This window comes from Balaenoptera musculus, chromosome 6 (genome assembly GCF_009873245.2).
Source record: "Balaenoptera musculus isolate JJ_BM4_2016_0621 chromosome 6, mBalMus1.pri.v3, whole genome shotgun sequence".
In the NCBI taxonomy this organism is placed as follows: domain Eukaryota; kingdom Metazoa; phylum Chordata; class Mammalia; order Artiodactyla; family Balaenopteridae; genus Balaenoptera; species Balaenoptera musculus.
In genome coordinates, this window is record NC_045790.1 from 7,403,014 (window position 1) to 7,524,909 (window position 121,896).

General features: G+C 48.9%; 3 protein-coding genes across 9 annotated transcripts; 1 reads left to right on the forward strand and 2 right to left on the reverse strand.

The window, feature by feature from the left end:
• Positions 1 to 38,192: 38,192 nt before the first annotated feature.
• On the forward strand, positions 38,193 to 57,733 carry CTSB (cathepsin B). 3 transcript variants are annotated; one of them, XR_005020360.1, is made up of 10 exons: positions 38,193 to 38,342; positions 49,295 to 49,445; positions 50,431 to 50,516; positions 51,440 to 51,554; positions 53,163 to 53,281; positions 54,026 to 54,111; positions 54,420 to 54,563; positions 54,940 to 55,056; positions 55,407 to 55,900; positions 56,207 to 56,337. XR_005020360.1 is itself a non-coding variant. In XM_036856094.1 (10 exons), exons 2-10 carry the CDS (start codon positions 49,320 to 49,322, stop codon positions 56,735 to 56,737), a joined length of 1,008 nt encoding a protein of 335 aa, XP_036711989.1. In that variant the 5' UTR covers positions 38,193 to 38,342; positions 49,295 to 49,319; the 3' UTR covers positions 56,738 to 57,733. The 3 variants fall into 3 exon arrangements, 2 of the variants coding, with proteins under 2 accessions (XP_036711989.1, XP_036711990.1); XM_036856094.1 differs by lacking the exon at positions 55,407 to 55,900 and adding an exon at positions 56,652 to 57,733 and having other exon boundaries at positions 56,207 to 56,335; XM_036856095.1 differs by lacking the exons at positions 38,193 to 38,342; positions 49,295 to 49,445; positions 50,431 to 50,516; positions 53,163 to 53,281; positions 55,407 to 55,900 and adding an exon at positions 56,652 to 57,733 and having other exon boundaries at positions 51,481 to 51,554; positions 56,207 to 56,335.
• A 3,256-nt stretch (positions 57,734 to 60,989) lies between these two features.
• On the reverse strand, positions 60,990 to 97,028 carry FDFT1 (farnesyl-diphosphate farnesyltransferase 1). 5 transcript variants are annotated; one of them, XM_036856089.1, is made up of 8 exons: positions 96,724 to 97,028; positions 86,009 to 86,106; positions 85,021 to 85,204; positions 79,234 to 79,362; positions 74,951 to 75,142; positions 69,820 to 69,996; positions 68,554 to 68,706; positions 60,990 to 61,882 (listed from the first exon to the last, which is right to left on the reverse strand). In XM_036856089.1, the coding sequence occupies exons 1-8, from the start codon at positions 96,820 to 96,822 to the stop codon at positions 61,661 to 61,663; spliced, it is 1,254 nt and encodes a 417-aa protein (XP_036711984.1). In that variant the 5' UTR covers positions 96,823 to 97,028; the 3' UTR covers positions 60,990 to 61,660. The 5 variants fall into 5 exon arrangements, with proteins under 5 accessions (XP_036711984.1, XP_036711983.1, XP_036711987.1 ...); XM_036856088.1 differs by lacking the exon at positions 96,724 to 97,028 and having other exon boundaries at positions 86,009 to 86,522; XM_036856092.1 differs by lacking the exons at positions 85,021 to 85,204; positions 86,009 to 86,106 and having other exon boundaries at positions 96,724 to 96,906.
• Positions 97,029 to 102,865: 5,837 nt separating this feature from the next.
• On the reverse strand, positions 102,866 to 117,141 carry NEIL2 (nei like DNA glycosylase 2). Its single transcript, XM_036856652.1, has 5 exons — positions 117,005 to 117,141; positions 114,971 to 115,110; positions 109,308 to 109,642; positions 104,734 to 104,933; positions 102,866 to 103,262 (listed from the first exon to the last, which is right to left on the reverse strand). The coding sequence occupies exons 2-5, from the start codon at positions 115,106 to 115,108 to the stop codon at positions 102,949 to 102,951; spliced, it is 987 nt and encodes a 328-aa protein (XP_036712547.1). The 5' UTR covers positions 115,109 to 115,110; positions 117,005 to 117,141; the 3' UTR covers positions 102,866 to 102,948.
• Between the last annotated feature and the right edge of the window lie 4,755 nt (positions 117,142 to 121,896).

The following is a 121,896-nucleotide window of genomic DNA, read 5'->3' on the forward strand; positions in this document are numbered from 1 at the left end:
GCAGTTCCCTTTCTTGCTTTGAAGAAGTGGTTTTCAACCTTGGCTTATATGAGAAACAACTGGGGACATTTTAAAACTCCCAGGACACAACCAGACCCATCACATTCAAATCTCTGGTAGTGAAAAGTGAGTTTATTTCAATAGAAATATACTGTGTAAATAAACTACAAGAGGTACCCAAACATGTAAAAAATTATGAAGGTGAACCCGAATTGTCAAAATATGGTGATCCCTGCTGTAGCCCTGCTGACTTTGTTAGGCGACTTCTGGGTTATCGTCGCAACTGTGGGAAGCTGGGGTCTGTGATCCTCCCTAGGCTGCAATGTTAATCTGGAGATAGTACTGACTGTCAATTGTAACTACCTCCTTCAGCCTCCTACATGAGACCTTACGTGCAAATCCCAGATTCGGTGCCAGTAACATTCTGACGTTTCACACCACATCTCCTTATGGAGACTGGACCATTCTTCAGCAACAACAAAGAAATGAGTCTGTTCAGTATCAAACCAGCAAATGCATGTATCATCTTCATCTCGTCACCTCTACTGAAGAGCGCCATTCATCTTTAGCCCATACATGAGTCTTTGGTTGCTATTCAATTATTTGCATCAACTGCGGTAAACCTGTTAACTATAATAATAGCAGCCAGCAAGTATTAACAACTTTTGCTATTTAAGCTGCTCTGCTGCCATCAGGGCCAAAAACCTGGACCCCAAATTTTACATTCTTATTTTTTATTGTCCTTACATACATGTAATTATACAATACACAGTGAATATATAACTTTACTATATAATATAGTACAATAAACATATACTATATAATAATCATTACTATTATTACAACCTATCTTAAACGAAGAGATAAGTGCAGAAACACACTCCATTATTACCTCATCCAGGATTTAATAGATGTTGGCACTTTGTCATATCAGCTTCAGATTTCTTTAAAGGAAAAAAATAATTATTACATATAGAGCTAAAACCCTTACCACACTCTCCATCTCTACCCTCCCCAGAGGTAACTTCTATCTTGAAGTTATGCTTGTCATTTGAAGGCATATTTTATACTTTTTCTGCATGTGCTTATATTCATGAATAACGTATGAATTGCATGCTTTTAAACTTCTTTACACACTAAATTGTGTTGGAATCAAGGGATGACTCGTTGCCCGGCGCACATGCAGTGCCTACACGTTCCGGTAGATGTCGCTAGCGCTCCAGTCATGGGGATCCGGTTTCTCCGCTCTCAGCGCCGGGCTTGGGATTTCCTTCTGCGCAAGTTTTAACTCTCGTTTGCAGTTGGAAGCTGTCTACAGGCAAGATACCGAAGCAGCAGCACCGTAAGCAGTGAGACCTCCGATGATTTCTTTCAGTTGTTTCCCTAGAGGGAAGGCCTGTGAGCTCTGGGGTGCGCAGAATGCTTTCAGCAGCGCCAACCTGGGCAGGCACGTCTGGTCCCTGGGCCTCGGTGCCAAACCCCTCTCACCACCCCCCCACCCCACCCCGAGAATCAGGGGTAGCAAATCGCCGCATCTCCCTGAGGCACTCCGGTCCTTTGATAGAGGCTCCCTGGGGGCTGCTCTGGGCAGAGGAAGGAAAGATTCCCTAACGCACGAGGACAGAGGGGAACTGGCCGCCTGCAGCCCGGTGTTCGCCATCCCAGAGGTGATGAGCTCTGGGGGGTCCTCCGGGCTCTAATCCACCTCCCACCCTCCCCAGGTGCTGTGTAGCAGCCCCCGGTGACTCGCAGGCCTGGGCCGTGACCATCTCCCATCGTGGTTACACGGGTTTCTATTTATCATTTTCTTTTTGAAGTGGCTGGGGCTTGAGTCCCAGGAAGGCTTAGCTGAGATGAAACCTCCTCGGTGGCGGATTCAGGGTCAGAGCACAGAGGTTGAGAAAATGTTTGGAGCATGATCAGGTCTTGGCTTTTCCTGAAACCACCGCCCAGATTAACCCCGGGTACCCTCCCACCCCATCCACAGCAGGGCCCTGAACACGGAAGAGCCAAATCGGCCTACATGCTGGATCTGGTTCTTTTACTTTAACCTTTGCTTTCCGCTGCTTTTGTTCACTGAAAAGATACTGTGTATACATAATGGCCTGCCTCGGGGAACCCTGCCCCTCTCCCTGAATGTAGAACCAAAGTGCCTTTGTTCAGGGAAGCATCCGGACCCTGTTCCACCTGTGGCAGGCTGCAAGAAAGAAGAAATTAACACATCCCCTCCCCGAGGCTGGCGATTCCAGGGGATATTTGCAAAACTTATGGCCTTTTTACTTTAATTTCCTCATCTCCTCCCCCTCTCTGTGCTATAAAAGAAACTGACATCCAAACCCCGGTAAGATGGTTATTTGGAGACTTTAGTCTGGTATCTTCTCGGTCCGCCGGCTTTCCCAATAAAGTCGTCTTCCTTGCCTCGACACCTCGTCTCCGATTTATTGGCCTGTCTAGCGGCAAGCAGAGCGAGCTTGGACTCGGTAACAAATGCCCGAGTCTACTTCCCCACATACTAAAATCTGCCAACAGATACAGCAAATCGCGATGAAAAAGGAAAAAGTCCAGGGAAGGAAGTGCTGCCAGTTTGACATCTTCCCAGGAGTTACTGTGGCCAGTGGTCTTCCCAGCACACATCCGTGCGTCCTAACAACGGTTTGGCCTAGAGGCAGGGGCTCGGACCAACAGTAAGGCCCTGAGCCCAGGAGGCCCGGGCCCCTGTGGGATCTCCTGAGGGCCCCCTCCCGCTGGCCCCTCCCTGACCTGCCCCCTCTCTGGCCTCAGGGCCCTGGGGGAAGCCTGCCCAGGCCGTGGGAGTTTGGCTACCATTATCCGGCCCTTATCTGGGCCCACTTAGTTCAATGACCAGGAGCCGACCTGAGGGTCACGCCTGTCTCCAGGGAGCCAGTGCTATCTCGGTGACCTGCAGAAACCCTGGCGTGAGCTCATGTTTTCTGACGACAGAGAGGACCCCGCCGTATCGCTGCCCTGCATCCCCACCCCCAGCGTCTGGCGGGAGCCCGGCGGAGGCTCCACGGCTCCTCACTGAAATAGCAACGTTGATAACTGCGGCAGACAGAAACACATTGATGAATTTCCATTCAGAAAAGTGCCCCCTCCCTGCTGTGTTCACGAGGTCCCACTCCGGGGGACATTCGGGGCTCACAGGCGGGACCTTTTTCACAAGTGTCCTCAAAATTGTCCCCACCCCTGCCACCACCACCACCATGAAGTTATGCTGCGACCCCAAACCCCTAGAAAAAGGGTGTATCCAAGAATTCGAGCTGAAACGTACTTGTTCCTCGTTTAGGATAAGTAAGGATAGAAACTTTGTTTTCGCCCATCTGTCTGTTCCAAACTCTGACACCAGCCAGCACACAGTGGGCTGTTCAGTACTGAGAGACTGGGTTTGATTGGACTGGGTAGGGCTGGAAGAACACAGGACTAGGAAGCAGGGTGCTGCCTCCTTCCCCACCCCGGACTCCCTGGGGACTCGGGTAAGTTCGTTTCCTCTCTCTGGTCCACACAGAGTTACTTTACACCGTCTTAAAACCTTTGTTAACAGGAGCATTTAGTGCATTTACATCTAAAGGGATTACTAACATATTTGAGTTTACATCTACCACTTCTTTTGTGATTTTCTTTTGTCTTGGCTGCTCTAAGTTTGTTTTTCTTTCTCTTCTGGGCATCACTTGACTCGATTAATTTTATCATTCCTTTTTTTTTTTTTTTTTTCCCACTCTACCACCTTGGAAGTTATAAGCCCTAATTTTATCATGATTACCCTGGAAATCACAGCATGCAGAGTTAACTACTTATCAAAGTGTAAAGTTGAACAATATGTTTATATCACTCCCAGACAGTATAACATCCTATAACACTTTAATTCCACTTACCCCTCCAGCTGGCTTGCTATTGCTATATATGTCCGTTTTCCCAGTTCTTCTTTCAAATTAGTATTGTTGTTTGATACAGTGTATGTTCATTTACATTTACCCATATTTTCACTCACTTGCTTGGATCTCTGTTATTGCAGCTCAGTCCTTCCATCTGGGATTGTTTTACTGTCAGCCTGTAGAATTCCCTTACATGGGTCTAATATTGAAAAATTCCTCTGGTCTTATTTATCTAAAAATGTCTTAATTTTGCTCTTATTCCTAAACAAAGTTGTACTGTATAGAATTCTAGATTGGCAGTTATTTTCTTTCAGCACATTGAAAATATTGGATTACCTCCTAGATTCCATTATTACTGGTGTAATCATCTCTGTTTTTACTCCCTCTGGTGACTTTTAAGATTTCTTTTTCTTTGTCTCTGGTTTTCTGCAGTTTTAGTAAGATGTGTCTAGTGTGGATATATGTTTTCTTTATCCACCTAGGGATTTATTCTATTACACTTGAACCTGTGGATTGGGATCTCTTACCAATTCTGGGAATTCCTTAACTATTATTCCTTCAAAGATTGTCTCTCTTCTATTCTCTCTTGTCTCCTTCTGAGACTCCAACTATACATATGTTAGACCCTCTTATTCTATCTTCTATATCGCTCACCCTTTCTTCTCCATTTTCCATTGTTTTGTCTCCCTGTGTTGCATTCCAGATGATTCCTTCTGGCTAATTTCCTATTCTTCTATTTAGTTGTGTCTAATGGACTGTTATTTCCAGCCACTGAACTTTTAATTTTTGGTTATTGTACGTTTCATTCATAAACGTTCTGTTTGGTTCCTTTTAAGATCTGTTATGTCACTTTGGAAAATTTCCTGCAGATATTTTCAAGCTTCTCTTTTATTTTTTAAAGCATATTTAGTATACTTTTTGTGGGGATATACTTGGAATATTCAGACAGAGAGGAGAGCGACGTATTTGTGTGTCTGTTTCTATTATCTGTTCTTTATGCTGGTTCTCCTCATGGTACCTTGTTTTCTTTTGGTGCCAGTTTATCTTCTATTGTGAGCTGCTCATTATACTTGAAAAAATATTTATAGCAGTAATTTAAGATCTGGGATCAAACTACCATTCTCCAAAGAGGATTTTGCTTGCTTCTGCCAGGTATGTAGGGGCTATGCACCTCCAAAGCTGCCTTAAACTAAGTTCAAAGCTTAAGGTTCCTTGGACCTCCCAGACAATGGGAATGCAATTTCTAACCCCCAGTAGGAAGGCTGTACATCAAGTTCACCCTTACTCTAGGGATGTAGCCCTTTGTGATGCCAGCATATTGTGGGAGAAATTTTCTATTAGACTTTCCAATTTACATGGGCTTGGACTTTTATTTCTGTCCTCTATTATCCAACCCATGAGGCTGTCAGAGGAAAGTCCAGATTTGCCAGGATCAGCAAATGCCCTCAAGGCAAAAGTGGTTTCCAGATTCTGCTTACATCTCTAGGTACTTGTTTATACTTCAGTTTTGACCTGATAATTTGTTGCTGTTATATCCATACTCAAATGCTTTTAAGACTTTTTTTTTTTTCATTCCAGAATTTGTTGTTTTCGGGGGGGGGGGTTGGTATTTGGCCCAAATAACTTATCAATAACTTGCCATGGCCTGATGTCTTGAACTTATTTAACATTCATTTAATGAACGGTGGTTTCCGTCAACCAAAGAACATTCTGTCTGTCTCAGAGGACTATTTAAAGACAGTTAACTACCTACATCTTTGAAAGGACAGTTTTTGTGACTTCGTTCAAGATGTTTAAAACTAAAAGTAGTGTATCTTAATCTTTAACTTAACTGGATAATATGATTCCCAAAGTTTTTCATGTTATTTGATGTACATCAGTGTTTGCTACCTATTGCCACATAACAAATGATCACAATCTTAGCGACTTAAAAAAAACCATGTATTTATTATCTCACAGTGTCTGTACATTGAAGTCCAGGAACAGCTGACCTGAGTCCTCTGCTTCAGCTTCTCTCAGAAGGCTGCAATCAAGAGGTGAGTCAGGGTGTGAGGGCTGATGCTGCCTTTAGATACAAGGGTACCTGGAGCAAGTCAGGTCACCTGTCTGAGCCTCTGTTTCTCCATCTGTGCTGAGATCCTTGTCCCACCCACCTCCCAGGGGAGGACCTCCTGCTAGATGGTAAATTTGAGCTCCTTGTAGCTAAAGCATTTTATAACGTGGGTTATGTTCCCCTCCTGTTCCCCAGCTCCTCCCTGCCAACCCAGGCAGCTGGCACGACCCTCCGGGGACCTCCAGAGACTGCATGGAGGATGCTGGCCAAATCCGAGTCCCATCCCCATTTTCAATGCGATAAGTGTCCCCTCTCGTAGCACCCGCTCCACCCTTAGACTTACTGAACTGCCCTGGGAGCCTGTTTCAGGGTTCACGTCCTACCCGTTCATTCACTGAACTGACACTCTGGATGTCCACTGGGTGTCTGGCCCCGTGTTAGGCCTCTGCCACCAAGGGAAGACACAGCTCACAGGGCCACAGTGGTCAGGGCAACCAAGCGAAGAAGTGCAGGGTCTTTAGAGCACAGGGGAGGGTGTCCCACCACCTCGCCAGCCAGAAGAGGAGGACAGGCGGTGCTGCCCGGGCCCAGGAGGGTGGCAAGGGCCCGTGAGGGGACTGGTCTGGGCCGTAGGAGACGGGGGAGGGCCCGGGGGTGGAGCTGGCCCACTCTCTGAAAGGGGGCCACCCCCCGCCCCCTCCCAGGGACCACGGCCCTCTCCAGGGACAAGGATGTAGGATGCTCAGAGCAGTGACAGCAGCGCTGAGACGCCACCAGCTGAAAATCTGAGACCCGGGGCTCCCTGCCAGGTGAAACGCTCAGATTTGTCCCCCCAGATAGGCTTTTTTTTTTCCTTTTCCTCTTATCTGTGTCAGTACCCACACACGTTCCCCCGTCCCCCTTGGCTGAGACCAGGTCCAGCGACCTCTGAGTCTTTCCTTCCTCGGCACGGCCTCCCCCCTGCACCCCCCACCTCAGCCCTGTGTCTGCAGCCACATCCGACACCCGGGTGTCCCTGAGGACAGTCAGACGTGTGGGGAGACCTTGGGGAGATCAAGGGTGCGGGTGGGAGAGGAAAACAGGAAGGTGGAGGTGATAAGGAGAGAGTCTCGAGGGAACTGGAAAAACAAACTTGAAAACAGCAGGTTTGGGGAAATCCTGGCCTGAAGAGCAGCAGTCCCTGGTCATCAGAATGACAGCAGAGCTGGCCCAGGAGCACTCTTTGGCGCAGGACAGGGAAGGAAGAGCCTGACCCCTTCATTTACTCGATATAACATTTATGGGGACTTCCCTGGTGGTCCAGTGGTTAAGGCACCACATTTCCACTACAGGGTTCGATCCCTGGTTGGGGAGCTAAGATCCCACATGCTGCACAGCACAGCCAAAATATATATATATATATATATATATATATATATGTGACATTTATGGACAGCCTGTTATGTTTTGCACAAACACAAATGTGGCAGGTCCCTGTGGGCTGAGGTGTCTTTTCCTGAACATGCCAGGTACACTCCCACCACAGGGCCTTTGCATGTGCCTTTTCCTCTGCCTGGAACGCTCTTCCACAGATATTCACATCACTCCTTCCCTCATCTTCCTCAGGTCTTCAGGAAAATATCACCTTCTCTGTGATGCCTTCCTGACATCTGATCTAAAATTGCAGCGATGCTCCCCCCGCCAAAAAACGTCCCTCTCCTTATCTTCCTGGGCCTGCCCCTAACATCTGTGGAGCCTGCAGCAAGAGTAAAATGGTGGTCCCCAAAATGCAGCCCCTCCTTCCTCCTCCCACCCACATTTCCACCTGGCCCCTCAAGGTCCTCACCCACACATGTGAGCATCCCAGCTGTGTCCCCAGCAAGCAGCCACTTCCTGATCACAGCGCAGGCTTAGGGGTACACACACCTGTGTTCCGTTCTAGCCGCTAAGATCAGACCTCAGGGAGATCCGTACAAGCCCTCGACATGGACTCTGCGCCATTTGGGCAGGAACTTCTGAGACTCTGGGTAACCAGGGTGTGGCCTAAAAAGGGGGTTCAGGCTCCCAGGGGTGCACCTCTTTGGCTTGGCAAGCTCCTCCCCCTGGAGGAGGCCGGGCAGGCCTCTAAAGTGTGGGGCTTAGGGCAGGGGTCCTTCTAGCCCAGTCTAGGGATGGGACTGTCCCTTCCCTGCTTTGTTTTTCTCCATTTGATACAGTATATATTTTACTTGTTTATTTGGCTTATTGTCTGGTTCCCTCCAGTAAAATGTAAGCCCCAAAGAAGGCAAGGATCTGTTTTGTTTGTTTGTTAATTTTTTTATTTTTATTTTTTGGCTGCATTGGGTCTTTGTTGCTGCGTGCAGTCTTTCTCTAGCTGTGGTGAGCGGGGGCTACTCTTCCTTGCAGTGCACGGGCTTCTCATTGCAGTGACTTCTCTTGTTGCTGAGCACGGGCTCCAGGCCCACGGGCTTCAGTAGTCGTGGCACGTGGGCTCAGTAGTTGTGGCTCGTGGGCTTAGTTGCTCCACAGCATGTGGGACCTTCCCGGACCAGGGATCGAACCCATGTGCCCTGCATTGGCAGGCAGATTTTTAACCACTGCGCCACCACGGAAGTCTGGCAGAGATCTGTTTTGATCACTGTTATATTCTCTGTACTTACAATAGTATCTGTCACGTAATGAGCGTTCAATAAATGTTTCTTGAATAAATAATGGATTTGGGGGGTATGAGATACCAGGATAGAAGCTAGGCTGGGGTTCCCCTGTCTTCATAAAGCTCCTGTGTCCTACAGAGGGCTTCTGGCATCAAGGGTGATGTGATGCATGTTGCCAAACTCCTTCTTTTCAAGTCTACAAACTCTGGAGAGGAAATTATGAGTTTTGCTCTTAGAGGGTAGTTTAAAAATTCAGTGGCTTATTTTTAATTATGTGCATGATATTTACTTCAGTACATACATACTCAGTGGATATGTTTTGTGACAAAGACTCTCTCCTTGACCAAATATTACAGTCAGGCTCCTCTGAGCCCTCCTCTCAACTGGGTCTCGACCTTGGCCCCCATCCTGTCCCCAGGCCACTTGACTCAGTTTAGCAAGAATGCCCCCACCCTTGATAACAGACCACCCTGATATCTGATCACCCTGGGTATCTGATCAAGTTCCTCATGCCCCACCCTTGCTATCTAAGTCCTTGTCCTGTCTTTAGCAAGAATCCTGTTAGATCAGTTTAGCAAGACTCTCCCCTACCCTTGACATTTTCTCTTAGTAATTTTCCATCCATTACCCCCACTCTGCTCCTTGACTAGAAATCCCCACTTGTCATTTTCTAGTGTTTTTTTTTGGCCAGGCTGCATGGCTTGCAGGATCTTAGTTCCCGACCAGGGATAGAACCCGTGCCCCCTGCAGTGGAAGTGTGGATTCTCCCCAACTTGTCCTTGTTGTAGTAGGAGTTGAACCCCATCTCTCGCTCCTACTGCCAGAGTCATAACCCCCTTTGCAATAGTCTTGAATAAAGTCTTTTTTACCATTTTTTTCATTTTCATTTTTTTAAATTGCAGTATAGTTGATTTACAATGTTGTGTTAGTATTTTTTAACATTTTCACAAGTATCAGAATCATCTCTCTTTATAGGTAGGAATACAAAAATCTATCAGACAGGGTCCCAGCCTCAAAGAGTTCCAGCCAAGTGGGGAAATCAGTTGCCTAAACCAATAGCCAAATGCAAGATAATAAGTATGGAAGTAAAAGTATGGTCAAGCTGTCGTCAACACCCAGATGAGAAAGCAGTTAACACTGCCTGTGTGAATCAGAGAGTCCTTCAGACAGGAGTGACATGGGCTGGGCTTTGAAGGGTGAGTAGGAGTTCATGCTTTCTGGAAGCTCAGTAACTAGCTTCAGAAGCATAATTATTTTTTTTCAGAAGCATAACTTTTGCACATTAAAAGATGGTTAAGGGACTTCCCTGGTGGCTCAGTGGATAAGAGTCCATGCTCCCAATGCAGGGGGCCCAGGTTTGATCCCTGGTCAGGGAACTAGATCCCACATGCATGCCACAACTAAGAGTTCGCACGCCGCAACGAAGGAGCTGGCAAGCCACAATTAAGGAGCCCGCCTGCCGCAACTAAGACCTGATGCAACCAAGTAAATTTTTTAAAAAAAGATGGTTCATAGATATGATCTTATGTTTGTAAAATACATGTACTTTCACAGAAAAAATTATAAGTCTAGAGGAATGTACTAATTAAAAATTAATAGTAGTTATATCAGTGTAGTAGTTTAATGGGTGATTCTTACTTTTTCTTTAAATGTTTTGTACAGAACAGCACACATATCACCCTTCTAATTAGAAAAACATTAAGATAATTAACAAACCGTGTCCACACGTCCAATATGAGCTTTTGGTCCTGGAGCTCGGGTGGCAGAGACTCTTGTCAGATGTCTGTGAAGGCTCAGGGAGCAAGCAGAGCCTGTGTGGATGTGCAGATTTCAGGCCAAGGGAGCTGAGCTGCCTTCCAGGGGGAGACACTAGTGGGAAATTATGGGAATGTTCTGGGGGAACAGCGAGGCCACCTGCCTGGGAGGTGAGGCTGGAGGAGTAGGCTGAGCCAGAAGATGGGGTCTGGGATTCCGGGGGCCGGGGGCGGGGCTTTTGTCCCCCGACCTACAGGCCCAGGGGGCTCCACAGCAGAGCTTGGAGGGTGCGAGCCAATCAAGGAAGCTCTGTTTTCGACCGTGAGCCTCTCCTGCCTCACGTGCCCTAGGACAAGATGCTCACACGGGGCACAGCTGTCTCTGGATCCCAAGTCCCTTGACTGCACGCCTTGGGTCATTCAGCGGCAGACACCTGCGTGTCCAGAAAACGGAGGCGTTTAATGAAAAAGAGGAAGGAAGGGGAGGAACAGGAGGGGACAGGAATTCCCAGGAGGCCTGCGGGGAAGGCGAAGACAGAAACCCGCGCGCCGCGTGCATCTGTGAAAATGCTGCAGGTGCGGACGGGAGCGCCCCCCGACAGACTCAGCACAGGGCTCCCCCAGGTCACAGCCCTGGGCACACACAGAGCCCACTCCGGGGACGGCAAAAGGGGAAAACCTTAAGTCACGACAGCAGAAGCAACGGAGGTGGCTCTAGCTGGCTTGTGTGTCGCCGTCCGTCCTCCACGGGGAGAAGGCCACCCCCCGGCCTGGGGTGGTTTCCATCCGACCCAGCGGATCGGGACCAAAGCGGGGCTCCCTCACCGCTCCGCGCCCGGAACCCCCCTCCCTTTCTCCGGGCGGTGGCGACTGTTCCCAGGTGAGCCGCTGGGTGGCGCTGTCGGCAGTAACGGAGGATATGCCGCGGCCTCGCAGCGGCTGGAAAGGCGGCCTGCGGCTGACGTGGATCCTGGAGCCTCGCCGGGAAGACCGAGGCTCGTGGGGTTCCAGGGACCCACCCGCAGGCTGAATTCGAAACGAATACAAACCCAGGGCGCCAGCTCTTGGCTGGCTTCAGCGTGAGGCTCCAGAAGGGGGTCTCTCCGATCTACGTACGACGAGAGGGCGCGACCGGCGGCGACCCGTCTGCGAGCCTCGGGGAAACTGGTCCCTTGAGATTATAGGATTTACTCGGGTTTCTCTGGCTCCGGAGTCCAGTAAGTACACTTGTTTCTCATTTCGTTATTGGTTCGGTGAACAGTGTATGTTTGTTCAGTAAATAAAAATGGGAAGGCGGGATCCACAGGGAAAAGAGGGAAGATAAGGTACCCCTGAAGCAGGTAAGCTCTGTGGGAGGCCACAGCCATGCGATGCTGAGGCTGCCCCGGGAAGGACTCCACAGGCCTCTCTGGGCTGGAGAAGGGGTCCTGCCTCCGTCACTGCCAGCCTGTCAGACCCTCAGTCAGTTTCCCTGTAAAATGGGCACACTGACCAATGCCCTGCCCGTCTCAAAGGGAAAAAGGACACTAGGCAAGGACAGACTTTTTATTTTATTTTACTTTATTTTTTTAAAATTTTTTTATTTTTGGCTGTGTTGGGTCTTCGTTTCTGTGCGGGGCCTTTCTCTAGTTGCGGCGAGCGGGGGCCACTCTTCATCGCGGTGCGCGGGCCTCTCACCATCGTGACCTCTCGTTGCGGAGCACAGGCTCCAGACGCACAGGCTCAGTAATTGCGGCTCACGGGCCCAGTTGCTCCGCGGCATGTGGGATCTTCCCAGACCAGGGCTCGAACCCGTGAAGGACAGACTTTTTAAATTGTTGTGTGCTCGGTAAGTGTAAAGAATTATTGATATCCTCACCCCAGTCATCATTACTGGCAAATCATTGCCCTGTGATCCACAAAACCTCCCTGAGGCAGCAGAGCAAAGACCACCAAACCCACATCCTGGCTGCTTCGACTTTACGCAGACATCAGTTTGGAGATAAGATTAAGCTCTGGTGTTTGCACTTTGCAGCCACATTTCCTGGTAATTTGTATGTCCGTAGTTTGAGGGGATTTCAACCTGGAGCCATATAGGGGCTGAGATCAAAAAAGTGGGAAGGGGTGCCCAGACGCAGTGACCTTTCCAGATACATGGACCCTCTTTCAGAGGTTATGATGCCATAAGATGCCCGCCAACCTCACCCCACCCCCGTCCTCTGCATGTGACCCTGTCGGCTGCATTTGCCCAGGTCCTTATAGTTCCCCTCTACCACCACCACCACTAGATGTAGGCAGCAAGCTATAAAAGTCAGAAGGAAAACTAGGCAGGGCGCACTGTCCCTGTGTAAATAATTTACCTGTTCGTAGCACTCTCTATACTTTGCATTTCACTCACTCAGAAGAAGACAAATGGCCCAATTTCAAAAATGGGCAAAAGGCTTGGATAAACATTTCACAAAAGAAGGTATATGAATGGCCAATAAGAACATGAAAAAGTGTTTAACATCACTAGTCATCAGCAAATTAAAACCATGACAAGATACAACTGCCTGCCCACTGGACTGTTACGCTAAAGGATGACCACACCAGGCGCTTGTGAGGATGTGGAGGAGCTGGAACTCACCCACTGCTGGTGGGAGTGTAAAAAGGTATAACCACTTAGAAAAACAGTTTGACAGTTGCTTGAAAAATTCAGCATACACCTACAGGTGATCTAGCCATTCCGCTTTTAGGTATTTGCTCAGCAGGAATTAAAATACTGATTCACACAAAGACTTGCGCTCAAGTGTTCATTGCAGCTTTCTTTATAATAGCCAAGAAATGGAAACAACCCAAACTTCCATCCATGGTGAGTGAATAAAACAAACTGTGGTCTATTCAATGGAATACTACTCAGTAATAAAAAAAAAAAAGTGAGCATGTACCTACAGAGACGAATCTACATATAAGAAGCCAGACAAGGGACTTCCCTGGTGGTGCAGTGGTTAAGAATCTGCCTGCCAGTGCAGGGGACACGGGTTCGAGCCCTGGTCCAGGAAGATCCCACATGCCCCAGAGCAACTAAGCCTGCAAGCCACAACTACTGAGCCTGTGCTCTGGAGCCCGTGCTTCGCAACAAGAGAAGCCACCACAACGAGAAGCCTGCACACCGCAACTAGAGAAAGCCCGCGCGCAGCAATGAAGACCCAGTGCAGCCAAAAATAAATAAATAAATAAATAAATATATTTTTTAAAAAAAGAAGCCAGACGAAAAGGAGCCCATATGATATGATTCCACGTATATAAAATTCTAGAAAATGTAGTTGAATCCATAGTTAGAGCCAAATCAGTGGTTGCCTGGGGCCGGGGGGCGGGGGACAGAGAAAAGCAGCAGTGCCCCCAGGGGCACAAGAAAACTTTGGGGAGTGATAGATGTTTTCATTATTTTCATTAATGTGATGGTTTCATTGTGCATATTCATGGGTCAAAATTTATCAAAGTGTATACGTTAAATACATGCAGTTTATTGTATGCCAGTTGTACCTCAATAAAGCTGTTAATATTGTTTAATTTTTAAAAAGGAACAAACTCACAGGGAACTCCACTGTACTGTAGAAACTAACACAACATTGTAAAACAACTATACCTCAATAAAAAAAATATATTTTTTAAAAAGGAACAAACTATTGATACACATAATAACATGGATGATTTTCAAAATCATTATGTTGAATGCAAGGAGCCAGACATAAAAGAGAATGCCCTGTGTGGTTCCAGTAATATAAAATTCTCGAAAATGAAAATACTCAGTAACAAACAGCTTATCAGTGGTTGCCTGGGGACAAGGGTGAAAGCAGGGATGAATTACAAAGGGGCACAAGGAAACTTTGGGGGGATGGAAGTCTGTTCCCCGACCAGGGATGGAACCTGTGCCCCCTGCATTGGAAGTGTGGAGTCTTAAGCACTGGACCGCCAGGGAAGTCCCAATGTAGGCATGTGTTGAAACTCATCAGCCTTATTGGTGATCTGGAAAGCGTTTAGTGGTCTGGATAGAAGATCAAACCAGCCACAACGTTCCCTTAACCCAAAGCCTAATCCAGAGCGAGGCCCTAACTCTCTTCATTTCTTTGAAGGCTGAGAGATGAGGAAGCTGCCGAAGAAAAGTGAAGCTAGCAGAGACGGGTTCACGAGGTTGAAGGAAAGAAGCCGTCTCCACCACGTAAAAGCGCAGAGTGAAGCAGCAAGTGCTGATGTAGAAGCTGCAGCAAGCTACCCAGGAGATCTAGCTCAGATCATTCACGAAGGTGGCTATGTAATAAGGAAGACCCTTTGTGTTCTATTACAAGTTAATCACTGGAAGGATGTTTCCCAGAAGCTTAAATGATACATAATGGCCCATCCCTGGGAACCCTGCCCCCCAGGTAGTGAGCATTAAGCTAAAATACCTGTGTTTAGCTCCCAGGAAACATCCTGACCAGGCCCACCACCTGTGAATGGCTTCAGGCAGGAAGAAATGAACCTATCCCCTCTGGAGGCTGACTGAACCAGGACTTCACTCCCACCCCCTTCAGTATAAAAGAAGTCTGAATTCTAACTAGGGGAAGGTGGCTCCTTGGGACACGAGTGTACCATCTTCTGAAGCCAGCCAGGAGCCTTGCTGCTTGTGGCCTGCAGGTCCCAGATCGGGGAATTTTCTGGTAAGGCCCGGACAGCTGCTGGGAACACTTGTCCTGAGACTCTTTGCTTCAAAATTCCCTGAAGCAGCGCTGGCTGCCACTTGGCAAGTGGAGCAGGGAATTGACATCTGGGAGCTGAGAGGCTCAATACCGTAGGGTAAGTCACTCTGGTGTACGGCCAGAAATTTTATTTCCTCTGTTTTGGGCTTTTTTTTCTCCAGAATAAGCCAATTTGCTTTGTATTTGAGTGGGGTACCCTGTTGGAGAGAGGAATGAGTTGCTAGGCTTGTACCTGATCTGTGAACCAGTTCGTTTGTTTCTTTGGATGCTAGCATTTGTGTGTGCCATTTGTGTTTTGCTTGTCTGGTATTTCTGTCTTTAAAAATTGGGGAACTGGGCTTCCCTGGTGGCGCAGTGGTTGAGAATCCGCCTGCCAATGCAGGGGACACGGGTTCGAGCCCTGGTCCGGGAGGATCCCACATGCCGCGGGGCAACTGGGCCCGTGAGCCACAACTACTGAGCCTGCGCGTCTGGAGCCTGTGCTCCGCAACAGGAGAGGCCGCGATAGTGAGAGGCCCGCGCACCGCGATGAAGAGGGGCCCCCGCTTGCCGCAACTAGAGAAAGCCCTCGCACAGAAACGAAGACCCAACACAGCCATAAATAAATAAATAAATAAATAAAATTAAAAAAAAAAAAATTGGGGAACGTTTCAACTATCCCTAAAGAAGGTCCTCTGGGGTGCATTTTGGACAAGTGGTCTGATTACAGCTATGAACCCATGACTGACAGGAAGATGACATTTTATTGTAACAATGTGTGACTACAGTGCCTGTTAGGATCTCCAGGAGTGGCTTAGGCAGGGTTATCTTGGGACCCTGTGCATCATGTACTGTCACCCTTGCTCTGTTAATTACATTGTTTGTGGTCTCCTGTATCCTTGGCCTGGCCAAGGAGTCATATTGCATGGGGGTTGGGTTGACGGTTCTTGTGATAATGTAAAACCCCGAGACAAAACTTGAGGGTTTATTTAGGGTTTTCTGTTTGTTCTTTGAGTTTCTTATTTCATTTTGTTTTGGTACCATTTCTCCATTTACAGACTGATGTCAAATTGAGGAAAAGAACCAAAATACCTGTCTGCTCTTTTCCAAAAGTGGGACATTCCCAGGGAAAAGAGAAAGTTTCCACTTGGTTCCTAAAATCACCAAAAGCCGCATCCCAGAATTCAGCCCAGTTGGTTGATGCCAAGGCAAAAAGGCGTCCTTTTAATGGTTAGAGATGATCAGTTGCTATTTATGGTTTCACGGTGGCCTTGAGTGGCTCTATAGCTATTCTGTGAAGACGTGAGGAAGAATGACGAAATCCTCTATGTGAAAGCATTTGTGCTCTTATATCGGGGTGGGAAAAAGTCAGACAACTGTCACCTTATGGTAAAAGAAACCCAAGGGAAAATCTGTCATACAGGAAGAAGAGAAAGGGAACAAGGTTTAGGATATAGTGCTCCAACCTCTGGCCAAGCTGGCTGTCCCAGCTGCTCCAGCTGTTATGCCAATATACCCACCCCTCCCACTGCCTCTCATTCCCATCCAGCCCCAGTTCCCGACACTGGGGCTCAGGAAGCTGTGATACTGGCTCCCCCTCATTGTAAAATCCTGTGTTAGTTCCTGGGACACAGGGACCTGGTCTGGTATCGCCATCTAAGACCCAACAGGGCACCCAATTTGGGCCAGGAGCCACTCCCAGGGCAGGGCAGTTTCCCTTCCATCATTGTCCTATAGGGGCCTAAATGCAGTGCGAGCTTGGAATCCATAACAGCTACACTAAAGAACAGATTTTCAGTGTAGATGAAATGCCTTATATTGGAAGAAGATGCCACCTAGGACTTTCATAGCTAGAGAGGAGAAGTCAATGCCTGGCTTCAGAGATTCTAAGGACAGACAGACTCTCTCATTAGGCTAATGCAGCTGGTGACTTTAAGTTGAAACCAGTGCTCACTTACCATTCCCAAACTCCTAGGACCCTTAAGAATTATGCTAAATCTACTCTGCCTGTGCTCTGTAAATGGAACGACAAGGCCTGGATGATATGACATCTGTTTACAACGTGGTTTACTGACTATTTTACACTCATGTTGAGACCTACTGTTCAGAATAAAAGATTCCTTTCAAAACATTACTGCTCATTGACAATGCACCTGGTCACCCATCATCTGATGGAGACGTACAGTGACATTAATGTTGTCTTTATGCCTGTTAACACAATGCCTGCAGACTATGGATCAAGGAGTCCTTTCGACTTTCAAGTCTTACTACTTAAGAAATACATTTCATAAGGCTATAGCTGCCATAGATAGAGATTCCTCTGATGGAACTGGGCAAAGTCCATTGAAAACCTTCCGGAAAGAATTCACCATTCTAGATGCCATTAAGAACATCCGTGATTCATGGGAAGAGGTCCAAATATCAACATGAACAGGAGTGTGGAAGAAGCTGAGTCCAGCCTTCATGGATGACTTGGAGGAGTTCAAGACTTCAGTGGAGGAAGTCACTGCAGATGTGGTGGAAACAGTAGGAGAACTAGAATTAGAAGTGCAGCCTAAGGATGTGACTAAATTGCTACAATCTCATGATAAACCTTGAATGGGTGAGGATTTGCTTTTTTTTTTTCTAATTTATTTATTTTATTTATTTATTTTTGGCTGAGTTGGGTCTTTGTTGCTGTGCGCATGGGCTTTCTCCAGTTGCAGCGAGCAGGGGCTACTGTTCGTTGTGGTGCGCGGGCTTCTCATTGCGGTGGCTTCTCTTGTTGCGGAGCACAGGCTCTAGGTGCACGGGCTTCAGTAGTTGCGGCACGTGGGCTCCGTAGTTGTGGCACACGGGCTTAGTTGCTCCGCGGCATGTGGGATCTTTCTGGACCAGGGATCAAACCCGTGTCCCCTGCATTGGCAGGCGGATTCTCAACCACTGCGCCACCAGGGAAGCCCCGATGATTTGCTTCTTATGGATGAGCAAAGAAAGTGGTTTCTTGAGGTGGAATCTGTGAAGACTGTTGGAACAACAACAAAGGATTTAGGATATGACAACAACAAAGGATTTAGGATATGACATCAACTTAGTTGATAAAGCAGTGGCAGGGTTTGAGAGGATTGACTCCAATTTTGAACAAAGTCCTACTTTGGGTAAAATGCTATCAAACAGCATTGCCTGCTACAGAGAAATCATTCATGAAAGGAAGAGGCAACGGATGAGGCACACTTCACTGTGGTCTTACTTTAAGCAATTGTCACGGCCACCCAGCCTCCAGCACCCACCTCCCTGGTCAGCCAGCAGCATCAGCATCGAGGCGAGACCCTCCACCAGCAAAAAGAGTGTGATTTGCTGAAGGCTCAGATGAGGGTTAGCATTTGTTAGCAAGAAAGTATTTTTTAGTTAGGGTATGTACATTGTTTTATTTTATTATTATTATTTTCTCTTCTGGCTGAGCCACACGGCTTGTGCGATCTTGGTTCCCCAACCAGGGATTGAACCCAGGGCCCCGGCAGTGAGAGCACAGAGTCCTAACCACTGGACCACCAGGGAACTCCCTGTACATTGTTTTAGACTTAATGCTGTTGCACACATAACAGACTGCAGTATAGCATAAACATAACTTTTATATGCACCGTGAAACAAATTCATGTGACTCGCTTTATTGCAGTATTCGCTCTATTGTGGCGGCCTGGAACCAAACCCACAGTACCCTGAAGCAGGCCTGTACTAAGTTTTGGTGTAATCGGTTGCTCATAATGTAGTCAGCAATGGGCAAAAGCACTCAACCTGAGACCCAGGGCTGAGTTTCAGTTCCTGCTCTTCCCCTGGTTTCTGTGTCGCTCTGCACTGTGAGCCTGGTCATCGTCCTAGACAATTCAGAATCAATAACAAGGATCCCATAGACTGGGTAGCTAACCCAACATTTACTTCTGGAGGCTGGAAACCCAAGACCAAGGCGCCAGCAGATCCAGTGTCTGGGTGAGAGGTGCCTTGGCACTGTGTCCTCATGTGCTGGAGAGAGAGCTCTGATCTTTCTCCTATGAGGACACTCATCCCATCATGGGGGCCCCAATCTCCAAATTTTATATAAACTTAATTATCTCCCAAAGGCCCCGCCACCTAATACCATCCACTGGGGGTAAGGACTTCAACATGTGAATTTAGGGGGTGGAGGGAGGAACATAACAGTTGTCTTTTTTAAAAAATAGCATGAAAATACTACTTGCCTCACAAGTTTGTTTAAAGGGTCAAGCGTGTACAGAGCACCCAGTGCCGGGCAAGGCCCAGAGAAGAGTCTTAATAAATAAATGCCAGCGTCTTCTCTGACCACACTTTTCCCACCCCATTGTCCCACTTGGCAATGGACCATCCCCTCCGTCAAATGGACTTGGAGTGCCTGCCTGCCCGCAGGGTTGCTGCAGGTATCATATGGGAGTGTGTCTGGGGAGGCTTTGTAAACAAAAGCAGCCCGTGAGGGCTGTCATTAGCGGGTCAGGGCCTGTCTCAGGACAGTGTGCGCTGTGGGTTCCTCTAGGGAGGCTCAAATCGGGGCGCCCCAGGAGTCACTGTGCTCACATGGACGGATAGAGAGTGACGGAGAGACTTGTCCACACTGCTGACATCAGGCCCACACGTTACCTATTGCCAAAGAGCTGGGGCTTTATAAAGCTCAGACTCCATGGTAGAGAAAGGCATGTGACTCCACAGTCAGGAGACGCTGAGGTCACTTCATGGGCCAAAGCTGCAGAGAGGAAGCAAAAATGCCAAAAATAAAAGACCCTTCCTAACCACTTCCGAAGAAAGCAGCGGAGTTTCACTGCGCCATGAGGTCTGCACCCTGCCCTGAGCTGTCCAGGGGCTCTGCCCTTGGGTCTTCCTGAAATGGGAGCCGGGCTGGGCAGGCTCAGGTCCGGTAAGCACGCAACCCTCTGAAATCATGTCCTGGCAGCAGGCGAGGAAATACGCAAACCGGGAGGGAAAGAGGAAAGAAAACAACCATGACTTGGTCAAATCATGCCACAGGTCCCTGTGTGCAGAGTTTGGCTCTCTGAAAATTTTGTCTCAAAATCTGATTTTCCTTTTTCCCCACCTGTATTCCTTTATTCCCAAATACCTGGACAAAGCCATAAACGAATACATTTGAAAAGCAGGCTATACAGCAACGAAACTGAGTGAAGAACAGCTATATAAATCAATATGGATCAATGTTAGGCGTATAACATTGAACCAAAAAAGCATGTCACAAAACTAGGATGTACACCATTCTAATAAACCTCAAAATAAATAGGACTGAACAATTACCATTTACAGATTCATAATTCACAGCAATACTATTTTTAAAAAGGTAAAATAGTGATAGAAGTTCAACTTTGAATATGTATTACCTCTGGGAGGGAGGGGGTAGATAGGGAAAAAGTATACAGGTGATGTACTTTCATGGCTAACACTGTTACTCCAGAGGTGGGTAGTGGGGTCACAGACTCATGTCATTATTATGTTCCATCACCTACATGTTTCACATACTCTTAAAATCTGGATTCCTTTTATGCAATTTTCCTATAATATTTTCCACAGAAGTGAATATAAACATATTAAAGAATTTTGAAAAATTGAAAGGGAGAAAATCTTCCACAGTCCTACTATTTCAGCTTTCCCTCTGCAATGGGTCTCCTTTTTACCCAGTCATAATCACACTGTACATAATTCTGCTTTCTGTCCTTAATTTGGAAAACTGTTTATAATAGTACCTAAAAATCTTCAAAATCATTCTTCTTCATGGCTACATATTGGAATATCTATACTTCATGAAAATTCCAAGAATATCAATGACTTCTGTATAGTATACATAAATTTAAAAGAAAATAAATATGCTGTTGTGTGAGTCTCCTAGGGCTGCCGTATCAAATTACCACAAACTGGACTGAAAACAGTAGAAATTTATTCATTCACAGTTCTGGAGATCAGAAGTCCAAAAATCAAGGTGTCAGCGGGACCATGCTCCCGTCAAAGGGTCTAGGAAAGAATCCTTCCTTGTTTCTCTCGTAGCTTCTGCTGACTCCTGGCAGTCTTTGGATTCCTTAGCTTGTAGCTGATCACTCTCATCTCTGCCTCTGTCTTCGTATCCCCTTCTTCTCGGTGTGTCTCTGTGTGTCCTCCTCTTCTTTTTTTTTTTTTTCCCTGGCTGTGTGGTGTGGCTTGTGGGATCTTAGTTCCCCGACCAGGGATCGAACCCAGGCCCTCAGCAGTGAAAGCACCAAGTCTTAACCAGTGGACCACCAGGGAATTCCCTTCCTCTTCTTATAAAGACACCAGTCATTGGATTTGGGGGGGTCAACCCTAATCCAGTAGGATCTCAACCTAATTACATCTGCAAAGACCCTCCTTCCAAATAAGGTCACACTCTCAGGTTCTGGAAGGACATGAATTTTGGGAGATACTGTTTGACCCACTCCGGCTGCCTTCTGCAAAACTCTGAAATGCCCAACACTGGCTTTTAAGCAAGGCGTCATTGGGCTGCCACAAGCCAACCAACCCAAGTGTGCTGGCTGTCGTCTCTTAATCATATCGTAGAAAGTTGGCACCAGAAGAGACCTTGGAAATCTGTCCAAACGGCTCATTTCATCAGTGAGGAATTTGAGAGTCAGTGGAGAGGTGATTCATCCCAGGAGACTCCAGTTTGCAGGTACAGTGGAGGAGTGTACCTCAGGCCAGTGTTAACTGGGCCCAGAATAAACTCCAGCCTCCATCTCAAAGAGCTATTTCAGGATTGTGTTATTTACCTACTGCCAAGTAACATTAGCGCACCATTCCTTAAAACACATCTACTGTCACACAGCTGCTGTGCGTCGGGAACCTGGACACAGCTTTGCTGTCCTCTGCTCAGGCTCTCTCACAAGGCTGTAGTTGGCCAAGGCTGAGGTCTCGTCTGAAGGCTCAGCTCAGGGAGGAACCACTTCCAAACTCACTTCTGTGGTTGTCAGCAGGATTCAGTTCCTTTGGGGCTGTTGGACTGATGAGGGCCTTAGTTCCTAGCTGGCTTTTGGCTGGAAGCCACCCTCAGTTTCTTGACTTAAGCAATAGAAATTAATTTTTTCACAGTTCTGGAGCCTGGAACTCTGAGATCAAGGTGTCAGAAATGTTGGTTTCTTCTGAGGCCTCTCTCCTTGGCTTACGGATGGTCACTAAATTAGGTTCCTGAACCCAATTCTAATTGGGGGGGGGGGCGGTGGTATCCCATACCAACAAACAATCCTCAGACACCACCAGGGTATCCTACAATTCAACTCAATTCTAACATGTCTACCCAGAGATAGCATCAGATCCCACAGGTTAAGGATTCAGTCCTACAAGACTGCCCCTCTCCCCCACTTCAGACACAGTTAATTTGCTAGAGCAGCTCACAGAACTCAGAAAAACATTTTACTTACTAGATGACTGGCTTATTACAAAAGAATGTAGCTCAAGAACAGCCAGGTGGAAGAGATGCACAGGGCAAGGTATATGGGAAGGGATGGGGCCCTTCCATGCCCTCTCCAGGCACACGGCTCTCCCTGAATTTCCTCGTGTTCACCAACCCAGAAGCTTTCCAAACTCCATCCCTTTGGGTTTTTTGGATACTTCATTACATAGGCATGGTTGATTAAATCATTGGTGATGGCAACTGATCCAACCTCCAGCCCCACCCACCTCCCCAGGGGTTGCAGGTAAGACTGAAAGTTCCAACCCTCTAGTCACTTGGTTGGTCTCCCTGGCAAACGGCCCCCATCCTTAGGTGGGATCCAAAAGTCACCTCATTAACATCTATCACTCTCAACCTTAGGAAGTTCCAAGGCTTTGGGGAGCTGTGAGTCAGGAACCGTGGACAGAGACCAAATATATATGAGGAATATATTTTGGTCATCTGGGTGACCAAATATATATTTTTTATATATCACAGTATCACAGTCTCCTTCTCACCATGTGCTCATGGGGTCTTTTCCCCTCTGTGTCCTCTGCCTGGTCTCTACATTTTTTTCTTCTTATAAGGACAGCAGTGAGATTGGATGAGGGCCCACCCTAAAGGCCTCATTCTAACTCAGTCACCCCTTTGAAGACCTTATCTCCAGATACGGTCACACTCTGAGATACTGGGGCTTCAACAGATGAATTTGGGAAGGGGCACAATTCAGCCCATAGCGGGGACCTGGCCTCATTTCGCAGCCCTTACCACCCCTGGCTCTCACCAGAGCCCCGGCCCCAGCGTCTGCCTGACAGGATGGCTGGACCAGCAGCCCCGGAGCTCAGGGGAGACCCTTCCCCTGGGGGAGAGTCCAGCGTACTCTGGAGATCAGCCCCAGCATCCGGGGCCCGCAGGGGACACCTCTGGACAGCTGTTTATCCTCCTCCACAAATTCCCACTCACTCCTCAGGGCCGCTCCCCTCACGCCCCGGCCCTCCCTGAACTGCTCCTGAACGCTGCCCCCAGCTCCACGCCACTCACTGGCCCACCAGGGACCCTCACCCGGCAGGTCTGTGCAGCGAGCGACTGTAGAGCTGCTTGGAATGCATTCTTCATGGGATTCCCCGAGGACACACCCTCCTGGTCCTTCTCCTCTTTACCACCAAGAACTAGCTCACTGCTTGAGGGCTAGTAAGGGCACCACTGCATCCAGGCTGACTCATCCCTTTTTTTTTTTTCATTCTTTTTTTTTGACTGCACTGCATGGCATGTGGGATCTTAGCTCCCCAACCAGGGATCGAACCCACGCCCCCTGCATTGGAAGCGCAGAGTCTTAACCACTGGACCACCAGCGAAGTCCCCAGATGGACTCATCCCTGAGATCAAATGTCCCAGCCTTGCTGTGAGGACAAAAATGTGTTCATCAAGAAATTATGATATATATATGTGTAACTGAATCACTTTGCTGTACACCTGAAACTACGACGTTGCAAGTTAAGTACACGTCAACTTTAAAAAATGGTTAAAATTTTTTAAAAATTAAAAAATAAAAAAAAGAAATTATGAACGACAAGGTCCTACTGTAGAGCACAGGGAACTATATTCAATAACCTGTGATAAACCATAATGGAAAGGAATCTGAAAAATAATGTATATACATGTATAACTGAATCACTTTGCTGTACAGCAGAAATTAACACAACATTGTAAATCAACTATACTTTAATAAAATAAATTTAAGGGAAAAAAAAAGGAAGTTATGGAACCAAAGCAGGGAGGATGGTGCCATCATAAGAGGAAAATCCTGCAGGTCCCATAGGTGCTGCCTGGCCAGACAGCCTTCAGAACTGCAGTCTGTTGCCCGAAAGAATGTCTCCATCACTCTGATGACAGTTTTCTTTCTCTGTGTGGGCGATGAGAACTACTCACTTCTATGGCCAGAATCTTCCAGAACTGAGTAGAAGTTATCCCTTTCTTTAAGGCTTACATGCTGTATTTCTCCCAACTCCTCACCACCCTCTTAGTTTCTCCCCAACACTGAGGCCAAGTGTTAGTTACCACTTCGTCGTAATCCCTGAATTGTTTTTTCTTCTAATAGAGAAATAGTTCTCTGAGCCAGACTCTTCTCAAAAACGGGAAAAGGACCTCAGAGCCGCCAACTCAGGGAAGCCTCTGATGGACTCTGACGTGACAAAGACAGGGCATGCGATGCAGAAGGGGGCCCACGAGGTGGTTGTGTACCTTTGTGCATTCACCCCCTCACGTCTGTGAATGGCTCCCCCCAGGGTTGTGCAGTGAACAATCTGCACAGCTGTTCAGTGTATCCTGGAGAAAGATAAGATACAGCAAGAAGGATACAGATGTGGCCAGCGGACGATGGCCCCCAGATGGGGCTGGGAAAGTGCACTAAGGCTGACAAAGGAGCCCTTTCAGCTTTACTAGGATAGAGAAGAGGAATGAGGAGGGCTTGGGATGGCAAAGCGCGGAAGGAAATGAAGGCCTTTCACGCCTTTCTCCTTTCATCTTCACCAAAGCGCGCGAAGCTCAGCGGGGAGGGGCAGCGCAAGCACCAGGAGGCCTCTGGTGTGCCAGGTCAGCGATGGGCGCCCCGCCTGCCCTTGTCCGCGCAGGGGCTGGGGCCGCGGAGGACTCCGGGCTCGGGAGTGAGCCCGGCACAACCGGCCTCCCTGGGTGAGGCCTCACCTCCACACTTTCTGTCACAGTGAGAAGCAAGTTTCTGGACAGTAAGAGACAGAGACCAAATGGCTTTGTGTTCCCTTTATTTCCTGACCTCCGGACTCTCCCTGGGCCACAGGGTGAACCTTGATGGGTGCCCAGGACCTGCAGCCAAACTCTGGGGCAGCACACCAGAGACTGGCTTGGAGCCCCTCTGTCCTTCCCCTGGGGCAGGCAGGGGGCCCACAGAGATGCGCTGTCGTAATTCCGCTGCATCTGTAATAATGAAGGGCAAGTGTCCTGGGTTTGAGCTGTCCAACAGAAACATTAAAATGCCAGCGAGCTTTGTAGACCCAGAGGGGCTCCTGCAAGAGATCCTGCCGGCAGGAGGCAAGGCGTCCTCCTTCGCTGCCTGGCACGTTTGCTGGGAAAGGGGAACACAAACCATGTGAGGGTCCAGACTAGACAGGGGTCCAGCTTAGCTCCGTCTGCCCCCGGAGGAGAGAAGCTTATTGCACAGTGAGTGCCGCGGCCTGGGGCCGGGGGGGTGAGCGGCCAGGGGGCTCCTGGGGCAAGTCCGCGGACTTATTCAGAGGAGGGGCTGGGATAAGCACCACGTGCAGGGACAGAAACGGGGTCCTGGAAAGGGAAGAGGTGAGCAGGGCACCGTCCCTGCCTCCCAGGGCTCCCAGTGTACTTACCGCGAATGACCACAAGGCATCAGCTCCAGTAGCTCGGGAGGGTGAGGTCCTTCCCGCCACGGGATCAATAAACGCTTCAGGGAAGAAGTGCGTTTATTCTTAGCCTGGAACTCAGGTGGAAATAAAGAGGGGGAGAGCACTGGAAGCAGAGGGCACTGCGAAGACAAATTCCGAGTTCCAAAGGCACGACAGGGAAAGAGCGTATGTAGAAATTCTTCGAAACAGAAGCCGTGCTGGGTCTACCGTCACCCCAGTCTTCCCCTGCTTAGCCCCCTCCCCCAGGCCCCAGGCCACACCCAGCCCTCCTCAGGATGTGCCTGCCTTGTCCCTCGGCCCAGAGCTTTGTTCCTGCTGTTCCCTGCCTGGAGGGGTCTGCGGCCTCTGCTGCCCAAGTCCCTTCCTCCTTTTCAGACTCTACTGCCGTTCAAAATCTAACTCAGAGGTCACTTTGGTAAAGCTGTCCCAGATTCTCTCAGTCAGAACCCCAGTCCTGCTCTCTTTCTCCCCCTCCTTTGCCGGACACGGACGTGTGTGTGTGTGTGTGTGTGTGTGTGTGTGTGTGTGTGTGTGTAGTGTACGTGTGGTCTGTGTGTGGTGTGTGACGTGTGTGCTTGCGGTGTGTGTGTACACGTGTGTATTTGTGTGTGTTGAAGTACAGTTCATCTGGCTCCCCAGTAAAATGCCACCAGCCGGTTGGGCTGCGCTCTGGGGCCCCCCTGCTTTCTGCCCGACACCTTCCCCCGGCACCTGGCTCTAGGAGGGCCCTTGGTGGCGTTGGTTACTGGTCTCGGCTTTAGTGCTGACTGGCTCTGGGTCCTTGGACAGGTTACCTCACTGTTCTGCCTCAGTTTCCTAATCTGTTAAAAGATCTTACAGGGTCGATGTAAAGACTGAATGACATTGTGCACTGAAAGTGCATGTAGACTATTATTATCTTTTTTTTGGCCATGCCTCGCTGCTTGCAGGATCTTAGTTCTCTGATCAGGGATTGAACCCAGGCCCTTGGCAGTGAAAGTGCGGAGTCCAAACCACTGGATTGCCAGGGAATTCCCTACTATTATCATTTATATTTACTTGTTATGTATGTATAACATATATTTTAAAATCTGTCTTTGCGAATTCCAAAGTCCTTTTCCTCTGGAACCCAGAGATAAGAATTTGCTTCAATGACTGCTGTTGAGCAAAAGAGGCTGGCCTGTCCTTGGGCTCACAGCGACCTGGGACTGTTCTGGAAAGACAAAGGCATACCTGTCATCCTCTTTGCAGCTCAAACCACAGGTCAGGCTCTTAGAAATCCATAAAATATTTAAGGCAAGGCCTTTGTTACACCATAGCTGGTCAACATTACTATAAACAAATGAACATTATCATTCATAACAATAAAGGGGATGAGAGACAGGTGACTTGATTATGTAGCCCTAACCCAACCCTAACCCTAACCCTAACGCAGAGAAGGGAGAAGTCAAGTGATTTAATGAAGAGTCTGAACATTAGGAATTTGAGAAAAAAGACTCTTGCCTTTAGAGAAACCATCCATGACTGCACTGCTTGTGGAGAAAATGGCCCTTGGGTCTTGGTGGGGAGGGCTGTCCCCCATCCCACCCCAGGCACTGCACTGCTCTGGGTTGGGTCCATTCTGGAGGCCATGCTTTCAGGGAGATAGTGGTCAATGGTAAGAAACCCGAACAGGATGAGGTCAGGTCTGGGAACCGAATCCCAAGGGCATGAGCTGATGGAATCGAGGCCATTTGGCCCAAATCAAAGGATGTGGCAGCCTCACCTGGGCAGAAAGTGATACTTGAACCTGGGGGGGGTGGGCAAGTAGGACAGAGATCTAACTCCGTATTCAGACGTCAGGGAGGCCTGGTGAGGTAGCAAGCATCCTGGCACCCTCACTGTTCAGGCACAAGGCCGGTGACCACCAGCCAGGGTTCAAGTTACCTATAGAAAGTACTACTGCCTTGTAACCTTTGGCAGTGGATGTATGGGCTATTGTAAACAGTTGACCTCCGCGAGAGCAGAGAGCCTGTCAAGACCCTCTCTGTATTCCCAACATCCAGGACAGTACCTGGCACGTACAAGGCCCTCAATCACGTTGAGGTGCCTTTCAATTTTAAGATTACTTAGACTTTTTCAAGGACAATAAAAATAAATAATAATGCTACTGGACTTCCCTGGTGGTCCAATGGTTAGGACTGCACGCTTCCACTGCAGGGGGCATGGGTTCGATCCCTGGTTGGGGATCCCGCATGCCATGCAATGTGGCAAAAAAAAAAAAAAAAAAATGCTACTAAGAGAGACCTCACCAAAAAGGCTCCACTAATGTGGATGTAGAAATATCCTCTAAACACCCTTTCTTCATTTATGCAGCAAACAGCCCATCACAAAAGGCACAAGAGGTGGGTTGTAACCACAGCATGTTTTTGACCTGGGAGTAACACATTTTCCACATATTCAGAACCAGCAGACAATTTCTCTACTAGTAAGACTAGCCCAAGGGAAGTCCCTGAGGGTAGACCGTAAAGCAATGCTGAGCAGGCTTTTCACATTTCCTCTCTTCTTGCTATTAATTAGTTTTTACTATTAAGCTCTGTGAAAAATACTACTGTCACCCCCTGCATAATTATCAAAAGCACAAAAACATTCCAGATTTAGGAGCAGGGAGAAAGAGGCTGGGGAAAGAAATGGCAGGGTCTCATAATAATGAGGACCTGTGGAGGCCACTACTTGGCTAGAAGCTTTCCCTGGTGTTACGGGCTGAATCGTGTGTTTCCCCCGCCGCCCAATATTCATATGTTGAAGCCCTAATCCCCAGTACTTCTGAATGTGACTGTGTTTGGAGATAGAGCCCTTAAAGATGTGATTAAGTTAAAATGAAGCCAGGCCTTGAGGGTGGGCCCTAATCCAGCCTGACCTGTGTACTTATGAGAAAGTGAAATTGGAACACAGAGAGACACCAGTGGTGCTCAAGCACAGAGGAGGGACCACCACAGGGCTGAGAGAGATGGCGGCCATGTGCAAGTCCAGGATAGAGGCCTCAGAAGAAACCAACCCTGCTGACGCCTTGATCTCAGACCTCCAGCCTCCAGAACTGTGAGAACGCAAATTTCTGTTGTTGAAGCCCCCGAGTCTGCGGTTCTCTGTTGCAGTAGGCTGAGCAGACGAATGTACCTGGGATACTCCCTTTCACCCTTATAACCACGCTGATTATTTTGCAGAAGAAATCGAGGCTCACAGACATCAGTTAACCTGTCCCAGTTCGCACAGTGAGTGAGTGGCAGAGCCTGGATCTGGCATCAGGTTTGTGGGTTGCAAAACTCACATTCTGGGCTTCCCTGGTGGTGCAGTGGTTAAGAATCCGCCTGCCAATGCAGGGGACACGGGTTCGAGCCCTGGTCCGGGAAGATCCCACGTGCCGCAGAGCAACTAAGCCCGTGCGCCACAACTACTGAGCCTGCGCTCTGGAGCCCGCGAGCCACAGCTACTGAGCCCACGTGCCACAACTACTGAAGCCCGTGCGCCTAGAGCCCGTGCTCTGCAACAAGAGAAGCCACCACAGTAAGAAGCCCGTGCACCGCAATGAAGAGTAGCCCCCGCTCGCCACAACTAGAGAAAGCCCGCACGCAGCAATGAAGACCCAATGCAGCCACAGAAAAAAAAAAAAAAAGAAAAGTGAACCCTAATGTAAACTGTGGACTCTGGGCGATAATGATGTTCAAATGTAGGTTCACCACTTGTAGCAAATGTACCATCTGGTGGGGGATGGCGGTACCGGGGGAAGCTGTATGCTTGCCGGGGGCAGGGAATATACGGGAAATCTCTGTACCTTCCCATCAATTTTGCTGTGAACCTCAACAGGCTCTAAAAAATTGTCTATTAAAAAACAACTGAGGAGTTCCCTGGCGGTCCAGTGGTTAGGACTTGGCGCTCTCGCTGCCGTGGCCCCGGGTTCAATCCCTGGTCAGGGAACTAAGATCCCGCAAGCCCTGTGGCACAGCCAAAAATAAAAAATAAAAAATAAATTTACAAAAACTGAAGAAATCTTCAGGGCAACCTTGGTAGGTGTGTCTGGAACATGTTCCCTTGCCTGGGAGGGCTTCTGCAGCATGAGTGCCTCACTCGTGCCAACTACGAAGGAGCTGCACCTCCACCCGCCTCCCGCCGCTGGGCTCCCCTGGGGCACCTGGAACCCGGGAGGCCAGGACAACGTAGAGTCTCCACGCGCGCTCAACCCCACAGCAGTCCTGCCCTGACCCGCTTCGTGCAGCTGAGCAAGGTTGGGATTTCCAAAAGGAACTTTCCTGGAGAAACGAAATTAAAAAGAGAGAGCACAGCTGAACCCAGAACTCCAACCGATACAGGGAGGATCTTGAGCTAGGCCAGGTTGGGACAGATGAGACCCTGTGGGGTGGATGAATGTCCGCAAGGACCCCGACCTCAGAGAAGGGGGCAGGCAGCTGTACGTGAGGCAGGGAAGGAGAGAGGAGAGGTCGGGGCGACATGAAATCCAGCACGGCGGGGTCTGCAAAGAACATCTTCTGGAAGGAGATGCCTCGTGTTCTGGATGCCTTTCTGCAAGGTACAGCCCTCCTCCACCTCATGGCCTCCAGCTGCCCATCCTCACGGTCTATTCCTAAATCTCCAGGAGGGTTTACTAAACTCACCAGGTTCAGTGTGAGCTTCAGAAATGGAACAAGGGTGGTGGATCTTCTCCGGCGGTCCAGTGGTTAAGACCTCGTGCTTCCACTGCATGGGGTGAGGGTTTGATCCCTGGTCAGGGCACTAAGATCCCCCATGCCTCACAGTGTGGCCAAAATAAATACAGAAATACATAAATAAAGTAATAAAGAAGTTGAACAAGGGTGGAGTTTTACATCTTCAGAAAGCAAGCACGCCCTCCTCCCCCAGTATCCTCCTTCACCTGGAGATTTGCAACATCTAGGGACACCTTTAACATCCAAAGACAGTCAAAATGGAAGTTTTCCATCCATTTTACCTGAATCTAAAGGGAAGGGAGGTCCCAGGTGAAAACCTAAAGTGCAAGAAAATAGCAAAGCGTAAAAGGGAGCAAGGATATTTTTGCTAACAGAGCACAGATATTTTTGCCTTGATTAACTCAGACTTGTCTCAGACACACAGACCCTGGTTCCCCTCCTGCCCCTGGGCTTGAGCTGATGTGCTGGTTCACGGCAACGGCTGGCTGCAGGCTTGAGCTCAGCCTGTCCTCCTGCCCTCGGCTTCCTGATGGACCTCTGGCCCAGCGCTACCAGCAGATTGCTGACAGCTAGAAGCCGGCCTCCTACAGGTCACATTCCCTCTGCTGGCAGGAGGCACCATTCTTTTTTTTTTTTTTTTTAACTTTATTTTTGGCTGCGTTGGGTCTTTGTTGCTGAGCGCGGGCTTTTCTCTAGTGTGGTGAGCGGGGGCTACTCTTCGTTACGGTGCGCGGGCTTCTTTTTGCAGTGTCTTCTCTTGTTGCAGAGCACAGGCTCTAGGCATGTGGCCTCAGTAGTTGTGGCTCGCGGGCTTAGTTGCTCCGCGGCATGTGGGATCTTTCCGGACCAGGGCTCGAACCCGTGTCCGCTGCATTGGCAGGTGGATTCTTAACCACTGTGCCACCAGGGAAGCCCAGGAGGCATCATTCTTTTATGGGTTCACGAGCCTGTTACCCCAGCCATGAGCATGTGTGAAGCTCCGGCTCCAGGACTGAAGGCCACTTCTGGCTGAACTGAAGGCAGAAAACTGAGCTGGGATTCAGGCTGTACCCTGCCCCCAACGAATGCTCAAGCCCTTCTCAGCTCTTGTTGCAAATTCACCAACTTCCCCCACCTACTCCCTGATGACTAATCCACTACTTCCCTTCACACACGCAAATTAGATGATTAACAATCAGAAGATACTTTATTCATCCAGTCACAGATCAATGCCAATTAGAGGAGGTTTTCTCACCTCCACAGAACCCAAGACAAACAGACGAGGATGGGGAGCTCACACAGGTAGACATCTGGAGGAAACAAAGGATTTCATATCTCACCATGGATTTCTTTTCTTTTCTTTCTTTTCTTTTTTTTTTGAATTTTTTTGGCTGTGCTGTGCAGCATGTGGGATCTTAGCTCCCTGACCAGGGATCGAACCCGTGCCCCCTGCAGTGGGAGCATGGAGTCTTAACCACTGGACCTCCAGGGAAGTCCCCTCACCATGGATTTCTAAAATCTAAAGACATCCTCAAGCAAAAGAAGAATTCATGAGAAATAAAAGCTTTCTCTGAAGATTAGTTGATTTTTGAAAAGTACTTATTGGCCATCTACAGCAAACAAGCCTTCTGAAATCGATAGAGAAATTAGACCATCCGTCCTTGGTGACCTCACTGGGTCTCTAAAATGAGCCAGAGCAATGACTATGCATTTAAATGGGAACAGTTTACTCTTTACCTTCCCTTAGCAAAAAGAATCTCATACTCAGAAACGATTTCTGCTGGTGTACAGTAATAAGACTTTTCTCCCATTTGAGCCCCAAATGATGGAGAACCCTGAACTGGGGTACTTCCCTATTGTCACTCTTCCTGATGACTTTGCTGATTGTATGTTCTGTATTCACTGCTGACGGCATGGAGCTGCTTTTTCACAGAGAGCTAAGTCAACAGATCTGTCTCTAGGGGAAACTTAGTACCTAGGACAGAAACAGTCTGACAACATTCCAGGAGACCCCCAAGTATGGGACACAAAGCAGACTTGTCAATTCTCTGTAACTCAGACCCCTTTGCGAGCTCCTAGGCAGCCTTGGAGTGGGCCCAAGGGGATACATTTTGCTAAAGGTGGTGCCGGTGACCTGAGAAGAAGAGACAGGAAACACATGGGCTGAGTCAGGAGACTTAGCTGCTTAAGTGCGCGTGACTTTGGCAAATGGCCCAGCCTCTCCTGGGTTTTCTCATCTGGAAGAAGCCTCCCTCACAGAGTGGCTAAGAGGCTCCAAGTGGGAAAGATTATGAGGGTGAGACTGCTTTGCAAAGTGTAAGGAGCTATATGAGTACAAACATACTCACGTGTGTTGTCAGCACTCTTGATCTGGAGCGTGTTTCCTGTGCTGGGCGCTCGGTGCCTTACACGTATTAACTCCCTGCCGCGGACTGAATCGTGTCCCCCCAGATGTCACATGTTGAAGCCCTAACCCCCAGTGAGATGGTATTTGGAGATGGGGTCTTTGGGAGTTAGCTAGGATGAGGTCCTGAGTGTGCCCTTATCAGAAGAGACGCCAGAGAGCTTGCTTCCTCTCTCGCTCCACTTTTAATTAAAAAAAGAAAAGAACCCCCATTGCTTCACATCCTTGCCAACATTTGGTATTGTCCATGTTTTAAGACCAGGACTTTCTATATATCTTGCTCTGGCCATTAGAAAGTGGGAGGAGCTTTGTAAACTTGAAGAGTGTATTTGTGGGTGTTACCAAACCAAACTTGTTTCTGCTCACCCAGATGTGCAGCAAAGCCAATATATTGACACCGGGTTGTGGTGAAGGAAAGTACAGCATTTATTGCAGGGCCAAGCAAGGGGAACGGACAGCTCACGCTCAAAAGACCTGGACTCCCCAGTGGCTTTTAGGGAAGGGTTTTTAAAGACAAAGTGAGAGGGAGGGTCTGTGGTGCGTGATCAACTCATGGACATCCTTCTAATTAGTTGGTGAGGCGGTAACAAGGTGATCTCAATTATCAATTTTCTGGCTCCAGACGGTCTGGGGTCTAAGTGCTGCTGGTGGTCCGCATGTAGTTAACTTCTTCCACCTGATGGGGCGTTTTTGTCTCTGCAAAACAACTCAAGGATATGGTTCAGGATATTATCTATAGTCCTTGAGGAGGAACTAACGGTCCTTGACTTTGTCTTATTGCTAAACTATTATTATTTTGTCTTGTTTCACTGTTTCACTGTTTTCCTTTGTTTCTGCATTTTTAAATTTCTCTGATTAAATCTGCTCTTTGGAAAGTCCTCACCATGGATTTCTAAAATCTAGGGAAGATCTAGGAAGTTAAAGGTTTTTTTACAAACAAGAGGTGGGGAACATGGGAGCAGTTTGTCCCCAGGAAGGCCCCATAGTGTCCTGCTCGGTTTCATGGGCACTGTGGTTGGTGCACTACACAGAATCTAACTTAAATTATCCCCTCATAACAACATGTTTAGAGGCTGGGAAAAGTGAAGAAACTATGGAACTAGAAATCAAACCCAGGTTATTCTGGCTCTGTTTTTTTTTTTTTTTTTTTCCACCCTGGCTAGGACCAGTGGGAAAAAAGAGTTTTGAGAAGGGAGATTGTAAGCAGATAGGGTAGGGGGTCCTGGAGAAAGGGAACCAGGAATGGCTTTCTTGATACAAAAGAACCCATTTTGGCCTTTTGGGATCTAAGCCTGGCCACAATGCTTGCCCTTGAGTAGTCTCAGTAATTAATGATTTTAAGGGAACAGAGGAACGCAGGAACAGAGAAAAGGCAGTCAAACAATAGTGCAGTGATAAAGCAGAGTCCTAGTTTCTCCTCAAGGGATATACATAATAATATATCCTTTTTTAAAATTTATTTCTTTTGGCTGAATGGCATGTGGGATCTTAGTTCCCCGACCAGGGAAGTCCCCCCAATATATCTTTGAGTTCTGTGGGAACAAGGTCCCCATCCAGGTGGAGGACAGAATGATGACATTGACCTTCTCGACTTCAGTCAGCTAAGACTTGGACTCTGTCGACCTTAGCCCCAATTCTGTGCTAATAGTCTTCTGCTCAAGCCCCTTCATTAATATGTATGTACTCTTAGCTTAAACCTTCCCCAGTTTTGCTGTTTGGGGAGACACTGCTTTGGGAAAGATCCCCAGTGTTCTCCTTCCTTGCTGCAAGTAATAATACATCCTTCTCCTGATCTTTGACTTGGTTGTGTCTATTGGCTCAACATCCACCAAGAGGTGAACCCAGCTTTCAGGGAACAAGATCTCTGTGCAGGAGACTATTATCAACTCTTCTCATTGGTCAGAGCCCTCCAGGAAGCTCAGAAGATTCTGGTTCATGGTAGAATCCAGTGCTTCTGGCCCTGTAGGCTTGAGTGAACTGGGGGCAGGGCATAATGGGGGAAAGAAATCCTCCTTCTAATACTTCCTTCCTTCCACCTGCTAGAGGTCTCAGGAGATCACGCTCTCAGGCTCATAAAAGGCCTAAAGTAAGAATTAGGGGCCCAAGGAGACCTTCAAAAGGTCTTATCTGTGGGACTTCTCTGGTTGTCCAGTGGCTAAGACTCTGCGCTCCCAATGCAGGGGGCCTGGGTTCTATCCCTGGTCAGGGAACTAGATCCCACATGCATGCTGCAACTAAGGAGCTGGCGAGCCACAACTAAGGAGCCCGCCTGCCGCAACTAAGATCCCACACAACCAAATAAATAAATAAATATTAAAAAAAAAAAAGAAGGTAGAGAGAGGATTCGCTCTTATCAGGTGTCACTCTGTTGGGTCAACACCTGGGAGGAAGAACTAGCCGATGCCCAAACCATCAGACTCCACAGTCAGCTACTAAAGAGCCCAGTACATATCGACAGACCATCCATTAAAAATCTCTCCACCACCAGCCTAACTCCCCTGGATTTAGAAGCTGGCAGAAAGAGGTCAGAGGAAAATGAATTTACAAGTGTTTACAAAAGAGGGAAAAACAGATCAGATATTTCTTCAGAAAAGGGACTTTTTAAAGGACAGCCAGAAAAAGGGGGGGAGGATTGTTTCTACTTTAGCCTTTTCCAGTACTTCCTTAATCAACCCTGTTTTTAAATTTTTTTTGTAATAGTTTTATTGAGATATAACTGACATACCAAACTATTTACTCATTTAAAAGTGTACAATTCAATGTTTTTTTTTTTTTACTATGCTCATAGGGTACATATATATCCATCACCACAATCAATTTTAGAGCACTTTTATTACTCAAGAAATCCCATACCTTTTAGCTATCACCTCCCAAATCTCCCATCTCCCTGTCTGCCCCCTCAGCCTGAGACAATCACTAATCTACTTTCTATCTCTATAGATTTGCCTCTTCTGGACATTTCATATAAATGGGATCATATAATACGTAGTCTTTGTGACTGGCTTCTTTCACTTAGCATAAATGTTTTCAAGGCTTATCCATGCCGTAGTATGTACAGGTATTTCATTCCTTTTATAAATGAGTACCATTCCATTGTATGGGCATATGGCGTATTGTGTATCAATTCATCAGTGGATGGGCACTGGGTCGTTCTACCCTTTTTTATTGTGAATAATGCTGCAATGAACATCTGAATCGAAGTTTTTGTGAGGATATGTTTTTATCTCTTTTGGTTGTATACCTAGGCCTCTTTTCCAGAAGCTCAACAGGCAAACATCTTCTGCACATACAGGCCAAGGCACTTCTGTACATTCTGAGAGCTATTCCCTGGTCCCAAACCTGGCAAGTTAAGCCAAAATTCTACTAAACCTTCAAAGTCCATTTCACTCATTTATGAATTCACTCAATGAACAAGTGTTCGTTCTCTACTAGGTGCCAAGCATGCTACTATGTGCTGGGGATGCAGAGGGAACAACACAGGCAAAATCCTGGTCCTCCTGGAGCTTAAGAACCAGTGAGAGCATAGAGGGAAGTAACATAGATACTGTGGCATGTTGCTTCCTCCATGAAGCACTCCTGGATCTCCCAGGTATGGTTCAATTCTACTCTAGTAGTACCTGTTTTTCTTTTGCTCTATTTCAAAAGGGATTTCTATCTCTATAATGGCACCCATCCAAAATTCCGTAAAATTGAGAGAATGCATGGAAAGCACTTGGCACTCCCCTTGTCATGCTGTAAAGAAGAGAGAGGGAGAGAGAGAAATTTATCATGATCATGGGTGTGTCCTCCTACTTGTGCCTCTTATGAGCACTATTATGGAATTCAAGAATGACTGATGTCATATGAAGGTGACTTGGCAAAACACTGATTTGCAGTCTGGAGTCCAAGGCTGGAGTCTCTTGATCCCCAATGCTGTTGTAAGTTCCTTGGATATTCCACGCACTTGAGGATGCAGCAACCATGTGTGGACTGAGTCTTTTTTCCTTCCACTCTTACCCCTAATTGGGACCAAACAGGTGCGAGCACATGTGTCCGGAGAGCTCTCTGAAGGGCCCTGGCATGCACAGGGACTGTGTCACAGCTCATGGCCAGGCATCTGCAGGACACAGCAGACAGCCAGGGCCTCCTGGAGTTGGCCAGACCTACAGCTTTCTTACTACAGGAGCACCAGGATAAAATACCAGACTTTTCTGAGCCCGTTGAATAAAACTGGGATCATACCAACCTCGCAAGATTGTCATGCGTATTAGAAACATCCAGGGGACTTCCCTGGTGGCGCAGTGGTTAAGAATCCGCCTGCCAATGTAGCGGACACAGGTTCTAGCCCTGGTCCGGGAAGATCCCACATGCCACGGAGCAACTAAGCCCGTGCGCCACAACTACTGAGCCTGTGCTCTAGAGCCCGCGAGCCACAACTACTGAGCCCGCGCGCCTACAGCCCGTGCTCCGCAACATGAGAAGCCACCACAATGAGAAGCCCGCGCACTGCAATGAAGAGCAGCCCCCGCTCGCAGCAACCAGAGAAAGCCCGCGCGCAGCAACGAAGACCCAACGCAGCCAAAAATAAATAAATAAATAAATTTATTAAAAAAAAAAAAAACATCCGGGGAATCATGGAACCAAGTGGGACTTGAGCCCCTCCATCAGCCTCCATAGGGACCCCCACCCACAAGTAAACTTCAAGTACAACAGTGTGCTTGCTGTGTACGTCCTCTTCAGGACCGGCCTCCTGGCACCCTTCTTCCAAACAGATTTCTGCCTCTCAGGTCATTCTCTATAGAAATCCTGATGCAGCTCCTGAAATTAGTACTCAGTGGTAATTAACTACTACCTTTTTTTTTTTCTTACATAGCTGGACTATCTGATAGGTACCCTTTCTCAGAACGGTAAAGCCAACAGGCTTTTAAGGCTCTTCTGGGAAGCCCGCTGTCTCGATATCCCCATCTCTGGCAGTTGTTTCTGGATCAACGAAATAAGGAACAGCTATCCCCTCCCCCAAGTAGGGATCCGGGCTTTGGCTTTGATGCGCTGCGTCTCGGCCGGGTGGGCCCCGGGGAATCTCTCCAGGCGGGGTGAGGCCCCAAGGGCCGCCTCCAGCCCCCTTCCGCTCCGCACGGGTCCCAGCACGCAGGGTGGAAGGCGGCAGAGCTCAGAGCCCCTCTTCCCAGGCGGCCGGGAGCCGGGCGGGCGCGGGGGCGGGGCGAGGCGGGGCGCCGGCGGTCACGTGGGGAGTCAGCCGGGCGCGGGGCGGGGCGCCGGCGGTCACGTGAGGAGTCCGTCGGGCGCGGGGCGGGGCCGGGCGCGGTACTTAACGCGGGGGCGACCCCGGGGAGCTACAGCGGCTGCTCAGGCACCGGCAGCAGCACCAGACCCGGCCAGGGCAGTCTCAGGCTGCAGGCCCAGGCCCTCTGCGGCGGCGGCGGCGGAGCGCGGTGAGTGAGTGCGTGCGGGCGGGTCGGGGGAATGGGGAGACCGGCGTCCCGGGCCGGCGGAAGGGGGGACCCTCGGGCAGTCGCAGCCGGGCGAGCCGGGGCGGCACGGCGCCCTCCCGGACGTCGTTGTGGTGAGAAAAGCAGAAATCAACCCCCGCGCGGGTAGCCCGGGCTCCTCCCACATTCCCACTCCGGCTGGGGGGCTCGTGTTCCTTCCCCCGCCCCGTCCCCGGGCCGTGTTCTGACCCCAGGCCTGGTCATCCAGACCCCACGGTCCGCCGTCTTCAGGGCCGGGGAGGGGCGGGCGGTGGGATCCGAGGGAGGAGCCTGCGAGGAAGAGCTTGGCCCGGGCCCTGCCGACTTTTCGGCGGCAGCCCGGCTCCCCAGCCCCTTTTGAGCTTCTGGGCCTCAGTTTCCTCGGCAAATTGCTGAGATGATAGTATTTACCTGCATCAGTTTTAGGTGTATTCTTTTTCTAAAAGGTTTGCCTGGGCAGTTTCTTGCACACAATCACACCCAAGTTCGGAGACCCCCAGAAGACAGAAATTGGAAAATAGGAACCTGGAACTGGGGGGAGGGGGGTGGGACCCACAGGAAGAGTTAAATCCACAGATGGGAGGAGAAACTAAGCAGAGCGGGGGACAGGAGACTGTAGGACCCGGGGTGTCAGCCCCCCCCCCCGGGAGTGTGGGGAGAGAGATGCCGAGCCCACCCCTGGATTGCTAAGGAAGGGAGCCGGCCTGGGCCCAGGGTGCTGCGGGAGAGGCGAAGGCAGGGCAGAGCCCCGGGGGCCTCGCCCATCGCTCAGCTGATGACCCTGGAGGCCTCGGAGAGGGAGCGTTGTGGGGTGACCGAGTTTGGGGGTCCGCCGGCTGTCCAGGTAGATGTGAATTGGATTTGTCTTCTTCGTGGGCCTCGGTCAACCCCTTCCCCAGGCACTGAGGAAGCCAGTAGGCTGGCGCGGGGAGAAGGACAGTAGCCCAGGCTCCACATTCCCTCCCCCTGACCCAGGAGAGACTGTACCCAGTGCGGGGAGGAGGGGTTCAAAGGGAGGCCTAGAACCTTTGGTTATCTCTGGAAAAACTGACCCTCAGGGGCCTCACTAGAGGCGAATGCAGCTGAGGTGCGTTCATCTAGTTGAATCTATAGATGCAGGATGATAGGAGGAAGAGCCTTAGCAGGGGGTCTGGTTTGGTAAAGGCTACTTTCCTTTTCTTTCATAACATCCTTAATTTCCTGGAGGATTGTTTCCTGTTGGCACTGGTGATGGTGACCTAGCGCCCTTGAGCTTCGTAGAGAAAGAAAGGGGCTGGGCCGCCCCCAACCTGTGTGGCTTTCCCAAAGAGTTGAAGGCACCCTGGAGAATGGATTCGCTCAAACCTTTGGGGGCATTTTTGTCCCAGAGCTGGGGTGCAGCCAAGTGGAAGGGTGCAGATCCCTTATCTGGGGGCTTCCCAGGCCCAGGGGAAGGCGACTTGGGCCAGACACAGCCCAGGCTCCCCTTGAGCTCCCCTGCTGCTGGGTCAGGACAGCCTGTTTCTGAACTGGCCAGGCAGAGAGTGTGGACGCCCTTTAGCTCCAGGAAGCACCTGCCTGTGTGCTGCCGATTCAGCAGCTCGAGCTGCGGCCCTCCTTGTAGATGGGCTCTTTCTTTCCCCAGCTGCCGGCCCTGGGAGTTGGAGTAGAAAGTGGCATACATTTTAGGGCTAAGATACCTTGTGTTACCATTGGCAGCTGGATAGGGAAGTGAAGGAAGAGTGCTTTCAGCTGAGCCTTGGCATGTCTGTTGGGTGGTTTTCTTAAATGTGGTGATGAGTTGGGGTTGTGTTGAATATCCCCATCCTCGGGAGAGAAGAACTGAAACGTTTCAGGGTGAGGACCCACAGTGTCTGCCGCCTGTTTTGGGCAGTTTAGCATAAGGAAAGCGTTGGAAATACGTGAGGCTGAACTATATGAAATGGTAATTTTTGTAGGTCAAGGAGGATTGCAGTCAGGCACTTGGATGTGGTTCAGCCTCACGTGTAGAGGTGGTCAGGATTGACAGTAAGTGGGACGAATCTAGTTGAAGCACACGCAGGTGTGTGTTGGACTCACGGGGTTTTGGGAGGCCGTCGGCATTCCACCCCTCGTCCCATGTCTTCATCTTTCTTGGTTCACGCTCAGCGCACGCTCCAGAGCTGCCTAAGCAAGGGTGCCTGGGAGATGACTCCGAAGTCTCTCCATGCCTGGTATGTTCACATCCCACCCTAGTTTGGGTAGGAGGGGGATCTAGGGATCAAACACCATTAAATATTTAGACTTCAGTCCCGTTTTAAAGCGCAGGCCTCATCCCCACCTGCTTTCTGCAGCACCCACAGCTTCTTATCTCGGGTGTGTGTGTGTGTGTGTGTGTGTGTGTGTGTGTGTGTGTGTGTGTGTGTGTGGTCACGGCGGTGGTGGGTGGGGTCTTAGAGTCAGTGTCTTTCCTGCTGGTCATGGCCCCCCGGCGGCAGGCAGCAGCTTCCAGCTTCTTCACTCTGCAGATCTGTTACTGGTGGCTGAGGGACCTTGTAACTCCTGTCTGCTCTTTGTGCGCTTTGTGATTCCCCTGCCTGGTTGGGTTTTTTTTCTGCTTGTTGTTCTTTTAATACTTTGTATCAATTTGTGAATAATGTTATTGAAATTAACATGCTTTAATTATACTGCACGTGTCCTTTTTCCACTTGTGTCTGTGAGATTGATTTATGTTAATACATAACAGATCCAGTTCATTCATCTTAAATGCAGGGTGTATTTATTTCCTGAGGGACAGTTTTGCTTTTTCAGTGTTCTCACAGCGCTGCAGTATTCTTGTGTCTGTCAGACACTTGCAAGAGTTTCTCTAGGGCAGAAGCAGGAGAAGTCAGTAAGTTGCTGGGTCCTAAGGTGTGTGCACCTTCCATTTTTCTAGATACTGACAGTGCTGTCCAATGAGGTTTTACCAACGTATATTCCCAGTGGCCTTGAGGGTTCTTGTCTCTCATATTTACCAACACCAGATATTATCGGACTTTAATTTCTGCCAGTCTGGTGCGTTTGAAATGCTGTCCTTGTTTTAATTTGCATGACTGGGAAGTCAAATTTAATTCTTTGCTCTAGGAAATCATTGATGAGGTTTTTCTATTTTTGTTGTTGATCAGTGATAGTTTGTGGGTTTTAATGTGTTTGTCCACAGCTAGAACTTAAGGTTTCTTTTGATCCTAACCTGGGTATTTGGACTTGTCTGCAATTAGATAATATTTTCTGATTTTTTAACTTTGAGGATGCGTGTGGGTTTTGGGTACTGGAAGTCTGACTCTTCCACTTCACAGGTGAGAAAACTGAGGCACCTGCACGTTTGTGACATGACAGGTGTCACCCAGATAATTGTGAAGGAATCTCTACAATTCGATCTCTTGGCAGTTCTGTCCCTACCCAGGTACACCATCCAGAGCTTGCCTTGGGTCTTTTCTCAAGCTTCAGTTACCCTCACCAGGCAAACAAAAGCCTTAATCAAGACCAGAGGCCCTTTTCCTTCACTACCATCTTATGAATGCTGGGTGCTGGGAAGGACGGTGCCTGCAGTCTTGACTGTATTACCTGTCTCTACGAGGCAAATCACTCACTTAGTCTGGTCATCAAGATAACCTAGAGTTACCAGCACGGATGCGGCAAGGAGGATGGGACAGATAACCATCTAGATAATGAACTGATCCAGTATAGAGCAGTGTGAAACTAGCTACTCTGCCGAGGAACCCAGCGGGGCTGAGCTTCTCTGTGACCCCCGGACCTGCTGACCTGGACTGGGGCAGGATGTGCTCACTGGAACAAACCAGTCACATGGCCTCTGGGCTTGCGCAAGACCTGGGAAGGCGATGCCGCCCGAGGGGTTCAGCCGCTCCAGGGTAGAGGCCTTGTCACACATCAGCTGGGGGCCATCAGCCCCGCCTTCTCCATCTACTTAACCCTGCAGGTATTTGGGGGGTGCTTTGTTCTGGTGGTCAAGATAGCAGGATAAACCACCATCTGAGTAGGGGGATCATGATTTTTCTTCCACCCTGGGATACAGCTGAGAATAGAAAGAATTACCCTGGGATGGCAGGAGTTAACCGGCATGTTGGCGCTGCTGGTGCTGGTGCGTGGGGGATGGTTTTCAGGGGGCAGTAGGGCTGTCCACACCGAGCCAGGCTGCGGGGAAGACGTCTCCTTCCATCTCCCAGCAGGCTGGCGAGGGGAGTGTATCTTCCCAGGGCCCCAGGGGAGGAAACCCGGACCAAGCCGGAGAGGCGAGGCCTTTCTGTTGCTTGCTCTCGTGTCTGCCGGTCCCCCGACCAGTGCCCAGCCAGCAGGGAGACGCACTCCAGCCCGGGACTGAATTAGGGAGCTGCTGTGTTCCCGCAGGCTGCAGAGGCAGGGAGCGCTAATCTCATTTGAGCCTCCAGGGACTTCTGAAAGCTTTTAGGAAGCAGCCCCAAGGTCCTCCAGAATCCGGGCAGCACACCCGTTTTAGAAGCTGAGGCACGGGGATGAAGCACCCCTTCAGCATCTCACTAAGTCAGGGTCGGAGTCGGGGAGCAATCCAGCAAGCAAAAGCCTCCAGAACTTTCCAGAACTTTGCCCAAATGGTCATGTTTCTCAAAAATACAAAATGTTTTGACTGCTGAGGGCCTTCTTGGGGGGGGTCCGTTGTTTTAGGCCTAGGGGAGTAATTTTCTTGTGTGTGCAGGTTTTGAGCTGCTGCGACTGATCTTAAGCAGTGTTCCATTTGTGGGCACTGTAGCCGCACGGTTTCCAGGCACCACGGGAGAGCAGCTCGAGGAGGCCTCCCTGCCGAGCCTGGTGGGAATCAGTCACTTATTTCAGACAGACTGGCAGATGGGGAGCAGGGGAGGCCCTGTGCGTGTCCTAAAGGGTTCAGGTGGCTGAGGCAGGTGGGGCCTTCTCGCAGCTCCTGGAGCCTGCGGTGACCCTCTTCTGGGTCACACAGCACTTGCTTGGGCGCGTTCAGCTGCGGGGTCCCGGCTCTAGGGGCTGGATAGCCAACTGGTGCCCGGCCGTCTGTCTCCTGAAAGCTGTGAGGATGAAGACTGGCAGCTGTCTTTGTTTGGTTTTGGTTTTGATTTAAAGATGATAAGCCGGAAAGCAGCTTCACATGTTTCCATTAGGAACCAAGACGTAGAACAGAAAGACCACATCAAGGCTGTGCTTCAGACTCGAGGAGAGGTCCCGGGTGCCCTTCGGGTCGATCAGAGCACATTTGAGGTCAAGGCGCTTGTGCCACTCCAACATCGAGGTGTCAGTGGGCGGCTGACACGGAGGGGAAGCACAGGCCTGCCTGCTTCTGTGTGGGTGCGCTGGAGCGGCCCAAGCTTCGGGAGCAAGTGCCGCGGTGACGGCGAGGGGCAAGCGTAGTCTTTGTGGAAGAGAAAGAAGCACAAGCTGTAGCAAAAAGGTCCCACTGAACCTTCACAACCCTCCAGCCCTTCCACCTTCCCCCCGCCTAGAGCCACTCTGCTGACATGTAAGAAACAACCTTAATTTGTGGCTGTTGGCAAAATGTAGGCACTCAGTTCTTTTGAGCCAACAGTGAAAGGGGTCAGCAGTGTTTAAGCGGCAGCCGGGGGTAAGGAAGAGCACGGGACCTGGTGAGGGACTGTGGCTGGACACGCATCCGTCTTTTTCTGGGTCAGCCAGAAGACTGCAGCTGGCCGATCTGGAAATCTCAGGCACGTATGTCCCGTCTCCTTAGATCAGGTTTAGAACCCGGTCCACAGAGGGCTCTTAACCACGTAAGAAAGCTGTTTTCAAAATCAAGCTCGGCTGTGTGTCCCTGGGATGTCGGGACACCTGTGTTCATTCCCCTCCTTCCAGAGCCCCGAGGCCCATGGTGGGCCCAGGGCTGGCTTCAGGGTGGTGTGGGGAGCAGCTCTGCTCTTGGGGAGGCTCACAGAGTCACCTGGACGCAGGCCCTACTTTGCCCGGGACAACATTCTGCGGAGCTCGAGCGGAATGTGCTTTCACATAAGCAGTCAAGTGCTCTAGGGGGTTTGGAGCGGAAAGAAATGAGAGAGCCCGTTTTTTACAGCCAGAGAGTAGCTTGGAAAGGGCCGGAGGGTGTAGTGGAGCCCAGGGTCTTCCCAGGAAGTCGGCTGACTGAGGGCTGCAAGTCACAGCTGCCCACGGCTGTCCTTTTTCCCGGCCGCGCCCTGAGGGGGATCGGGTGACTTGCAGGTGTCCTAATCCTGTTTGGGGCCCTCTTCCCTCACAGTGAGGACTTTCTGTCCTTTCTCTCTGGTTGTTAAGGGGGGAAAACCCCCACAGAACTGAGAAAAGGGAAACGTTTGTTCAAAAGAGGGGAAGTGAAAGCTGGTGGTGTTTCGTGCTGAGGCCACGAGTGGGACCGTGACTGGCTTGGTAACAGCAGAGTTCGTGCCTTAAACCATTTGTGCTTAGTTTGTCCTGTTTCAGGATGCATGTGGATGTGGACAGAAAGGAAGAGGTGGTGTCCACTGGAATGCAGGGGCATCTCTCTGTCCCCATAGGAGGAGAAATTTGATTCCGTATTCTCTGGGATCTCAACAGCCCCCGGACGCTCAGAAGGGAGAGGTCCATTGGAAGATTGATTGGGGTTAAAAATCTCAGTTTTAATTGGGGCTTTTTGTGACGTGGAGGTATTTTGGGCGGGTTTGAGTGAACTGGACTTGTCTGGCACGGACCGCAAGTGGGGAAAGGAGAGGAGAGAGGGAGGAGGAGAAGGGTGGGGCCTTTGCTGCCTTCTGACTGGCAGGCACCCTCCTTTCACTCTGGACTTCCACCCGGGGACACGAGTGGTCACTAGCCCCATTTTACAGGTGGTGAGACTGAGGCTCAGTGAAGGCGGGTACACAGTTGGGAAGTAAGTGGAATCCAGGTCTCCTGACTCCAAGCCCCACTCTCATCCTCTCCAGCGGCTCCCGCGGCTGTTGACCACTTGAACTCCAGCCCGGATGCTCTCCTGTGACGCTGCGGCCCCGGCGGGCGGGCTGCGGCTGCAGGGAAGGTCCCATGACCAGACTGGAGTGGTGCTTCATACTGCGCCCTGACCGTAGGCTCATGGGCCCGGTTCTCACCGAGGCCAGGGATGAGCAGGGAGGACGGTTGACAGGAGCCATGGAGCAGGAAAGGAGGGCGGGGCGTGGGGCAGTTGCCAGCACGGCAGCTGAGAACCACTTGGGAGCTGCCCGCGTTCCCCGCCCCCGCGAAACCAGAGAATCCTTCCCCCTTTTTTTTGGTTGCGCCATGCATCTTGCGGGATACCAGTTCCCGGACCAGGGGTGACCAGGGATCGAACCCAGGCCCTCGGCAGTGAAAGCACCGAGAGCTAACCACCGGACCGCCAGGGAATTCCCGACCCCAGAGAGATCTGTGCAGTCTGCTTGCGTGGAAGAGCCCCATGCTCCGCGTGAGCGGCCGGCTGAGCCCGCAGGGGCCCTGGGGACGCTCCTGTTTGACACACAGGGAGCGTTCTGCGCGGATGGCCTCTGGTTTCCTGAGGACCCTGCCACGTTCCTGACACCGGGACACGTAGTGGTGAGAGCCGAGGGTGGCGGCCCTTCCAGGCGCGATTCTGACGGGCCCATCGGCCAGGCCTCCACCTGCCAGGGGGGTCCGGACGCCCACGTGTGGGGAACACACCTCCCATCTTGGGGCGGTGTTAAGACGCCAGGGGTAAGTCAGGGTGTCGATACAAAGGAACCCTCTGACTTTTAAAAGAGGCCCCAGAGAGCTCTGGCGCCCCTCCTGCCACACGCGGACACGGCAAGACGTTTCCTAACAGTCTGGAGGCTCCTGACACGGGGTCACTGAGCACCAGCTTCCCCATGAGTCACTGAAAATGGGAAGGTTAAGCATTCTGAGCGGAAAGTCACTGGGGAGAAGGCATCTGATTGGAAACAGCATTTGGGGGCTCATCAGAACAAGTGTTCTTTCAGTTGGGTGGCTCTGGGTCTTTGGTAGCACCAGCTATTATTCTTCCTCAAAAAAACCCCCACAAATATAACATGCTCATTTAAAATATAAATAAATAAATAAATAAATAAATAAATAACATGCTCATTTAAAAAAAAAGGCGGCTATATAGTGAAAATCAGTTTCTTGGGACTTGTGTATGTTTTTCTCAACGTTTTCCACGAGTGACAGGGATAAACATGTACGTGGCTTGATGGGCTCACACTTGCCGTGACTCACCTGCTGCTTTGCTCTCCTTCACTTACTGTCTATTTTGGTCTTTTTTATCAGTACAGTGTGATTCACTTCAACTAGTTCATTTCTTAATGGCTGCTTATGTATTCTATTATTTAAGCGTTTACCACAGCTGTTACAGTTAATGTTATTAGATGCTTTCTTTCCGGTCTTTTGCGAACACCAAGAATGTTTAGTGAACACCCGTGTACCGGTATCTTTCGTCTTGAGGCTTGTGGGATAAATTTCTAAATGTCAAACTGCTGAGTCAAAGGGCATGCAGTGAGGAGAACTGATAGAGGTTGGGTCACACCTGCCACCGGGTGTTCCTCAGCGTCAGCATCTGTTTCCCTGCACATCTAACCCCAGCTGAAAACTCTCCAACCCTGCAACCTTCGCCAGTCTGGAAGATACATACCTCTTTGCTGAGCATCTTTAAGTATCTGTTGGCCTTCTATAGTTTTTTCTGTACATTTACTGTGTATGTCTTCTGGCCATTTTTCTGAGTCCTTTGCGTATTAGGGAAACGGAGCCCTAAGTATTTGTAAGGACTGTTTTTTGTCCATTTGTCACTTTGTATTTTGTTTTTTCTAGAAGAGAGGCTTTATTTTCATGTAATCGTTTTCCTCTTTAAGATTCTGTTTTATGTCAATCTTAGGCATTCGTCACGCCAATGTTACATTTTTAAAAGTGCCCTTATTTTCTTCATACAACTTCTGTTTTTATTCAAGATCTTTGTTCCATGTAGCACTTTTTGTATAGTAAGGACTTGAGGGTAAAGATTGAGTCTTTTTTTTCTTTTTTCCAAATTGCACAGCCAGTTGTGCAGGCACCATCCACCAAGATGTGCTATTTCCGCCCTCGTAGGATGTGCTTCCGAATGGCCTGTTTAGTTGATGCAGCTCTTCCTGGGCTGGCGTCACCCAGGGTTTATCATACGTTTCCCACCCCAGACCTTCAGGCCTCCATCACTGTTCTTTTCCAGAACCGTCTGGCTATCTTCACACGTGGATTCCTCCAAGTGAACTGTTGCTTAAGCAACAATTAAGTTAGGTTTTCCCTTGAATATAATTCACTGTGTGGAAGGCAGCATGTTCGGTGCTGTCACCTACGTCATCTTCGTGTACCCCTCACAAAAACCTGTGACCTGAGGAGGTGACCCAGTGACCCTGCTGTGCCAGCCCCTGAGGTCAGGGACAGGAGGGCTCAACACACACACACGCACGCACGCATACACACACACACGCACGCGCTCACTGAGTGGGCATCTCACGAGGCCCCGCAGTGCTGTGGCGCCCAGGTCACATTTCTTGCTCTCATCAGAGCTTCTTGCCTAAGAGCGTGCCTCAGAGGCTGAGCTGGAAGTTGGCAGTCTCCTGACCTGCAGGCCAATCCAAGAGCTAAGGCCTTGGTGGTGATGGGATGGCTTCCCTTCTCGGGAGCCCCGTCTCTGAAACTGGAAGCAGAGCCCTTGGCTGACTGGAAAAGCCACGGACAGTCCCGGGAGACCTGTACCACCGGCCAAACCAGCTCTGCTTCCCGGCTCTCGAGACAGCACATGCAGGGCTGGAGGTGGGCTTGCGTTTGCTTGTCTGGTGTCCAGAATGTGGCTCATGAGATTTATCTTTTCTTGCGTTTTTCTTATCCCACTGGTCTTCCACTTGAGACATGATCACAGGAAAAGGCTGTTTATTCCTTGGGAGCACAAACTTGGGAGAAGTCACAAACTTTGTTCCAGGAACCCATGGAGAGGCAGGTTGGCCATAGTGGGGAGGGCACTGGATTCGACTTTGCCTGAAGATCTGGGTTTGTCCATTTGTTTGGGAGGGACTTGTTGGAACTGCTTGTCACCTGGGCCCTGGGGTGGGTTCTGACAGATAGCAGAGCGGCCTCGGCCCCGACCTCACAGCTCACAAGATAGTTGATCCACAAACCATGCAGTGACCAGCATCATTTCAGACTGTGAGCCCTGCCCTGGCCCTGCAGCAGCTCTAGAGACCGGGTGACACGGTGTCCTGCTGGCATCCGAGGGGGCCACACACACAGCACAGCCCTTTCTTGGCTTTCTCTCTCGTGCATGCTCCCAGCCAGCTGGAGGGGGAGCACACAGTCTGTCTTAGCCATTCAGGCCGCTACAACAGAATGCTACAGATGGTGGCTTCCAAGCAAACTTACTGCTCACGGTTCTGGAGACTGGGAGCCCCAGATCAGGGGCCAGCATCGTCCAGTGAGGACCCCCTGCGTGGTCAGACTTCCCTGTGTCCTCACATGGAGGAAGGGGCCAGGGAGCTCTGTAGGGTCTCTTTTATAATAAGGGCACTAATGCCATTCATGAGGGCTCCACCCTCGTGACCTCATCATTCCCCAAAGGCCCCACGTCCTAACACCATCACCTTGGGGGGTAGGATTTCAACTTGAATTTGGGGGTGTGGGACACAAACATGAGTCCATTTCACAGTCCTGCATGCTGTGGGCATGGGCTGGGACTTTGAGACAAGGCCTGAGAGCACATGGGTACCGAGGCTTGAAGGCGCTCTGCTGACACCTCATCTCCAGAAGAGGAAACTGAGGAGCACAAGGGGTCAGATGGTAGAGCCAGGACGGAATGGGATCCCTTTGACCACTGGCTTGTTTGTGGCCCCAGAACAGGGCTACCTGAGGTGACACCTTGTGTGTGTCAAGCACCTGAACTGAGGGAAGAAGCATCCTGATGTCTTGTGTCCTTTCCTTTCCAGGTTAATCTAGGATCCAGTTTCCAAAATGTGGCGGCTCTTGGCCACACTCAGCTGCCTGGTGGTGCTGACCAGGGCCTGGAGCAATGTGCATTTCCCGCCTCTGTCGGATGAGCTGGTCAACTTCGTTAACAAGCAAAACACTACGTGGAAGGTGGGCTGGGGGCCCCTTCTGTATACTCTGACTCCCGAGGGAGGGGCTGCAGCTGTGGCCCATGGGACAGTGTGTCCTAGACAGTTGATCTGATTCATAGACCTGGCCACTGAGGCCCACGCGCACTGCCCTGTCCCCTTCCCTTGTGTGTGTGTTGTCTGTGTGTGAGAGTGTGTGAAGGCGCATGGGGGTAAACCAGCTCTGGAAGAGTTCACCACCGGGTAGACACTGTAACCCCACCGTGGTAGGTGTCACAGCCCATCAGTACCACCAACTCCGTGATTCTGCCCAGCCCTGAGGCCCGAGGCAACAGGAACAGGGGGATGAGGAATAAGCCATGTTCAGGGCAGTGGAGGGTCTCTCGTGACATCAGCAAATGGTACAGCTTGGAGGAGATAACCACTGGTCTGAGAGCTGCCCGCTGCCCGTGCGGTCATTCTGGGCTGCTCCCTGCCTGCTCTGCAGATGCCTGTCTTAATCCGTTCAGACCGCTGTAACAAAAGTGTGTGGATCAGTGCTTGTGAACGGGAATGTATTGCTTGCAGTTCTGGAGGCTGGAGGTCCAAGATCAGGGTGTTGGCATGGTCAGGTTCTGGTGGGGGCCCTCTTCCAGGTTGCAGGTGGCTGACTTCTTGTTGTGCCCTCACTTGGCCTGAGGAGTAAGCTAGCTCTCTGGAGTCTCCTTATAAAAGGGCACTGATCCCATTCATGGGGGCTCCACCCTCATGACCTAAGCACCTCCAAAGGCCCCACTTCTTAACGCCATCACATTGAGGTTAGGTTGCAACATGAACTCTGGGGGGGGACACACATTTGTTCTGTAGCAGTGCCCCAGCCCCCTTGCTCTGCGGAGGTGGAGGGGACCCCTGGCCTTGCCAGGGCTTGTGTGGGTGGTATGCATGCTCCACCCCGTCTCTGGAAACATCCCCACCCCCCCGCCGCCCCGTGTTGGTGGGTGACTGCTATGGGTGCGGCTGTCTTCCAGGCTGGACACAACTTCTACAACGTGGACCTGAGCTACGTGAAGAAGCTGTGTGGCACCTTCCTGGGCGGGCCCAAGCTGCCCCAGAGGTGAGTGCCCACTACTGGGGAGGACGCACGGCTACACCAGCACCACTGCCATGGGAGCAGAGATGCTTGGCACAGAGGGAAGGGGGAGGCAAGAAGGCTTCCCTGGCATTCGTAGGCCTCACTGCCCCCAGAGCTGCAGGGACTCTGCCTGAGGTACAGGGCCTAGCCACCATTGCCAGAGTTTCCTACGGTGCTTCTCCAGGCGTCCCCGCCCCAGTGGGAAAGGCCCCAGGTCTGGGTCTCCAAGATCTGAATGGACCCAATCTTGAATAATTTAAGGAAAATCTAAGAAAAACCATATGATCTGCCATTAATGTTTATTTTTTCTAGAAAAGTCTGCAGTTTCTATTTTCATGTAGATATTACTCTTGAAGGAAGCGTTAGAAAAATCTAACGGTGAGGATGGGATAGTTACGTTATGGGGACCGTTACACAGTTGCGAAGGTATTTAAAAAATGATGAACCTGGGCAGATGTTTGATTTGGGGTCGGGTTGGGGAAGCAAGAGATACAATTATCTGGACCCTGTGGCGAAAACTCCTCAAAAATATCCATAAAATGGGTGTAGAAAGAAACGTACAGGATGGTAAGTTACGTGGAGCAGTAGAACCTATTTTGTTTTATAAAATTCCAAGGGGGGAATTCCCTGGTGGTCCGGTGGTTAGGACTCCACGCTCTCACTGCTGAGGGCCCGGGTTCGATCCCTGGTCGGGGAACTAAGATCCTGCAAGCCGCACGGCACAGCCAAAAAAAAAAAAAAGTGTTTAAATAAATAACATTCCAAGGGGACACCCTTGCATACACCCTCCTTTGCATATCCTTGTGCCTCTTCCCTTCTAGGTGATGGCAGTCAGCTGGCCTTTGCGGGGATGGGAGAGTGGGTTCTAAGGTGACAGCTTGTGACGGAGACCTTCCTTTTTCCAGAGTTGCATTTGCTGAGGGCATGATTCTGCCTGAAAGCTTCGATGCCCGGGAACAGTGGCCAAACTGCCCGACCATCAGAGAGATCAGAGACCAGGGTTCCTGCGGCTCCTGCTGGGTGAGGCCCCTGCTGGCCGGGAGGGCTGGGGCCAGGGGACAGGTGGGGTGGGAGAGACCAGGGGAGTTGAGGTTAGACCAGCTGTGACTAGGCAAGTCACAGAAGGTTCCCGAGTCTCAGTCTCCACCAGTATAAAAACAAGAAGGATCCCTAAGGTCGTGAATCATCGCAGGACCAGGCGGAAGAATCAGTACGTGCAGAATGCCCTGTACAGGGCGTGTCCCACGTATGGGTTGTGAAGCAGTTTTTATTTCTGTTTGACACACTGTCCCAGGCCATCAGCAAATACCATTAACTTTGAAGAAGCATCCCCTCTGTATCAATGAGCTCTCTTAATTGTGTTTGTTTGGGTAAAATACACATGACATGTGGCGTTGGGTCCATTCAGGTTGCTGTGCAGGTATCACCACCTCCGTCCACAGAGCTCTTCATTGTGCAGAACTGAGACTCTGTCCCCACGAAACACTAACTCCCATTCCCCTCTCCCTGACCCTCAGCAACCACTCTTCTGCTGTCTCTTGTGGTTTTTCTTTTTTTAAATCAGTGAATCAGTGTATTCCAGGGTAACTCGCAGGGTGGGATCGGGATGAGGGGTGTGAGTGGGGACGGCAGTCCGGAAGCATGTGCAGTCGCCTTCTGCACTGCTGAGGAGCCCCTGGGACAGTTCCATAGCTCACCCAGGGTATGGGGGGTAGGTAGGTGCTTGGAAAGGGAAAGTGCATTCTTAAGATTCATGAATGGGTAACTAGCCTGTTTCACGGGTACCAGGAATATGTCAGCGAAGGTTTTCATCATTGTTTGGGGACTAACAGAACATAGAGGCTACCAGGTCCTAGTGATTATTAAAATCTAGTAAATACTAAAGCCTTTGATGACACAGAAGTGATTGACTGCGCCGTGCAGCCCTGGGTAGGGTCAGCAGAAGGACCGGAGGAGCTGCAGGGGCCACGGTGGAATCGGTTACGCTAACAGCTGTGTGCTCCACCCCTGATGTTTTTTTTTTTGTTGTTTTTTTTTTTTGGCTGTGTTGGGTCTTAGTTCCTGTGCGAGGGCTTTCTCTAGTTGCGGCAAGCGGGGACCACTCTTCATCGTGGTGCGCGGGCCTCTCACCGTCGCGGCCTCTCTTGTTGCGGAGCACAGGCTCCAGACGCGCAGGCTCAGTAGTTGTGGCTCACGGGCCCAGCTGCTCCGCGGCACGTGGGATCCTCCCAGACCAGGGCTCGAACCCGTGTCCCCTGCATTGGCAGGCAGACTCTCAACCACTGTGCCACCAGGGAAGCCCTTTTTTTTTTTGTTTTTGTCTCACGATTTTAACTAGTCTGGGTACCTCATACGTAAGTAGAATCGTACAGTATTCGTCCTTCGTACAAGCTATATTTTTATGTCAGAAACCAAAGACTGCATGTTTCAGCAGCGAACTGAATGCCCAGGTAGAGGTTTGGGGTGGATTGCTCTCTTGCTTTAACGCCCAGCTCGAGCACCAGGCCCCCCCGCTGCCGTGGAGAGGGGCCAGCCGCCAGGAGGGCGCGGGGTGCCCGACGTCGCCCCCCGGGTGGAGGCTGGAGGGCCCGCAGTGCAGGATGGGGCTCAGCGCGCCGGTTCTTGCAGGCGTTCGGGGCTGTGGAAGCCATCTCTGACCGGCTCTGCATCCGCAGCAACGGGCGTGTCAGCGTGGAGGTGTCCGCCGAGGACATGCTGACCTGCTGTGGCGACGAGTGTGGGGATGGGTGAGTGAGAGCCCCTCAGCAGACCCGCGGGTGGGCGCTGGCCGGGGAGCTCCCTCAGGCAGGACGCCGCCTCTGCTGAGACACGATGGGGACCCGGGGCGTCAGAAGCCAGGCCGGCCGCACAGAGCTGGGTGTGGGCCGTGGGTCCAGGCCAGACACGTTCTCGGCACAGGCGGCGTGGCTTCTGGGTTTTGTCGTGCTGGTTCCCCTTTGCTGCTTGAGGAAATGCAGTGCTGTGGGGCCTGTCTCCTTCTCTGTAATTAAGGGTGATGGGCTCCCAGGTAAGCCACGTGAGTGACCAGATCCCTGTCTTCTGCCAACTCTGCCCGTGGTTCTGCAACAGCAGTTCTCAGATGCGGCTGCGGATTGGCAATACCTGGGAGTTTAAAAAAAAAAAAGTGCCCAGGTCTCACCCCACGGCAATGAAGTGGGAGTCCCTGGCATTGGTGTTTTGTAAGAGCCCCAGGGGATTCTAAGGTACTGCCCTTCGAGAACGCTGTCTAGACAGAAGACGGAGCCTGGTGTGGATGTGATTATGAAAGTACTTCTGTCTCCTGGGGGATATTTGTGGGCAGGCCTGGGGGAGTCCCTGCAAGAAGTGACTGTCGGGAGGATGAATGGGGCGTCTGGGGATCTGGGAGAACCGTTGGGCCAGTTGCTGAAGGCGGCGGTGGTGCACCGGGCTGTGGTCTGGGAGCAGCGAGAACCACTCGCCATGAGTTTAACCAGTGGTTCTTTTCTCAGCTGTAATGGCGGCTTCCCCTCTGGAGCCTGGAACTTCTGGACGAAACATGGCCTGGTGTCTGGGGGCCTCTATAACTCACATGTGGGTGAGTGTCTGCCCTCAGCCCCCGTCTGGCCAGATGGGTTTTATGTGCAGGAATGATAGTGGTCTCACTTTCCCATATAAAGTAGAGGTTAAGGGTTGAGGGCAGGAATGCTGGGCTGAAACTTCAGGTAGAAAGACAAGGCAGCCTTGTGTATGGCGGAGTTAGCAACAGGAGGACGAAGGTGTCAGTGCCGCAGGCTTGAGGGTGACTTCTGTTCCCGCGAGCCGTCGCCCCAATTCTTCTCTCGGGCCTCAAGGGGCCTTTGAGGGGCTTTCTCCTGACACCTACCTTTGTCCTTGGCCCTCCAGGTTGCAGGCCCTACTCCATCCCCCCCTGCGAGCACCACGTGAACGGCTCCCGGCCCCCGTGCACGGGGGAGGGCGACACCCCCAAGTGCAGCAAGATCTGTGAGCCCGGCTACACCCCGTCCTACAAAGAAGACAAGCACTTTGGTAAGCGGGGCGGGCGACCCAGCGCACCGGCCGGGGGAAGCCGAGGAGGGAGGACCAGGGCTGTGGGGTCTTCGGTCAGGAACACAGAATGGAGCCTGTCTTACGGGAGGGAGCAGCGCACTGCATTCTCTGCCCGTCTCCACCCTGAAGTCTGCGGGAATGGTGTCTTAGACCTTCAGCCTTGGAAGGAAGAGACCAAAGCCCTCATTTCATGGGGGAGTAGTCTGCCCTAGAATCCTTCTGGGGGCCGCCTGCCCTGCTTCCAGGGCCTCAGGCTCACCGCGCACACGCGCCGGGGCAAGCCCCGTGCATCAGTGAGTGACTGACCGACCCTCTGTGGGAGGCGCCCTGCCCCACTTGGCCGGTTCCTTTGCAGGATGCAGTTCCTACAGCGTCTCCGGTAGCGAGAAGGAGATCATGGCGGAGATCTACAAAAACGGCCCAGTCGAGGGGGCCTTCTCCGTGTATTCGGACTTCCTGCTGTACAAGTCTGGTGTGTCTCGACCCCTGGTGGCAGCTGGCGGAGGAGGGAGATCTGGGTTCCCGGCTGGCGGGACCTCCTGGGTGGGAGGCGGGCCTCCAGGGGGAGGCGGTGCCACATGCCCCTGGCCGCCCCTTGGCTGGTGGTAGAGCTCTCGGCAGCTTCCTGCCTGCCCTGTCCTCTGGTTCCCCCTGGCATCTCCAGAGGTTTCCTGTATGGCCAAATTCCTACTCCTCCCGGAAAGGCCAGCTCAAATATCTCCTTGGGGAGCCTTTCCATCCCCGCCTCCATCCGCCTCCATTGCTTCCTCATCGCATTCACGTTGTAACGGTAGGTTTCCTCCTCCATCTTTATCTTGGCAGAGTCTAAGCATCATGCCCAGCACCCAGTGGATGAGGAAAGAGGGAGCACCTTGCTGTGGGGATTCAAACGGCCGGGGACAGGATGGTCCCCGCCTGAGAGCTGTCTTAGAAATCCCCCTTTCCAGACGAACAGTCTGTGCTGAGGGCTTCTGTCTCATTTTATATGCTGCTAGATCGAAAACTCCCAAGCTCTCCAGTCTTATAGAAAAAAAAAAAAAACCAAGGTGCCTGGCAAGAAAAAAATGATAAAGTTGGGCAGTTCTTAACACAGTCTCCCCCAATATTATATGAGAGGACGCGTTTCCAGTTTGACGAAGTGATTCACCAGTGAGGCGGCAGCCCGGGGGCCCTCAGAGCACCTTAGCCAGCATCTTCCTGGCAGCTGCCAGCCCAGCCCCTCTCTCACAGCACCTCTGCAGGGTGCGCCCCAGAGCAGCAGTTTAAAACTAAGCCACGGAACCCTTTCGACAAATCATTACATGGAGTCCCTGTAGGTAACAGAGTTAACTGTTGGTATTTTTATTCGAATTTACAACTCTAGTTTTAAAGGCAACCAACAAGCACATTTGATTGGCCTCCAACTTAATATTTACCCCCCTATATTCGAGTGTGTTAGGCTTTCAAAAATAAGTAATTCCCAAATGTTTTGGGAAGCCCTGGAGCCTTCTCGGGGAACGCCAGGACCCATCCTTTCCTCCGGCCCTGTCTGTCCTGCCTGGGGTGACCAGCCGAGCTGGAGGGGTGCTGTGGCAGATGGGGCGGCCGCCCGGTCTCGGTCTGACCGCTTTCTCCTTTCCCAGGGGTGTACCAGCACGTCACAGGAGAGATGATGGGAGGCCACGCCATCCGCATCCTGGGCTGGGGAGTGGAGAACGGCACCCCCTACTGGCTGGTCGGCAACTCCTGGAACACCGACTGGGGTGACAATGGTGAGCGCAGCCCCTTGCTGCTAAGAGCAGGGCCCCCTGAGCCAGGGCACAGCGGGCGTCTTGTCCTGGCCTCCACGAGGGCAGCCTCTGACCCCGAGAGGGTGTGTGCTCGGCCCGGGTCCCCAGGGCACCAGGTGCAGGGGCCGGATGCGGGGCTGGGCTGCGGGGTGAACCGAGCACCTTGTGGGCCGGCTGGTGACAGCTTTGGGGCTGGTCTGTGACTTCCGCTTCCCCATCTTTCAGGGGTGGGTCTGGATATGTCGGCAAAGGTCGAAAGCCAAACACAGTTTAAGGGCGTCTTACTTCTGCTCTCTAGGCTTCTTTAAAATCCTCAGAGGACAGGATCACTGTGGAATCGAATCGGAAATTGTGGCTGGAATCCCATGTATTCGTCAGTACTAGAAGATGATGTAACCTCCTGTGGGCCTGTCCGCCGGCCCTGGGCCAGTTTTTCCCTAAATACCGCCATTCAGACGGGATGAGATGGGGGGGTAGGAATGTCTGTCTTTTATTCTTTGAGTTAGGATGAGATACAAGGGTTTTTAGCCAGGGCCTGAAGGACTGGGTCAGGCCAAGCCTCATGTCTGCCATCCGCACTGTCTTCCAAGGAGACGCAGCCAAGGCCAGCCCAGTGGACGGACTGCTGCCATGACACAAGCACTTAGGCACGTATCATCTCCGCCGCAGCAGAGCAAGCCTCTCCCGTAGACCAGCTGTGTAGCGCCTGCTGCCCCCGCCTTTGCACCACCAGGGATTGTAGTTTCCCAAAGGAGTGGAAAGCAGAGCTCCCCTAGCTGGATGGAGTCCCACCCAAGCAGGCGGCTTTCTAGATCCGGAGTAGGTTGAGAAGACATAGATAGTGGGGCAGCCCTTCGGAGAAAGCCACGCTCTCCCAGGGCCCCTGCATCTGTGGAGGTCTGCAGCGCTGCTAACCCTCTCTGGTCTTGTCCTTGGCATGATTCTTAGGTTTTCTGTTTCGTGCTCCTTGGCTGATCATGTGACTGAGAGTCTACTAGTTGGAAGAGCTGTACAGCTGTACAGATTGTCTCCTTCAAACTCGGTGGTTGAGGTTTCTCTGACCTGCTGCCCTCTGATCCCACAGCGAAACTAGTTTGGGGAGAAGCCGGCTTTTACTGTTTTAAAATCACTGCTTCACCCTGTTAATATAACAAAGAAAGGAATGACTGCCAATAAAATGCCTCTCCTTCAATGTGAAGTCTGCGTCCTGGTGCCGTCTCGAAGATTGTTTGTCACTGCCTGTAGACTTTTAGCTGCTGTCTCTCCTCCTCCCCCAGAAGGAATCGTGTTCCCATGGATCTGGGTGCCCTTGAACCTCTAACCAGGGATATCTTGCCTGGGTTGAGTGGAACAAAATAAATACCTAATTTTTTAACTTCACTGCTGCAGCCATACTTTCAAACCACAGCACCTCCTCTCCTTGCTTTTCCGTCATTCTCATCAACCCTCTTCTGTAAATCGACCACCCCACACTGCCCCAAGCCTCGATGAGCTCTGTCCCTGCTTAATTAAAGAAGCAAGAACGCTTACCTCTTTTTATTTTACCACCCGCACAGCAGCAGTGACCTGCGGGTTCCTGCAGGCGTGGGGCGCTGGCGGTGTAGCCAGTCCTGCTGGAAGACCAGCTCCCCGGGTCGGGGCAGAGCCCGTGCGCGGTGTCAGGAGCTCCTGTCTCTCGGGATGCTTGTTAAGAATTGCTGCTTCGCATCACCCTAATTACCCACACGCAACGGGAGGACCCCAGTTCTCGAGGGAACAGGAGACTGTCAGAATCTCCACCTCTGCCCACACCCCGGCCTGTCAATACCCCGTCATTCCCCTTCCACAGCTGGGGGTGGGGCCAGCTCTTCCCAAAAGCACAGGAGGTTTAACTTCCGATGTGCCCCAGAAATTAGGATCAGAACTACCTCAAATACGCTCTTAAACACGTGGTGAACATTGCAGGAGAAACGTGAAACTCATAGTACTTACAGAACGTTTAACAAGGGTTAAAGCTACAAATTCATCATTGCGTTATCTGTACAATTCCAACTAGGATACATTCATAAGCTCAGTGAAGTTCTAACATGTTCTACCCACTCCCAAACTGAGTTGAATAATTCTGTTTACTACTTTCTCCCATCCTCACCCGGAAGCCAGCAGAGATGCACTAAGTGAACCGAACTGGACCTCGGGGCATCTTCATGCTTGGCCTAAGGAGTCTTTGTGAGAAAACAGAAAGCAATGTTTATGATTGGGACTGATGTCACTTTAGTAAACAAATTACCCTACTACCACCACCTCATCGCCTCAGCTCAATTCAGTAGGTGGTAAGTTTTCCTTGGGTGCCTTCAAACAAGATGACAGTTGGAAGTGACAGCGCCTTTTCGTTCTTTACGTGGAGAAAGGCTTATTTTTGTTCAGATTTAGAGGGGTGAGCAAAGGTAGTCCAACCCTTCCCATTCCTTTAATAGGCATCAGAAAGCTGTACGTCGGAGCCTCAGGAGGGGTCCTTGGACCAGCGGCATTGCCATCTCCGAGGTTCTTGCAAGAAATGCACAATTTGGGGCCAGACCTGAATCTGCATCTGTAGTTAACCAAGACTCCAGGTGACTCACGTTCACGGTGGTTTGAGGAACGCCTTATAGCAGTGGTTCCCAAGCTGGTCTCCTGACCAGCAGCATTTGTGTCACCAGGGAACTTGTTAAAAATGCAGGTTTAGGGGCACCTCCCCAGATCCACTGAGAAAGCATGGTCCTAGCAATCTGGAACCTTCAAGCAGTTCACTAAATTTAAGAACCAGCCTTAGAGCTCTGTTTCCAAAACTAAGAATAACCTAGGGCTTCCCTGGTGGTTAAGAATACGCCTGCCAATGCAGGGGACAAGGGTTTGAGCCCTGGTCCGGGAAGATCCCACATCCGGTGGAGCAACTAAGCCCGTGCGTCACAAGTACTGAAGCCCATGCTCCCTAGAGCCCATGCTCCGCGACAAGAGAAGCCAACGCAATGAGAAGCCCACACGTAGCAATGAAGACCCAATGCAGCCAAAAATAAATTAAAAAAAAAGAATAACCTAGAATGCCTGTTAATTAGCAAATGTCTAGCCACCCCTCCTCCTCCCCCTACACCCCCAGCCGCAGAGAAGGGGCTCAGTAGATAGAAGAGTGGGGCTTCCAGGTAGTTGTTTCCCAGGGCAGGGTGTGGGTGTGTGTGCAGGTCTCAGCTAGGGCTCCAGAAAGTTCCCCAAATGGGGTTAGGCTCTGTTAAGTTTCTTGATTTAAAGCCCTGGATTCAGATGGGTCAGATATTCCTCTGAGGAAGACTTAAAATCTCCCACTGTGAGCAGGAGTCACGTACACTATGCCAGGGATGCTGTACATTTAATTACTTACCTTAAAAGTGTGGAGTAGACGGTGGGATTGCCAGATTCAGCAAATAAAAATACAGGATGCCAAATCAGATCTGAATTTCAGAAGTCATTTTTTAGTATAAATATGTCCTGTGCAGTATTTGGGACATAATTATACTAAAAAACCAGTTTATCCGAAATTCAAGTTTAACTGGGTATCCTGTATTATCTGGCAATTGCATTATAGGAAACATTTAGAAGGGAAATGTTCTTCCAAAGGAGTGGTGGGCATGCGAGCTAAGACCTTTATAGCTTTACAGCTGGGAGGGACCTAAAAGATCATACAAACCACCAGAAGCTCAGAAAGCCCCACAGCCCACGGCTGAGCCAGAAGAGAAGCTTCCAACGCATCCACCTCAGACCAAGGCTCCTTCCGCCCGGTTGTCCCGTGTCCTATGTGAACTTCAGCAGAATAGATTTCAACACACAAATCTTAACACCTACCTTGGAATCGCAAACCAAGTTCTGATGCTTAAATTACTCACTGCCGAGTCTGGCTTAGAGCTGTGCTCTAAGTGGTAAGTGACTTTGGCTTCAATGTCACTGGTGACTGGTTCATCCAGGACTGAGTCTCGAACCAAAACAGTCCATGGTCAGACGGCAGCAGCGGCCCACACGAGAAGAATCAGTGTAGGTACGTGTGTCACAGTGCAAACCCAACGTTAACTGCTGGAACATAGCTCCTTCAGTGACTAAGTCACAACACAGAGAGCTGCAGCAAAAGAGGACTGCCTATACACTACACACCAAGAGCACAGCTTCGGGAAAGTACTTAACGCCCTGCGACGGATTCTCAGCCTGAGGGGCTTTTTCAAACACCCCCTCTGAGCTGAGACTCTCAGGGAGTCAGTGGGTGGGCACAGCCCAAACCTCGGGGATGCTGGAGGGAAGAGGAAGGTGGACCACCGTGCTGGGGGAACTGGGCTGAGTGCCACTTGGCTTTCAAGCCAATCACCTGAAAACATCTTCCGCCTTTCTTGAGAAACAAACAGAAAAAAACCCCAAAGCTGAAAATACCCTCTGAATGCAATAAAATTTCTGAATGCAGCTAAGAGAATTAGCTAGAAGTAGAGCAGGCTGGCGGAGGTGATGGCCTTGCTCCCTTCCCGGCAGGCACAGCGCGGGGTGGGGATGCCAGGTCCCTGCTTCCCGGTGGCAGCAGTGGCCACCGTCCCTCAACCAGTAACTCCAGCCTGGAGTTCCGCACCTGCCACGCTCATCAGGCTTCAAGTGAACTGCCCTTGACAAATGCCGAGTAATTCAGTTCTTTATTATAAAAATCTCAGAAACGTCAGCCTTAACTGGAAACCAACCTGCTACGATGGGGCCAAAGGCAATCCTGAAACCTAAACTCCCTTTAAATGAGGAAATAATGCTAACCCCACCCAGAACTTACTTCCTAGCCTTCACGTGCAGAAGACAGTCTGCATCCTTAGGAAACACGAGAATATTCCTAGAACTCTAAACATTTGCATCTACTACATTCAAGTCCACTGAAGAAAACCAAAGGATGAGAAAAACAGGAACAGAACAGAAAGAAAATGCACTTCACTTTCTACTAGGATAGGTATTCAAAGGTTGCTTCAGATTAAATACATTCAATTATAATTCTAGCCCGTATTCACACTAAGTATGATCTCTCTGCAGGCCCGGATGCAGCCCTGACTGTGACCCACAGCAGTGGACGCTCAGCCCTCAGTCACCCTGCCCAGGTGGGCACAGGTGAACACAGGCGGCCGAGGCTGAAGTGTCCTTTCCCTTTAAGCTTATCTTCACCGCATGTCACAGTTTCTAAAGGTCCAGGCCCACAGAGTTCTTTGAGGGATTAAAGCAGGAGGGAAAAGGGGGGAAGCCCACATCCGTCCCTGAAGAGAAGGTCAGCCCACCTCCCAGGGTGTCCAGTCTCCCGCCCAAGCCCAGTCAGTGCTCTCCGGTCTGAACACAGCCCTCTGTGACCTGGGACAGGGCGCTCAGATACTGCCAGCTCAGGGCCACCAGGAGCATGACAAACGACAGGGAAATGGGTGAGTAGTGGCTCCGAGAGATGAGCTGACAGTTGGGAAGATTCTGTGTCCTGATCGTGGAGATGATCTGCCTTGTTTTAGCAGAACATGGGTCGGAGTTGGGGATTCTGTGATAAATCTGTGGAAGGAAGAGAAGAAAATAGTAAGTCCTGGGAACTTTATAAACATCTGTGTTCACTTCTTACTACAACCTGAAACAGCTAGGCATTTTATGCCCATTTTACCAATGAGAAAAACTGAGGCTCAGAGAACACAGAAGTAATAACCCAAAGTCACTCCACTGATAAGGCAGGATGTCAGCGGGGCCTGTGTGATCCCACGGGCCATCCCGGAGCAGCAGGGTGGCCCCCGAGAGCCCCACCCTCGGAACCTCGCAGAGCCACTGACGTCCACGTTGCTTGCTGAGGCTACAGCAGAGCCACACGGAGGAGGGAAACACACTGCACAGACCGGGCATGGGCACTCGGGAGAACGAGACGGGCTCGGAGGTGTGCGCGGCAGGCGAGAACAAAGCAGGGCCCCCGAGAGTCGCCCCGGAGGCCTCCCCGTCCCCGCACACCCTCCCCTCCCAAAGCTCCAGAATCCCTGCTGAACCCAGGCCTCCTCCCCACACCTGCAAACGCTGCTCCTGCTTAGGTTAGGCCCTCGCATCGGAGCTTTACCAGCCTCCAAATCGAGCTCCTGCCTCTGTGCTTGAACCCTAAAATCCACTCATCTGCCCCACCATGCGTCACCAAAGAGACCTACAAGCCCCTCTGCGTGGCAGCCTCGGGGGTTCCCTACCCCCGGCCGGGCGAGGCCTGAGCTCCCGAGCGTGCCCCTGGCCCTGCCCAGGCCCCCGCGCACGCCAGTGACAGCTGCCTGTGATCGTCTTCCCTGTGCGACGCTGCCGCTTCCGTTCCCTCCCCGCTCACACCGTTCCCGCTGCCCCCGGGAACGCTCCTCCCACGTGCCGTCGCCGGGCGGAGTCCCACCTCCACCCAAGTCTCGGCCTAGACAGCTGTCTTCTATGGCACCTGGCCCGCATGCCCAGGTCGGGCCGAGGGCCCCCTCGGGTATATACTACCCCCGTCGCCCACACCGGGCCACCATCTGCGCGTCTCCCTAAATAGACCAAAGGCCTGAAGGCACCGCGGCTTCCTTGCCTTTCCATCTCCAGCCCAGCCCTGCGCCCAGCACACAGCAGGCCCTCGATCATTTCCTGCCTCAAACCAACCGACCCAGAGGTCACTAACGAGGGAAGCGACAGGGACCTGAGCCCAGACGGAGGCAAAGCGGATGAAGAGGACGGAGCAGGCATTTATAAAATTATTATCTTCAATTTTCCATTACACAATGGGTATGTTTTTCCCACAAACGTTGTCTTATATTCTTGCCCCCCTCACCCTAAAAAGCACAGCTACAATTTAATGTAGCGAGGAAATAAAAGAACACGCTGACAGGAATACGCCAATGACATCTAACACGATGAAGCACAGCTAGAGAGAAGACCACATGGGGATGAAACTATAATTTCTTCTCAAAAATTTTAGATGATGGAATTAGGCTTATAAAAATAGGCAAAACAAAAATAAAGAAATCAGGGTTTCCCTGGTGGCGAAGTGGTTGAGAATCTGCCTGCCAATGCAGGGGACACGGGTTCGAGCCCTGGTCTGGGAAGATCCCACATGCCGCAGAGCAACTGGGCCTGTGAGCCACAATTACTGAGCCTGCGCGTCTGGAGCCTGTGCTCCGCAACAAGAGAGGCCGCAATAGTGAGAGGCCTGCGCACCGCGATTTAAGAGTGGCCCCTGCTCGCTGCAACTAGAGAAAAGCCCTCGCACAAAAACGAAGACCCAACAAGCCAAAAATAAATAAAATAAATAAATAAATTAAAAAAAAAAAAATCAAAATTCCCTTACATTATTCCCCCTCACTTTGTCCTTATAAGCCTATACATATAAACGTACAAACCGTCACATATTAATACATATATTAATGTAATAATGATATACTGGTGTAGTTCCTTTTATACCTCTTGCTACGCCCATATAAGCCTCTATACAAACACAAAATGTCATAAAGATGTATTATATATTATAAGTACTATATATGATTATATATAATGTACAACTATATATGATTCTGTATTATCCATATCAAATTATACACACAATTTTATTTAAAAATTAGGTTACAAACATATTGTTCTATAATTTGACTTCCTTCGCTCACACAATTTTTTATGGACATTTTTTAATGCTAGAACCCACAAAATAATGTCATTCTTTTTTTAAACACAAGCTGCATAGTATGAATGTACTACAATTTAATCAATTCACTCCCAACGAGGCATGAGGACAAAATGCTCCAATAAGCACTGCTGCACATTTTCTGGTTATTTTTTGTAGGTAAAGTTCCAGAAGTGCTCGGTCAGAGGGTAATGCACACAAAATAGTGACAAGTATGAAAGCATAAGGAGAACAGCCAGGACGTGGAGATCCCGGAGGTGGGTTAGGGAGAACAGCCTCCAGATTACCTGGATTCCACGATTAGGTGAAAGGTAATGTCATCAGACAACAAAAAGAAGTTAATGACCAAGGCCTGAGCTGGAGCCATCAGGTCAGGCGTGAGGAGCACGTGGTGGGGGAAGAAGGAAGCCACGGCAGCAGATGAGGCAGCCGGAGAGCCCTTACGTGGTGAGAAAACACGAAAATCAAGAACGAACCCCAGCAAACACCAGCACCAGGAGCCAGAGGACAAAGGAGCGGGCAGAGGGGTTAAGAGATTGAACTGGGGTCAAGTGTCACAGAAGCCAAAAAAGGAAAGGGCTTCAAGGAGAGAGACCCACAGTGTCAAATGATACAGTGGGATCTGTGAAGAGTAAAGAAAGTGCTCGTGAGATTTGTGTGCTGGGGGGGTCATCAAATCACTTCGGTAAGAAAAGTTCTAATGACAAAGGTAGGAAACAAAAGTTACAATGAAGTAGGCTGAGAAAAAAAAAAGGGAATCAATACCATTAAGAACACCTGCCCTGGGACTTCCCTGGTGGTGCAGTGGTTAAGACTCAGCGCTCCCAATGCAGGGGGCCCAGGTTCAGTACCTGGTCCGGGAACTAGATCCCACGTGCATGCCACAACTAAGAGTTCGCATGCCACAACTAAGGGGCCCTTGAGCCCAATTAAGGAGCCCGCCTGCCGCAACTAAGACCCAACGCAACCAATTAAATAAATAAATAAATATTAAAAAAAAGAAGAAGAAGAACACCTGCCCTTTCAAGAAGCTTAGCTGTGAAGGAAAGGAGAGGGAGCGGGGAGGCAGAGAGAGCTGAAGCCCAGGAGGAGTTAGGATGTGCCCGCTGTCTGCAGGGACTGACCTGAGCACAGATATACACCGAGAGGCAGGGGCGGGGGAGAAAGGCGGAGGAGCTCAGGCAAGAGGGCAGGAGGGAAAGAGTGCTTAGATGGGGGTCAGGACACAGACAAAAGTGCAGCGAGTTCAGACATCCAATCCCAAGTTCACAGCATGCAATCCCAAGTTCACAGCATCCAATCCCGAGTTCACAGCATCCAAACCCAAATTCACAGCATCCAATTCCACACTTGCTCACAGGGTTAAATGCACAGTTGGCTGAGAACGAGGTGGGGAGCTAGAGCCATGCTCTTCAAACTGTGTTCACAGGCGCCACCTGGGCATCCTGCTATGGGCACATTCTGACTCAAGGACTGAAACGCTCACACGCCGGCAGGGGACGCAGAAGCCGGGCGGAGGACCACACTCTGAGTCACAAGGACCCACAGGGACTGAGAGTACGGCGCCGTTCTAGACCGACCACAGCCAAAAGGGAAGCTCCGCCCGCTTGAAAAAGTTGGCCCTTGCCAAGGAATCATCTTCGGCAGAGAAGGAAATCAAAGTTTCTGGCTGTTTGCCTGAGCATTTGTTTCTGTCCCAGAATAGCTGGTTGAGCTTCTCACCAGCTGCCAGGTAGCCAGACTGGTTTCCAGCTGAGGCTGCGCCAGAGGATGAGGGCCTGAGGAGCAGCTCCCCCTGCTCAGAGGATCCAGCCTTCGCTCCACCTCGTCCTTTACACCTTAGAGTTGCAAGAGGAGAACTCTGAAGTCCCCTGCAGGTGCGTTACTGCTACAACCAGGGACCTGAGGGGTAAATGTCTTCCCGTCTTACTGCAAAGGACAGACGTGCTCAGTGAGGAGACACAGGAGTAGAGTTAACCTCTGGCCACCAGCAAAATGCCTGACAACCTGGGGACTTCATACAAAAAGCCTTCATTTGAAATTGTATTGACAAAATGTCCTTGGGCTCCCCTGGTGGCGCAGTGGTTAACAATCCGCCTGCCAATGCAAGGGACACGGGTTCGAGCCCAGGTCTGGGAAGATCCCACATGCCACGGAGCAACTAAGCCTGTGCGCCACAACTACTGAGCCGGCACTCTAGAGCCCGAGAGCCACAACTACTGAAGCCTGTGCTCCACAACAAGAGAAGCCACCACAATGAGAAGCCCGTGCACTGCAACGAAGAGTAGCCCCCGCTCGCCGCAACTAGAGAAAGCCCACGCGCAGCAACGAAGACCCAATGCAGCCAAAAAAAAAAGTCTTTAAGGCTGATATTAAAACCATTATCACTTTCTATTACTTGAGACTTAGAAATTTTCAGTTTTTTGAGTCCAATCAACTTATTAGTATTTCCTCCAAAATACCCTGAGTTTCACTAGAGTAGCTTTATATACTTTAAAAAAATATATTCATTTATTTATTTGGCTGCGCCGGGTCTTAGTTGCGGCGTGTGGGATCTTCGTTGCCACGTGTGGGATCTTCGCTGCGGCATGCAGGATCTTTTGGTTGCGGCATGCGTGTGGGATCTAGTTCCCTGACCAGGGATCAAACCCGGGCTCCCTGGATTGGGACCGTGGAGTCTTAACCACTGGACCACCAGGGAAGTCCCTAGAGTAATTTTAAACAAAATAATTCATGCCCTAGATCAGAGGTCAGCAAACTTTTCCTTAAAGGTCCAAGAAAGTATTTTCAGCTTTGTGGGCCCCCTCTGTTACAGCCACTCAGCTCTGCTGCTGCAGAGCCCTGAGAAGCCACGGACAATACGGAAACAAATGGGCATGGCTATGTCCTAATAAAAAGGCATTTACAAAATCAGGGGGTCAGCCAGCCCTGCCCTAAATCAAACTGTGAATCACGACTGTAGCCTGCCCAGCCCTGCCCTAAATCAAACTGTGAATCACAACTAGGATTTAATTCCAGTAGTGAAGGAAAATACCTAATACAGTCTGAAGTTTAATATAGTAATGGAACTGCCTACCACAGTTTTTAAAACATTGTTTTCTAAAATCAGTGATCAGAATAAAACTGCAAAACTAAAATTGCTCTGAACTACAAACCATATAGAATGTTTCTAATTTACATAAAATGGAGAAACAGTGCCTAAAAAAGGCACTATTCTGTTTAGAAAGGGTAATTCAAGCCCTTAGAATCGTGGTGAACAGTGTAGGCTCTGAAGTCAGCCAGACCTGGGTCCAAACTCTGGCCCCAGCCATGGGGTTAGGGCCTCAAACTTCCCTGACATTAATAGTATCCACCTATTTGGCTGCTATGCCAAGCACAGAGTATGCCCCAAATAAGTGCTGGCTAAACAGTGAACCCCAATTTCCCGAGTCTTGTCAGTAGCAGTTTTTTGGTCAATGGCTGAACATATTCATCTAGTCAGTAAAAGAAGTTTAGGATTTTTAAAAAATCTGATTTTTCTCTTACACCTTCTATAGGTGCCTCAGGCAGAAATGCTGAGGTGCAAAACTTGGCAGGTGCAAGACAGGGAGGAAATACAAGGAGAAGGTGCAATATGCGATGGCAATCAGAGGAAAGAGTTGTTCTGTAGAATTCTGTTCAGGTGAAACTGCTGTTACAAATCTCGTCCCTGTCAAAGCATAACCCGGGGTCTGGAGGCATCAGAAAACCAGGGGCAGCAGTGACCCGTGGGAGGGGGAGCCTGTGTTTTCATCTACTTCTGCAGGATTTCAATCTTCAGTAAGAACCAACCTAAGGATCTCGGGTGTCTACACACCAGACGGCAGGAGCCACTCACACCCCAGCGTGACAACCAAAAATGTCTCCACACATTGCCAAGTGTCCCCCAGGGGAGGGGGAAGCCAAGTCACCTCCATCTGAGAAGCCCTGCTCCAGGGCCTGGCGAGTAGAGTTCTAGCCTCTAAGAAAAAGTTCTTTTGAACCGAGTCATGTATTACACCCTCCAGAGTTGGAGATTGGACTAGAACAAGTACGTTCTGTTTTACAGGATGGTTTGGGCATCTGAAATGAGATCTGCATTAGAAAATTTAGAAATAGTTGCAGCTTGATGGTTTTCCTTTGCTAAATTCCCTACGATGGTTTCTCAACTGAGGTGCCTGCCATAGTGGAAAGCACTGGACCGGGTGCCGGGAGTGCGGCCCGGGGTCCCGGATCCACTCAGTCAGACGCTGCGTCAGCAGCCAGAGCCTCGGCTTCACACGCCTCAGCCGTGAGACAAGAAGCCTGGCTGGCCTCTAACTTCATCTTCCAGCTCAGAAAATGTGATTCTCCTGGGAGCACCATCCTAAGGCCTGGCTTCCTCTATCCCCTCTGACCAGGGTACCGGGCAGCGCCCAACGGTCGGCTCTCTGTGCCTATTCTTCCAAATAAAGGACCCCAACCCGTCCAACACCAAGGCCGTAACACTGTGAGCTGTTAAGATCATCTAATATCCAAATATGAAACGTTTAAAGAGTGATATTATTAAATGAAAGCCCACCTCTTCCATGTACTGGTGTATTATAGCTTTCACAGCTGGCATGTTGGTGGCATCCATCATCAGGGTGACTGCTTGCCCTTTTCGTATCTTCACCACCCCTTTGAATACCTGCTGATTATTATAACAGGCAGCCAAAGTGGCAATGGCCATGACCTACAGATAATGAGAGAGAGAGAAAACACTAATTCATCTCATTTCATGAAACGAAGTGAGAAATTGCACTGTAAGCGATCATCATGAGAAGGGAAGAGAACCTTCGGGAGAAAGTGCCAAAGGGCTAAGATGCAACTAACCAAGAGAAAATACCCATAAACAAAGCATGTCAAGACTTCTCCCTTTCCCACGTTTCCCTTTCTCAGCAAAACACAGAATCAACTGCCCTTTGCAGTCTTGAATAATTCTATAGTTTAGTCACGATATTTCCTTTTTATTTGGAAAAAACAAACACAAGCCAATGTAACATTTTCCATGCTGGGGCAATGGGTTATTAGATCTGAAAAATAGATATTCCAAAAAAACATCTGGAAAGTTTTTTCTATTTTGTTTTTTCTCCCTATTTTTCCTACAATGAACATAATCATTATACATTAAAAAAAAAAGTAGCATGGGGGTGGCAGGGGACAAAAGAAAGGGGGCCGTGTAGTTTCCGATGCTCAAAGGTAAATTATTTCTAGGACAGATGGAAACATAAGTTTGGCATAAAGAGTTTAGTTCCATCAACTAGTCAGATTGGTCATTAGAACAAGATGAAACCAAGTTTCCAAATCAGTTAAATCTTAGAACTTTCTTCATTTTGAGTTAAAAACGGAAATAACTGGTAAAGGCATTTAAAAAGTGTAAGCTCCTAGGTCCACAGGATCAGGTTCTGTTATCCCAAGATCTGGGAAAAGGACAGCCAAAATTAGGTGCTTAAATAAGACTTTTTAGTAACAGCTTCACCTGTGTTTCACCCAGCACTCCTCATAAATCTGACTCAAAGCCCTAGATTTAACTGTGAGGATAAGCATCAAACTAACTCGTTTAGGAAAAAAAGGGTTCTAGAAGGTTCTGGAAAGAAGCAGGCTTAACCTCAAGGTTGACCTGAGTGTGATGGCCATGGGGCAGAGGGGAGGTGCTGTGAACGTGCCTGCCCCTGGCAGAAGAAAATACACCAGAGTCATTTTTTAAGGAACCACATTCCTGAATACACAGACCAAACAGCACGCACATTCCAGGCGTGCCATCCCCAGCACAGCACCCCGACCCCTCGGCCTCCCCGGTCCTCACCTGTGGAATCGCACAGAAGTTGAATATGCTCTGGTTTCTAAGTCGTGAAAGGTAAGTGATGACGTCAGGGATGTGGTGCAGCGTGCTGGCTATGAGCTCATTCAGGCACTGCACGGCCAAGTCCACGTTCTCTGGCTTGGCAAAGTCACCCAGCTTGTTCACATACTTGCTCCAAGCCTAGGCGGATAAGAAGATCGAAAGACAAGTCAGCACATGCGCAGGGGAACAGTGTACGAGTCACATGAAAGGATCTTTGTGTGTAAGAACTATGATATACAAAGCCTTTCTTAGCTGCTGCCTCATCTTTCACCAAGACCAAGTCCGTTTTAACCTCTATGCAATGTCTATTATGACTACAATCAAGATCTAATCATAATCAAGAGTAATTTAAGTATTTGGGCAAGTGTCCCTTTGGGACAATTAGTGCAGCATGTACTGAGCAATACTTTGATGACCTCAGGCCAAAGAGCCCTCCTGTTATTTGCAAGGCATTGGTCTATTCCTGAAAAAATAACCAGCTATAACGAAATCAGCTACAACGGCACTGCAAGCTAAACATTAAACATTCTCAAGACGGCCAAGGCCTCAAAATAATTAATGATTAACATTACATTCCCAGTTCTGATAAGAACACTGCTGAACAAGCGTATCTGGGGAAATGAGCTGAGTCTCTACTGTAAGAACATTACCTCCTTGACCTTAGTGACCTGAAAATGAAATAACAGCCTCAACTCCAACAACAGAATTGGTTTGATGATCTTTAATAGTATTTAGAGGATTCTCTGAAGCTAGCAAATAATTTACTTTTATCCTTGGGTATTCTTTATACACTCCCCAAAATAAATGACTAGGCCTAAAAGGACTAAGAGATTCTATGGAAAGTCACATTTGTTATCCATTCTTAATTTGCACCTAAACCCACTCAGACTGCTGGTACTAGATCGTCCTGCAGAACCTGGAGAAAAACGTTAATGAGCGCCTACGTATCCATCCACCAGCTTCAACAGTTACTGACACTTGGCCAATCTTGTTCCAGCTATACAGCCCCAGCCCCAAAATTATTTTAAATTAAAGCCCTAATATATCATTTTATCCACAAATACTTCATTATTAATATCTAAAAGACTAGGAACCTTTCTTGTACATATATCTTATCACAACTAAAAGTTAATGATAAATATTTAATACAAATTATCCAATTAGCAGTCGTATTAGCCCACTGTCTAATTTTTTTTCCACTTGGTTCTTCCAGTAAGTACCTAAACAAGATTCAAATGTTGCATCTGGTTGATGTCACACAGGTCTCGCTGCTCAGTTTTTATCTCACCCCCAATGTGGGCCCAATCCTGGAAGAGAATCCTGACTGGTCTGTGTCCACGTCCAGTTCAAGGGGGCCAATGCACTCCAGCTCCTCCAGGCTTTCCCATGGCCCCGTGGACTCGCCCACAGCCAGAGAAGGAACACCCATTCCTGTTTCACCTGCTCTTCTCAAACGGGTCCATCCACAGTCTACTCCTGCTCTCAGGTCTGAGACCCCCTGTAGCCACCTTGGCTCTGTCCTGCACAGGTTCTGCAGGTTTTGTTTCGGAGCTGGTGTTTGTCTGCACCTATTTGTGTTTTGGAGTTCCTGGGGATGCTTTGGTCACTTGTGCTTCTGGACATGCTATCCATTGTTTTGGGTACATCTGTTTCAGTTTTTTGGTGAGTTTTTTTTCTTTTTTTTGGTGAGAATCTGGGAAAATCCAAACACTATGATGCTGCCACCATCACAGTTTTGCAAAATCCAGAATTCCAGCTAATAAACGCAGGAAGGATGACAGAATTAGGATAGCACTATTTAGCACCTCCACTGATAATGGATCTAGGCAGTGACCACCAAGGAGGAGAAAAAGAACCCATAACGTATACGGAAAAGAAAAGTAAGTTATGATTAGATTTTCAACAGCCAGTCTTAAAGCAGGAGAACATGGAGTAACACATTTAAGAAACTCGAAAATGTGAGCTAAAAACTTTATATCCAGAAAAAGTGACCTTGAAGCATAAAGGACAAACTATTACCAACATGTATAAACATAGGGAAGTATTGTTCTTTTTTTTCTTCAAAATTCATAAATATTAATGGACCACCCTGGTGGTGCAGTGGTTAAGAATCCACCTGCCAATGCAGGCGACATGGGTTCAAGCCCTAGTCCGAGAAGATCCCACATGCCACGGAGCAACTAAGCCCGTGCGCCACAACTACTGAGCCTGCGCTCTAGAGCCCGCGAGCCACAGCTTTCTCTAGTTGCAGTGAGTGGAGGCTACTCTTTGTTGCGGTGTGTGGGCTTCTTGTTGCGTTGGCTTCTCTTGTTGTGGAGCACAGGCTCTAGGCGTGCAGGCTTCAGTAGTTGTGGCATGTGGGCTCAGTAGTTGTGGCTCTCGGTAAATATTTTAGATTTAAAACTAAATACATACGACGACCACTCCGAGAGCAATGACCGCCCCGAGTGCCCAAGTGTGCTCTGGAGGCACCACTTCCCATTAACAGAAAGCTCAGGCTTCTTCAAGAGCTGGGTGAGCCCAAATCCCAGTCAAAAAATGTACAAAATGAGCTTGGAACATCTTGACATACCAAATGGCAAGGCAGCTATCAAAGACTATTAGGGTCCCATCAAGGGGACTCAGGAGCCACTTGAACCTCTTTCTACAACTCTTAGTAGATGGAGCTAGAATTTTCTAAGAGAAACGATATCATGAGTTCATACTGATATTTCCAATCCAGTTTAGGATCTCTGGAGTTTTTGCTTAACTTCAGTGTTTTCTATCTTTTCAACTTTTATTTTAGACTGAAAATCTTGCTTCCTAATGATATGAACAAAATTATCTATTTTCTTTATGCTGTAAAGTTTCTATAATAGTTTCAAAATTATTCACAACATAATTACTGAAAACTTTATTCCTTTCTGGTTCATCCTTCCATTTGAACTACACATACTGCTACGCACCTTGCTTTTTTCACTTAGTAATACAACCTGGAGCTCACTCCACAGTACAATCGTTCCTTTGGTGCTCCACCGCGTGGATAGACCATAGTTCATTCACTCCGTCCGTACGGACGGACATCTGAGTCGTTTATAAACTGTAACTATTACAAACAATGGCTGCGGTCAGTAACCTCCCACAGCTGTCACTGGCCAAGCTTACGCTCACCCCCCACATGGGAGCACCCATTTCCCCAGCATGGCTTACGGCTTATCAAACTTCCAACATTCTGCCAATCTGATGCAGGAAATGGTATCTCAGGATCGTTTTTTGTTGTTGTTAAGCTGCTTGAACTGACATTTACTAAGCACTCTGTGCTAGAAGTTTTTCTCATTTTATTCACACCACTGCCTGGTGGTATATAAACTATTCTATCGTATAGAAGAGTGGGGAGTGAAGCACATGCAGGGATGCAGAGCCTCGTCTGAAAGGCAGTGTGGTTTCCTGGACAGGCACCGGGCTGCAACCCAGGAGACAGAAGCTTCCCTTCTGGGAGTCCTGAGATGAGCCCCTTCCCTTCTCTGAGCCTTGGTGTCAAAGGCGGGGTCGTCAAGAGCTGCTTCTCGACCTCGACCTCACTGCACACCACAGTCACCTGGGAGGCTTGAAAACCTGTGATGTCTGAGGTCAGGGGAGGTTTAATGTGAATTTCACCTATCAGGAGTAAGGTTGATCACCTTCCCAGATGTTTAAGGATCATTTGCATCTTTCTTTCTGTGAACTACCTGTTCTTATCCCTTTACCCATTTTTTCTGTGCAGTTGGTCTTTTACTTAACTTTTGGCAGTTCTTTTAATATTAGGAATATTAACTCTTTATCTGCAGTATAAATTCCAAATATTTTTTTCCACCTTCTCACCTGCCTTTTTTCACCTTAAAAGCACTTGGTTCTAGGAAACCATTTTTTTTAAAATAAATAAATAAATTTATTTATTTATTTTTGGCTGCATTGGGTCTTCATTGTTGTGCATGGGCTTTTCTCTAGTTGCAGCGAGCAGGGGCTACTCTTGGTTGCGGTGCGTGGGCTTCTCATTGCGGTGGCTTCTCTTGTTGCGGAGCACGGGCTCTAAAGCGCAGGCTCAGTAGTTGTGGCGCACGGGCTTAGTTGCTCCGCGGCATGTGGGGTCTTCCCAGACCAGGGCTCGAACCCGTGTCCCCTGCACTGGCAGGCGGATTCTTAACCACTGCGTCACCAGGGAAGTCCCTAGGATATCATTTTATGGATTAAAACAAAAGGTAAATGCTGGAGTAAAATCAGGAGATAGTCATAAGATTTCCTAGCTTTCCTTCTGAATAAAATCAATGTCAGGGGCTTCCCTGGGGGCGCAGTGGTTGAGAATCTGCCTGCCAATGCAGGGGACGCGGGCTCGAGCCCTGGTCTGGGAAGATCCCACATGCCGCGGAGCAGCTGGGCCCGTGAGCCACAACTACTGAGCCTGCGCGTCTGGAGCCTGTGCTCCGCAACAAGAGAGGCCGCAGCAGTGAGAGGCCCACGCACCGCGATGAGGAGTGGCCCCCGCTCGCCGCAACTAGAGAAAGCCCTCGCACAGAAACGAAGACCCAACACAGCCAAAAATAAATAAATTAATTAATTAATTAAAAAAAAAAATCAATGTCAAATCCCTTCCTTTCCCTGTCCATTTTAAATTAAGTCAAAGATCCACTCTTGTCTCTGATAATGAACATCTGTAGTGGGTGCCCATCTGGTGCCCCTTCTTGCCACCGAGTCCTTCTTTCTTGGGGGAAATCCATTCTACATGTGTGGGCAGACATACTCCAGGTCTAGACTGAGTGCTCAACGCTCTGGCTACTAACTGATTAAGAGATGGGCATAGGAACCAAGCCTGTGAGTGAGTCATGGGACGTTACACCCACCAGTGGACAAAGCCTGTCCAAGAGGAAAGGGGACAGAGCCTTATTACACAGTCTGAATCCCTGGGTGCAGCCCGTCCCCCTGAAGCAATCTAAATCCTAACCTCGTCTACACCGTCTCCTATGCTGTCTAAGGGAGCCTGATTTGTGTTTCTGTCACTTGCAACCAGAAGGGTTTAATGTTTTGTTGTCAGAGAGCATTCAAAATTATTTCTCCCCAAATCCCCTGAACCTATTACCTCTTGAGGCCAAAACTCTCTTCCTTCTCGCTGGTCTTCCAGATAATCACGGATGATGTTTGTTTTCTGCAGAAACAGGCCCATAGAGTTGGCAAGCTCTGTGTCTTCACCAATTAAGGGATCTTCTAACTCTGAGGCCGAGAACAGACGAGAAAGGCCAATTCCCACCAGCCCAGCAACATAGTGACAGTACTGTAAAAGATGATTTTTAAAGTACTTTAATAATGAAACTTCTACTAAAACAGAAATGCCAGAGATCATTAGCTACAAAAAACCAGGTTCCAAAAAGAATGTAAAAGATCTCATTTTGCTTAAAAAAACCACATTATACACCATGTACATGTAAGGAGTAAAAAACATTCCAAGAAGGATATGCACAAAAGACTTAACAAAAGTGATCTTTGGCTCATGTGATGTTTCTATTTATTTATTTATTTTTTTTACTGTATTTTCTATATCTGTACAATGCACATGCACTGCTTCTAGAATAAAAGGTTATTGAAAAAATAAACTAGTACAGTAAACTTTTTGATATCCCAAATTGGGAGTGAACGCCATGAGGGAATAAGGAATATTATAACAGAAACTAGAATACTAAGTAGAATTTAATCTTGAAGACATTTTAAGATCTTGCAGTGTCTCAAAATCCTCATTATGTAAAAGAACATAGTGGTAGCACCTTGTTTTTTTACATAACAAAGATGTGTTTTATTTATTTATTTTTTAAATATACTTTCCTAAGTTATTCACTCCTTTTTTTTTTTAATTTTTAATTAATTAATTTATTTAGGCTGCACTGGGTCTTAGTTGCGACACTCGGGATCTTCAGTTGTGGCACGCAGGATCTTTGGTTGCGGCATGCAGACTTCTTAGTTGCGGCATGCATGTGGGATCTAGCTCCCTGACCAGAGTTCGAACCCGGGTCCCCTGCAGTGGGAGCGTGGAGTCTTACCCACTGGACCACCAGGGAAGTCCCCAAGGATGTGTTTTAAGCATGCTGCATATTCGGTCCTCACAAACATCTTCTGGGGCACATTCAATAATTATCACCATTGTGCAGATGCAGAAACTGAGGCACAGAGACGTCACTTAACTTGCACAAGATCACTCATCTGGTAAGTCAGAGGCCAGGGATTCTCAGCCAAGCCGTATGGCTTCAGAGGCAGGGTTTAACAACTTTGCTAAAACTCTGCCTTTCTCTCAAATGAAATCTGAGTAAATGTAAATCTTAATTGTCAAAGAAGTTTTTTTCTACACAAGTGGTTTGTCAAAGCTGTCCTCCCCGGAGAAGAGTATTTCAAGACAACTCAATGGAATACTCTTTGTTTTTAAATTGAAATACAGTTGATTTACAATACTGTATTACTTAAAGCAATACGTTTATAAAATGAATGTCCATTAGACAACTTAAGAAGTGAAAAGGAGTTAAAGAAGGTACCCTCTGCAGCAGAGTTAGGCAAAGACCAGAGTAGAGAGTGTCTCTGGTTGAAAGTAATACAGGGCTTCCCTGGTGGTGCAGTGGTTAAGAATCCGCCTTCCAATGCAGGGGACAAGGGTTCGAGCCCTGGTCTGGAAAGATCCCACATGCCGCGGGGCAACTAAGCCCATGCGCCACAACTACTGAGCCTGCGTGCTACGGCTACTGAAGCCCGCACACCTAGAGCCCGTGCTGTGCAACGAGAAGCCACCGCAGTGAGAAGCCCGCGCACCACAACGAAGAGTAGCCCCCGCTCGCTGCAACTAGAGAAAGCCCGCGTGCAGCAACAAAGACCCAACGCAGCCAAAAATAAATAAATTAATTATTTTAAAAAAGGAAAGTAATACAAAGTCACAGACTCATCAAGAGGTACGATGAAATGATAGAAAAAGCACTTGAAATATGTTCTAGGAGAGGAAGGATCTGGAAAGAGTAAAGATATGCTGAAATCAGAGAGAAAGCAGCTGTGGACAACAAATTTTTAAAAGACTTACTAGAAATTAATAAAAGCATTACATATTACATTACAACACCCACATTGCTGTCCAAGGAAAAGTATATTTTATGTTAAGATAACAGTTCTTTGGGTAGAAATACTCCTAGAATGGAGGTATTCATTTTCCTCTAAAGTTGAAGGAAAAGAAAAATCTTTACACAAGTATTCAGTTTTATCTGATCAGAACTTCTATTCAACAGCCTATAATTAAGTTTCCTGAATAGATCTGCACAGCAGAAAAGGAAGTTACTGTGCTGATAACGAGCGCGGTTCGTGGCCAGGAGTTTCGGCTTTAACTTTAAATTCATAAACCGATATTCCAGCAGCAGCTCCACTCACACCAACTTGTGGAGCATAAACCACCAGTTCCAAAGATGCTGTCATCAAGTTTTGAGTCGTGAACAATGAAGGGGCCAGACCTTGGACCTACACTCACTCCATGAATGTGCTGTAGCATCTCTTTTGGGATCCTAACCTAAACACTATTAGAGACACAAAATATGTACATAATTTAGACGTTTAAAATGTCTCTGCTTCCACTGAGGTGACGAGTAAGCCTCACAGAGGCCATTCCCATGGAAAATGGGCAAGACCCCCTCCCCTCCTATCTTGTATTTGGAGTCAAGTTTAGTCCCCATAGTCAATTACGTCACTTTGTCCAGAAAAGCACGCTCTCCCCAACCCCTGGCCAACGTCCTTCACAGCTGCTGGTCAGGGATAACCTCTGGTCAAATGAAAGCCAGTGTAATTTTATCTGCCACATCATCTGCTCTCACAGCCCTTTCCAGCTGCTCTGTCCCTAGAGGAAAACAACCTGGGCCCCCCAGGGGCTCCTGCAGTGTACCTCCACGTATGTGCATCTACAAGCACCGTAAAAAGAGGTAGGCGGACGTCAAGAAACCTGGAACCTCTCACATCGTCTTATTTCTATGAAAAGATGATGGGGAAGGAGGAGTGGGTATTAGAAAGGCACTCACTCCTCAGCGTAATGCAACTATGATCCAAGTTAGTGCCTTGGGATCCTCGTGAACCGTTTTGTTTCTGAGGAAACAGACACAGAATATAATTTAACAGTCTGATACCTACTCCTAAGTAAATGGGGCCAAGGTGGCACTGAATTTAAAAGTAAGCTCGTGGGGACTCCCTGGTGGTCCAGTGGCTAAGACTCTGCGCTCCCAATGCAGGGGGCTTGAGCTCGATCCCTGGTTGGGGAACTAGATCCCACATGCCACAACTAAAGACCCAGCATGCCGCAAGTGAGACCCAGCACAGCCTAAATAAAGAAATGTTAAAAACAAAAAGAAACCCAAATTTCATTTTAAAAAAAGTAAGCTTGTGTTATGAAGGAACTGGAAATGACTCAGAAACACACAGGCGTGCTCAGTAAAGAAAAATAGAAGACACATTTTTTTTTTTTTTAATTTTGTTTTAAAGAATTTCACTTTATTTATTTATTTATTTATTTATTTATTTTTGGCTGTGTTGGGTCATTGTTTCTGTGCGAGGGCTTTCTCTAGTTGCGGCAAGCAGGGGCTACTCTTCATCGCGGTGCGCGGGCCTCTCACTATCGCAGCCTCTCGTTGCGGAGCACAGGCTCCAGACGCGCAGGCTCAGTAGTTGTGGCACACGGGCTTAGTTGCTCCGCGGCATGTGGGATCTTCCCAGACCAGGGCTCGAACCCGTGTCCCCTGCATTGGCAGGCAGATTCTCAACCACTGCGCCGCCAGGGAAGCCCCGACACATTTTAAGATGTGAAAACTACTGATGTCTCTATATTACATGCAATAATTTGGTCACTAACCTCAAATTTCACAGCAAGTCAGAGACACTTTCATCAGCTTGATGTTTGCACCTCTGGGACGAGTTATATCTGCTTTGGCCTAACTCAGTGGTCCCCAACCTTTCTGGCACCAGGGACCGGTTTCATGGAAGACAGTTTTTCCACGGACAGAGTGGGGGGTTGTGGGGGATGGCTCAGGCGGTAATGCGAGCGATGGAGAGCAGAAGATGAGGTTTCGCTCGCTCGCCCGCCGCTCACCTCCTGCTGTGCGGCCCGGTTCCTAACAGGCTGCGGACCGATACCGGTCCATGGCCCAGGGGTTGGGGACCCCTGGCCTAACTTGACGATAAGCTCTCCAGAGCAAGGATTATTCCAGGTATGACTACACGTAAGCCTCTATTAAGTGTTTATGTGGAGACACTACAGCTGGGCTGTGAAACCCCCCCTTGTCCCTCGGCCCGAATATCATGGTGAGCACTGCCAGTTCATCAGTGCCACTCACACCGACAGTGCTCCACAGGGACACTAACCTTGTCCCACTCCCGTTCAGACGTCACACGCTTATCCAAAAACTCTGCCATCCCAAATCCCATCTTCCGGCAAATGTCAACAATCACTGTTTGGTATTTCTCAGCCAGATTTCGAAACTCCAGGGAGATCTGAAACGGAGGTCATAAAAAACAGAAAATATGAAATACGTTATTAAAACTGGGAACCAACAGGGTACCTACAGATCATAAAGCAAAGCAACAACAGAACTCATTAGGGAAGACTCCCAAACGATCCAGCTATAAGTCTAACATCTAGGTTATGCTAGCTTTCTACATATTGAATAATAAGTTCGGCAAATCTCATAAATATTAAAATAGAAGGGTACAGAAATGCTAAAGTTTCTAGACTCAAAAGAAGATTCAGGGAATTCCCTGGCGGTCCAGGGGTTAGGACTCCGAGCTCTCACTGCTGAGGGCCCAGGTTCGACGCCTGGTCAGGGAACTAAGATCCCACAAGCCTTGGGGCGCGGCCCAAAAAAAAAAACCAAAAAAAAAAAGAAGATTCATAGTCTTATCATACGCTCATCTTCCCACCTAATGAGAAATGAGATACTTCAACATAAAACTGGACATAAGTGTAATAAGCATTTTAGGAAGAATGGCTCATTTTCAGACAAGCCTCATGATAATGAAGATTCATTTGTGCAAACATGTCTTGGGTGCTTCCTATGCAACAAGCAGTGTTGTGGGCACTGGGACGCACAGCCGGGAGATGACCAGAAACTCCGCCCCCAGAGCCTATGTTCTAGCAAGGAGACCAGCCAACCACTGTCTATCCCCAGTTCCCGAATTCATGCCATGAAGCTACAGTGTCTCCCTACTATAAGGCTACACGTTCTGATTCCTTAAACAACTCAGTTCAGTTCAATCTGCGGCAGGCTATCCAACATTTTTTTTCATAGTCCAAGCTTTAATGTCGAAAAGTACTATTGATGTTTTTAAAAGTCACTGCTACTGTACAAGTATCTTGCTTAAGTTCAAAGAAGTGTCTGTAGGTTATCAAAATAAAATATACTGGGCTGGCCAAAAAGTTCGTTCGGGTTTTTCATCCCATCTTACGGAAAAACCAGAACGAACTTCTGGGCCAACCCAATAAAACACCATGAAACTTCTCAAATAATATGCCATCAACACACAATACTGAAAACAGTGAATAGACTTTGCTAAGCTTCCGAAGTGTGAGAAGTACCTGGTCTATGTTTTTACAGAAAGGCTAGAAAAACTCCCTCAGGAAACACCTAAATTTAAGGACCTGAGGGAAACCCAGAGGGCTGCCAGGCACTGAAGGGGTTCAGAAGCCTAAGATCCTTTAGGATTATTCTGATGAACATCAACTGTTAAACCCTCAAATTCCATAAAACCAATCTGATCTCTCCAGAACTGTTCTCTACAGAACAGCTGTTCCAAGACAAAGCCAAAAGGTAATTCCCACGTGGACTGAAGCAAACGAACACCTCTACCAAAGGTCATTTGAATCCCTGAATCTCCCGAGGACCTGGTCTTTCAACAGATCCCAGGCTGGGTCAGTTCTATTTATAAGAGGGGAAAGGCCAGCCAGCTGGGGGAGGAGCAGCTTAGGCTTGAAAACAAAGGCTCCAAAATAAACACTTCACTGCTGGATGTGAACCAACTTCAACTCTTCGGTACTTACTACATCATTATATAATTCAAAACATGAAAACAAAAATATCTAGGGAGGAGTGACCATGAAGAGCTCTCCGTTCTCCCAGAAACCTGAGGGAGGGTGGGGAGGGAGGGGTCCGACTCCCCCAGGCAGCTCTGCCCGCGAGGTCAGCCAGGAGGGGCTTTTCCTTGTCCCTCCACAGAATTCTGTTTCCCAGCTACAGTACACTTCTAGGTCCCGGGGTCACTCTCTAGTGATTCCAAGTATGAGAAGGAAGGACACCACGGGGAGTCCACTGGTACAATGGAGAAAGGCCAGCCCCAAAGCAGGGGCAAGGGGAGCATGTACACAGAAATCTCCCTGATTATAACCTTGGATGTTATGATCAAAACACTGGGTGTGGCTTTCCCTGGTGGCTCAGTGGATAAGAACCCACCTGCCAATGCAGGGGGACACGGGTTAGAGCCCTGGTCCGGAAGATCCACAGGCTTGTAGAGCCACTAAGCCGTGCGCCACAACTACTGAGCCCACGAGCCACAACTACTGAGCCTGCGTGCCTAGAGCCTGTGCTCCGCAACAAGAGAAGCCACCGCAATGAGAAGCCCGCGAACCACAACGAAGAGTAGCCCCCCGTGTGCCAAAGCTAGAGAAAGTCCTGCGCGCAGCAATGAAGACCCAACACAGCCAAAAAAAAAAAAAAAAACCACCAAAACAATGGGTGATGCTACCTTCACCTATGTGCAAAATTTTATTTTTAACCATTTTTTAAAGGGCCAGTAGAGTGTGCCAGGATTAAGCACAAGGGTCTGGATGTAGGCCTTCTGTGTTTGAATCCTGGTTCTGCCAACGTAAACTTCACAGGTGATTTCAGGCAAGGGGGCTTAAATCTCTCTGTCTCAATTTCCTTATCTATACACACGTTGATTAACAGTGTATCCCACATCCATTACATGTTAAAACTATAGTAATATTAAATAAAGCACATGATAAACCAAGAATGAAATACATTTCGTAAACTCACAGCTCAATAAATGTACGCTATTATTTGCCATTATCATTAAAAGTAAACCCCTTCTTATTTCTCAAGCTGTGTTTGGAGGTAGAGTTCTAAGACTACCAGTCTCCACTAGTACCAGGTGAAAAAAGATGTACTCTAATTTACCCCATAATATACAGTGAGTGCTTCTAGAAAGCTTAGTATCAACTAATGAGCACTGAAGCCTCATACAGCCCCAGGTCCATGTCAACGCTGCCCGGAGGCAGGCTTTAGAAGGCCCCGTGGAGGCTCAGCCCCACCTTCCACCGGGCCTGGGGCAAGAGCACAACGGTGGCCACACACCACGTGGCTCAAAATCTTAAAACCATCAAGCGAGCTAGTAACTTACCAAGTGCAGTATGTTCTCTTCTCCCGCCCTGACAAACATACCTTCACAACCACCTGGAAGACTGGGGTGTGAATTTAAAAATTCTTGGTCCCTCAGGCTTCTGTTCCAAAATTAAATAGTGCAGAGACTGCCAGGAGGAGGAATCTCACACTCGTGTGTAAGGACACCCCAGACAGCAGGGTCAAGCTTCACCCACGACCCTCCTGAAGAGCCGCCCTCGGGCCACGGGGCACGGTCACTGGTGCACAGCCCACCCTGGAGGGGACGGGCCCCAGGAAACGGACTGCAAGCCGGTGTGTGTGGGGTGTCTCAGGGAACTGGGGGCATGCAATCCCAGACCCCCAGAAGATGGTCTACAAGGGGAGCTGCACAAGCTCGGGGCAGGCACGCTCCCACGGCCCCCCTTGAGGGTGAGGTGGCCCAGAGGGGGCCCCTCTAAAGTGAGGGGCAGGAAGGGACTTCCCTGGCGGTCCAGTGGTTACGACTCTGGGCTCCCAATGCAGGGGGCACAGGTTCGAACCCTGGTTGGGGAACTAAGATCCCGCATGCCGCACTGAGCGGCCAAAAAGAAAAAAAAGATGGACTTAAAACAATAAATAAGTAAAGTGAGGGGAGGGGGAAGGGCCCTTCTTGCCCCCATCTGAGAGCAGTGCTGTGAGAGGGAGGCCCTCGCCCCAAACCCACAGTACACCTAACCCTCGGCAACCGGTTCACCCTTCAAACTGGAGCTGCTGGGACAGGCCAGCACACACACAAAGCGCTCCTGAAGGTGAGACAGGAGGCGTCTCCACACACTCCGCTCTCAAGCTGAACCACAGACGGACAGGACCGCCAATGCAAGTGTCTTAAAATTACACTTCCACAAAACACACAGCTTCGCGTATTTCATAATCACAAGGATGTAAAAGGTTAACAACAGCAAAGTAGCGATGCCTGCACTTTCTGTCCCCTTCACTCCACAGGACCAAGTCTCTGCTTCTGAGAGCGTAGCGCCTGTGCGCTGACCCTACGATCCAGTACAGCAAAAGAAGGATTTAGTCTTCACCTTGAACCCTTCCAGAACAAAGTGTCATTTTTATAAAGAAATAGACTCCGGTTTCATACGCACATTAGAATACTGTCTGAAAATTTACTAGCTATACCTCCGAAATTATTTTGGCATTTATTTTCATATTCTTTCATTTTTGTTGAGTGGATAGGGCCGCCCTGATTTTTAAAATACATGTGACATTTATCCCATGACCAGAAATTGTTTGTTATGAAGATTCAAGTAGTTTGGGAGACTGCTTTTGTTTTCGGAGGCTCCAGCTAGAACAATGTATGATTTTTTTTTTTTAAGTGAGAACACACTTCAATTACAAGTGGGATGTTACCCTGTTTGCGGCACTTTCTCTGCATTGGCAGAGTTTCAAAAGCTCACCGGTAAATGGCCACAGATTCCCAGGCAGACGCCACCTGCTCTGGTCTTGTGAGAGGGTGTCCCGTGAGAACCAATCACCAGCACCTTCCCTATGTGAGAGCTCTACTTCCTTCCCTAACTCTTCTCCAGATTTTTCTCTTTTCTTCTTTTGTATTGTACTATAAGAACTCCACCTAATTTTTCTTCACAGCCCTTTTCTCTTGGTTTGTATGGTACTGTATTTTGTTTTTGGCTTTGACGCTGAAGGTGTGATCTCAGTAATTTGAAACAGCCCTTGCTCCGAAGGAGTCCTTCTCAAACATTCTTCCGTAATGGTTGGATTCCTCCCCTCCCCACTGAAGAATATAGATTTGTTTCAATAGTAAGGAAGCCACTTAAGGACTATTCTTCCCCTCAAATTCTGGCAACTGTGTACAAAAAAAAGGGCTCCTTTGGGCTCTTAGGGAACATGAGACTTTGCTAAATCAAACCTTTATTTATAAGGTACGGAAGAACCACTTATTTATGTGATAAGACATGCAATTCCCAGAAGAGTAGGACCTAGTCACACGCACAATAGAAATTTGTGGGATCTTCTAAAGCTCAAGATTTTAATTAGAACCCACTTTACTCCAACTGAGTGGACTAAATACCTAATATTTATAGAACACTATTCTAAGTACTCTACATGTATGAACTCATTCAGGCCTCGCAGCTCTAACTTTACAAATGAGGAAACTGAGGCACAAGGAAGTTAAGGGGTGTGTCCAGGCTCACACAGCTGCAGGTGGCGGAGATCATCCTGCTTCAGTCCTCAGCTCAGCTGCAAAGAGCCTGCGCCCTACCCCACAGCTGCCACCCATCATGAGCTGCACAGCACGCCACCAGGTTCAGGGTGCCCCAGAGGCCAGCAGCGCGACACACCTAGGCTGCGTTCTCGGGTGCATTGGCTGGAGAACCCATCTTTCACGACACTGGCACTGGAGTGCTCTCTCCACAGGAAGGAAGGCTGGACTTCCCAACAACATCCCGGTAATGACAGTAGCAGCTAACACCTAAGAGCTCCACCTACGTTAACTCTTTCCATCCTCACAACCACACTAGGAGGCAGGGACCATTATTCTCTCTGTCTTACCGATGAAGAAACAGAGGCACAGGCAGGCTATGTAACGCAGCACCAGTTAATGAGTGGGAGCATGGGGCCGCCAACCCAGGCAGTCTGGCTTGAGACGCACCATTGCCACATTATGCTACACTGCCCTGAGACTGCTGGTTTTGCAGTTCCCTCCAGGCACACGGGCCAGCTGACGGCCACCCCACCAATCATGCGCACGACTGCGTCCCGTTAGTCCCGCTACCGTTGGAAAGTCCTCCAGGACTTGTCGGTCCTTCTCCTTGCTCTCCGTGAACCGCCAGTCGGGCTCATAAAGGTACGAGTGGAAGTTGTGTAACAGCGGGACCTTTCTTTCTATACTGATGGTCATGTCATCTTCCAGAGTGTCCAGGGCTCGGAGAACCAGATAAAATATGCATACTGCATGGCTGTAAGAAAGGAATAACTATCAATACACTGGAACAAACATTCAAAGATATTTGTTTTAAAATCACATCTCATTTTTGCTGGGCCATTTTCTAAACCCTCCTACACCCTTAACTCTACAGAACTATGAAAGGATATCCAAAACTTTTCGTACTTAATGCAACTTCTTGGCTTCTCTTTCTGAGATGGGAGCAATGGACTTCTGTAGTTTATTTATAAAAATAAATAAATAAATTTAAAAACCTGCCAGCTGGACGTCACTACTACTCCCACAATGAGTTACATTTAACTAATGCAGCACAACTGTAGAAAGACCAGCAGACCATTTAGACGGAACTATTATTTTGCAGATAAAGTCAAAAGACACAATAACTTCTCACTATCAATACCATCGTACCTAACGGCTAAGTCACGTATATAATCTGCACAGAGGCAACTTCAGAAGAATTAACCCAATATACTAGAAATGCAAAGTAGCATAAGTGAAGCCAAGGAAAATGCATCAGCCGCTCAGAGACAGGTCCAGCTGCCAGCACTAAAAAAAGTTAATAAACACCCCCTCCCCCTCCCTGAAAGAGCTGGGCCTGCACGGACGCTATGAGATGGCTAGGTGCCTGGAAGGGCATTCTAAAGTAAACACAGGCGTGTTTCAACCGCGAACATTTCCTTCACCCACAGGGGCCTGTTCAGGCTACGCCACAAGCACGGAGAGAGCAATGCGAGGGGCTGTGTCAAAAAGTGGCTTCCAACGAGCCGTGGCAAAGTTTTCTTCCCCCAGGTCACAAAGAGCTGCCTGCGCCACTCACCGCATTTCCCCATCCAGCGCCTGGATAACAGCTGCGAAACTGCGACTGGTCTGATTCAAGTACTTGTAACAAGTTTTCAAGCTGCTGCTGAGCGAGTCCTGCGGGCAGAGGAGACACACGGCGGTGGGAGATGCGGAGGCGCTGGAGTGGGGCTGGGGCGGGCGGCCGGCTGCCGCGGGGCTCCGCAGCCGGCCGCACACGCCCTCTCCCCGCGGCCGGTCCTTGGAGGGCCAGGCGGCAGGGGGCAAGGGGCAGCCGCGCGGGGGAGTGCCCGCGCCCCTGGGCGCCGCGCCGGGGCTCAGCACCAAGGTCCGCTTGAAAAGGGACATGGCCTTGGTGCCGCAGGCGACTGCGGCCATGGGAATCGCGAGGCCAGCGCAGTTTTTCCTCCATAGACCCGAGAGGAGCGGAGGGGCGCCCACCGAGGGGCGGGACCAGCTCTTGCTCCACCGCAATAGGCTTGGGGCGGCGGAGCAGGGAGCTGGCGTCCGCCGCCCCGCCCGCCCAGATGCGAGCCGAGCACCGCCCCGCCGCCAGCCCCACGCACCCCGCACGCGGGCCCGCCGCCCGCCCGGACGCGAGCCCCGCCCCGCGTCCAGCCCCGCCCACCCAGCCCAGATGCGAGCCCCGCCCCCGGCCTCCGGCTCACCACCCTTGCCTTCCTCACCTTGTTCCCCTCCTCCCCAGAACCCGCAGGCTGTTAACGGAACCCGAATCTCTCCTTCGCCAAACTTTAGTCAGGCTCCTAAATCCTACACCTTTGTACTTCTGTGTTTATCTTTGCGTCGCTCAGCTTTAGCAAGAACCCTGCTAAATTGGTTTAGCCAGAATCCCCCATCCGCCATGTATGATCACCCGCACCATCTGGCCCGTTCCTCTTCCACCACCATCCCAGCGCCCTCACCTGCCTCCAGTAAGAATCCCGGTAGGTCGTTGCAGCAGAATGCCCCTTACCCCAGATGTTTCCTCTTAGTACTTTTCCATCCACCCACACCTACACTCTGCTCCTTGTTGTATTCGGAACCGAGCCCAGTTCTATACTGAGGTCTCTTTCCTCTATTGCAATTGCTTTTCTGAATGAAATGTTTTTACCCCTTTAACTACTGTCCAGTTCTGGTTTTACCTGAACACCTGTTAAACCTCTATTATCCTCTGGAAAGCTAGCTATTCCTTTTAAGATTTCTAATCATCTTTCCCTTTCAAATCAGTGAGCTGTAACGATCTTTACGAACCTTATTTACTCTTCCCTAAGGAAGACAAAAACTGTTTTTCCAGAAAAAAAATAAAAAAAGCCATGTTCTGATATACAGGCATATCAGAAAGAATTGCTGGCTGTTTTGTATATTTTTTTATGGAGACTTTATATTTTAGAGCAGTTTTAGGTTCAGGGAAAATTGAGTGGAAAATAGAGTTCCCACATACCACCCCCCCCCCAGTCTCCTCCACTCTCTTTTTAAGAGGAAACGGGAAACATTTGCAATATCTAACAACAGAGGGGATGGTTTAAAATAAATAAATAAATATGTACACACATATACATATATATATGTATGTATGTGGAAATCCCATAGTCACTTTGGAATGTTAACAGTGAAGCCTTGGGACCTGCTGGGGTCCACGTGAACTATCTTCTTTACATATGTGTTTATTTCTTACCACGGATACATGTTCTTCTGTCAAGAGGGGTAAGCTTTCTTTTAAATCACGTAATCATGAGAAATTATTGCCAAGTTCAATAAAAAAAATTAGTAAAAATTAACATTTACTAAGCACCATATATTAGTAAAATCATTTCGTACATACAGTCTGGCATATAAAAATACTCAGTGAAGGTCTGATGCGTAAATGGATAAGTTCAAAGAGTATTTAAAAACAATTCACCAACTCCTTTCCTATCAAAAATGTGGAGAGGCAAGACTTCACAATAAAATAGAAAGAAACAGAATAACAGCTCTTTCTGAGCTCTAAGCCACCCTTCACATACAACTGTTATCAGGCCACAATGATTCCTTTCACTGCACTGCCAAATGTTTTAATCCCCGGCTACAACTAAGGGTTTGGGGGCTGATGTCAAAGGTGCATCATACATTGGGACCTCCCTGGTGGCGCAGTAGTTAAGAATCCACCTGCTAATGCAGGGGACACAGGTTCGAGCTCTGGTCCAGGAAGATCCCCACATGCCACGGAGCAACTAAGCCCATGCGCCACAACTACTGAGCCTGCGCTCTAGAGCCTGCAAGCCACAACTACTGAGTCCACACGCCGCAACTACCGATAAGCCCCTGCGCCTAGAGCCCGTGGCTCCGCAACAAGAGAAGCCACTGCAGTGAGAAAGCCCGCGTACCGCCAACAAAGAGTAGCCCCTGCTCGCTGCAACTGGAGAAAGCCCGCGCGAAGCACGCAGACCCAACACAGCCAAAAGTAAATATAAATAAATAAATAAATTATATATTAAAAAAAAGGTTCATCTCACTGGTTTCTGAAGAGCAACAATCTTGAAGGACACGCCCCCTCCTTTCCCACACACCTCTCAACTTTTTTTTTTTTTAAAGCAGTCATCCTTGTCTTTTTTTTTAAATATAAATTTATATATTTTATTTTGGCTGCGTTGGGTCTTCATTCCTGCGTGCAGGCTTTCTCTAGTTGTGGCGAGCGGGGGCTACTCTTCGTTGCGGTGCACGGGCTCCTCATTGCGGTGGCTTCTCTTGTTGTGGAGCATGGGCTCTAGGTGCGCAGGCTTCAGTAGCTGTGGCACGTGGACTCAGTAGTTGTGGCTCACAGGGTCCAGAGCACAACCTCAGCAGTTGTGGCTCACGGGCTTAGTTGCTCTGCGGCATGTGGGATCTTCCCGGACCAGGGCTCGAACCCATGTCCCCTGCATTGGCAGGGGGGTTCTTAACCACTGGAGCGAGGTCACGAAATCACTTCGCATCTCCTTACCCTGTCATTCTTTTTTCCTGGCACCTATTTGTGTCAATACCTCATTCTGTAACAATAATTTCCTCAAATTGCCAAGAAGATACAGGGAGATATAACTATGAAACACACTATGGAAAACACCACTGTTAAATTTCCACTGCTTGCTTCCCATGAGCTAAGGGGAAAAAAAGTAAAAAAAAAAAAAAAAAAAAAAAGCTAAAGCTACTGTGGCCCATCCCTAGAGCCTCCTGATGTTCTTCTTTGCTGTCTGAGATGGGCGTGCTCACAAGAACTCTCCAGTGAGAGAAACAGGGATGAAAGGCATTGAGAGGAAGAGGTGTGCAGCGCTGGAAGTGCAGGACTGTCCTCCCACGGACTGGGGCTCCACCTGAAAGACAGTTTCCACAATTGGACGGCGACCAACCCTCCCCACGGCCTTCCATTCAGATTAAGTAACACAGGCTCCCTCAGAAGGGAGGGAAAACCCCACAAACTTGAGAAATGAAGTTACGTAACAGCATAGAGTATAACTACCCACTTACTGGGCCGCTACTACATGCCAAGCACAATACAAACATTATGCAACCTTTTAAAGATGATACGATACACGACCGTGCAATCCACCCAAGGTCTCCGTGGCCAGATGTGTAGCAGAATTCAGATCTGTAGTGTTTTTAGAAGACAGGCAATGAAAATGCCACACACAGCCTGTCATTGTGGAATGGCTCCCTGTAACTGATTATCGCCACTTCTTCAGCAAAACATTTGATAGTTATACTAAGTGGGATCAACTTTATTATATATCAGAGCACATTGTACTGCCAAGTGACCTTGAGCCAGACTTATTAAAAACCTCTTTGTTTTCAGACCATTTTGGAGTTGGGAAATTGTGATTGACAGATTGTGATCCACTGTCTCTATTTTATGGAGGAAGAACCTGTTGCTGGAGGTTAAGTCACCAAAAGGAATAGAGTCAGGATTAAACTTCATAGACATTAGTCTAAGTAATAGGATTTAGACTTGATAGAAGCCAGAACTGCATGATTACAAAACACCGAGTTTTTCCATTATGTGCTCTCTTAGTGACGTCCACACAGCTTGCAGGTTGGCCAGTATGATACCAGATTTACTGATATGCTCCTAAAAATTCAGGATAAGTCAATTTAGGGAACCCTGAACTCCTACAGCCAAATCCTTCTGTGACTGAAATAATCTCAGCCCTCCATGTCTGCTAAGTGTAAATTTATTCCCCCAGCTTCTTTGTTTCTAAGAGAGGAACTAAGATAATGTTAAGTGAAGGAAAATGGTTTTTCCTATGTTTCCTCTAACTAGAGGTATACTCAGCTATTTTTAAAAAATGGTTCATGGGGGTTAAAAACGGCTCAGGAAAACTACAACTAACAAAATAATACTGTACTGCATTGCTCATCAATTCTTAGAGCTAGGAGAGGAATAGCCCAGGTCTCACTTCTTAAAAAATTAAAAAGATTATACTGTGAAAAGTCTTACCCCTACCCCTTACTGTGGCCACCCATTCGCCTCTCTAGAGGTATCCAAAGCTACCATTTTTTCCAAGTCTCATTTCATAGAGAAGAAAATGTGACACAGAGAAGTCTCTGGACCCAAATCACAACCCTATAAATTGTGTCCCCTGACTTCAGACACTCAGCTCCCTTGCCCTACTATCATTTTTCTTTGTAGTACTTCTCCCCACCTGAAATACTGTATATTTGCTTTTTTTTCCTTCTCTCTCTCTTCTATTAGAATGTACGATTAGCAAAAGCAAGGTCTTCACCTATTTGGTTCACTGTTTTATCCCAGCACCTAGAACAATATCAAGCACGCAACCAGTGGCCAGATGTTTGTTAAACGAATATAGGAAGGATAGGAAGGAGGGAGGGAGGGAGGGAGGGAGGAAGTGCACAACAGAATTGGGAAGGGCAGACAGAAGTCAGAAATTGCTGTGCGCCTGTGATGTGTCTGGTGCACACGTGACAGCACTGGAATGTGATCGCTCTCTGGGGCCAGTCAAAGCCTGTGCTCTTTATTCTGGGTGGCCTCCAGAGTGGAAGCATGAAGGTCTTCAGACAGGCCAGGGATGGCATCATGGAACCACCACTTGAGAGCTTCCAAATTCAACTCCTTTATGTTACAGTTTCCTAATCTGTAAAATGGCAGTAATAATAGCACTTATCTCTTTAGCGTTGTTGTCAAGATCGACTAAGTATGGTAAGTTACAAAATGGCCATAAAGTTTGTGGCTCTTCCCATCAGGAGGTGGAGTCTATCTCCACCTCTTCGCATCTGGGCTCCCCTTGTGACTTTTTTTGGCCAACAAGACAGTAGCAACTGTGAGTCAAGAAGAAAGCGGACGAGCGCGTGCACACTGGGGTTTGCATGATTCCAGTCCAGAGCGGAGAGTTCCCAGGCTAGCCTGCTGGATGAGACACACAGGGCCCAACCTCCCCTCAACGCTCCAGCCTATAGCCTGCTAATCAGATGGTCCAGCCACATGCCAACCAGCCAGCTGAGCAAACCCAGTAGAAATCACTCAAGTTGGCCCAGACCAGAACTCCCAGCTCTCCAAAGAGAACTGTGAACTAAATAACAGTTGTTATTTTAAGTCACTGAGTTTGGTTTTTTAACTGTGTAAAATATACATAACATGAAATTGACCGTCTTGACCATCTGTGAGCGTGCACTTCAGGAGTGTTAAGTCACACTGTTGTGCATCCAGTCTCCAGAATTAAGCCACTCCGTTTTGGGGTGGTTACCCAACGAAAGCTAACTGATAACATTGAGATAACAGACTTCAAGAGCTTCGCCAGTGCCTGGAACACAGAACTCAATAAATGCTGTCTATTAATATTACTATTATCGTTATTAATTTGATTATTCTCACAGTTTAATCCCCTAATTCCATTCACCTGCCAAACTACTGTTCCAAAAATACTGCTTTCATAGTGCCACAGGTGCATTTGACCATTGCCTGCTTCACGGAATACAGCTCAGCGCCTGGACTCCCACGTGCACCCACTGCACTTTGCACTCAATTCCAGCCACACACACTGTGCTTAGTCCTACCTACATGACTTGGCTCATACTGGCGTTCCCCACAGAGGATCCTCCCCCACTAATCTAAATCTAATACCTCTTTTCAAGGCCCTACACTTTGCAAAGCACTTCTGTGTTTTCTAAAAACTTTTCACTGTAAAACAGTTCTACTTCACTAAAATTTCCTGAAATCTCAATGTACTTAAGATGACTTGGCACTTCCTAGGTATCTTTTGTACACCTGCTCTCCATCAGGCTGGGAACCGACTGAGGATACACAGTTTCCAGTCTGTGTCCATCATACAAAGCGTGTTCAGCTTTTAGCTGAATCTGGACGACCCTCTGCTTAATATGACTCTCTGGCCCATCACCTTAATGACCAGCAGCATGATGGGGTCAAGAGAGTGAGCTCTGGACTCAGACTGCCAGGGTCAAAGGTGGTCTCCACCAGTGAACAGCTGTGGGACCTCAGGCAATAACTAACCTCTCTGTGCCTGTTTCTTCATCTATAAAAACAGGGAAAATAATAATAGCTTCCTCACAGGGTTACTGGAAGGTTTAAATAATACACATTAGGAGGCACTGGGCACACAGTAAAAGCGCAATAAATGTTAGCCATTATTATGACATCCTTTACCTAAAAGGTAAAGATCTACGTTTAAAACGTCTTTCAGGAGGGCATCAAGATGGAAGAACAGACCTTGAAGGGATCTGGGCTGACCACGATTCTAAGTCCACAGCATGGTGAGACTGACTAAAAAAGTCAATGAACCAAACAGACTTAATTGATATTTATATAATTAAAGTGGCAGGATACACTTTCCTCTCAAGTACTCACAGAACATTCTCCAGGATAGATCACATCTTGGGTCACAAATCAAGCCTCGGTAAATTTAAGAAAACTGGAATCGTATCAAGTATCTTTTCAAACCACAACACCATGAGATTAGAAATCAATTACAGGAAAAAAAATTGTAAAAAATACAAACACATGGAGGCTAAACAATATGCTACTAAATAACCAAGAGATCACTGAAGAAATTAAAGAGGAAATAAAAAAATACCTAGAAACAAATGACAATGAAAACACGACAACCCGAAACCTATGGGATGCAGGAAAAGCAGTTCTAAGAGGGAAGTTTATAGCAATACAATCCTACCTCAAGAAACAAGAAAAATCTCAAATAAACAACCTAACCTTACACCTAAAGCAGCTAGAGAAAGAACAAACAAAACCCAAAGTTAGTAGAAGGAAAGAAATCATAAAGATCATAGCAGAAATAAATGAAATAGAAACAAAGAAAACAATAGCAAAGATCAATAAAACTAAAAGCTGGTTCTTTGAGAAGATAAACAAAATTGATAAACCTTTAGCCAGACTCATCAAGAAAAAAAGGGAGAGCACTCAAACCAGTAAAATTAGAAATGAAAAAGGAGAAGTTACAACAGACACCACAGAAATGCAAAGCATTCTAAGAGACTACTACAAGCAACTCTATGCCAATAAAATGGACAACCTGGATGAAATGGACAAATTCTTAGACAAGTACAACCTTTCAAGACTGAACCAAGAAGAAATAGAAAATATGAACAGACCAATCACAAGTAATGAAATTGAAACTGTGATTAAAAATCTTCCAGCAAATAGAAGTCCAGGACCAGATGGCTTCACAGGTGAATTCTATCAAACATTTAGAGAAGAGCTAACACCTATCCTTCTCAAACTCTTCCAAAAAATTGCAGAGGGTGGAACCCTCCCAAACTCATTCTATGAGGCTACCATCACCCTGATACCAAAACCAGACAATGATATCACAAAAAAAGAAAATTACAGGTCAATATCACTGATGAAAATAGATGTAAAAATCCTCAACAAAATACTAGCAAACAGAATCCAGCAACAGATTAAAAGGATCATACACCATGATCAAGTGGGATTTATTCCAGGGATGCAAGGATTCTTCAATATATGCAAATCAATCAATGTGATACACCATATTAACAAATTGAAGAATAAAAACCATTTGATCATCTCAATAGATGCAGAAAAAGCTTTCGACAAAATTCAACACCCATTTATGATAAAAACCTTCCAGAAAGTAGGAACAGACGGAACTTACCTAGACATAATAAAGGCCATATACGACAAACTCACAGAAAACATCATTCTCAATGGTGAAAAACTGAAACCATTTCCTCTAAGATCGGGAAAAAGACAAGGATGTCCACTCTCGCCACTATTATTCAACAGTTTTGGAAGTCCTAGCCACGGCAATCAGACAAGAAAAAGAAATAAAAGGAATACAAATTGGAAAAGAAGTAAAACTGTCACTGTTTGCAGATGACATGATACTATCCAGAGAAAATCCTAAAGATACCACCAGAAAACTACTAGAGCTAATCTATGAATCTGGTAAAGTTGCAGAATACAAAATTAATACACAGAAACCTCTTCCATTCCTATACACTAACAACGAAAGGGCAGAAAGAGAAATTAAGGAAACAATCCCATTTACCACTGCAACAAAAAGAATAAAATACCTAGGAACAAACCTACCTAAGGAGGCAAAAGATCTGTCCTCAGAAAACTGTAGAACACTGATTAAAGAAATCAAAGATGACATAAACAGATGAAGAGATATACCATGTTCTTGGACTGGAAGACTCAATATTGTGAACATGACTATACTACACAAAGCAATCGACAGATTCAATGCAATCCCTATCAAATACCAATGGCATTTTTCACAGAACTAGAACAAAAAATTTTACAATTTGTATGGAAACACAAAAGACCCTGAATAGCCAAAGCAATCTTGAGAAAGAAAAATGGAGCTGGAGGAATCAGGCTCCCTCCCTCATTGTAAGATAACACCTCCTAAAAACCAGAACAGTCTGGAGATGGGCGGTCTCCAGAGGTAGTGAATTACCTGTCACAGGAGGTGTTCAGGAAACTGTATATCCTGGATTGTAAAGCAGTGACTATTTTTCTGTTTTGGGTCACAGATCCCTGGAAGCATCTGATAACAGTGAACAGAATTCTTTTCCCCCAAAAACACACAAATATACAGTAATATAAATATCTGCAAATAATTTCAGGAAAGGGCCAAGTAAGAACTCTTAGCCAGAATCTCCTAATTAAACAAATATCTATTGATCAAGGCACAGGAGAAATTTAAGGCTGTATTTCCTTTAGGCATCTCTCAAAAGATTAATCCCCTATCCCAGCCAGAGGTGATTTTTTCCCTTCTGTGAATTTCCTTATGGCATTTACTATATTCTGCCACAGATACTTAAGTTTCTCTGTTTAAAACCTAGAGGTATCTTGAGGGCACTGCATCCACCTTTTGTTCATTAATTCACTAAAGGTACATCAAACAAGACTCCCATTTTCAAATAGCTTAAAGTCCAGAATCAAACATAGAATTTTAAATCTGAAAGGGACTTTGGGAACATAAAACCCATAGACAAATAACCACAATACAAGACTATGGGACTGATATAAGGTAAAACAGTGCTAGAGAAAATGGTCGAGGGAGGGTCACAGGTTAACATTAAAGGGCATCTTGTTATGGTGACTTCCTAAGCTTTCTATGAACAATTTTATAACATTTTATCGACCTGACAAGACAATGAGCTCTTTGGGTGTCTTATTTGTCTATACATGTTATCCTGCCCTTCTGCACCCATTATAAAGCCTAAAGTGGAACAGATGTTTAATAAATATCTGCTGAATGGTCAACACAGGTGGCATTCACAGAAGCCAGACCTTGAAGGATGAGAAGGATTCTGAGTTATAAGACAAAGGGAAAACTTTTCTTTCTGATGGGAAAATTAAAGTGTTTTAATAAAGGACAACAACTGAGAGTATATTTAAACACAGGACGGTATTTGTGTTATTTCCATTGGGGAAAAGAATTTAGAACGTTTGATATAACCCCACTAATTCAGTTGAATGTGTCCATTCATTCAATAATCACTTAATGATTTTCTTGTTTGTAAGCATTCATTTAACAAAGGGTACAGGAGTGAGGAAGATGAAATATAAATAAAACCAAGTCTGGCCTTCAAGCAGCCAACAGGGTAGCTAATCGACAGACATAGGGAAAATTAATAAGAACTTGCAAGAGTAGACAAGTGTTCTAAAAACCTCAGGGAGCACTGAGGAAGAAGGGACTGATCAGACTGCAGGAAAGGGGGAGAAGCTTATGGAGGTGATGTAACTGAAAACTGGAAGGATGAATAAGGTTTCATTCCGGAAAAGGTATTCGTGACAACATTTGCATAGTTCATTATGTTCACAAAATTCTTTCACACGTCCTCTCCCACTTAATCTACCCATGCAGTCTCAGTTTTGTAACCCACATATTATGAACCCAGAAAAACATCAATCTCAGGGACAGAACGCAATATGAAGCAAAACTACTTAAAAACCAAGGTTTGTGAACGAACAGAAACATTTTAGGCAGCAAGACAACTTGGGGATGGGGGCGGGCTGCCTAGGAGACCAAGGGCAGCCGGGCCCGACATCTGATTAAGGAGAGGGGAACCAGGCTGGGAGGGTGGGGCCGCCTGACAGGGGTCAGGGGTCTGCTCCCCCGAGGGAAGGAGGGAGCCCGAGGCGTCTGGCACCCGCTGGCCGCAACCCTGTCCCGCGATTCTGGGCCCTGCCGGCCAGGCCCAGAAGCCGGCGCTCGCGCGCAGCCTCCCCGCTCCGACGGGATGCAGGGATGCTCGGCCCACCTGGTCCATCTTGGGTATCACCTTCTGCCGGCCCCCCATCTGGAAGCGCAGCAGGTTGTAGAACTCCTCGGGGTGCCCCAAGCACTTCACGAACTCCATGCTGGCGGCGGCGGCGAACCGTCGGACCTCGGAGCTCACCTCGCGGATACCTTGGGCTGGCCCCTACCCGCAACCAAAGAAAGATTAGGCGGAGGGCGGGGCGGGGTGGAGGCGGGCCCAGTGCGGCGGAGGCGGGCCCAGCGCGGCGGAGGCGAGCCCAGCGCTGCGGCGCCACGCCCACTTCCCCACCAACTTCAACGGGCCTCAGTCTCTCGCGCCGCTGCCCGCGGGCTCGCGGGGTGGACTGACGGGCGCTGATTGGCCAGGGCCGCTCGCACCAGCAAGATGCCGGCCAATCGGCGGTGGGATGTGTCTGGCGTGAGGACCACATCCTAGAAGCTAATTGGAGGAAGAGAAAGAGGCAGGCGAGCGGGATTGGTGCTCCTAATGGAGGCGGGCCTTCGTTTTCCTCTGTTTTCCCAGTGCGGGGCTGAAGGAGCGAACCCAGACTTTGAGAAGGCCCCCCGAGGCGGAGCTCAGTGCGTGGGAGGCTCGTTCCGGCCCGGCTTTCGCTGAGAGCCCAGCGGGCAGAGCCCGCTAAGCCCATCCACGTGGTTGTCTTGCCAGGCAGATTAGCTCTTCCGGGACGCGCTCGCTCACAGCCGCGCCTCGAGTGGGTGCAATCAGCCTGAGGCTTCGAGCACGTAAATTTAGTCCCAAAAAAGGATCTGAAGCGTTTCTACGGCCTCATATCAAAGGGTGATGTGTTAATTTTTATCTCGATCCTAGAGCTCTCACAAGCCCTGGAAAAATACGTGCTACCCCAACCCCCAAATCTACTTTAAACACCGCAATCAGTGATCCTTTTAAAATAAAGGCAGCTCAGGTCACTGCCTAAAAACCCTGCAATATCTGTTCCATTTCACTCGGTAAAAAGCCAAAGTCCCCACGAGGGTCTAAAAGCTTCTGCACGAGTAGCCCTCCATCCCCATTACCTCTCTCACCTGCATTTTCAATCCCTCCCTCCTTGGCCCCAGGACTTGTTGTCTACACTTCATTCTTCCTGCAATATTTTTGCCCCCGGATATTCAGTTGGCTAACTCGTTCACCTCCTTCAAGTCTTTGCTGAACTCTCACCTTCTCATTTAGGCCCACCCCATCACACTGTTTTATACTACAGCTTGCCCCGCCCTCACCACTGCTGACGCCCCAGCCTGCTCTAGTTCTTCCCGTCCTATTGTTACTAAGGTCTTTGGACTCTTTAGTCAGTAGAAATTGATGAAGCCAGATCAGGAGTTCAGGCAAGGCGTTACTGGGACCCCAGGGAGTGAAGACAAGTAACAGGTTCCCTTGCTCACTCTCTGAAGCGGGGCGAGTGTGTCCCTTAAATGGGGGGAAGGTAGAGGCAGATCAGTGGGTGGTGGGTGGGGCCGGAGGGGTGGCTTAGGTGGTCTGCCACCCCTTTGGTGGTACTGTGTGCAGGGATCATGTAGTACCTGCTTTTGTTCCTGGCACCCTCAGAAGTGCCAGTTGGGTTTTGGTCTTTTTGTATCTTACTGTTGATAATTTGCCCAACTGCCCACGCAGGCAGTTATTTTAGTCCCTTATAGTTTCTTTGTATTCTGTTGCTCATTTGTCCAGGTGCAAAAACTACAGTAAAGGGTCTCCTCAGGTCGCAGCCTATCTCAGTACTGATCACGTTCTGATATAAAATACATAGTTTACTTACGATGTTTAGTGTCTGTTTCTCCGTTGCTAGAATGTAAGTTCAATGACGACAGACCTTTTGTTTTGTTTGCTCACATACCCCCAAGCCTCCAAACATGCAACTCTTTGATGTCCCTTCAGCATTGCAAACTTAACATTGCCCTAACTGGAATCTCTCTCCCATCGAGACTGCTTCTCCTGCGAATGGCAGTTAACAGCCTCCCAGTTGCCTAATTATAAGATCCAAATGTCATCCCTAACTCCTCCTTGCTCTCCCTACACCTGCCCTTTGTGAGTCATTCATCAATTCTCTGGAATCCAAGAAACAAACATCCCTCCTCTTAATCTCTCCTCTCTGCTCCATCGAGGTTCAAGCCCCACCTTCTCTCTCAAACTGTTAAAAGTCAGTTTCCCATCTCTCTCTCTCCATCCATTCCAGTGTAACAGTTTGAGTAATCTCAAGTAATCTCAGTGTTTCAATTTTATTTTATAAGGTATTATGATTTTAATTAGCTTAAGGTGAGGCCCTGTGGGCTTCTAGACTTTGGTTCCATGAGTCCAGTCTGGCAACACAGAAAAACAGACTGAAGGGAGCTTCACTGAGAACTGACTCATTTACCTACAATTTCTTTTCATTGTATCTGATGTTTGGTCCTTTTTAAAACTCTGTCAAGTTATAACTTTATATCTCTACTTGCATACTGCTTTTGGCCAGAAGACATAAAAGCTAAGAGTTTTAGCACTCCCCTGCCTGTTAAAAGGACCCGTAAAAAAAATTCCCTTCTTTCAATTTTAAATTGCACGAAGGAAATGCCTTTCAAGATAAAATCCTTCCCACTCCCTGCCTGCCTCTGAGTTTCTGCCACATGCAAGTGATGGGGGCTGATGCCCTTGCTACAGCAAGCTCTGAATAAAGGGCCTCGCTTGCTTATTCTTATTTTGGTGGTATTTCCACAAACCTCAGTACTTCAATGATGTTCAGTGGTCACTCTCATCCTGAACTTTCTGTACGCTAATCATCCCTTGTCTGACTCTTCACCTCACCTTGAACCCCTCAAGGTCAGGGACCGTGTCTAAACAGGGCACCTGGCACAGTACTTGCCACTTAAGAAGTCTCCATTACTTATTAAATATCAGGGCTTGAAATAGGGACTGTACTGGAACTTTTAGAACACAGACAGGCAGTCACTTATCCAACCTCCCCCCCCCCCCCCCCCCCCAAAAAGCACTTTACAATAACCTACTAAAATGCTTCTAACACTCTGTTGTAACAAGCCGGCCTCCTCCTACTAGTACAGAAGTTTTCTTGTCTTGTTTATCATTGTATTCCCAGAGCTAGCATTTAGGAGGCATTAAAAAATATTTATTAGATGGCTAAGGCCATTGAAACCTCACACAAAATTGCAAGTTTTTTACAACGTCAGTTATCATGAAACTCCAGCTCATAAGTAACTCTTTACCCTGGAATCTGCTGAGTCCAAATGCCTCACCTCTCTCTCTTCTAAGTGAAACCGGGACTCGCTGACTCTGTACCCCATCCCTCAACTGCAGCCTTTCCTTACGTCCAACAGGGACGCAGGCCACAGGAGTCATTCCCACTGTTCACCTCGCCAGCCCTGTAGGTTCTGTACCACCATCCTCTTCTCTTAACCCTCATTCAGTCCCTCTGCTATCCCTGCCTTTCCCCTTTGCAGAACTAACTTGAGACTTTCTGCCAAGAGCCTCCTGCCAGGATGAACAATAACCTCGCAGAGGGCTGCAGTAGCTGTGCTTTCCGCTGGCAATCCACGTTTCCGCGTCCCCGCTGCTTCCATGCGGAACCCAGTCTATGTAGTTCCGATGCAGAACTCATGGTGCGGCCGTCAGCCTTTACAACTCAACTGCTAGGTGCTGCTGTTTTCCCCAACACAGACTGAAGTCAGAGAAATGATAAGTCAGCTCCCAAGAGGACAGAGGAGACTGAGGATTATTCTTCCATGTCTTGCTCTATAATCTTTTGTATGGCTTGAATCTTTTGATGTATTTTTAAAAATAATTTTAAACAACTTAATAAGGATTCTCCTTTGCCCTCTTGGCCTCCTACTGTTCATACTCTGACGACCTTCAACTGTGGGTTCATCCAGCAACCCTCTTTGTTTTTGACCCTAAGCTACTGGAGACTGCTGGACAAAGTTGGGAAATGGAGCGACTACTCTGGTCTCTAGTATGGCTCTATAACCTTCCCTTGAGCCCTAAGCGGCTCTAACTTCCCCTCGTAGCTGTTACAAACCTCCCCACTCCTACTCTGTGCCAGCTGGTTTTCTCTGGGTCTACTTTTCTTTCCCCAGCGGAGCCCAGGCATCTCTAAGTGCTGGCACTGGTGTCTCTCTCCCTCCTGGTTTTCCCCTCACCTGATCACACACGAATCCTCACATCACATCCATCCTTTCATCACTCTCCCTCCCTGACCCCCTTTCTCATTTCTTTCAAGGACAACCTTTTTTAAAATAAATATTTATTTATTTGGCTGCGCCAGGTCTTAGTTGCGGCACGCTGGATCTTTTTTTTTTTTTAAGTTGTGGCATGTAGGCTCTTAGCTGCAGCATGCACGTGGGATCTAATTCCCTGACCAGGGATTGAACCTGGGCCCCCTGCATTGGGAGCTCGTAGTTTTAACCACTGGACCCACCAGCGAAGTTCCTCAAGGACAACCTTCTTGAAGAGCAGAGCACACTCACTGCCCCCTGGGCTCCCACCCAGTCCTCAGCCCCTGCAGACCGGCTGCCACTCCGCACAAATGGCTCTTTAAGGTCATGACCTCAAATTCGACCAAATTGAGGTCATGACCTCAAATTTGACCAACCGTCAAACTCGAAGGCCTCTTCTCGACGTGTGCACCACTGGCTGCCCCCCGAAGTTCCTTTCTCCTGTTTTATCTGATTTTCCATTGGCTTGTCTTCTCTTGCCCCTTGAACAAAAGACCTTCTAAGGTTCCCCTGTGATCTCCATCCTTCTCATGCCGCATGATCGCCTTGTTAACCTTCTCGAAACCGACCCTCAGCTCTGAGGAAAGCTCCCAAATCCATACCTGCAAGCCTGCACTTGCGGGAGCCAGGCCCATTTCCTGGCTGTGTTGTCCCCCCACTTGGGTGCAGGTGCCTCAAGCTCAGCACTCAGGGTCTGTCTCCTCACGGAACTTGCCTCAGCTCCCGTGACTCTCTGTCTCAATGGCGAGGTGGGGGCAGCTTCCTCCAGCTCTCAGCCCCCCTCCCTCCCTCGTTCCCACATCCAGTCAGATGATGCGTTATGAGCCCATCACCATGGTTGACCCTCCCATCTCTTCTTCTTTCCACACCACAGCTGTCTCTAGTCCTGTCGCTGCTTTTCTCAGCAACTGCAACAGCATTTCCCCGTTCCTACCGATCGCAGTGGGTGTCCACCCGCACGCGGGCTGTGACGCCTGTCCAGCCTCCCCCTCTTGTACTCCAGACCCCGGCAGATGCTGACTTACGGGAAATGGCCTGTCTGGGTACCATCTTGGCCCTGCGCTGATGCCTGCCATAAGGTGGCTTTCCCCGCTGTGGACAACTCCCGGTGACTTCACACAGACAGGTTGTAAGGGCGCATGTGCACCCTTCTCCCTGACCTGCTCCTTTTAAATGGATCCATCCAACCAACCCAACAAGTCCTCAACGCACCGTCACAAAGAGCTCCGTTACGTACGGTGAAAGAACCTTTACTGCCAAATAAAGATGACAACATTAAAGTAACAAAGAGCTTTATTTTCATGTCCTGGTTTCTTCTAGGTTTTGCTAACAACCTGGATTCCTGCACTGCTGAGCACGTCAACAGTCACAAACACATCAACCTTGGGGAGGAAACAAGTCGCTTTTTTCTAAAGCCCATGGACACAACGGGAAGGTGGCCAGCTCCCTGGTCCCCCCGTTTCCCCTCCTTCTCCTGGCGTCTCCGTCCCGTGGGAAGGGTCCAGGCAGGAGGCTGAATCCGAGCACTGCTCTCCTGTTACTCCCTCCTCATCCCTGGATCCCTCTTGGGGAACCAAGAAGGATAATTCCCTTTTCCTGGTTCTCAAATGGAGGGTCTTAACACCAGCCAATGTTTCAAAACCAAAACCAAACCAAACCAAACACCTGCAAAGCAATGCTGGCACAGCTCTCTTCCACTGGCTCTCGTTTTCGTTGCCCCACTGTCATTCCGGGAGGTTTCCCCTTAACTGCCATCACGATTTGCCTCATCTGTCAACAGTGGTGGAATTAGATAGGAACAATTAACCAAAACTAGAAAAGAACAAAATCGGACCCTGTGGAAACTGCCTCAGCCTGAACTCCGGTGAGATGAACACCAACAGTACCGGCATCCCAACCCCACCCCCCCCAATTCCTGTCCCCAGTCCCAAACCCTGCCCACAACCCCTTTGGCGACACTCAGGCATCACGGTCCCTCAAGGGCAAGGCTCTGTGTAGAAGGGGCCCGAGCGCCCTAGGAGGGCTCCACCTGCTCTGGCTCATCCGGTGACAACCTGGGCTGGCACTGGGGGCACCACCACGTGAGCCTCTGCAAGCCCCCCGGAGGCCCCAGTGCCTCCTTCACGACCTGGTGCCCAGCAGGGCACCGCTCCTTCTGGTAGATCTGCGTGTGCTGCTGTCTGCCCTGGAACTTGCCCCGCAGCCAGCCTGCACTGAAGGCCACCACATGGTCCACCAGGGCCTCGAGGCGAGGAAGACCCAGGAGTGAGCCGGGAGAAAGCGGGTGGATCCCAGCTCTGAACAGGGCCTCGTTCTTAATGATGTTCCCTGGAAGAAGGCAGGGAGGGGACAAGGGAAGGAAAAAGGACACATCCATAAGGAAACCTGGCCACAAAATTAACAAAACAGAGCACAGCTGATACGACGGCAGCGGCGAGCATCTCACGAAGATCCAGCGCGGCTGAGAAGCTCTCGGGCAAGTCACGTACTGAATCAGCCGGCCCGTCTGCGAAGTATTTGCTAACACTTACCCTTCAGGTTGTTGTGAAGACGAAATGACATAAAACTCACGCGTGGCCCATGTTACAGCAAAGAGATTAACAAGAGGGGCTCTGGACCCGAGTGCCTGGCTGTGAATCCCGGCTACCTGACCCTGGTGAATTCCCTGCCTTCTTGAGGCTTCCGTTTCCTGGTCTGTAAAGCGCGGGGGAGGTTCCCTGGTTTTCGTGGGCAGTAAATGAGAATTCTCACACACACATACAAATGCTGAGCACCGACCGTGCTGGTATGTAGAGGGGAATCAATAAATACTAGCTGTTATGATTAATTAAAATGTCAAGCATGACACCGGAAATATAGAAAGTGTTTAGGAGGTATTATTATATTACTTTCCTACTCCTGCCTCATTTGCTGTGAAGTCAACCTCGACCTCTCCGTCCAGAATCAGTAAGTTTCTTCAAAATGTCCCAACAGTGCACTTTCTTTAACCTCTACCAGGCATTTATCACAGTCTATCTTAAGCTCCAGGGGGCTGAGTCCATGCTTGCTGGGTCACTAACAAACTCTCCTTCAGGAAGAGAAGGGGCTCGGTGGAGGCCAGGCGTTCGGCACGTGTGGAGCAGATGGACGGACGGGTGAAAAGGCTGCTCTTCCAAGAGCTTCACAGTCGCACAAAATTTCTCTCTACAATTCGCCAGCAGACTACCTGCTTCATATCTCAGCTGTGCCCTTAGAGCAATGTGTCTTTTGCTTTCGTTTCTTCACCTGAATGAAGGGAAAACTAGTAAGTGGCCATCCTGGGGAAGAGCAGTAAGGATGAACCCACGAACCTGGCACAGTGGAGTCACCTGAAAAATGTCGGCTGTTCTGATTATCGTTTGTAACAACAGCCGGTTACACCAGCATTTCTCTTGCTAATTACCCCAAAGGCCGCTCCTGGAAGCCTGTGCTCCTCTGGGTGCAGGGTCTGCGTTTGTCCTACTATACTTAAATTAAAAAACAAATTAAAAACAAAAAAAGGATGGAGGGGACGTGACCCCTGCACTCTAGAAGGTCATGCTCCAGTGCGGCTATCAGGCCGTCAGGCCGACTGCGACTGATAATGTAATGAGCGTAGGAGAGAAGCTAGACACGGCCTGATCTGCTCCCTCATTTTAAAAACGAGGGAGGTGGAGCCGAGGAGCCCAGGTGACCGTCCAGCATCACTGACACCTGCGGTGGGTGCCAGTCTCCTGCCTCCTGGACGAGGGACTTTTTCATTGAGTCGCTCAGTGGGGCCACCCTCTGCCATCAGCCATACCTAAGCCTGAGAAGTATCTCTGGTCCAACAGCGTACAGCAGACGGGCTGCTCCCGGCCCAGAGCTTCCAGGGCCTGTCCTCGATGGAACTTTTCTGACAAGATGTCAGAGGTGGGTCTGACCACCGGGGAAGAGGAGCTCCACACCATCTGACAGTTATAGAAGGCCAAGAAGCCGCCCCCGCCGAAGTGCAGGACCAGCCTGGGAAGAGAGGAGAGGTCACAGTGCACAGGGCTATGACAGCAGCATCAGGTCACACGTGCACACACAGCTCCCACTCCGCTCAGGATAATCTGGGGAAGCTAAGGTCCCAGAGGAGAAAAGGGATGGCTCTGCCAGAATTGTTAAACTCTCACGGCCAAATGGAGTAATTAAAAGAAAATGTCGGGCTTCCCTGGTGGCGCAGTGGTTGAGAATCCGCCTGCCAATGCAGGGGGCACGGGTTCGAGCCCTGGTCTGGGACGATCCCACATGCCGCGGAGCAACTACGCCCGTGAGCCACAATTACTGAGCCTGCGCGTCTGGAGCCTGTTCTCCGCAACAAGAGAGACCACGACAGTGAGAGGCCCGTGCACCACGATGAAGAGTGGCCCCCGCTTGCCCAACTAGAGAAAGCCCTCGCACAGAAACAAAGACCCAACACAGCCAAAAATAAATAAATAATTAATTAATTAAAAAAAAAAAAAAAAAGATTGAAATGCTTAATATTAAAAAAAAAAAAAAAAAAGAAAATGTCTACTCTCTCCTTTTTTCTGATCATAACAATACGTGTTGGCAGAAGGCAACTTGGGACGTACAGAGAAGTCTCAAGTTCAGGAGGTGTGGCTATGGCACAAAGCAGGGTTTGTGAAGGACGGAGGACAGAGAAACCGACGCTAAGGAGGCAGCTCTCCCAGTCCCAGGCAAGACCTACCAAGAAAGACACATACACACACCGCCCCTCCCCGGGCTTCCTGAATTCCAGGGACACAGGAGAAACCTCATGAACCCTGAGAAGCAATAACGGGTTACTCTGTAAGGGGAGAGACTCGGGCTGCAGCTGGACTCCAAGACTCACGTATCTGACCTGGGTGGTATCTTATGTGAAAGTAAAGGGACAGCTTGAGAGGAACAGGACTCAGAAAAACACCTACGCATAGTACCTGAGGTAATTACTCAATGAAAAGTACATCCCAACGGAAATTAAATCAGCAAGGATCTCAAGATGAGGGGAGATGGAAAGGACGGATGGAAAGATTAGCACTGGACTCTGTCACGTCTATTGTGAGATCCGAGTGGCCTGCAATCGTAACAGTGCATCTGTAATCCAAGTGTGAGGAAAAGATTCTCAGAACAAAAAGACACCTACATTAGTGTGTTTTTAATATTAATTAATTTAATTATACATAACTAACAATGTAGTTAATTAACAATCTGGAACTAAAATTCTAAACTATCTCAGCAGACACAAGAGATGGGAGAAGAAATGACAGGAAAGTACAGAAGAAGAAATATTTTAAAGGTCTCATCTCAGAGGGAGGGGGGAAGGAGAGTGAGCAAAATATCAGTGTTAATAATAAGGGAGAAGATTATTAATTTAATGCTATTAAAAATTTGATAGTTATTAACTCAGGGAAAAAAACAGGTATCATTTAAAGATAATATTATTACCAAAGGAATAAAGATGAATAGCAGTACTTCCAAATTAACAGAGGTTTAAAAAAAAAAAAGGAAGAAAAGAGACTTCCCTGGTTGCAGAGTGGTTAAGAATCCGCCTGCCAATGCAGGGGACACAGGTTCGAGCCCTGGTCCAGGAAGATGCCACATGCTGCGGGGCAACTAAGCCCGTGCGCCACAACTACTGAGCCTGCGCTCTAGAGCCCGCGAGCCACAACAAGAGAAGCCACCACAATGAGAAGCCCGCGCACCGCAACTAAGAGTAGCCCTCGCTTGCCGCAACTAGAGAAAGCCCGCGCGCAGCAACGAAGACCCAACGCAGCCAAAAATAAAATTAATTTTAAAAAAAAAAAGGAAGAAAAGAAATGTGATAAATCCAACAGAAAAGAAGAAAACAAGGGACAATAAAACTACAAATGAAAGAAAATCCAAATAGCACAGTTACCCCATTTCAAAACAAGGAGTTTGCGTCTGACTTTAAAGAGATACAAAAGCCTGCTATTTACTGTTTACAACAAGCATACCTAAAATAAGTGAAAAAACAGACCTACAGCTAAGTGGAAAAAAGACCAGGGGGTGAGCCACCAAACACGGAGCGGCACTGTTAACATCAAGAGAAGCAGAATTAGGGCTAAGGGCAGAGAGAGGGTCCAGGACTGTTTAATAATGAAGCTGCAAAGAACCTTTGAGAGTCAGGGACCCTGATGCCTGGGAGCAAGGGCAGCAAAACACAGAAACAAACACGAAAGACAAGGAGAAACTCTATAAAACCACAACTAGCCTGGGGGACTTCAATGCTCCTCTTCCCAAGTTTTGCATATTAAACAAAAAAAAAATAAGCAAAAACAGAGAAAATCTGAGCTATCAAAACAATAACCTGCTCTTAACATTTACAGAATGTTTTTCTTTTTTTGTTTGGTTGGTTTTTGTCAGAATGTTTTACTTTTAATGAACATTCTATCTTCATTTATGTACACAAAATGTAAGCAAAGATCAATTATGTGTTTGGCTGCAAATCTTGATGCCAAAAGTAGAAAATTTACAGGCTGCCACCCTGATCGTAATCCAATAAAAAAATTAAAACAACAAAAAAAACCCCAAAAAGATGACCCCAAATACTCAAAGACTTGAAAAATTAGGAAATACTCTTCCATGTGGATAGTATACACAACTATTATTATTTATTTGAAGGACCTACAAAGTAGATAAAACTCAGGCAAGCCTAATAAAGAAAAAAAGGGGGCGCGGCAGCCAAAGCAAAATATGCAACATGGAAGGAGTTATAACTTGACAGGAAGAGATTCAAAAATAAGTGAATGACATGAGTTCACTGTGTGGCAATAAATTTGAAGGCCTGCGGGACCAGCCTTGTTAGTGGAAGAGCGTTCCAATTGCCCCGGCTGGTGACCGAGTCCGGAATCAGCCCATGAGCCCAGCTTCGGGCCATGAGAGGTTTCCTGGGGGTTTCGGGGAAAGCTCTCCTTGCTCATCTGAACTTTAGAAATGACCCTCTCTCTCTTCTCTTCCTCTTTTCTTGTGTGGATATAAGGCCTGGAACTGCAGGAGTCTCCTGCTGCTGGTCTAAGGACAAAGCCAACAATGTGGCAAAGTGCAAAGTCAGGAGAATCACAAGAATGTGAAGCCAAAGGCTTGGACCAGCGTCAACACCAAAGCCCACACTCCCTCTGAACTTCTAATTATGGTTGACCCCTGAACAACTTGGGGGTTGGGAAGCTGACGCTCTGAATAGTTGAAAATCTGCGAACATAACTTACAGCCGGCCTCTGTATCCACGGTTCTGTATCCACGGATTCAACCAACCTCAGAGTGAGTCATGTAGCAATGTAATATTACTATAGAAAAAATCCCCGTGTAAGTGGCCCCGTGCGGTTCAAACCTGTGTTGTTCAAGGGTCAACTGTCTGTGAGTCAAAAAAATCTCACCATTCAAGCCAGTCTGAGTTGTTTTTTTTTTTTTCTCTCTCTCTTTTTTTTTTGGCCTCACCATGCGGCTTGCGGGATCTTAGTTCCCCGACCCGGGATGAAACCCAGGCCCTCGGCAGTGGAAGCGCTGAGTCCTAACCACTGGACTGCCAGGGAACTCCCTCTCTGACTTATTTTTATAGTCCCAAGCATCTTACTGGCCTTACATCATACCATAAACAAAGACTGTAGTTCTGGACATGAAAAAATATGTAATTATGAAACTAGAAAAGTATTTTGATTTGGAGGTAGAAGGAGCCTTCTTTAGCAAGAGGATAAAACTTAAGAGCTATCAAGGAAAATACCGACCACTCACTACATACAAACTAAAAATCCTGAATGCCTAAAGGCACAAACACCATCAAAGGACACAGACAGGCTGGAAACACTAGCACCACACATCACAGAGGGTAACACACAGGATCCGAAAGCCCCTACAAATTGATAAGAAGTACACAAAAAACTCAGTGCTACCATAAGAACGTTCATTCTCTTTGACCAGCAATGATTCCTCTGGGAATCTACACTAAGGAAAGAATCCTGAACATGGATAGAGGTTTCTGCACTGATATTCTCCTCAACATTAACAGACTGAAAACTGGGGCAATTCTGTCCCTAAATTCAGAGAGCACTAGTCAAGCCATAAAATGTTGTTCAGAGGCCTCCCAGCCTCAAGGGCTGTGTTTGTTGGGAAAGTACTCCCCGCTCTCTAAGCTGCCAGGTGGTCCCCATCCCTCTCTGGGTGCAGACCACAGTCGACCTGCCATCTCAGTGGGCAGAGAAGCGGGTTCTCTCTCCTAGGCGGCGGGCTGCTGGAGACCACCCAGCGTGCCCGCAGAGCCCGGCCCAGGCCCGCACAGTGGAGCCCTGGCGAACCCCACAGACCCCGCACAGCCGCCGACACTCACAGCCCACGGCCTGCTCAACCACGCCTTACCTTGGAGAGGGGTCTCTCCAGTCACCCCTCTTGTTTGCCTTCTTCGCTCTGGAGAACTCGTTCACCCAAATGCTGCCAAACAAACCAAAGCTGACCTGCAGCCACCTCTCGGCACCTCCTGCAGGGCTGTCTCCCCACAAACACTGCAGGCCATCATCTCCACTGGGGACAGCATCGTCTCCTCCTGGGGACCCGGAGGACTGGTCAGAGACTTCCTGGTGGTGCCCGGCCTCTTCCTTCCACTCTTTGTGTAGAGGCGTTGACAGTGGGTTGTTGCCAGGGCACATGATTTCTTCATCTGGATCAAATCTAAGGAATAATTTCTTTCCATGGACCTAGAAAAAGATGAACATGATCTAAGGCTCTGCTATAGACTTATTTGTGTCCTCCCAAAATTCATGTGTTGAAATCAACCCCCAGTGTGATGGTGTCTGGAGGTGGGTCCTCCAGGAGGTGATTAGGTCATGAAGGTAGAGCCCTCATGAATGGGATTAGTGCCCTTATAAAAGAGACTTCAGAGGGCTCCCTCAACCCTTCTTCCACATGAGGACACAGCAAAAAGATGGCTGTCTACAAACCAGGAAGTGGGTCCTCACCAGACACTGAATCTGCTGGCACCTTGACCTTGGACTTTCCATGCTCCAGACTGTGAGAAATAAATTTCTGTTGTTTATAAGCCACCTGGTGTGAGGTATTCTGTTACTGCAGTCAAAACAGACTGAGTCTTACCCAGAAAGGGGAAGACTGGAAGAGATGTATATAGACATTTATCCTAATGCAAATGTCTCCCCTCTTGCCTCTTCCATGAAACTTTCCCAGCTTGAGTATTTGGGACTTGCCTTTTGCTTTTTGCTCCAGTCGTGTGGGCACTTAGTACATGGTTTTCAAAGTAAGTGGAAGTATCAGATCAGCAATGAAATAGATGCACGCTAGATGCAGGGCCACCCTAGAATACCTGAGGGGAAATACTCCCAATTTTTTCATGAATTAGCTAATAAGTAAATACTAATTGTCATTCCTGTATTCAATTCATAATACTTTTTCTTTGATAGAAATAATCAACATACATACACATACACACCACAAACTGACAGCAGCTAAAGACAACCCACTGTAAAATTCTGTAGCCCTCACCACCCCCGTGAAATTGGATTTGATAGAAGGAATGGCCACAAGAGACCTCACGATAAAAAATGACGATCAGTACGATTTCAGTAGAAGAAAATGAAAACAGAAAATGTGTGTAAAAGAATGTTCCAGCTACTGAGTATTCTATTTTCATATAGCTAGTCCTGGAAGGTAATGTGTATATGGCCCGATTCCAGGATAAGCCTCTTTCTGCAAGACCCGAAATTCAGGCAGTCTTTCCAAGAATTAAAACCGAAACATCTGGCATTAATAATGGAAATGCCTGTGATACTTTGACCACCAAAGGTACATACTTAAAGATCACAGTTCTGATGAGATCTCCAATTTGTCAATTAGTATAAAAATTAACAACTGGAGCAGTCTTTTGAAGCCCTCTCCCCAAAAGAGGGCATTATCTTTCTAAATAATTCCAGAATAACTTAACTGCAAATGTGAGCACAGTTGTTTGCTGCCACACATCAGAAATGGTTTAACTGAGCTTACATAAAAACCTGAGCAAGGAATAAAGTAGGCATAAGAGAGTTTGCTCCAGACAACACTTTCTCGATGCAACTTCACCCATGTTGGTATAAGGCTGATGAAAATATTTGTCAGATGACCCTCAAGGTCAAAACATTTACCAGGTCAAAAGGCCTAGGTCGGGAGACCCTTGCACCCTTCCCAACAACGGCAATTTCCGCCGTCCCTCTTTTAAATTCCTCTGACACTATGGTTAGTTCAGTTCTAATTGTTAACTGGGTTTATACAACGTGCCAGGCAGTGTGCTAGGTGCTGAGGGCCACACAGATGAGTGAGTCTTTGCTCCTTCCCTCAGGGAATTCAGGATTTAAAAGGAATGAAGTTCTGAACCAGGTTACAACAGGGATGAACCTACGAAACATTATGCTCAGTGAAAGAAGCCAGTCACACACGGCATGATTCCAAGTATGTGAAATGCCCCCACAAAAGGCAAATCTGTAGCACAGAAAATAGAGTAAAATGGTCGCTTAGGGCTGGGGGTGGAGAGTTGGGGTGAAAGGGAAAGGACTAATGGGCACAAGGCTTCTTTCGGGGGTGATGAAATGTTCTGAAGTTGATTATGGTGATGGTTGCACAACTCTGTGTCAAGAAACTGAATTGTACACTTGAAATGGGTGAACTGGATGCGATGTGAATTACACCTCAGTAAAGCTGTAAATATTTTTTAATTGGAGGACTGATATAAAGTCTAAGTACGCAGTGGGATTTGATCTCCAGATGTCCCACCCACCCAGACTAGGATGGGACAGAAACATTAACAGGCGGAAAGGACTCAATATTTACCTCCCACCCATAATGCTTTCTTAGGCAGCTCTGGAGTGTGTGCTCTGCAAAATGAGAGGCTAAAACAAAAGAGAAGATATGGGACCAGGTGTGGAGAGACTGCTGGCTGCCTCCCACTATCCCTCTCTCCCCTCTTCCCTACCAACAAATCTACTGATTTCAGGAACGTCAACATGCTCAGCTAAAAACCTACGTCTCCCAGCCTCCCTTACAGATGGGGAAGCCAGTGAGATTGTGCAGGAATGGTCAAATGTGGTTTCCAGGAAAGCTCTTTAAAATGGATGAACCAGTTTCCAGCTCTCTCCTGCCTTTTCTTCCTGCCTGGAATGTGGATGTAATGGCTGGAATCCCAGCTGCCATGTTATCATCATCATCATGAGGATGAGGGCTACAACCCAGGGAGAGAAGAGCAGGAGCTTGGGCCCCAGTGATATCGTGTCACTCCTACACCACCCTGGACCGCCTCCTCTGGACTTCCTATTATGGGAAGGCGGAAAAAAACCCTCCTGACTTGTATAAGCCACTCTTCTGAGTCTGTTATGAGCAATTACACATAATTCCTGACACAGAAACTGGTGAGCTTATAAGGAAGGACAGTGAAGGGCCATGCCAGATAAACAGCTGGCACAGAGTGGAGCCAATTTTCCTCTGCCTCACGAGCCCACCCTGCTCATTCCACCTCCTTTTTTTTTTTTTTTATTTATAACTGTGTTGGGTCTTCGTTTCTGTGCAAGGGCTTTCTCTAGTTGCGGCGAGCGGGGGTCACTCTTCATCGCGGTGCGCGGGCCTCTCACTATCGCGGCCTCTCCCGTTGCGGGGCACAGGCTCCAGACGCGCAGGCTCAGTAGTGTGGCTCACGGGCCCAGCCGCTCCGCGGCATGTGGGATCTTCCCAGACCAGGGCTCGAACCCGTGTCCCCTGCATTGGCAGGCAGATTCTCAACCACTGCGCCACCAGGGAAGCCCTCCCACCTCCATTTTTGAATCTGTAACTGATTTTCAAACCTGAAATGCCCTTTCTTCTCCTTCTGACCCACTTAAGTCCTCCATCCTTCAAGGTCCAGCTCAAGTCCCATCTCCGTCATGAAGGCTTTTTCTCCAGGCCACAGGACCTCTTCTATGTCGAGGCCCTCAGCTGGGCCTTAATCACACGCTCCCTTCCTCCATTCATTCTTACCTAACAGCTTCCCATTTAGGGACACAGGTCCAAACTTCCAAATTCAACTCTCAGATCCTGAGAATAGGACCCACGGACAGAGGCACCGAAAGGGAGCCCACTGATGGGGACCCACTTGCCAGGCAGCTCCCCAAGGCCACCTCCCTTAGGCTTCTGGGCTCCCAACACTGACCCCTGCCTTGGTTTACTGGGAAACCAGTGCCCAGATCCATCTCAAGGCTCCCTTGCCTCACATTCTTCTGTCCACTCAGCTACTGAGTAAATATTTTCTGCAAGCCAGCTCTGTGAAGGCAGGTGCTAAGATCCCAGCCACTGGGACCCAGAGACAAAGGGACATTAATCCTGTCCTGCAAACTCTGCAGGCCAGTCTGGACAAAGAGTCCAGGTGCTCTCACGGGAACAGCACAGACCTGGAGGTCAGGGGGCCTGTGCTCCAGTCTCTGTCCCTTGCTAGCTACGTCGGCTTGGGCTAACCACTCCCCCTCCCTGAGCCCCACCTCCAAATGCAGAAAACACACATGAAGGTGTAGCAGACCTCTCACAGACCTCTTCCAGTTCAAGAATGGAACACCCATGAAGGTGTAGCACACCTCTCACAGACCTCTTCCAGTTCAAGAATGGTTTTATAGCCTGTGTGTGTGTGTGTGTGTGTGTGTGTGTGTGTGTGAGAGAGAGAGAGAGAGAGTGTGTGTGTGTGTGAGAGAGAGAGAGAGAGAGAGAAGGCCAAGGTGGAAGACAGAGAACTAGTATTTACTGAGCACCTATTATGTGCCAGGCATAAAGTCTGCTTAATTCAACAATTTTAACTGGTAGGTGTTTATCCCCATTTTACAATTCTAGCAGACACTAGAGCTAAGAGGTTATGTAACTTGCTCAGGAGCACACAGCTAAGAAGCAGCAGAAATCCTTGGTTTTTCTACCGGCAATTACCAAATGCCTCCTAAGTGCCGGACACTCAGTTAAGTGCCAGGAATACAATATTGCTGAGGTCACAGCCCCTGCCCTGTTTACTTGTCTCCTCCACTCAACAGGCAGGACAAATTCAGCAGTGAGCGTCCAAAAGGAGGTATAGGGTGCCCGGGAAGCACAGCAGAGTCTCTTCTCCAACCCAGAGAAGGCAGGGCAGGCTTCTCAGAGGATGTGATGGCAAGGCTAAATCCAGAAGGAGACCAGGAATTACCATGGTAACATGAAGGGACAGGAATGGGGGTGGAGCTGGGAGAAAAAGGAAGACCTGCCCACGCAGGGCAGCAGCACGTCAACCATGAAGGACTGTGAGAGGAGCTCTAGATAGTTCAAAATGATTGGAGAGAGATCTGGGGCAGGGTGAACTGCAGGCCAGAGAGGGAGGCATGAGTCAGACCACAAAGAGCTCTGCGAGCCCCTTAGGGCAGGGGTCCCCAACCCCCGGTCCCTGGCCGGGCCACGGCCTGTTAGGAACCAGGCCACACAGCAGGAGGTGCGCGGCGGGGGGAAGAGCGAGCGAAGCTTCATCTGCCGCTCCCCATGGCTCGCATTACCGCCTGAACCATCCCCCCCCCCACGCCCCTGCCATCCGTGGAAAAATTGTCTTCCACGAAACCACAGGTTCCTGGTGCCAAAAAGGTTGGGGACCGCTGCCTTAGGGAATTCTGACTCATGCTCAGAGCAAAGATGAGTCAGGCTGAAATCCAGATCAGAAGGCTATGCTCTTTCCTCACCTCCCTGCTGGCCCCATAGAATGAAACACGGTTTCCAAACAAAGGTGCACATCAGAGTCTGCTGGAGTCATCACAACCGCTCCAGACGCTGAATGTGAATACCCAGCTCGTGCACATGTATTTTTTATAGTTCCGCAGGCCACTGTGCTGCTCACCTGAGGCTGAGAAATGTCAGAAGGGGAGCTGCGTGGAGTCCCAGCGTGCTCGCCTCAGGCTCGAGGAAGTGACAGCATGGAAAGTTTTGAGATAAATTTAGGGGCGGTACAGGGTGTGCTGACGGAGTCGGCCCGCTGGGGTGAGCTGTGGAATGAGCCCGTCAGAAGACGATGCACTCACCTGGGTGTCCTGCAGCCACAGGGATTGGAAGCCGGCAGGGTTCAGCTTCTTACTGCTGCCCCCTGTCTTGACCACCTGCTGCCCCACGAAGGGGGAGACCAGATGGTGAAACTTCCTCACAGACGGCCCCTCCGGCATCCCTGCAGGCAGAAACGTGGAAAACAGGCCGCTGACTTAGCTGGTTTCTCTAGAATTTCTGATGGGTGCCAAGCTCCAAGCAGCCGTTTTTGGGTTTTTTTTTTTTTTGCCATCAACTTTAAGAGCATATACGGCCAAAAAGGGAACGTGGCTGGGAAGGTGGGGTCGGATCAAAGAGAAAGCCCCAGTGAGGGAGGCTGTGAGCCAGCTTCCCGAGGACGGCTGCCCCATCCCATCCCCTCTCGCCTTTCTTCAGGCAGCACCAACAGTGTGCCAGGCATCACACCACAAGCGCCCTCCGCTTTGATCCTGTGGCAGCCTGAACGGGAGCCCACCCTTGTTACTCGTTTCCTGGACTGTGGTCCCTAACTCATCTCCAGGCTTTCTCTGTCCTCCTTCTGCCTCCCCAAAGCAATCATTCCAGCCCACTGCTGCTGCTTTATCTCCTCTCTTTCCGTGGAGAGATGGTCGAGGTAGAGAAGGCTGTAAGGGACACAGACACAGATGCAGATCCAGCCCTGCCAGGACCACCCTGCTAGTAGCAGCACGGCATATGTGACAACAATGCAGAGCTCAGAATCATGACAGGTGCAGACACAGGGTCATGTCAGGTCAGATCAGGGAGAGGCCACATCCGGCTTACCTAGGGAAGATTATCCCTGGTAACTGAGAAACAGCTGGGGTTCCATTTTAACCGTGATGTAGGGTGACCTGTGACCCCCATCTCCTCCTGCCCAAATCATCCAAGTTCACTGCGAGCTTGTGCGGGAGGCATTCATGTGTTTGAGCCTGAGTGCTCAGCACCCCAGCTTCTAAGACACAGAAGGCATTCCCCCCACCCTTACCCTACTTATCCACCTGTTTCCTCACCTGCGCAAGACTGCAAGTTATGATGAAAACCCAAAGAACTAAGCAGTTTCCTGGCACAGTGGTAGCTACTGCATTTCAGTAATTCTAAGTAATATTTTAAAATCTCTGAAATGGCGGTGCCTCTTACAGTCCGTGCTTTCTCAGAGTTTCATTAGCAGCACGTTCCATAATATGTATTTTTAATTTGATGGTGCTTTAGACTCACTAAAATGTAGTACACCTGCCCCTCATCAGACCTTCAAGTCACTCGAGAGGCTCTCCTGACAAAACAGCGGGGCTGCAGGAAGACCGGCCACCGTGCAGCCGACCTGAACCTCAACCAGCTCTGCGCCCTGTCTCTCCAACCGTGGAAGCTTCTGGAAAAGCTCCCCTCTGAAATGCCTCTGATGCTTAAAATCTTTCGACACAAGGGCATGATTCTTTCTCGGGTTTATTTATGGAGATGGAAAGCTGGGCAGCGAGCGGCCTCTACCACAGCCTTAAAAGATCAGAAGCCGCAGGGACACAGGTCCCGAGGGGACACCCCGCGCACGCTCGTTAACCGCGCGAGGCTGGTAAGGGGCTGGCTAGCGGACCACACTGACGGAGGAGGGGGCGTCGCCGGCGTCCTCTCTTCTCAGCACGTCACCGCCGCCCCCGCCCCCGCCCCGGGGAGAGTCTAAAATGTCTGCTTTGCCCAGCGCCTTCTCGGGGTGATGGGGGGAGAAGCGGACGCAGAGACGGGACTGACGGTCACTGCAGAAGCCTCGGTCGGGCGGGGGGGGGGCGAATGTTAAAAAGTGGTAAACAGCCAAAAAAAAAGAAAAATTCAACCCGGGCTGCGGGTTTCCATGAGGGACGCTTCTAAAACGTTCGGTAACTGAGTTTTCACGCCGGTAACAAGGTGACGAGGGTAAAGCTGGGGAAAGCCCTAGCATTTCCGACGGGGGGCGGGGGGACCCGCCACCGCCGAGGACGCGCCGCTCCGCCCCCTCCCGACCCGCGCAGGTCCCGCGACGCGGCAGGGGGACTCGCGGCGGGACTTACCAGCTCCCCGCCCGCAGACCCCGGGACCCCAGCGCCTGCGAGGCCCGCAGACCGCCTCCGCGCGGGCCGTGGAAGACCCGGCGCCCGGCGTGCGCGCGGGTTGCCCCTAGGATGCGCGCGGCACTCTGTCGTAGGTGGGCGGGAGAGGCGTGAGGAGAGCGCGGCTCTGACTGGAGGTGGGGAGTGGGTAGAGCGAGACTCCTCCCCCGGGGGGGTGGGGTAGCTCGGGGCTCCGCCCCCGGTGAGCGTAGGAGGCGGGGCTCGCCCTGCGCGGGTGGGGTTCGGGATTCCGTTGTCCAAACAGGTGCGGGGCTCTGTCCTGGGAGGCGGGAGTGGGGTTTCGCCCTTGGGAGAGGCGGTGAGGGTGCGGAGCTCCTCCCCTAAGGAGGTCGCTGGAGGCTGGGCCAATGCCGATTGTCGCGGGTAAAGGGTGGAGAGAGAGTGAGTGAGAGCAGACGGTGGGGAAGAAGCAAACCGCCTTTGGAAAGTTTATTGTCTTACGAAGATAGAGAAAATTAAGTTGCTGAATAGGAGAACTTTAGGTGGTCAGGCAAAGGCAAGCCTTTGGTTTTGCTGAGCCTCCGAGCCCAGCGAGGTAATTGTGAAAAGGAAACAGGTTGTCAAGAAATCTCATGAAGTTTTTAAAGGGTGGGATTTTTTTTTTTACTTTATATGATTTGAATATTATTATTTGAATTTTTACCGTAAGCAAATTTTGCTTTAAAGGTAATATTAAAATTTTCCAGACAATAAAAAAGATAAAATAGTAGACTTTTAAAATAGGAATGTTCCATTGTTGTTAATTCTCCAAAGAGGATGGGGAGCCAGCACTTTCCAAGAAGTCAGCAGGGAAGTTTGGGGAAACTGTTCCGGATGGCAGGCACCAGGGACTGTAGCTGAGAGGGCCCTGGGGAGGTCTTGGCCAGCACAGGGAGACAGGCCCAGTCCCTCCCCAGGTTGTGTCTTGCTGATCCAGCCGGAGCAGTACTGGTGGCGCTTCTACTGAACCGGCTAGGGCAGGAAGTGAGGAGAGGAAGGCTGGAAGGTCTGGGCTACTGAGGGTGCTCAGCACAGAGGAGCCCTGGAGGGGGGATGAGATTTGAGGGGATGGTGTTTCCATCCCCCCCGAGCCTTCTGGTCTCCCTCTTTCTATACCTGGCCTCTTCTGGGAACAACATACCCACCACGGGATGCCACCTGCTGTAGGATCAAGCACACCCTAACAGTAGCTTCTGGAGCCCCTAACTCCCCATTCTGTAGACTCTGGCTGAGCTGGGAAGGAAGCCAGAGCCACAATCCTTGCCTCGCCTCTTGGACTGAATGCCTGGTGCCTAAGAGGGCTCTTCTGAGGCCGAAGGGTTGTAGAGTTGAGCAACCACGTGGTTCACAGCTTACCTCTGTCATTTACAGTATAGCTGTTGTTTGCTGAGCACATGCACTGTTCTAAGCTCCTTACATATATTGCCTCAGTAGTAGTTATGGGGAGACAAAGCAAGTCACAGTATCTCTGAATCTATTCAGCATGAAGTGGGATAGCTATTTCATGGTGTTATTATGGAAATATCACAAAGCAAGGCTTCTCAAACTTTATATGAATCACCTGGGAATGTTGTTTAAATGCAGATTCTGACTCAGGTTTGGAGCAGGGCCCAAGATTTTGCCTTTCCCACAAGCTCCCAGATGCTGCTGGTGGTCCAGGGACATAAGGTGGAGCAGTGAGGACTTAGGAGCACAGCGGTTGGCAGTTGGTGGCACTTAATATTCTTTGAATGAATGGCTAAATTAGATCTTAGATACGAAACTCATAAACTGTAAAGTGCGGTGCAAATGTATGCAGTCACCATTCTAAGACAATAAAGCTGGGGAATCTGCCTGGCAAAGGGCAAGCTTCCAGAAGCGCAACTCTGCAGAAGAGCAGCGAAGAACACTGTTGCTGCATCAGACTACCTGGGTCCAAATCCCACCGCTCTGTGGGCAGAGCTTGGGCAAGTAATTTAACCTTTCCATACCTTAGTTTCTTCGTCTGTAAAATGCAGTGAAATGCCTACCTCACGGGGTTATGGTGGGATTTACTGAGATGATTCACCTAAATCTCTTAGCGCTGGGCTTGACATATAGCGATAGATCAATATGTTTTTAGTTATTATTAGTTGCGTCCTGGACGGGGAGGGGGGGGGGCAACCTCAAAGCCCACAGGAGCCTGGGCCTCAGCACTATGGGGGTCAGCACCCAGTTTTCTAAGGGCCATGGAGCCGATTTCTCCCTCTCCTTTTGTGCCTGTGACATCTTAAACAGGGTTAAAGTTACAATGCCCATGAAAATCGATTAAAGCAAGAAAGGATGTGATGGAGAAAAGCAGTAGGATGTGGTGGGGAATCAGATTGCCAGTGAATGAGCTTGGGGTCCTGAACCACATGGAGGAGGTTTCATGTGTCTCTAGGAACCCCTGGGGAACCTGGAGGGCTGAGAGTGAGGCCCCTGGGCCCATTCCAGTTGCCCCTCTTTTTTGGATGTGTGACTGTGGACGGTGAGCCCTATTTTCCAGTGGTTCTAGGACCTTCTTTCATCATGTCTAAACTGGAGAATTCGGAACCAAGGATTCTCCCCAACTTCTAGAGAGACGTTGAAAGACTTCTTCTTGGAGTGGGACCCCAGGTTGTGCGGGGTTTTCAGCTTTTAGGTTTCCACTCTTTGGGAGAGGCAGGGGGGCGGTGTAAAAGCTCAGATTCTGCAGTCAGGTTTGAATCCTGGTTCTGCATGTACTAGTTCTGTGGCCTAAGGGAGCTACTTAAAATCCATGGGCTGTATCTTCTTCGTGTGCCAAACGTGGTTGTGAGGATATAGGAAAGTTTTAATGGATGTATAAAGCTACTAGCGCAGCTGATTTGCAGGAGTGCTCGGTAAGTGGCAGGTGCTTTTTTTAGCACAATTTCTGGGGTGGTCTCAGATGGAATGTTTGAAAAGCAGGCTGTTGCATTCTGGAGGCCACAAGGAAGAGAACGCCGGCGCCCCCAAATGGTGAGCGCGTTAACTGCAAGGGAGGTATCTTTATGCCAGTCTTGGCCTCCTTAGTGAGGGTAGGTGCTCAGTAAGTGCCCCTCTTCCTCATGCCAGCTCTGTGGCCTTGGGCAAGTTCCCTCGACGATGGTGGGACAAGAGGGCTTGGACCCGATCATCTCTGAGACCCCTCATGATCTGTAAACGAGTCAGGCATGGCCTCCCAATCCAGGCATCCTTTTTCCTAGTGGGGTTATTTCCCTTCAATTCGACTTGCCCTGGTCAGCTGAGGAAGGAAACCTCAGCAATACTACCCCCAGTCCTTAGCAGCTCGTGTCCTGTAACCCCCCCTGTACTCCCAGAGACCCCAGGCCCAAACCCTCCTGTAAGGAAGGGGCTACCAGGAATTCCTCAGCCCTGTCCTTGTGCAAACTGCTAGATTTTAGACTGCAGGACCTCCGGGGGGGCCTAGAGCAGCTCCAGGGGGCCTTGACAACTGCCCTGGGACTGTCCCACTGCTTTGCTTCATAGCTAAATGGCAAGGTTTGCTCTGGGTCCCAAGTACCAGGACACCCTGGTCAGATGGAGCTGACCTCATCAGTTTGACCAACACAGCCTTGCAGCCCTGGACTAAACTGGAGCCTGAGTATAGGCGTTCTTAACCTGGGGAATATGGAGAAGTTTCCAGAGTTCATAGAACTCCTGAAATTGTGAGTGGTGTATGGGTACCACTCATATATGTGTACCTTTCTAGGAAAGTGGTCATGGATTTTGTTACATTTTCAGAGAGGTCTGGGACTCCAAAAATTAAAAAAAAAAAAAAAAAAAAAACACTGCCCCAAATTGCAGAAATGACTTTCTTCAAGCATTCTCCAAGCAGGACCCTGTTCCGGTCCCATAACCTGCAGCACCTCTCAAACCTCATCAACGCAGCTGGGTAGTGAGGGAAGACACCAAGGTCATTTGATGGACGTAAGAAAACACACCACAACTACAGCATGGCATGCTGTCCCCATCAGTGTGACAGCGGTAAAAGACCTGAAAATGTTTCCCATCGATCTGCTTCCTCCACTGAAATCAGCTTTCAGAGCCTACAGTCCTTTCTTCAATAGTTCTTCATGATGGGAAATTTCTATTCTTTGAGGGGGCGTTTAGAATCAGGACAGGTGACAAAAATTGGTCAAGTGATGTAATTCTATTTGGGACCCCCAAATTCTGTTTGTGGCTGAGAAGCAATAAGCTTGGTTCTCTTAGGCTGATCTGAGCAGGTCTGGAGAGCCTCTAAAGGGAGTTCCAACCTATGTTTTCACCGTGGCTGAAACAGTGGAATAAGTAGTTTCCAAGGCAGCTACTTTGAGAGGCAATGCTCATTTGGATGAATAGCTTCTGAAACATTTTTAAACCTCATTACTTGGGTCACAATAAAGGTACTATTTTCCCCTTGGAGAACATCCATCCGGAGTCTCCAGAGGGAGTATTTTCAAATCTTGGGGCCCTGGGGTTTCATCCGGACCAACAAGAGTATGTAAGACTGAGAGAGATGAGCCACTTTGCTCAACTTGTGGTTTCAGAGCTGCTGGTCCCAAGTCCTGGATGCTGGATGGAATTCAGTGTGACCCCAGGGATGAATTTCTTCATGTCTTTTCCTGACCATCCGCACAGCATGACAGCCCCAGCCAGGCATGGGACTTGTGCTCCCTGCGTGATACCAGATACGGCAAGGATAATTTCGGATTATTTCTGCTCTCACAACTGCTTAGAGCTTAAAGGGAACTTAAAGATCTCCTCCTCCAAAACATTTGCAGATGAAGCTGCTGAGGTGAAGAGCAGTTTGGTGAAATGCCCAGAGTCCCACAGCTAGACACTGGCCGAACCTGGACTAGAATTCTGAAACC

Excerpts from the sequence above, each read along its gene's own strand:
- CTSB (XM_036856094.1), top strand. The coding sequence starts at position 49,320 with ATGTGGCGGCTCTTGGCCACACTCAGCTGCCTGGTGGTGCTGACCAGG. Across the intron at positions 53,282-54,025 it reads GGCGACGAGTGTGGGGATGG|CTGTAATGGCGGCTTCCCCT; the intron begins GTGAGTGAGAGC and ends TTCTTTTCTCAG. Across the intron at positions 55,057-56,206 it reads CTTCCTGCTGTACAAGTCTG|GGGTGTACCAGCACGTCACA; the intron begins GTGTGTCTCGAC and ends CTCCTTTCCCAG.
- FDFT1 (XM_036856088.1), bottom strand. The coding sequence starts at position 86,367 with ATGGCCGCAGTCGCCTGCGGCACCAAGGCCATGTCCCTTTTCAAGCGG. Across the intron at positions 85,205-86,008 it reads GCGCTGGATGGGGAAATGCG|CCATGCAGTATGCATATTTT; the intron begins GTGAGTGGCGCA and ends CCTTTCTTACAG. Across the intron at positions 61,883-68,553 it reads TACACCAGTACATGGAAGAG|ATTTATCACAGAATCCCCAA; the intron begins GTGGGCTTTCAT and ends TTCCTTCCACAG.
- NEIL2 (XM_036856652.1), bottom strand. The coding sequence starts at position 115,108 with ATGCCGGAGGGGCCGTCTGTGAGGAAGTTTCACCATCTGGTCTCCCCC. Across the intron at positions 109,643-114,970 it reads TGTGGCTGCAGGACACCCAG|GTCCATGGAAAGAAATTATT; the intron begins GTGAGTGCATCG and ends ATCTTTTTCTAG. Across the intron at positions 103,263-104,733 it reads GAGATACTTCTCAGGCTTAG|GGAACATCATTAAGAACGAG; the intron begins GTATGGCTGATG and ends GCCTTCTTCCAG.